This window comes from Rissa tridactyla, chromosome 3, assembly GCF_028500815.1.
Source record: "Rissa tridactyla isolate bRisTri1 chromosome 3, bRisTri1.patW.cur.20221130, whole genome shotgun sequence".
NCBI classification, from domain to species: Eukaryota; Metazoa; Chordata; class Aves; order Charadriiformes; family Laridae; genus Rissa; species Rissa tridactyla.
Genome location: NC_071468.1, coordinates 16,875,525 through 17,006,138, shown reverse-complemented (window position 1 = coordinate 17,006,138; position 130,614 = coordinate 16,875,525). Strand labels below are relative to the sequence as shown.

Genomic DNA, 130,614 nt, shown 5'->3' with positions numbered 1-130,614 from the left:
AGGTCATGAAGACCGTACAATGAAACTGCTATTATAGAAAATTGCTTGTATTCCCCACTGAGGTGTTTGGTGTGTCCTTGGGCAAAAGCTGTGTCTTTGGATTTGTCTTCTGTTGGAACACAATTTCAAATCAATATAATAAGTTTTGGAGTGTTGTGGGGTTTTTTTCCGTATAAATTATTTAATTATTCCCCAAAATTCTTTAGCTGATTCCATTTCGCACCTTGCAGCTCTTCAAGATCTCTATCCAGTGTTGTCATATGTGGAGATACATGTTAGCTTAGATTCATCCCATATGTCAGATATTGCTTGGAAATGAGATAGAAACCACAGGGCTGGAGTGTGACTTAAAATCATAGAATCACAGAATGGTTTGGGTTGGAAGGGACCTTAAAGACCATCTCGTTCCAACCCCCTGCCGTGGGCAGGGACACCTCCCACTAGACCAGGCTGCTCAAAGCCCCATCCAGCCTGGCCTTGAACACCTCCAGGGATGGGGCAGCCACAGCTTCTCCAGGCAATGTCTTCCAGTGTCTTACCACCCTCACAGTGAAGAATTTCTTCCTAATATCTAATCTAAATCTCCCCTCTTTCAGTTTAAAACCATTACCCCTCGTCCTATGGCTACACTCCCTGATAAAGAGTCCCTCCCCATCTCTCCTGTAGGCCCCCTTTAGGTACTGGAAGGCTGCTATAAGATCTCCCCAGAGCCTTCTCTTCCACATGATAATGGTGCTATATAAAAAGAAAGTATAGATGCTGAAAAACTTCCATGACTTAACTGATCTCCCAAGGTACTGGCGCTTAACCATCCTGTGAATCCACTTTGTCCTAGGTCAGATGTATATGTGCTTAGCTTTTGGAAATAATTTTGGTTTGTAGAATGTGCAAATGGAGAAGTCACAGAAGCTACTTATGTATAATCCAAAGACAAATATGGTACTCAAAACTCAAAAAATTTTGCCTTTAAAGTGTTCTTGATCGATTATCCAGTTCTTCCGGTTTTGATAATGGCTTCTCTGATTCTTTCTCTGAAAAATGAAATCACATTATGAAATTACATTAGTGTGCATTGAGAGAGTACCAGTTATCTAATCGGACATTTTATATATTGATTGAAACGTTGAGAGACAAGAAAGTCATGATTTATAACAGTACAGTGAAAAACTGAGAAACGAATGAGGTAAGGTCACAAAACGTGAATGGTAAATGGGAGCTGAGCATACTCGGGCTCCTGTGAAGCACAAGCCTGACACGGCGGCTCTGTGGTGGTAAGGAAGGATATGAGGAGCTCTTATTCCCCAAGCCAAGTTTAGTTTGCCTAGCTGTTTTATTTTTCTATGTAGTCTTACCAACCTGTATGGAACAAAAACTACTGATAGTAAGAATATATAGTAGTACCTAATCCAGAACTTCTTATTTATAGGTCTCAAAAATACTTCAGAAAGGTAAAGCGACAGAAGTGTCCCATGGTAATTACCTAGCAGGTTGGTGGGGTAGCCAGGACAGCCACCAGCACTCATGAACCCGGTCCAGAAGCCTGTCCTTTTGGCTGAACTGCCCCTCATCGTGAGAGCGAGGAAGGGTGATGTCAGGACTGTGGTGTTGTCCACAGTTTGATATAGCTGGGCAGTTACATTTAACTTGGGGCATGTTCAGCTTTGTCAGCCTGCCAGCCTTGGCCACGAGGGAAGAGCACAGAGTATCTTTTAGGGGAGGGGTTTTTAAAAACAAGATTTTTGTTTTAATTGCTATTTACACGTTCCACCCTTTGCCCTTTTTCAGCTGCAGGGAGATCTTGTTCTATTTTAAAAGCTAGGGCAGGAACTTGAGGCTAGAGACTGCAGCCAAATCAAACAGGAATCTCACCAACCTAATAGAGGGTTGGCTGATAATAAAGGCTATCTTCCCAAGCCTTTAAAGCTCTATTCTTCCACAGACACTCCCTTATCTGAAGCCTCTGGCTTCCCATGAGAGGGTACAAACATCTCCCAATGCAGCAGGGTATCCTTTGACATTAAGAGGGAAGTACCAACCCAAGATAAGTTGAAGAGGCTTTTATGTCTAATCTCAGTAAGCATTCAGAGGCTGTGAATGTCTTTTTATCCTGAGTTGTTGGGGTTTGTTTTGTTTTTTTGGCCGGGAACACATTTTGCTTGGAGTTTTATTACATCCCTCATGGCTTTTTTTTTTTTTTTAAGCTGAGCTGTCAGTGCAGTACTTGTTTGGTCAAGACTTGTGTGTTTACTTGGCATCTTCAGTATATAAAACTAGCGCTGTTTGCATGGCTTCCATGCAGCCAATTCTGCTAATATTTTAAGGCTCTGCCTAGTGCGGCTTGAGGGTAAATGTTTTCTGACTTTAACATTGTACCTTGCTTACAGGAACAAGTTTTGATGGCTTTTTTTCCTTGGCAGAGGTTTCAATTTTGTCAATTCACTGCTATTCCTTGTTAGAGGTTTTTTTTTTAAAGAGGTGGGAAAGTTTTAATTCTTTTTTTCCTAGGTGTTGGGATCCCGTCAGTGAACAGCTCATAGAAAACCCAGCTCACTTTCATACAAATGCATTTGTATATCCATGTGATTGCTGAAGGCAAGACCCCTACACTCCCCCTGTAATAATCATCTGCTCTTCCAGGAGTGCTGGGCTCCGATGCACTCCCTGGGACCTGTCCACTGATCCTTGTTTTGTGTCCCTTCCCAGCCCTTGCACCTTAACCACCAGCTTCCTGGCTAATGCAGAGCAAATGGGATCTCATTCAGAGCCTGGCATAAGCGATCCCTTTGTTGACCTTAAGGACTGATGCTGAAGGATGTGACGTGAGTTGTGGCAGTTCAGGGCTGTACACTTTGCTTCTGCTGCACTCCAATCTGTCTGGCTGGGAAGATACTGGAACTGACCTTTCCCTCCCAGCAGCAGTGCCAAAGGCACTCTCTTCAGCTCACCGGGAGACAATTAGAGAGAAAACAAAGACATTTCAGCATAAGCTTTACCCCTGTGGCTTAGCAGCAGTGGTGAGCATCGGTGGAGGCTTTACTCAAAGGCTGTCTTAAACCTTCTTCTATCCCGTGAATGAAGACTGGGAGTCCCTCACGTGTTCCCGGTAACCACCACAGGCCCTGCAAGCTGGGTGATCCCCCACATTCCAGCCACCCTTCAACTACCTTCATTTCTTTCAAAAGGAAAACATCCCTTGAGGCTCATGATGCGAGCTTGTTTTTAGATAAAGCGCCTGTATTCAACTACCATAATTAACCTTCCATTTTAAAACCTCCATTTTCAGATCAGCTCCCTACAGGCTAATTTTTCTGTTTGCAGGAATGTGTGAGTGATGCACAGATGCTCTGTCTGGATACTTTACCTATTCATTAAGTTTGATTAGATAGCATTTGCACTCTGCCATCTAAGAGTGCACTGCTTTCTGATATAATTAGTGTTCCTCCAATTAGGATAAATGGCTGTTTCATTACTTTTAAGTGGGTCATTAAAGTGCCATTGCTGTCTCATGCCTCTGGAGCTGACAAGGATACCTGCACACTCCTTTTGGCAAAGTCAAATCTAATTTCAGAAGGCTAATGGAGAAGGTGATGTACCGGGGCAGATGTTGCTTCTGACTCCTGCTGAGAGCAGTTCCTGGGTAGCTGATTTTCCTGTGTGCTTGATACTCTGATTTACTGATGAAACAGAAGTACCAATTTGCTAAGGAACCTTTTGAAGAAGTTCCTGGAGGCATCAAAACCCGGGAATTACTTAAAATACGTATCAATAAGCTTCTATTACCATATGAATTCCTGTTATGGAAGTGTGTGGTTGTCACAGGGAAACCACAGAGATTGTGCCTTATCAAGAGCAATCCTTTCATCTTTGTTTTCTCATCCCCACATTCATCCACAAGGATGTCTTCTCTCCAGGGGTCATGCTATTTGCTTGTAACCTGGGTGTAGCAGCCCTTTCTGTTTCTCGAAGAGGCCTTGCAATTCCTGAATCATGAGATACTGCAATGCTATAAACACCATTTTCTGAGAATTGGAGGGCAGATTTCTGGCCCACGTCAGAAAATTGTGACTCATATTTTGGGAAGGGACAGAGACATCTTTTTTGCAAGTGAGATTTGAGAGCAGTGAGTCACAATGGTGGTCTCTTTCTTTGACTTTTCCGTTTTAGATGTGGAATTCATAGACAGCTGCAAATTTTAAAGATGCTTAGGGCCACATCTGCAGGAGAATAATCTTGATCATTTTGGATGCTGTAAGTCAGATGCTGGTCCAGGGCTGAGATCATCTGATTCTCCTCATCAAGATCTAATACTGCTTTAAAAATTTCCCAAGAAGGGATAAGATTTTGGAAAACAAAGATTATACTTCTTGCTGTGGGATTAATCTACTCAAGATGCAGTAAAAATGCCTTTTTTTTTTTTTCAACTAAAAGATTTATGGAACTCCCTGGGTATCTTCCTATTGATGAAACTGGGTCAGATCTTAGATTGCTTAAAAAGTAAAAAGCTCATTTGTTTTTCTCTGCATTTTTTGTTTTTCTCTAGTTTTCTTTCATTTTCAAGCCCTTTTGTTTTCTTCTGCCTTGTGGTCCCTGGTTCTCTTTTCACCACAACATAATTGTGTAAGACATCTCCTCCCCAGTTCATCCAGTTTACAACCACCTAGATGTTTCTCAGGCTCTCATCTCATTTGACTCATCAAAGCCAAAACACCCATTAATCAGTCACCATCTCACTGATTAGGTTGATTTCTAGTGAGTGTATTAGTCCTAAGAAGAAATTGTTCAAAGGTGTTTTTCCCATCCTCCTCAAAGTCAGTGGATATAGGGCAGGCGGGCTGCAACCTTTATCCTTTTCAACCACTTCTCAGTGGGTAGATCGAAACATGCAGAGCAGTCACAAAAGGCAAGTGGGAGCTAGGCAGGAGGGATTAGATCTTGAGGAATTTAATTTAATTAACCTTCCTGCTAAAGCAATCACATCTCACTTCTCAGACTCTTACCTTCCTAGGTCATGTTTTCTCTATCAAACTGTGAAGTAACACACAGAATTATATAGCTTTCTTGGTATGTTTGATTAAAAAAAAAATAAATTCTGAAGTGACGTGAAAGTATAAATAAACGGAGCAGGAAAATATTTATTACTGCAAAAACAGTTATCATCTGACAAAAATCTGGGTCTCTGTGGGAGGCAAACCTGAGTCTCACACCTTGAGCCACTTGGGACGAAGTTTTGCATTGATCTTTGAAAACTGAGGCTTGGTACATCTCTAGCCTTTGCAGAAAGTCAGAATAAATCCAACAGCTCTGTCTAAAATCTCTGCTGGTTTTGCTGTGGATGGTGTTTTGGTGGTGTAGCAGCTTTTAGTGATGATTCTGGCTTCTGATACGTGTCCCAGGAGAGCAGAATGACATTTTGCAAAGACAAATTTCAGTGACATCAAGCACATCGTGGTAGCTCATCAGGCATTATTAATGCATGTATCCTGGAGCTCTAAAGGTGATGGTCTGGCCAAAGGTTCACAGGTTCAAGCAGGATGTGCTGCTTTGTCATTCCAAAGAAATACAGTCAACAGGATGCGGGGAGATCTCCAACCTGAGTGCAAGGGCTACCAAAGGGTCACTGAAAGAAAAGCTGCTGCTTCTACATGTGGAGTACAAGCTGTATCCCTCCAAAGCATCTCCTGCTAAACTTCTTCCTTCAAAGGGGTAAAGCTGAGGTCAAGAGAGCAGTTAAGCTAAAAACTCTGTATTCTGAGGTCATCTGAGAAGCAGCAGAATCTACAGCACGGCAGAAGGAAGGGTGAGGCTTTGCAGAAGAGCTGCTGTTGTGCTTCTGCAAGATTTAGGTCTGTTTGGTGGATTTCATCACCCATGGCTGTGTCTCATGTATGTGAAGTACGGGCTGTGTCTCATGTATGTGAAGTACGGGCTGTGTCTCCCATGGGAGAACAGACATATGAGAAATGCCACCTTTCTCTGAAAACTGAGAAGGCAGAACAGCCCAGCCATCGTGGTTACTCACAGCTACCTACTTGGTAAAACATTTTTCTGCAGATATCCCTGATAGGTCCCCAAGTTATAGTACCAGGCCTCTTTCCTAAGTGCTTGCAAATACTGAGTACTTGGAAACCTGAGGTGAGTCAGGGGATCCTTCGTAAACTGTGGACTCTGCAAGGACCCCGTGGAGAGTAACTGGGTGGCAGAAATTATTGTTTACTAATAACAGTGTCCCTGGTGCTGCTCCCTGAAGTCAGTCAGTGGTGTCTGAGCAGGTTGTCACAGATTGCCTGTTGAATGAGAAGGATAAAGCTGGTAGAGTGGCCGCTGCGACCTCCTCGTTCCGTTGTTTAAAATTTTGATTTAAGTAGCTTCTTAAGTCTGGCAACCACCACAGTGTCAGCAGGATGGACTATCCCTGGGCACCTCTGCTAAAAAGGAGCCTCTCTGGTGCCTTTAGCAGCTGCCAGCAAGTATGCTGGAGCTGCGTAGAAAACTGCAGCATCGTATTTATTCTTCTTCCTCAGGCTTCGTATGACTGGGCAGCCCTTTTATCTTCTGACAATTTTGGACCACAACACGTATGCTGACATAGTGGAGTTGTGCAGCGGAAGTGTCAGGCTTTGTAGCTATGTGCTTTACAGGGCTGTAACATGAATAAGATAGTGTAGTTCTGTCCCTTCAGCTAATACCAAATTATGTTGTAACCCATCCTCAGGCACGCTAACATGTTCTGTATGCGCTGGCCTTTCCCCCTCGCAGGGCACAGGACAGGTGGTGGAGCAGCAGATGGTCCCCCAGCTGCAGCCTGGCCGGCCTCTCTCTTCAGGGTCGGGCTGTTGGCCGACTGGGTCGATCTTCCCCAAATTACTTACTACAACTACTCTCACCATTTTTATAGGCCTTCCTCTTTATCTCTTAGCTTGCAGGTAGCTTATTCCTCTCCCACGAGGTGTACGGTATGCGTTCTGACAGCGCACGTGTCCTGGTGTGGAAATAGTCACCGTGCCAAATCCTCTAAATATTGTAAAATTCCAAGAACCAGTCCAAGTCTCCTAAAATAGCATGTCTGAGCAAACTTCCTGGGGCTTTTTAAATAGCCTTCTGATGTGTGTGCTTGGGGTATGAATGGAACTGCGGATTTCTGAAGTGTCAAGGGGGCGAATGTGTGTATACCCAAATGAGAATATTATGAATGAGTCTCTTCAGAGAAGAACACTGATGAAAAGGACACTGTTAGCAAAAACAACCACAGAAGTATGAGCAAATACTCGAAAGGAAGAACACCCAGGGGGAGTGGGTTCCCACTTTCTAGTGAACTACATTATTTTATTTTCAGAAGCCATGCTAAATAGGAAAGATTTTCCAGTTTTAGCAAAAAACTGCAATAACAACTGTCCTCAGTGAAAGTTCTTCTGGGTGTGAAGACAAGTGCCAGTGTACTTCCGTGGCCATAGGACAAACCTATGGATTCCTTTCTAAAGAGGGGAATAAGTGAAAAAAGTTAAGCCCTTATCTGTCTTCTGTGTTTACCTTGCTCCGTGGTGTTTAAATGTCTCTCGATTTTAATGTATTTGCAATTACAGGACCTTTAGGATAGAGGGCTTATGCTAGTCTTCCCATGAAAAAGATGAAGAAGTGAGGCATGAGGAGAGTGATTTGCACAAGAGTCTTTAAAGTTATCGGCCTCTTGGCCTCTTCTACCATTCTTTCTCTTTCATTTAGTCCCTGCATCTACAATATGAATAGATAGTGAGTTGGCAGGGACAGTGCCCTCTGTAGTAATGCAGCTCCTCTTCCTTCACTCTGGAATCCAATTTCTGCTAGCTTCAGATCTAATTTTCTTGCAGCCATTGTTGTTGGTAGTTCTTTTGCTTCTCTGGGTTCTTCAGCTCTTTCAGATCAGACTACAGATCTTTTGCAGCCTGTCTTCTTTCATGAAGTGATTTGTTTCCATCTTCAGCCCGAACCTAGGCTAGGAGAATTGCACAAAAATGGAAAACAGGGCAGAAAACTGACCTGTCTCAAGATTTAGGAACAAAATAGAAGAAATTCCTTCATTATTTAAACTAACCAAGTTCTGTCATTCCCAGCTTGAGTCTGTTCTCCATCAAGTTACATTCCAAATTACTCCTGATAAAGAATTGTAAAGACAGAACTGAGTGAAATACCACTAGCTTTGTATTAACCGACAGCCTACATTTTCCTCTTGCTGGATGTGTCCCTAAAGAGTATTGGGAGATTTTTGTAAAGGTGCTGTGTTTTCTGGATTTCAGTTTATTCCACACAAGCTTGTGTTTCCCTTTGTGCCATGAGGTCTGTCAGGGGCCGCACTGGCTGCTACCACTGAAGGCTGCGCTGGCATCTTCTTAAAAAGTCACGTCTCTGGCAGGAAAACTGCAGTCCAGACTTCAGAAACATGAGAAAGGGCTGTGATTAATCTGTGAGTTTTCTCAGAAATCTGAGTAGTGAGTATGGTTGACATACCCAGGTTAATGGTTTGTAGATCTTCCCTAACTTGTATTTAATTGCGCACACGTTCCTGCCATGGAGCGTACTTCTCAGCTCTTGTCAGTCCTCACTTGCAGCACAGGACGGTCCTTTCCTGGGTGGGTCGAAATCCATTTGCAACAAAAGATGGTTAAGGAATGTTCAACAATGTGGAACTAGGAAAGTTACAAACAGGAGTTACAAAGCAGTTAAAGTTTGAATATAAAGAAGCTGACACTGAGAATTGCAAGGTGCTTCCAACAGCAGCAGTTGGAATGCATTCACTTTGCAGCTCGAGGGCTGTTCTCCCTAGGAAAAGGGTGAGAAATTCAAGGCCTGCTTTTCAGGAGTGTTGAATGTTTGTCAGGAGGGCTGCGGGCGCTAACACTCTTATAACAGGATAAGTGACTCACCCTGGCATTTCTCACCATCCCAAAGGGAAGGCTGGGTGCACGGGCCTAGGGTTTTCCTTTCTGATGAGCAGTTGTGGGAGTAAATCCTAGAACATCAGAACTTCGGAAAAAGGAGGTTATAATTGGGATATGTTTGTTAATTTTTCATACTTCCTACCATTAATTGTCTCACCTTTTTTTTCCTTATTCACACTAAACTCTTAGGCTTCATTGTTTTGAAGCAACGTATCCAAACGGCTCATTCCAAAGCTTTTTCCTGACCATTGATGAAATTTTGGTATCTTAGAGTTCTCAAAAGAGAGTTCATGTGTTTAAAAATACTTTGTCTTCTCCCTGTTCTCCCTGCTCCGTTGCTGGCATTCCCATAGCTGTATCTTCACCTGGACTAGGCCATATGTCCTCCAGTGTTCTTCCTCTTGTTCTTAATTTGCAAGCCCTCGTCAGAAATACCAGCCCATGTGGCTACCTGAAAAGTGTTAGCAACTCCCAGTGAAATGCCCAGAGAATTCTTGCTCCTATCGTGATCATCCCAAAATCACTGGCATTCAAGTTGGCAACTGTCAATCTCCTCCCTATAAAAGTAGTTCTGCCTTACACAGGCAAACTGGTGGTACATTAAGAGGAGATCTTACACTGTTAATTAGTTCTACAGATAAATAGAAGACTTAAGTTTCCAAGGTAATAAAAATGCATGTCATAAAACTCCTACAAAACAGAGCAAACAGACCTAATAGCTTATCTTTTGTCAAACCTGAGTTCTCTTCCCAGTGCTGCCCATGACAAAAAGTACGTTACTTCATTCTCTCTGCCTCGATTCCTCCATCTTTAAAGAGAAGATAATAAAATGCACTTATCTTTGTGAAGCGCTTCTAGTTTCACTATTACAAGGTACCACATGTACCAAATATCTATGTTTTGATATTGCATCTAATCACAATGCTGAAATTACATTGCCAATTCAGTTTTTAGGAACAGCGTCAACAGACTGCATGGCTTGAAATACTTAGCTTTGAGTGGCAACGTGAAAAGGCTACACAGCCTGGTGTGTGTGATCCTGATACAAAAAAAGAAAAAGCCTTGCCACATCAAACTGTTGTTTTGTGTGAGGATTCTCTGTTTGCTCCACTCCTCTCCGTCACTGCTCTCCATGCAGGCTGGAGGCAGCCTCGTAATGCTGTCCTTTTTCTGTGGCAGCTTGCACACAGATGATCAACCCAGTGCAATGACTGCTCATAAACCCAGTTTTGCAAGAGGCTGGTGAACTGGTAAAGAGAAAGATACTCTAAACAGCAGTGTAACATTTGGGACACGCTAAAGAAAGAGTGAAGCCTTCTTTGATACTTACTGATGTTTACATACCATGTAATTATTATTATCATTGAAAATCCCGACTTCCTTTCTTTGAACATAATGTCTAAACAGGAAAAAGCTAACCTTCCTGTTTGGAGAATTGTTAGTTTCAGAAGAAATATATTTTTCTCTCTTACTTGCAGTTTTCAAAGATTTTATTTTTAATACAAATGGAAAAGACAAACAATAGGCTATCTAAAAGGAAGGAAAACCGCATGTCTGAAACAAACAGAGTTTGCTATGAATAGATAGTCTTTGCGCTATGAAATAACTCATGTCATACCTATATACTGACTTTCGCATATTGGGAAAGGAAATGTAGACTTATTTTTGGCACCCACTACACCTTATGTACACAATACAGAAAGCAAAGGTAAGGTTAGAAAGGGAAGAGAAGCCTCCCGTCAATCTGTACAAAGACCAAGAAAGAATCATGCAGGAGTTGTACTGGCCCAACAGTAATGCCTAGATGTGCTGCAAGGTTGATTAACAAGGCCGAATTCCAAATTTCTGGTACCTGCTTAGCATCCAATGTTCTCTGTGATTCAAGTCAGTGCTCACAGCGGCCTTCTAGGTAAACCTTGGCTTCTAAACTTTGCTTTTGCAGCTTTTGTTTAGTTGAAGGAAATACGGGTGGAGCAGCACCTGCAGTTCTGTTCCAGTGTATGGAATCTTTGATGGCTGCCAGGAGTAGCACAGTCACGCTTGAAGACCAAGATGCTCAGCTCGCCTTTGTGAGGGACAATACAGAAAACAGGTAACTAAAAATTATGTATTAAAATTTGCTTGTACCCAAGAGCAGAACGAGCTGTTTGACATCCCAAAGGTGTTTGATACTTTCTCAGAGACTGATAAGCAGCCTGATGGAATAACCACCAGAAGAGGCCTTGTAAGGACTACTGATGTAAATTTGTCTGTATGGGAAGTCTTCATATTGTCACTTCTCCTTCAGGTTATTTCATTACAATGAAGGCTGTAGTTTTGCTGATCCTATTTAGCAGCAACAACTAGAAAATCTTGCAAGAATGAAAGAAACATTTGTGATGTAAGACCACTGCCCAGAGCGGGCTAGGAAAGCCAGCCTGTCTTTTCTTCACCATCTTCCTAAAGCTCTTCCTTATTCAAGGCATGACTGATTTAGGTGTACTTCACAGTTAAGCAGAAGTCCTGAAATACTTGGATTATTTCTTAAATCTTCGGCTCTTTTATTTGTGGGCTGCATGAATATCCACCTTGTTGTGATCATGGAGAAAGTGTAAAAATGTGGCCTTACAGGGTCAAATACAAAATTTATAATTGCTTTATAATATTTTAGGGTTTTTACACCAGTCTTCTGATTTTGGAAGCCTTATTTTATGGAACTGCGTAGTTGCTGTTGGCAGTACTGTATAGTGCAAAGAAACCTTGCAAATATTTGCTAGTGCTAGTCCTATTTTAAGTTAAATCTGCTTACTGTACTAGGGCATTATATTTGGGCATGTTTTTAGAGTCAGACCCTAAAGATGTATCTTGTTCCTTTGTTTTTGCTTGCTTCAAGTTTCCACTTCTCATGGAACCCAAGTCCCCTTTTGATGGCAAGATGTTCAGACTGCCATGTGTACCCTTCCTAATTTTGCTGCTTTCCCACAGATTCATATGTGCTGCTTCTGTTCCGTCCGCAGAGTCTTCACCACTCACCGCTGCCACTCAGTTGCGTATTGCTCTTTGTCTGTAAGTAAGTATTTTGCCAGGTATGGGCCTTGCTTTGTGATTTAACTGGACTGCTGCTATTCACAGTTCCAGCAAGACGAGAACATGTTAAAGCCATTGTAAAATAATCAGCACCACATGAAATTGAGAAGGTGGGATCCAATAATCTGAAACCCAGATGGTCTCTGGCAGTGAGAAGCAGGAGAGCTGTCGTGCTGAAAAAGACCCAGAAGTCAGCAAAGGAGCTGAGTTAATGATGTGATACAAGAAAATGAAAGGCAGAGTGACTCTGAGCAACAAATGCAGGAGTGTCCCCCGCAAGAAACTGAACTCTCTCTGTAGTTTTACCTATGCTAGTGTTCTCCACACAGGCAGTACAGCTATTGGGGTGGGAGCAATGATGGATACTAACTGTAAATTAACAAGGTGATAGATCTACCAGCACGTTGAGCAGTCTCTCTGAGGAGGGGTTAGCAATTGGGATTAGGAAATATAATTGGACAACGCTTTGCTGAGACTAGTATGCATGTTAGATGGGAGGGGGAAAAGCAGCCTGATTTCACTGCATGTGAAATAACAGTCATGTAAAATATGAAATTATATGCGGGAATATCATTGTTGGCTTCTCTGTTACCCTCCATAGGGATATATTTGAAGAATCTGGGTTCTGGTCCTGAGTGCCTTGATTTCGAGTAGGAGCCCATGCAGTCTCTGACAGGCTGGCTAGCTGTTGCTGTTGAACAACGCTGCCTGCTTGGCCAGTTAATGTTTAGAATACATATTGCAATGGTGGGGGTGGGCTTTTACTGTTAAATATCTGAGCTGATACCATGTGGCATTGAGTCACTGTCCTCTGAATATTCCCTGTGCTGCTACTGCAAATAAATTCACTGGCTTCCGTCTTAATAGCTTGCTTTAGAGCCAGTGTCACACTTCACACCCTATTCTGGACACTCTCCAACAAGTTAATGTCTTTCACTGAGGAAGGTGAGTAAAACTGATGAGAGTATCCTTAACTAAAGAGCCATAAAATTCTAATAGAGCAGTAATGTTCCCAGTGAGCCTGAAGGGAATCTGATCAATAATTATGAGGTTGAGGCTCAATTTATGGCCTTAATTCATCAAGCATAGTCATTCTCCATTTTTGTACAGGATGCTTTTGTGGTTCCTGCTGAGCAGAGTATAAAGTTTGCACAAGCCCTTTCTTGACAATTCCCTGGGATTTGACATTTAAGAATAGGTGACTCTACAGAGGTGGTGAACAGGGTCCTATGATCTATTTGAAGCCATTTTTTCATTGTATAGGACAGACTGTACCAACTGCATTTGTTCTGAGAGTCTCAGGCTTGGAGTGGTTTCTTAGTGAGTAAAAAAGAAAGTTATTTTGCATCTCTTTAAAATTTGACACTGCAGTTATCCATATGCCTGCAAACCACTCCACAATCAGGAATGGTTCAGCAGCATGTTCTCCAAAAATCCTTTTACTGCCTTTTGTAGACCCCTCACGATAGAATTTGCAAGGGGCAGATGGGGGCTGGGCTACTTCTATGTTTCTAAGCTGCCTCTGTGGTAGAAAGAAGTTTTCCCAGCTGCTCCTGACACAGGTTTGATCTCTTTACGTTTCCAAAATGGTATATGAGGATGGAGGCAGACAATGAAATTTCATCCAAACACAAGTTTTATGTAGCCACCTCCCAGCAGTGACAAAAGCATGAAGTAGACAGAAGTATTTCAAACAAAATGGAAAAACATTGGTTAAAGCCATCTCAGTAATCTCTGTATCTTCTTGTCATTCCTGCATACATAGGTTAGCAGAAGTAAGTTTTAAGTATCTGAAGTGATAGGAGTGTCTTGTAAGTATACAATAAGGTCCTAACTGGAGAAAGCTCTCAATTAACACTTGACCAAAAATGTTTTGGGACATTCATTCAAATATAATTTAAGCATGTTTTTAAAATTCCCATTTTTAATGGGAAGGAAAAAGGGGGGGCAAGGAAAAAGGTTGGACGTTTTCAGAGAACTGTAAGAAATGCGGGGAGTTGAAATGCAGGCAGTGGCTTTTCTGACAGCCCAGGGGGGCTGTGGGAAGCCAGGGCTGCTGGTTCATTTTCCACACCTCCCTCTGCAGCAGCATTTTTTCCCTAATGGCAGCAGCTGCAGTGGAGTGGAGGCAGGAGGAATTTAGGAAGCCCTTGCTGTTATCTGAGCCAACAGCGACACCCAGGGCTTCATCAGCACAGTCAATCCCTTTTCTAATCCACTCCTCCCGGCCCCATGCCACCTGGAAAATTTTCCAAGGTTTAGCCCTTTTCTGTTCCTGAATGACTACACTGATTGAGAAGGAAGCAATATTTTACTGTAGTAATTTTATCAATAGAAATCCTGTACACTGAGAGTAAATTAGATCAGCCACAGGCATGTCTGTATTCAAACAACTACATTGATGTGAAGTGGATTGTACTTTTTCATTTCCATCAAAGTAGTTAAGGCAGTATTATTTGTTTGCAGCCAAGGTCAAGACAGACAGCTCATAAAACCTCCCATTCCTGCTTCCTCACTACAGCAAAAAACTCATTGAAATTACATTGGTAGGCTTTTGTTGAATAAATGTACAAACTGAAATGAACAGTACACTCCAGGAGTATGTCACCATAGAAATAATAGGTGCGGGTTCTATAACAGTGAACACTGAGTCAGACTTTTATTAAAATGACCCTGAATAACCCCCTGAAGACACACACCTGAACAAACAGTGGTAAAATGATTAGAGAGGTAAGAGAGTACCAGGCACTAATGATTCTAAAAAAATGTTGTAATAGAAGCAGAAAAACACCTTAGAATTGATCAGGACACAGGATGTACAGAGAACCACCCAAATTTCCGACAAGTTGTCTGTACTTTCCACTTCCAGAATGTCTGGCAGTCGCTGGGCTATTGGCCGTGTCACTGGTGTACAGCCCGCACGGCTGCTGAGGTAGTTTCTTGTTTGCTTTTCAAGCCCAGGCTCGCTTCAGATCTAAAGGGGTACCTGTTCCTCTCCGCAGGGCAGGAGGCAGCTCGACTGAAAAACCACCAGGCAGCAAATGAAGTAGACCAATGGCCGTAGTTTTATCACCAAGCCAAGAAGTTGTGGAGGGGAAGGGGACGAATAAAGTTCAAAGTTTGTACGTTCCAGTTGAGAAGCTGAGGCTAATCGAGTAGAAAACAAAGAAACGAAATCTGTGTTACACCAATTTAAAGCATAAAGGTGCAAAGCACTGATGCGACTTTGAAACAGAGCATGAAAAGTTACAGAGTTCAGAAAGCACAGGAGTAAGTAATCCATGAAGTCATGGTCAGGCTAGGCCATACGTGAGAGCATACTTGATCACTCCCATACAGTACCATGGGCTCTTTAAAAAAAAAAAAACAACCATGGACATCCTTCTCGAACTGAAACAGACCTGTAAGTAAGCAGTACTCCAAAAATCAGGACTAAAGTGTCTGAAGCTGAGCATCCAAAATGTGAAGCATCTGTGATTCATTTAATTCATCTGAAAGCGTGTGTCATCGTCCATAAAATAATTGCACTTTCATATATTTGCTGGTTGCTTTCAAGCTGTTTCCATGTTTATTAGGGTATATAGTGAAATAGTCATCTTTCTCCCTGCTTTTTCAAGGGAAGATGAAGCAAATTTCTCTTTATTCCTGCCCTGGCATGGCTGGAAAAGAGACATTTAGAAAGCCAGCAACCCACACGGTATCAATGCGAGAGTGTTGCTACAGTCTGCAGCTCTATACCACTGGCTTTCTTGTGCACTTTTTTTTCCTTCAGAATTTGGCAAGAAAGGTTATTTAAAAACCAGTCTACATCTTGATAATCTTCAGGCCACCGCAAATATCGACTTCTTTGTAAGAAGTTTCGAATTGGTTTGTGTTTCATCAGTTGATACTGAGAAAGCGACCCGACCACTACCATAATGAGGACATCTTTCAGATCAGAGAAGTACCTGCTCTGGGCAAAATTAAAGGCTTCCACACACCACCCATCTTTGAGAAACTGCCTGGTCACTATGCAAATTGTTTTCCTGCTGTTCCAAATGGCATCACGAATATTGTTGATATGTTCTTCCCCAGGCAAGAAATCTCTTTCCTCAAAGCACAAGGTAAATCTGTTTTTATCAAAATACTGTGAATCCAGGTGCTTTAGCAAAGAATTCTGGACCCATTCAAAGTCATTTTTACTGTAACACAAATATGCATCATATTTGTATTCACTTTTATCTGCTACTTGTGGACAGTTGTCTATAATTTTTTTTGTGATAGTTTTATACCAGACAAAACAAATCCCCCGACATCGAGTGAAAACGATGACTGTCATCAGAAACATTAGAAGAGTGACGGAGGTGAAGATGAATACTGAGAACCTGAGTGTCTGTTGGAGTTCATCTTCATCGCAACCATCGTATGTCAGAGACGACAGCGGTACCCCTGCAAATGCAGGTGGGTATACACAGTACCTGTCAGCTTCTGAGCCAGCTAGGGTTACATTGGTTTCATTTAGCCACACTAGCAGGCTCTTTAAAGTACAATCACAGACATACTTATTATGTGTTATATCCAGAATACTCAAAGTCATAAAGACTTCAGGCTCAGGGGAAAAAAGCTGGTTTCCAGACAAGTTTAGGTTTGTTAGGCTTTGTGGAAAAACCCCAGGAGAAAGATGAGACAATAGGTTGGAAGCTAGATTAAGTCTTTTTAGAGATGTTAGACCTCTAAAAATCTCCTGTGGAAGAGAACTAAGGTAGTTGTTATTCAGATGTAGAACCTGAAGCTTGGACAGTGCCCTGAACACATCCAAACATAAATCTCTCTCCCACACAAGCTGTAACATATTTTCACCTAGATCCATATAGATTAACTGATTGTTTTCTATAGCATTATCACTTTTCTCACAGTAAGAGAAGCGATTCTGTTTTAAGAAGATATACTGCACATCTGGAATTTGGAAAAGAATATACAGGTCACCCAGGTTTGCCAACCAATTTCTTTCTAATTCAAGGTATGTCGCTGCGATTTCTCTGCCGACTACAGACATTAGCTTATTGTCACCTAAAAAGGCAGAGGTCAGACGTGGAAAGGAAGGGAGTTTTTTAATGGCATTGTCTCGGAGATCAATTGTTTTCAGACTTACTAAGTTACTGAATGATTTTTCGCCAATCATCCCAATATGATTTTGCTGTAAATCAATATATATTACACTACGTAGACCCTCAAAAGTATAATCGTACAACTCGCCTAAAAGATTACTTGAGAGATTGAGAGTTTTTAGGTTTCCCAAGCCAAAAAATGCTTGCCTGTGGATTTGATTGATCTTGTTTTTGAAAAGGTTCAACAATTCCAGATTACCAAGGCTTTGAAAGACTAAAGAATTGAGAGAAAAAATGTAACCATTTGAAATATCAAGCAAATGAAGATCACTTCTTGTTAGTCCAGCAAACGTATTATTATCTGGATTTTTTAAGTTATTAAAGCCAAATCCTGAGCCCATTGTGTGAGAGCTAAATATTAAAGAACCGATCTGAGTTCCTTTAATGGCTGTACAGAAATATTGGACTTTCTGTGTGCTCCAGCCATTGTCACCAAGGTCTAGTGAGTTAAACGTAATATTTCTGAATGGATTTGGGCATTTGGCCCAGGCCATTTCATCTGTCTTGTACAAATAATTAGAACGGAGGCTAAAAAATAAAAAGTGTTTTCCTCGGAAGCTGGTAAGATTGCTTTCGCACAGGTTGGATATCTGGTTGAATTTCAGATTCACAGATTTCAGGACTGTTAGATTATAAAATAAGGGGTGAGGCTGAAGTTTTGTGATTTGGTTCCCTGAAAGATCCAATTCTTCTAATGAGCTCAAATCTTGGAAGTAACGTTCCTCCAGGATGGGATTTCCAAGGTAGTTATGAAACAGACGGAGTACAGTCAGACTTGTCAAGCCCACAAAAGCATCAAGATCCAGTTGAAGAATCCTATTGAATCCCAAGTCTAAGACACGGAGGTTTGGCAGGTTCCTGAAAGCTCCTTCTCCTATGGTAACAGGATAGACACATTGCATTCCGATTTCCAACAGCAGTAAGTGCTCCAGCAGTGGAAACGAAGTTGCCGTCACTCGTCTGATATAGTTGAAAGTTAGCAAAAGCTTCACTGTATCCTTTGGCACAAGTGGGATATCTGTGAGGTTGCAGTAATAATATATGGAGACTTGGGCTTCTGAATAACAGCTTCTGAATGCACATATGTCACTAGCTAGTGATATTCCAAAGATAAGTACTAGCTGTTGACGAATCATCATGAATCTATGTGAAAAAAGTGAGAATAGTAAGCATTAATTCTGTAGTTGGCTATCTATGCGGTAAGTTGTAAGGCACATTTTTAACAGCTGAAGAATAAAAGACTAATGTCACACTAAAAATGACTAGTGATTTGGGATCTATCCTTTCTCTGAAGTCCCAGAAGATGGGTCCCAAAGAGATGTGAGCACCTCCTACGACCTGAAAAGTAAGCCTCCTTTATCTACCTTAAGGGGAGCACCAAAACCCTTCCAGATAAGTGTGAAAGTCCTGGCTTAGCTATTTAATTTGCGTCACGGAACGGATAATGCTGGTGTATTAGCTTAATTCCTTCATCAGTTATCCAAACAGGTTTAAACAGTTTAGATTACCAAAGTGCAGTCATCCAGTCATCCCAACAGAGCAGGCCAACGCTGCCCTCTCCCTGAGCGCTCTCCTTGTGAAGGCAATCACGCTGTTTGGCATTCAGATTATTGTCACACAGAAGTGCCTAACAGCCATGAATTTTAAAAAGGGGGACCTCTTTTGGGGCTCCTTGAGCCTCAGATTAACCCTGCAATGTGAAATTGCTCTTGAAAGGGTTGTAAAATAGTTTTGAAAGCATAGGCAGGAACAAACAGTGAAGGAAAAGAAAAAACGGGGTAGTCTGAAACTGTGCTGCAAGATTTAACATTTTATGGAAAACTACATTTCCTGAACTGTAAATTCTGTTATACAAAAAGGTGCATAACATAATTTATGCATCTCACTGATGAATCCATTTATTAATTTATTCCCACTCTGGATTTTCCTTGCATTATGCCACCTGCCTGTTTGTCTCTTTTTATCTGCAACAAAAACCTTCAAAGGAAGGAAGGTCTTTTTTATTGAGTATGGTAAAGAAGAAAGCAAATTATTAGCTCTGAAGTGGCTGTTTGTGTACTGTAGTTTAAAAAAACCTTCTAACTAAGATTGCAACCATCTGCCTCTGCATTTATTGGAATGAAATGACAACCCCATGGAAGAGTATTTGTGACCTCCAGCACAATTTGCTTAAAATTCACTAAGTGGAAATCCTTATGGAACCAAATCCCTGATGGCCTTCTAATGGAAAAAAGTTGGGTTTGAGCCAGTAATTAAAGAGAGGTAAACCCTGCTAATTATTATTATGATTTGAGCACACTGCTTGTTTAAAGCACAAGTACAAAATTCTATGCAGAATACTGCACTTGAACTAAAATCATCTTATGCGTGTTGCCGTCATACAAAGTGATTTCTGGGAAATGAAAAAGCGTGTCAGTCGAAACCACCACGATATTCCCCTTGCAAAGGGCTAGCCATTTTTAGCAACTATCTGCTATATAGGAAGTACAAAAATATTATAGTACCATCAAATCTCTTAAATGACACAATCTCACTGTGCCTAATGTTTTTGGTGATGTTCTCAAAGTCCTTTGATTATACTAAAACCTTAACTTGTAACTACTGTGACTACTAGGGTGAGTGCAAATTTCCACCCTAGAGGCTCAAACACCAAGTGGGAAATGTACATACCTTGCAACTTAAAATGATAATCTTGTCATTTTTTAAGACAATTTCATGGTTTTGGGACAAGATCTGATTCTTGAAAGTAAAAGAGATTATGAATATAGGATAGAGTCCTGAATTCCGAAGTCCTGGCATTCAAATTTCATTCACAGTTTGTTTCACTCAGGAATTTAGGGTCTGCTGCAAGAAAAGCAAATTGCAGTGTGTATCAAAATTCTGTTAAGAGATTTTAACTGCATCTATGGTGAATAATTCCTAGTACTAGAAAATATTTGTGTTTTCTACCCTCTTTTTTTGACCTAGCATGCGCTGTTAAAAGGGGACGTTATAAAGAATAAACTGTATAATGTTTGTCTTTGTGACTAAAATGTAGTAGGTTATTAAAAACGACACAGCTAAACATACAGCAGGTCACTCAAGATCCTGTTGACTTTTTACGTTTCGCTTTGCTGGAACCATGAAAACACAACCCCAAGTTTCCCTTTTATTATTTGTTATTATTACAATGGCTCTTGTTGACATCATAATATAAGATGTTTAGCACAAAGAGTTTTAAATTACATTTATCTTTCAGACGTTTACATTTCCACTCCTGTTATTTGCCCAAATGTTATGGCTGGTTTTTAAAGTTTGGGCAAAATCACAGCATCACCAAAAGCAGTGACAAGTAGAAAGTACTTTGGAAATCGAATTTAATACATGTGTATCAACTTACCACAAGAGAAAGCTCAAAGTGTTTAGAGTGTAAAAATTAGAAAAAGTTGTTCGTTTTAAATTTAGAAATGTAGTTTTATTTTTATTATTAGAAAATAAGAAAATGGTGAAATATTTCTAGCCACCTTTGCTTTTACATTTATGTGCTTTTCCACGTTCTTGTAAGTTGAAGAAGTCTCTAACAATCTCTTAACATTTGTAAACTCCCTCAAGTTTTTCTGCGTAAGTCACTACCTTTTCCCTCAAATCTCAGCCCTCCATGAGCAGGAGGAGGATGCTGGCAGTAAGGAATGCCTCTGACTGCTCTCGTGAGGACAGCAAAGATTTTTAATTTAACAGAATCCCTCCATGTAGCATTTTATATAACCTTTCACCATTGTACATTAGCACCTAAATCCTTTTGGGAAGAATATTCTTCCCACAAAATGATGACCATCCCGTTCGGTTACGTGCCTGTGCATGGACATGGAGATGAAGTGCCATTCCTCTTTCCACACCCCTGTCAAAAATGCACTGGAGTCCACATAAATAAAGAACGGGTTACATACCTTATTTTTGTCCCTGCTGATGGCCGAGAGTATTTGCTTCCTTTTTAAAAGAGAACTGGTTTTGTGCAGCATTCAGTAGCGTGCTTACTCTCTTCCGCAGCCTCCCCTCCTTCTGCCACATAGCCCTAGGTCAAATATGAACCAGCACACACCAATGGAAGTGAAGAGACACATACCGTATGTGCTTATGAAAATGAGCGGCAGGCCTAAATGCGTCTTAGTTGTCAGCCATAGGTTTTGGGGAGCCAAGCAGCAGAGGTGCTGGCTACCTGAGTGGACTCTAGAGAACACCAGTCTGATATAATCATCAATAAGATTTAAAGAGTTTAAAAATCTTTTCAATAACCTATTGCAGTGACCATGACATCCTCCTAGATGACAACTCAGTCAGCCAGAGGAACTGTGTGCCCATCACAAGCACCAATTGCTCGAAATAACTCCACAAAGATGAAGTCCTGTGACGAAGAGTACGTGTCATTTAGGTGTCTGGGATGTGGTCAGTGGATAAAGAAGTAAAGACAGAGGTAAAGCTGGTAAATTTTTCATTATCTGCACCAAAAGAAAAGATCTAAATTTTCTGCTTATGCTAACTTTCACAAAAACATCCAGGCCATTTTCTGTAGGTCACTGAATCACAGATGAGTAGGGTGTATATATAATAAAGGTAGCAGTATTTTTTGATGAGTGTGTGAGAATCTCATCTCTAATTACCACAAGCCTGCTTTAGGATTAAGGGATAAACATTAATCCTACTGCCAGATTGGAAGGTTTTTTTCCCTTTAGCTCTGTAGCTAAGGGTCTTGCTGTTTGGACAGCAAGATGTGAGAGCTCACTTGGAGCCTGCACGAGTGCTGCTGTTACCGTGATGTCTTTCTGTGAAACACCACTAGTTGTCACAGGTAGCACAAACACTCTGCAGAGAAAGGGAAGAAAGAGGATTAAACAACTTCAGGGTGTATTTCTTGTCTGTAAAATCAATCCCCTCTATACCCAAAAACATTAGGTACCGAAGAGACAAAGACCATCTTAATTGTCCCTTATTATTATTTTTTTCTATAGTGAGATGGATTTGTGTATAAAATTACACTGATTTAACTTAAAATTTAATATGTACACTGCTTTCATCATCAGTGTACAATTTTTCTTGTGAATGTTTTGAAAAGATATTTAAGCCAACTTCTATATGTATATGTCCAGAGTCCAGCTAACTGAACAGAGGCTGTTTTATATTCATCTAACCTAAACTACACTGAGTTTGCAGCAGTGTTTATGAATAAGTTTCTCGACAGACTGGTGCCACGCTTCTGCTTTCTGTCAAATTCTAAGATTTCAAATAGTTATCCGGTTTCAAATCTAATCAGCAATAGATGTTTCTGTGTAGAAAATCATATAATTTCAAATGTTTTGCTTCTGATTGTTAGCTACTAATATAAGTACATTCTTGCCAACTTCTGTCCCTCTCTTATGTTCACCAGAGTATCTGTTTTGCCTGGTAGGGATGGACACGTTTACAGTTGTGATATAATGAATTGGGGGTCCTGCCCATACACAGCTTCTAAATTCTGCTTGAAGTAGTTGTGCTCTTAGTATGAAACTATTCTGGCGTACTGCGCCTCTACATGGCATCCAGTGTTACTGACGAAGGTTGCAGGATGCCTTTCCCAGAGCAGAAACAATAGTCAGTTGTTAAATCCTTTTGGGACAAGGGATTAACCAATTCCTAGAAGAGTTAGTTAACCTCAGAGCTTTCTGCCAGAAGCTGGCGAAGTGCAGCACTCACAAACAGTATCAATAAAGAAATCAGCTGCGGGTACAAAGCACGTGGGCATGAAAGAGACACTGGGAAAAGGGAAACAACGAACAGGAAGAGGTTGGAACCTTTGGGTAAATGAGGACATTTTTGCTTAGTTTTAGGTTAAGCCTGACTCAGTATAGATAATGTCAGCTAGGAGGACTCTAAGATTTCAAAGCACTCTTGATTCACCCCACAAGTTCTGGAACAAGAATCCCGACAAAGTCAAAGAAATCCTTTCTTTCTTGTCTCCTCCTTCCTCTTTCAAACCCAGTTTGCTTTTGAGAACAAATGTTAGGAAAATGTTCATGACCTGATAGTATTAAAGTTTAAATGCCTGATCTTTGTACATCTGTAACTGACCTTTGCCCATGGTGCATATCAGGTGCTTGTAACGGCTCCAAGAAAGGGGTTATGGCAGATACAACAGTCTATTACCACTTCGCCACGCTGACGGGACAAAGCTGAGCTGTAAAATACAATGAAACACACATACAGCTTGTTGGCAGTTAGGGTTGAAATGGTCTCTCACCCGTTTAGCAGCGTGGGATGGCTGAGCCAACCCAGAAGTGCTGCAGGAGCCTATGCGAGACTCTGCTCCTGACCCAAGACTTGAGATGTCAGTGAATGATCCCACTTTCCATCACCATCTTCTTTTCTTCATTCCCTTTTCACTGTACTTTGGCTTAGGCACGGACCAAGTGCACCAGCATATAAAGGGGGTTTAAATCCTACATTAGCAAGACCTACTGCATCTGTCCTCTTTCCACATTGCTATTTAGTCTGGAAGGTAAGGTAAGACTTAAGCTATCTGCCTGGGGAATCCTGGATGTTAGCTACCCTGTCCGAAAAGTAACTTCACATCAAAGTCCCACAACGAAGACTAGAAAACATGCACAAACCTATCGCAGCCCCCACACAATGATGTGCCCCATCCCTGATACATGGCTAATGCAGCTCCTACCTTATCTGGATTGTACTGACTCTTCTGTGGAAGCACTCGAACAGAATGAAGCAGACTTGCAAAAATACCCCAAACCAAACCAACCAACTCCAAAAAAGGAGAATAACAAGCAAACCCGACTGCAAATGATGGAAACTTGTCTCTGTTATTTATATTTCACAGGGCTGAGACTTCCTCTAAAGTATCTAGAACAGTTGAGCTGGTTACCTATGACTTTTCTGAGAATGGGTCAAACTTATTAAGGCTAGAGGCTGTAACTTTAGAAACCAGTACCTCAAAGTGGAAAGACATACTAAGAAAAAAACTGAGGCATTAGCTACAGTTCTCCAGTTCCGCAAAAAAAGGGGAATACTGATTCGATGCAACATTATGCCAGGGCATATAAGGACAAAGGGACGTAGAGGACAGTAACATTAGTTGCTAATTTTTTACTCAGCACGGGCTCTAAAGATGAAGTCTGGTTATGGATTTTAGCTAAACTAGCGCTTTGGATTAAACAAGCAAAATCAAGCAAGCAGTGTTCATTCCGAAATAATTCAAGGAATTTTTCTTCCAACCCCTGCTCAGTAAAAAAATCCTCACAGCTCTTGCATTCTTATTTGCACAGCCAAGCTCTTGCAGGAGAGATAAAAGGTACTGTTACCTAACATACTTAAGTGCTTATAACCTTGCGGTTAAAGCCATTTCCTTGAGTGAGAACCAGACTGAAGAAGGCTAAGTACTCAGGTCTTCCACTTCCTTTAACGGTCCAACTGGGTCATAATATCAGAGACCTTTCCTTGGCTATAGTTTGAAAGAAAATGTCCATGGCTAGTATGCCCAGCGCTAGACCCAAAGCTGCAGCTCTGCTGGAAGTGCTCCATGCAGGCTTCCCCAAGGAGGTCTGCTTGGCGCCGTGTTCTTCATGTTGATCTCCACAACATCTGCAATCACTGTGGAAGGCGCCTCACCCTGGGGTGCTCCTGTGCAATGGTTTACATGTACTGGGAGCAGCAGCAGAAATGGTGGTGCTGTGGGGGTTTGTGACTGAAGGAAGGGCCTTTGCGGTCAGATTTTGGGGACCTGGCTGCCTAAAATCTACTGAAGTTCACCTGAATAGACAAACGTGTCTCAATCTCATTCTTCAATTCTTGGGTCCCTTCCTGCCATCCAAATGAAAGAGTCTCCCTGTTCAGTTTTCCCTATATATTCACATGTCAGAATTCTGTAGGGAATTGAGAGTCATTCCTACTTCTTGGATAAAGTGCAGAACAAGTAAAATATCCTCATCTAATACCCTAATATCGTTAGTCTTTGCTTCACTCATGGCAATAATTATAGGCATCTTTCCCACGGGCTAGTGATACATGCTGTGAAGGACTATTTGTATTTGGCGCTTGGTAAAATTTCTCAGAAAAAAACCCCAAAGACCTTCAAAGAGCACTCTTTTTCTTTTAATCTAACAGAAAGCCTTCTGACAAGGAGTTTGTTTGTAATATTTATTGAGGCCATAAAAAAGATCTTGAAAGATATATCACAAACAGTAAGCCTTTGTTCCTAGACTGGCCAGATAAAGGCCAACTGCTATTGTGAAAATTTGTATTGCTGCTGTTATCTGATTAGATCAAATCTACTTACTGAAACAAAAATAAAGCTCCAAGCTTTTGCCCAGGGTCTAAGCCATCATAATATATGCATTTGTGCTCATAAAAAGCTGTGCAGTGTAAACACACTTTTCTTCGTGGGGCCCCTCCAGCCAATTACAATCTAAAAAAGAATTTCATTCATCAGATGATTAATGAATGTGCCCCTTCCCACCCCCTCACCCCCTCCCTTAAGTTGCTAGGATGTTTAACTCCAATACAGCATTTTCCAACTTAAAATCAGGAAGCATGTAATAAGGCAAGTGAGTACTGTGACAATTCCTATCATTGATGGGGAAAACCTAAGACAATAAGGCGTTTAATGACCTGACAGAGTAGAAGGACCATAAAAAATAGACACTGGTTTGAGTAATCAGAAGTTACCTATGGGATGTAACGATCCAGTTCCTGTTTATCATCTACATTTATTTGCTTGTATTTATTTGTTTGGTTTTCTGTCCCCTCATATTATATGATGAGATGCGGCCACACAAAGACAATGTGATTCCTCTATATTATAACAGTTCTTTAAAAGAAAGCAGTTTCCAGAAGGATAGGAAAATAAACTTGAAAGTACAGACTAAAACATGCTCTGGGCTATTTCTCTGGGGCACAGGAGTAAAACTAGAGAGGCACAGGGAGGGTGCTGTAGCCCCAGACTCGAGCCCCTGGCCCCAGCTCAGTTGTTTTTAGCTGCTAGCACTGTTTTTAGTGCCTCCCTCCTGAGCAAAGCCAGCCCGCCCACCTTTTTACCTGCCTGAGCAGCCACCTGGTCTGGTTCCAGTGAGGGGCCCCAGCGCTGGGCACTGGACCATCTGCCAGCCCTGGGCAGCCCAGGCTTCTCTGCCCCTGTGTCTGACAGGGGATAATAAAGGCAGAGCGAGCCTCAGGCTTGAGAAGAGGACCAACAAGGTTTCTTACGCTTTTCCAGGTCCTAAGGAAATGAACTTCTTGAGGCTTCAGTGAGGACAGTTGAAGATTCCTGGGTTTTTTCCCCAACTTGGTGCTACAGTTGTTTCCAGCAGAGACGCTCGTTCAAAGCTGCACAAACCACCCGCTGGCAGTCACAGTCACCACTCAGGTATTTTTGCCTCACACCCTGAATCCATGTTGACTTTCTTTTTCTTTGAAACCTGTCACGTGGTAACTGCCTGGTCTAGCCTAGAAGCCACTCCAGGGAAGCAGTGTTTCCCTCCTGTTAGTTTCCCCTCCCTCTTAGCTATCATTTTGGACTGTGTTTTTCACAAAGTGGATTTAGTCCAGGGACAAAAGGTCCTTTTTTGTGCTCGCAGGATAGTTAGAAGCAGCCAGGATTAAAACTCTCACCTGGAAAAGATTAAAGTGATAATAGGAAAAGGACTCTCAAGAATGACAGCCGAGGTAAGCAGGAATAAATGGAGAAGCATCATTCAGACTGTAACTCCTCAGGTCACAAGCAGAGCTCTGTACAGCCTTTCCTGCTAAGATAACCTTGTTATAAAGCTCATCAGCACTGTCATGCCTGTGAAATAGTGGTCAAGCATAAAACAGCGGTAATGGTTCGGTAGCTGAAGTCAGCAAAGACGACTAAATGGCTAGCCGGAACAGAAATGGCATGATTGCCACACCTGCACGCCTGGGACCAAATCTAAGCACATTATTTATTAAGGAACTATTAAAAGAGTATGGAGACAGATGCCTAAATACGTAGAGCCAAACAGAACAACTGATAACAAAGAGATGTTTGCTTTTGCAAGTATGTTTTTTGCACATGTGTTTTAAGAAAAGCAATCAAAAGATAACAAGCTGCAAATGCCCAGTGACAGGAGGACCATAAATGCAGTAGGAAAGAGAGACAGCCAGCCAACCTGCCCCGCATTTAAGTGAAGTTAGAAACCTGCTCCACTCTTTCCTGGAATGGAGGCATTGGAAGGATACCTTCTGAATTTCTTTGAAATAGGCTATAGACCAGAATACATTTGAGTTAGCTCTTGTCAGTGGAGGAGAAAAATGTGAAAATTATACTCACAAGTAGAGCTGACATAACTTTGTACTGTAGAACCTGTTGTGCAAAGGAGACCTAATAAGTGAAGAAAGTAGAAAAGTAGCTAGTAGCCTTTCTGAAACAGTTCCCGCATGAGGCTGTTGGCAAGTTAGCTATTTCATTGACTCACGGTATGGTAGTAGAGTCCTAGGGCTCACCTGCATATATATCCCAGGTCTTACCTACTGATTATCCATGTACAAGATTGTCCCAACCAAGAAGACTAGCTGTCACACAGGCTAACCTGCATGAAAGGCATTTAGAGCGGAAGCAGGAGAATGAATTATACACTCCTTGCAGTGCATGTAGAAAGGTACGCACCTGATTTCTGAATCCATAGATAAGACCTGCAGTCTGACACCTAGGGACTGCCAAAACTGAAATCCCCATGCAGGGTGTATTTTAAATTCTGTCCCTACCCAGCTCTTTCTGCAGAGAAAGCTAGCAATGTCTACATTTAGCACATTGTACATTTATCATGTAAAACAGCTACACTCAAATCTGTTTTCTGCACAATGCAATACCAAACCCTTTCATCTCACAAATACCCATGAACTGTGGAAACATTGGTTCTTTTGCAGTGGAGGCACTCCCCTCCTCTGCTGTTACAGTTCTTCCGAATGAATAACGTTCGAGATTCACTAAATCAAAGATGTTTCAGCTGAATGAGGGGTTGGGGGGCGCTCTGCATGGGGACCAAGGGAGGGGAGGGAAGAAGGTCTGGTCTGGGCAGTTTCCACATTCTGACTATGCACATGTTCAACCCAGAAACGATCCTTAGAGAGCAGCTTCGAGGCCCTTCTTGCCTCCTCCCTCTAGTTCCTGCCTCTTACTGTCTCAATCAACTTCTAGAAGTTCTTGCACAACAACACAGCTTCAGAGGAAGCTGAAGAGTGCCAAAACCAGCCTGTTGCTAATTAGGAGGAAGACACAGGTCTCATTTGCCTTCAGGCAGTTGAATGACTTCTCCCACGACCTGGGTGAACGCTCCTAAGGAGCTACAAGCCACTGAATTAAAGGTGTATGGTAACAATTCACCGCTTCATTTTTTTTTTAAGAAAAAGCAGTTTTTGGCTGGGTCCGAGCTAGAAGCATGCCTACACCAGAAGCCCTGTGCGATGCAGCCAGATGAGGTGCTGACTAACCATCCCTGTCGGACTGAGGCGTTGCTGGGTACCTGCAGAAACAACGTGCTTCGCGCTCGGATGCTGAAGCGAGGGGCGGGGAGCTCTGCTGGCACCCCACAAGCCGGACCCTTCCACGGTCAGGTGCAGGTGAGGTGGTGCCCCATGGAGCCCTACCTCGGGTGCCTTCCTTCCTTTCAGGAACTTTGTACGCTACGTATCTCTTTTTTTTTTTTTTTTTTTTTTTTTTCCCCTTAAAATGAGCGTCACAACTCCTGTCTGCCCTGCAGGGCAAAGGAATGCCGAATAACAACGCAGCTTTGAAAAACACCAAGCGCAACCCCGGTGCCAAAAAAGTTCTCCTAAGGGTGGATAACACATCTTCTTCCTTAGCGGCTGAAGGAGGGACGCCGGAGGGCGGAAAGAGAAGGAGAAGCCTCACACTTGCTGCCACTCCGCCCCCGACCCCCGCCCGCAGCCCAGCCCGCTGTCCCGCCGGCGCCCCTCGGGCACAGGCCGCAGCGGAGTTCCTCCCCGCGGCCCTGCACCGCCTCACGCCGCCCCGCCGCGCGCGCGCTCACCTCCGCCCCCCAGGGCGGAGCGGCCGTTAACGGCAACGCGGAGGGCGGCGGCCCCGGCCCAACGGTCGCGGGGGAGGTGTGCTCCCCCTTGAAGTGCTGTGTCCGACTTGGGAGTCCCCAGCGGAAGGACATGGACCTGTTGGAGCAGGTCCAGAGGAGGCCACGAAAATGATCAGAGGGCTGGATGTCCTCTGCTGTGAGGACAGGCTGAGAGTTGGGGTTGTTCGGCCTGGAGAAGAGAAGGCTCCGGGGACACCTTATAGCGGCCTTCCAGTATCTAAAGGGGGCCTACAGGAGAGATGGGGAGGGACCCTTGATCAGGGAGTGGAGCGATAGGATGAGGGGTAACGGTTTTAAACTGAAAAAGGGGAAATTTAGGTTCGATATTAGGAAGAAATTCTTTACTGTGAGGGTGGTGAGACACTGGCCCAGGTTGCCCAGAGAAGCTGTGGCTGCCCCATCCCTGGAGGTGTTCCAGGCCAGGCTGGATGGGGCTTTGAGCAGCCTGGTCTGGTGGGAGGTGTCCCTGCCCAGGGCAGGGGGGTGGGAACGAGATGATCTTTAAGGTCCCTTCCAACCCCAACCATTCTATGATTCTATGAAGGTCCCCAACAGGGTGGGAATCCGCCCCTCAGAGCAGCCCCTCGATGATGCGGAGGGTGTCAGGCAAGGGGAAGTCAGGCCAAGGGGAGCTGGCTTTTAGGGGCTTTGCTCAATGTAAGTGTTTTAATCTGTAGAAGATGATCATGCTAACTCGCCTCAGTCTCGGCAATGTAAAAATTCATGTTTGCTGGCAGATTGAGTTATTTCTTCTGCTCTTTTGCAGGTGGGAAGAGCCGGCTCATCTCTGTCTCTTACCTGCGGTATGGCTGACCCACTGATGTGCACTTAATCTCACCCAAGCTAACTGTAGGTGGCTGCTCATGTTCTTATCCTACTTCTAATCGTCATTATATTCCATTTTTTACATTGCCTTCTACTAAGTAGGATACTTAGGCTTGCTAAAGAAGTTAAGACTGAATGATAGATCTGTAGCTGAAGTGATTTATTTGCCTGTTAACTGTAATTCTTAAAGAGGAATCCTGGAATGGAAAAGAAGAGAGGCAGAAGAGAGGACAGGGTAATTTTTATTTTAAAAAATTATAGTGATGTAAATTTTCATTTTGCATTTAAATACGATTTCTGGAAATTGATGCTGTTTGAAAAAGTGGCCACTTCTGAGCTAACTGTTGAGCACGCTGCTGCCTGGCCATATCCGCAGTAGCAAGCAGGGGATTTAGTAACATTGCATGGGAGACATAGGTGCCTGAAGCACTGGATCTACAATATACATCATGTTAACCAAAGCATGACCTAATCTGGACAGTTGGAAATGCAGAACTGAGAGTCGTGTCTTCAGATTCACCTCTCAAATAAAATCAGGCTCCACTTGGGAGCCCACTTGGGGTTGCACAACCCTCAACCACTTTTTTTGGAATTAAATGCCTAAGGTAGCCCTTCCTTACAACTCCCAGCAAGTTGTAGACCCTTCTCCTATCCCTCCACTCAATGGTCAGATAGCTCCTTCCGGAGCCTTTCTCTTCCTAGTAGGATCTGAACTGTGCTTATGACTCTGATGTCCGCTGACATCCCACCAGACCTTGAGGATATCTTGATAGGAAAGTCACACTCTTTCCTGCTTAAGCTTCTGCTTTGTATGGAATCAGTTGAGCCAGAGATGTCCCCAAAGTGCCCATCTTCATGCTAATCTGGGTTATGTACCTTTAATCACTGAAATTTATGTCACTCCTGTATTAAGTGCTTATAAGTGATTGCATATATATGTGTTTTAATGGTATTAATGCATCTTTCTGGTTGCCTGTGAATAAAAACTTCAGAAGTGGCTGAAGCAGCAGGTAAGCAGCGACGCTATCCTTTCATGGCTGTAGTCATTGAGCATCTTTTTGTTTAATATGTACATTTGAGCATGGAAGCAAGGTATTCGCTGCTGCTTGTTGTACAGTCAACTGCTGCTAACAAGTGGTGACAAAGACAGAAGTGTTTTTTGCAAAAGCTTTTGCCAAGTTATGGTTGAAAATCCAACCTGGAACTTTTTTTAGTTTGGTGCATTGACTTTATCACTGAACAATGCTCACACACTATTATTATAATTGCAGACTTACTTCTGGATTAAATCTTTTTGATTCAGGTATTAAAAACCTCCAAGTTTAAAATGCATAAATCACAGGACTCTAAAAGATGCCAATATATTCAGCTATTGCGTTTATGTAACTCAGAGAGAAAAGAAATAGCTAAGTTGTCTGTTAATGCAGCCGTATTTTCTGTAGCACTGTGCTGACATCTTTCAGTGCCTTCCTGCACAGAGGAAGTAATGTAATTCCAAATGATGCAGATGAGCATGTTGTATTTTGATGACAAAAGGCACACCTACACAACCATCTCATGTTGTTCTGTCACTTGCAAGAAATGATGCAAACTAAAACAAAAAGTCTTTCTGCCAAGGTGTCTGTGTTAAGCAGAGATGTGTTTCTTGCTCCTCCGTTGTCCTCTGCATGCAGGTCACATACGCATAGCGATTTAGACACATAGCAGGCACCATAAAGGATTAGGAAAGAGGGAAAAAGGAAAGATGTCCTCTCTACTGTACACATGAAAACAACAAAAATTACAGAATTTTACTGTGTCCTAGATGTATGCAGCTGCTTGAAATTAAGCACCGAGAGACCGAATTTCAAACATATTACTAATTTCAAGAAAACACCACATACGAAGGTTCATTTATAAAAGGTCAGTAAATGCTTTAACAGATTTTGTAACAAATAGTCATTTGTCTCATATTTTGATAACGACTGCAACAGGTTAATAGGCTGTTTATTGCCATGGTTTATCACCAGCTATGATGTCTTCTACTGATGTGCTTGTAGTATTTCCAGTGTATCCCACTCTGTTTTAAACATGCTAATAATTAATAATGTGCAATCTTTGTAAGTCCCCTTAAAATGCAACTAGGATATAACCTTTATTGAAAAAAGACGCAAACAGGTGCTCTCTCTTGTATTTAATGGAGCGGATTTAATACTGAAAAAAATGTGCTTCCAGCCAAAGAACAGGCCCTTGTGTGTGTTGGTTGTGCAAACGACGTTTGACAGTTGTAATGAACTCATACTATGAAACTCTAATATCCACTGAAGGTTATCTATGGCGAATTACTAATGCCTTCTAAATTAAGGTCTATAATTGCACTCTAGTGATGAATGTATTAAATTACTGATTTCTTACATGTAAGACACTTAGCAAATGTGTATCTTATTGTACCTCTGGGCTCACCTATAATGTACAATAGGCAGGTGAAACACATGATCATTTCCCACAGGCTTCTTCTAAAGCAGGCTTCTACCCATGCAAGATCAACTCTGTAATAAGGTCATTATTTCTGGAGACATGCATTTTCATATCTTGCATAGGTAATAACATTTAGTTCCTTTACCTTATGAGTCTCAGTTAGAATTATCATATTAAATACCAAGAATTATTTGATTTTTTCCCACCTGGATTTCACAACAAACATAGGAAAATCTGTGATCTTCTTAATAAACCTCCAGCTTTAAAAAAAAAAAAGAAAAAAGCCAGTGTGGTTTGTGTTGAGTGTTTGGAGAAATATTAAAGCGTTTTAGAAAGCTTTTATCAAAGCAGTGAACTCAACAGTTTGTCCACAGAATGGACAGAATAATAAAAGGTAAATTTCTACTTGTACAAAGATAATTATTCTCCATTTATGTGTATAGAAAAATACAAAATGAGCCTCTGCAACTGAATTTTTTCCTGGTTTAGGTAGCATCGGATTTGATCTGAATGTGCTTCTGTGAGCTTCATTCTTGGTGACACTGAAGACTTCGGAGAGGCAAGTTTTTGCATTTATATTCCTTTATAGCCTTGGCTACCGCTGGGTTCAATTACAAATATGACTGTGTTAATTTAAGCAAAAAAGAGAAAAGCAAGATCAGTAAAGTCTAACTGAGCAAAGTTTGATCAATTGATGAAAGTGCTTTGTTAGTTCTCAGCATAAGAATAATTCAACATATTACATTTTAGCTTGAAAATGCGTATATTTTCATTTTAACACATATTGAAAGCAAAGTTTTGTCTGCTGAAATTAGCGTGGTCAGATCTTGGCAAACCAACTCAGAGCTGTGCTTACCCTGCTTTGGATTCTTAAAAATAAGATAAAAAAATATGCAAAAGGGTAGTGTCTGAGGAACTGACTCAGCCTGCTCTGCTTCTCTCCAAGGTCTGCAGTAGAAAAATGTACTCCCGCACTTAAAATACATATATATGTGAAATATAGCCTGGGATTGTCTGACCTCTGCAGCTGTACAGGGCAAATCCCTGTTTCAGGCCCTGCTGCCAGGCCAGCCGGACGCAGCAGCAGCTTTCCCCTGCGGACGCTCAGACTAGAAGGAGACTTTTGTTCAGGCGGTGCCCGCTGGCCAGGCAGCTGTTCCCCGTGTTCCGCAAAGAAAAGCTGAGCAGAGCTGAAAACTGGTTTTACACTAACCTAAATACCTTTCAAACGTTGGGACTGTAGTAAATGGGCTTGTGGCAGCTTTCATGTTATTGAATTGTCTGGCATTTGTATGGGAGTGTACATACACACGCACACGTGCAAGCTCAGGTCTCTGCCCACAGAACCCCCCACGCCCCCCCGGAATAACACAGCGCGCACAGTATCACGTAAGACAGGTGAGAGGGAGCCCTAAGAAGTAATACCCGCAGTGTTAACAAAAAGGGAAGATGAAGGTAAAAAATCCATCGGTAACACCAAAAGAAATGTCCCGTGAAATTGAAAATTGCGCATGCTGACAATATGCCAAGATTCTGCATTCAATTGGGATTTAAAAGTCAGCACCTCCACGACAGCTTCGTGACTCCTCTTGCTCTCGAGACACCTGCCTGTTAACAACAGCGTATTCAGCTGGAATGGCTGGATTGCTCCATTCTGACCGCTTCTCCAAATGCGAAAATGACAGATGAATTGCAACATGTCATGTCGTGCCATGCAGAAACACAAAGGCTGAAGAGAGCATAAAAACAGCACATTACTTCTTGCACTCCCAGGAACGTTATTCTTTTAAGGATCTCCAAAGTGGTTTATTAGCAAAGAACATAATATCCTAGAGAAGAAGTCCTTTACATTTGTTTCACATGAAAAGATACCTGCAGGCATCAGAGTAATAATCTGAAGTCTTGATACTAGATCACGTTTTTCCCAAGAATCAGGAGGAAGTAATCTTCTACCAAGATTCAAGAGGGAGGACTGCTGGGTGGCCAGGCGAGCTCCCAGGCTGGCTGGTAGCCCCTCTGGCACTACATCCAGGCGGGAGAGGCGCCGGAGCGGGACCTGCCAGCCATGGAGCTGTGCCGGAGGCCGTGCTTCCCGACGGTGCCCTGCCACTGCAGCCTCCTCTGGAGAGGTGACCTGCCACTTGGCCACTGTGGTTTCACCTGCCAGGATAGAAAAATATGGCAGTTGTGCTGCACCTCACTCAGTGCCCAGTTTAGCCACGCTCCAACCAGTACCGCTTGCCCTCCTGCTTTTACGCTGAGAGCAGCCAGCCAGGAGTAACTGGAGAAAGCGGGAGGTGGCTCAGCAGGTGTCACATCACTTCTGGCTTCATCCATGCCTGAGAGTCTAACCTTTCCAACATAAAATGGTTTTCACTTTTGTATGGCCTCTTCCTGTATTTTTCCTACCTGTTTTGACTTGACGGCAGCTTCTGCTCATTTTGTGCTATCAGCACAAGCCCTAAAACACTAGTGCTCTTATCTACACCTGTTCCTGCCATGGAAAGTGCTGCCTAAGGAAAAGAGAGATGCTGCAGAGGGTAAGCTGCTGTGACTCACTGCCTGTGAAGCAACCGTCACCTCACAAATCATGTTTGCCTGAAAATAGCGTGCTTGCTGTTTTCAGTAACCCCACAGGTCACTGATATTTTTCATTTACTTTTGACATTTGAGAGAATTTCATATCTAGTCACCTTTGTTACAGGTTTTCCTGGCTGGTGTGCCAGTATTTGCATTGATGGAGCTGTGTGGGTCAAGACCTAGTAATAGCATAAACTTGTGTCTTTTTTGCACTAGTGTATATGGTGCAAATCCAGAAACAGCCTTCAGCAGTGAACAGCTGGTATTTGTGAGAGCAGAATTAATTCTCTATGACTGTGCCACGGAGTAAAGCCACTGCTCAAGTAGAGCATTTCCCAGTTACCACAAATGTGTGCTTTTGGTTTTTTTTTTTGCATTTCCTACCTTCTTAGAATTGTATAGGAACAGTTGTGCTTGGTATCTGCACATGTGAGTCCATCTACATTTGGTATTTAAAATCTATCGTAATCTGCTTGGCATCAGTTTCCCTGTAAGCTTTCAGTATATACTTACTGCTGTCCACAGTCGTTCTTCATTTCTTTCTCTGTGGTCCCACTAATTACAGCCTTGGCTCATTTTCCTTTTAAGGTCCAAACTCTCTTCACTCTGTAAAAGAGAAAAATATTAATCAGATGTCAAAGGTCTTCCAACGATTGTACTTGTGTTGCAGCCTGTGATGATTACACAGGACTCTCTGCCCAGCAGCCTGGGGGGGTATGCCTTTCTCACTCAGTAAACAAATCTTTTCCACAGAGCTTAAATACGTAATTGCATGGCAGAGGCTGTTTGTTTCCGCAAAAGCACTTACGAACCCATCTTGCATTAAGCTTTGAGATTTCAGTGCAATCATGGGCTAATATTTTTCTAGTTTACATACTGTTTTTTTCCTTCCAGAGTCCTAATTCTAAACATGAGGTTTGGCTGCCCTGTTGTGAACGTCCTATTCTTCAAGTGCATAACTAATCTGAACAGAAATATGAATCCACAGGGACAACACAACAACCAGGCTACTCCTAAGCTTGATTTTTTTGTTTAAGGCTTTTTAATTTGTTTAGTTTTCAATGGCACTCCCTTTGGAGCCGATGTGAGCTGAAAACAACTCACTACCTAATACAGCTGGATTTGAAGAACATGCTGATAAAATGATCTGATAGTGTTGTATGCTGCTGATGCAAAAAAACTAAGAGGGCAAACCAAGGAAAAGAAATGATAAAGCACTGCTGCAGGGGGAGGCCCATTCTGCCATGGACTGTCACTATACCGGATTCAGCAGGGGCTGCAGTGCCCAGCGTCCCTGAGCGAGCAGGAGCAGCAATGTGGGTGGCAGAAGATGGCACAGGGGGCACAGCGCTGCTCTCTCCCCACTGCATGCAAAGGCATCAGCCTCCCGGTTCTCATGTCCCCCACAGATATGTCTACAGGGTGTGCGGATGTTGTCTGCTGCAAACCTGGATGCTCTCAGAGACCCACGTCCCACTGTCATTTCTTGCCACTTATTTGGGAGGAAAGTCCGCATTCTACTTAACTGTGTGCTTACTGTCTTGGACCACAGAAGTAAAGTGCATGGGATTCAGTCTTCTTTTGGGCTAGTTAAATTATCATTTAATTTCTTGAGAAAGGATACCCAATACCTTTCCTTCTGAAGAAAACCAAAATCTAAATTTATCTTGGGTGTTTGGGTTGTTGGTTTTTTTTTTAATAAATTATTTATAGTTTTTAAATAATGTAGTGGAAAAAAAAGGCATTTAGAAGATGATACAAAGTAGCAGGTTGTTATTCTTGCCAGTGCTGCAGACAAACCAAGGCAATGCCCCTTGTGCTGGAAACCGATAGGCAGACCTGTAGGGATGAAATCACATTTTAAAACTGAATTTGGAAGGCAGAAAAACCTCTCAAGAAAATCTGTCTGTGTTAATGGATGGCAGTAATTTCCTCCCTTGTTAGATATTCTAGAGCAGGCAGATACTTGATTTACATCTGCTGTCTCCTAGTGATATAAAATATGGTTTGGTGACACAGGCTCAATGAAGAAACTGAAGGTCAGGGAAAAATTAATCACTTTCTCGCTCATAATTTAGTATGAAGATAGTTAGGCATATTTAGGATACTTCAGCATCCAAAGATGAAAACAGCACTGTGCTGGATTTAAAAAGTGTCTAAGAGGGGAAAGGTCTTGCTTTCACTTGCTTGTCAGCGCCTAAAGCAGCCAAAGGCTATGGATGAGCTGTTGCATGGCCCTATGTTGTGAAGGCTTAAATGATTGCACAGTACCACAATGCATCCAGTCAGCCTCAATTCACTGGAAATAGTGTAAAATCAGAGAGCTGGGTGGAGTTTTCAGAGTTCAGTTTTGCTCTAAAGGAGTGTAATGCTAAACCCCACCTTCCCTTGGAGGGGAGCACATGGCCTTTCTTCTGCTTCTGGGAATTAGGAGATGGGGACTCACAACTGCATGGTCAGAAAGAGCTCGTTCCCGAAAGGGGCTCAGCGGTCCCAGTTCCCATCCATTTCACTGGAAGCCAAGAGCAGTGCATATATCCAGAGCCTCCCATCTGCAACAGCTTCTGGATTCAAAACTTCAGGGAACAGGAGACTGCCAGACCAGAGAAAACTGGCATTAAACTACCTTTAATGATGCCTCTTCTTGGCAATTCTTCCCCCGCTTTTTCCACAAAATAGAGAGAACATTATAATCTAAGTCTTGTCAGAGATATGTCTGTCTCCAGTGAGATGTATTTCTGACAGACCAGACCAGCACCGTAAGACTAACTGAAATGCCGGACTCTTTGCAGCTGCTACAATGCCCGTTTTAATGCCAGGCTTCAGTACTTCTGTAGCTGTATCTGTGCTGCACGCTGCTGCAATGTGAATGGATACATAAGCGAACTTGGTAAGTCACTGTGCCACTTCCCCTCCCAAGTGGTTGCCCAAAACCCAATGAAAAACCAGGCAGTGGGTGTACAAGCAGGCAGCTGGTTTTTCCACTTGGACTAACCCTCATTTTTGCTGCAGCGCTTCAGTAAAAGCCAATTATACCAAACTTCAGGAACGTATCAGTGATAGACTGCAGACACTTATAGTCTTCATCAATGAACAGGCTAAGCGAAACTAGATTGTTCTGCTAAACGTTTTAGTAAGTAATTAACCCTGAATTATCAACAACAGGCAGCTATGGTAATGGTTATGAAAGAAATAACAACCAGTTGCACAGTTATTAACACGAGAGCACTGAACGAGGCAGATGAACAGCATGTGCTGCCATGGAATTAATAGAAGGGACAACAGTGGTAAGTATGATCCCCCGCAGGGTGGTACAGTTCCAGGGGGCTGAGAGAGCTGCTGAAAGACACTTGTTTTGGCAAGAGCAGCATGTACTCAGCAGTAGATAGATGGAAGTCAGAAGCGGATGGTAATAAGAAGCGTTAAAAATAAATCTAGCCTAATTAGGTTAAAAAAAAAAAAAGAAAAAGATGTGAACCTGACAGCTTAGCAACTGGCAACTGTTTAGTTCGAGCAGTTATGCTGGAGGCAGGAAATTCATACTGGAGCATCAGGAAGCGGACAGATGAAGTGACCCGCTGTGCACCCTGTGCTCCCCAACTGGACCGTATCAGTGCCCGTTTTCTGAAGCTGTGAGATGACCAGTTTCAGAAAGGAGGGGCTCTTCAAAATGTCTTACCTTGAAACCCCCTAAAATATTAGCTAATTCTTAAAAATCTTGGCTACTGTGCTTATACAGGAGCACTCACGTGCACCTGGGCCAATGAAAGATCATGAGTGTACAGGCTTGGGACAGAGTCAGATAGATACATCATGCATGTAGTAATGTGGGCTCCCCTCAGCGTCCCTCTCCAGCCATTTTCATGGACCATTTGTCAGCGGAGTGAGGAGCTCCGTGTCCCTTCTTGTCCTCTCTGCTGAGACTGTAAATGAGGAAGGCAAATAAGAGCAACCTCTTATGAGGGAGAGGACATGTCCTGCTGGGTATTGCACTGCAATTAAGCAACTTGTTTCGCTTCTCAGCATGAGAAAGGCGGCAGGATGAAACTGAAACAACAGTTGTTAGTTACAAAAAAAAAAAAAAAAGGAAGGAGAAAGACAGTAGAAGGATAAACAGCAGGGAGACAGACGGCAAACACAGTAAAATGGAAAAAGTGGATCAAAACCAAGGCTCTTGCTGCAAGCAGAACCAGTCTGACCACTGAAATGCTGAGGTGATGGAAAACAGCCGCTGGACCCCCAAACCAGGAAGCTTGTCTTCCTTCCTGGGTCTTGACTTTCTTTTGAACCAGTTGTATTAAGAAAACAGCTCCCCCTGTTCTTACTGGAGAACATAAGGAACTTACCCATGTACCCCCAGACTTTAATTTAAGTAGCTTTTCTTCCTTCTCCAGTTTTTCATGTAATGTATTTTATCAGATGAATCCAGTTTTCCTGGGTATACAAAATGTCCACACGTAGCAGCTCCCCCTGCCCTGCAGGACAGTCTCTTTGCCTTGCTGAGGAAAGCTGCCTCAAGAATCCCAATTAGCCATAGCTGTCCAGTCTCTGTATGGGGTCTATGTGACTAATTAAAAGTCTGCTTTGACACCTGGACAGCAAATAATTTAATCTCAAGCTAACAACTTTTCTGTTACTATTAAATAACATATCTTACTGTCCTGGAAAGGTAGGGCTGGAAGCTATTGTATAATGGTAGTAGCAAGAGAAATCTATAATGTATGAAGGAAATTATATACATTATTCTGGGGAAGAAGGATTTGTCTGTCTATTCTGGCTGCACACCCTGGCCTGGGAGAGCGATAGGCAAAGCAGGGCCCACCTCCCCTCTGCCATAGTGCAATTCCTTTGCGAACTGTGTCGAAGGGACAATGGGAGATGCTCCTGGCTTTTAGGGCAGATGTTTACTTGCTTTCTTGTTCTTCTTGCCCTGGAGTCCTCCCTGACGGTCCATGGGAGACCAAAAACAGGAGCTTGAGATGTGTTTCTCTCATCTGTGCCACTCTTCCTCTGACAGCTGATGTGGTAAGCTCTGCTACCATCTGCAGCATGGCGCGGAGAGGAATAAACAGCTTTTGTGGCATAGGAAGCAAGTTTTGCATAAACATGACAATGGCCTCTGCACTCCAGTGCCTGAGCTGCGGTTTTCTCTTGAACTCAATAGGTGTCTTCAGATAATTGCCGAGAGAGGATTTACTTCAGCTAATGCGCAGGGAGTATTAGAAGGGCTGCATTCATTTAACTGCCTAAGATAGACACGAAGACCAGAAAATCCCAAATTTGGATTTGTCACAGAACAAAATTCTGAAATCAATGTCACTTTAATGCAACAGGGTTTAATTCACAGGATTTTACTGGAGTTCAGCCCATGCTACACGAAAAGCTTCTGTTGGTGGAATAGAGAATATTTCTGGCTGCAATTTTGATGACTGCTGACCAGTTTGCCCGGTACCATCAGTTTGGAATTATTCTATATGGGGAAAACTGTGTATCGGCCAGGTTTAGTTCTCACAAGCTGAGAATCACACAGAAACAGTGAGAAGGGGCCCCAAAGCTCACGTAGTGCATTCTACCCCAGTGCTTTCCTGGCACGTATTTATTTAAAACAGTCTTTAAAAATCTCTCATAACAGAGGTTTTTGACAGCTCACTCAGACCATCTCTTCTTGCTTGTAGCCAACCCTGTGGCTATAAGGTTTTTCCTAATATCTAACCTAATTCTCTCAAGCTGCAATTAAGCCTATTATTCTTGTCCTACTTATATGGATAATTCCCTTCTTTGCAAAATATACTTCTTCCAGAAAACCAAGTTTCTGTGTCCCCTTTGGTCTTCTGTTGTTCACACTGAACACTACACAGTCTCTAACGTGACCTCTGAGGACAGGGTCTACCAAACTTCTAGTAATTCTTAATTCTCTCTGCTTGACTTCCCTCCAGCTACTTCACATTTCCCTTGAAGAAGTAAAAATTTGCCTAACATTTGACACAGTGCTCTAGCTGAGGCCATACTAGTGCTGAGTGGAGCTGAAGGATTGCTTCATGCCGTTTGTGAGTTATAGTTCTGTGTAAACATCCTCGTATTGACATTCAACATTTTCAAAACAGCCAGGTCGTGTTGACTCATGCTCAGGTTGTGATTCACTCCCTGCAGAGCTGCTGTGAGACCCTGGATCCCCACCCTGGCCCCAGCACTCTGCAGGTCAAGCCCACATTCATAAATCAGCGTTGAAGGCTGACACATCGCTCATTTGTCCTCCTCCTCCTTAATTTTTAGAAATATTGGCAGGGTGAAGCCAGTTCTTTTTTGTCTTTCCTGGAGTTCTCAGTACGTGCCTGTTCCTCCCTCTGCCGAAGGCACATGGCTTGTCCATCTTCTGCTTCTCCCCTCACCAACAAGGGTTTTCCTGGGCTTGTTTTAATTCACATCCAGTTAGCTCAAGCAAAAACAGCTTATGATCTGCATAAGACATGCTCATCCTCCCATCTGGTTTCATTTGCACGGCAAACATACTGTCATGATCTTACCAGCTCTCTAGTCTCTCGGGGCCCTAAGAGCATCTTCCCAAGGTTCAGGGAGGTCTCAAGGATGACCTGAGGCCTTAGGCCAGTGAGCTGCGGAGTTCTCCAGGCTGGCAGGGTGTCTGGGGAGCTGGGCAGGCTGGGGGACACTGGGGAGCAGCCATCACCCAAGGCATCAGCTTGTGGGTTGTGGCACGGGTGTGGATCCGAGGGCAGGCAGACCTCTCAGGAGAATTCAGACCCCATGTGGAAAAAAAACAGCGGCAAAACCAGTCAGTTCTTTCCCTACAAATATTCAGGCATGCAAAACTCTGAACCCCGAACTCAACCACACAAATAATCCCCCCCGAAACACCCTTTGAGGAAGTCTTGTGTATCATAAGCAAAAAATGGTGAAAAACCTCTTTTACCTTTCCAAGTTATATTTAATACTGTGCTATCAAAGGACTATCAAGCAATATTAATACATCAGTGTTTTCTAGTGTATTTGCAGTTCTGCACTTTTTAAAATAAAAATGGTCTAATAAGCCATAAATTTACATTTGTTAAGTTACCCTGTCTGGTTTCCTTAACAAAATGACTGCAATACAACAGTGTAAATCTGTAAAACTGTAGCGCTCCAAATACTAATCAGAAACTTTCATAACAGAAATTAATATATGGAAGTTCAGAGATTTAATAAGAAATGACATTTCACAAGCTGTTAGAAGACAAGAAAAGACAGATTTCATAATAATTTATAGGGCATCTAAAGTAAATTCAATACATTATGAAACAAAAATCACTTAACTGACTGTAGGCTTGAGACGTGCTTCAATTCAAGGTCGGTATTACAGTACTCTTGTCTTGTTTGCTGGGGTGACAATCCTGAACTTCAGTTGGTAGTGCAAACACCTCTGGAAAGCATGGGACCTAAAAAGAAAGGGGTAGCGAAGAAAGTACTAATACCTGATAGATACGGCTCTGGGATAAACCTGAAGATACGATTGCAATTGAGACAATTTCAGCCAAAAAGAACGCAAATCTTATATAAGCAAGGATGAAGGATAATGTGGAATATGTCTTATCATTCAATATCAATCGCCATGTTCTCATCAACAATACCATAGAATAACTGAGATTATTGTAATAGTTGCCTCCCCATGACACAGTTTTTTGTCTCCATTTGCTTCTTGCTGCCATATACAGTTGCTGACAGGCCGCTAATAAACACTTTCTTGAATGGTCGCAGCACATGTATCATTCCACTAGCCTGACTCATGAGTGGGGCCACTAGATCCTACCATAATACAAATAAATAATCAAACAATCATGAAAAAATAACAGAGCAACTTGTAGCGATCCTCTATTTGGGGGATAGAGATATTATTGGTTTACTTTGTACATAAAATCAGAACTCAGTCACATTTTTTCCTTTGGTTTGGAAAGTCCACATGATGGCAATCTCTGTCGTTAACATACGGCAAGTTCTTCCTTCAAACACTGCCAGTTTAACATATGTTTCATTTGCGCAATACCAAAAATAAGACAAGAAAATCTGCGTGGCTTTCAGTAAGTATATGAAAGAGCCAAGGATTTTTCTGACAAAGAAGGAAAAGCCGGTAACACCCCAAAAGTGAACCCGTTCATACAGGCTTTTAGCACAACGCTTTGCTGTAGCATGCAGAGGAGAGAAAAGCCTCTACAGAAGATGTGTAGCATCTCCAGAAGCTGCGCCACTGCTGCACCCATTTCACGTGCTCTGCTTAGCCAAAACCACTCTCTGCATTTGTAGCTGGACAGTGAATATAAAGCTGAAAATGCTACAGAGCAGGTGTTCTGCTGCCATCTCAGCCTTCAGGCGGGAGCTGGTGAAAGAAGTGAGGAACGGGAAAAAAAAAAAAGGCCAACTACACACAGTCGGATAAGTCAAAAGAACTGAAACTGAACTTTATTATTTTTTTAAAAAGTATTCTACAATAATGGCTCAGAATACTACCACAATGTACAGGGACAAGGCAGTGCTCTGGGCTATGACTGTAGATTACTCTAGTATATATATTTGTAAGAGCTTAAGAAAGGTTGAAGCAGAGCAGTTCAACATTTCTTAAGCGCATATTTCATAATTTAACATTTTCTTCATCTCTCATATTATAGCAGGATTTATCAAATGCAATGTAGTCACAGAAGTCTTGCATAAATACAAATATCGATACTTTACCTTGAATATTGTATATGATATAAATTCTGCCTTACCTTTAAAAAAATCTCCAGATCATTATGTTACCTGGGAGTCTTTCCTTTTCTTTCTCTTTAAGAGTTTTTAAATATATATATATATATATTTATATATATTTGCTATCATACATCAAAGTATATATGAATCCCATCATTTCTTTTATATTTCCTGCAGACATAGTCTGAAACAAAATCACCAACAACTAAATCAAAAGCTTCCTGGTAATCGTAGGAAAGCCAAAGAGGATTTTTCCTCTTTTTTTTGCGTTTTCAGTACTAATATTTTTTTAAACTTGTAAGGATTCTTCATAAACTAGAGGTCCATAGATCATTTAAAGCAGTCTTTATAAGCAAATTTACATACTTTGACATGCTTTTGTGAGGCAGTTAGTATCAAAATCCAATAGCATTTCTTACAGAACCACACGACTTTCTGCGATGCAGATATACATTTCATTTCTAAAAAGCCACAGTTCTTTTTCTACATCTGCTCTCATCAAATCCCCAGGATTCATTCATAAAACTGCTGCTGTTCCAAATGCTGAGGCTGTTATCCCTGCTGTGGATTAAGATGTACACCCAATCTGGTGACATCTCTGCGTGGAAGATTGATAAGTAGGAAAATAGCCTCCCCAAATCCACAGATAGTCTTTTCTATCTCTAAATCCTCATGATTCGTGTCACCCAACAGTGCAATGCGACGAAGACATGTCTCTGTGCAGGCTAAGGGTCTTCTTCCATCAAAGGAATCTCTAGGGGAAAAAAAGAAATAGCATTGATTGCTGATTGTAACGTCCCTTTATACTTTTGCAGACTATTAGTATTAGCAATTCTACAAAAATAGAAATAGAGATTGCAAAAATCTGAACAAGACATACTGTATCACCAATTCTAGACTCACTTACGCTCTAACACCTATATGAAAATTAACCTACTAAAACTACCCAGATTTTCTGAAACAAGTTCGGTCCACAAAAACCTAAAATGCACACATCCTTTCTACTACATCAATCCCAGAATCAGCATTCAGAGTAGGGAGGGACTTTTACTGACATTATCATTTGTCCCTCCTCCTCCTAGCTGTCCTCTTTTCGTCATGATACCATTAAAAGTTAGCCCCAGCCCTGTGAAGCTGGAGGACTTCTTCCACCCAGAGCTTCACCCACACTGTTTTTAGGACACTGGGCTTCAGCTCTGCTACTGATCAATCACACAGGGATTGCTTTGCCTAGTGACTCTCCGTGAATGTGGAGAGCAGGATCAGAGCCACTCCTTTTAAATGTCTCCAAGGAAAGCTAGCTAGTTTCCTTGACACGCTGAGCAGCACACCATACAGCTCGTTAGAACTCAATTAAATTATATCAATGCATGCCCATGTTCGATTTAAATGCAGACAATAATATATGGCAATGTCCCTTCTCGTACATGGTCCTGTGGGTACTTTCCCCTTATGCTGTGACTCCCATGTCCACAGCTTAACGCGTACGTGCTTTAGACTGAACAGTTTGCTCCACGCACAGACATGATGAGCTCGTTAACAAAGGCTGCTAATTTTGGCTTAGTATGAAAACATGATTTCCTTTCCATTTTAAGGAGAAAATGCTGTTCTTTGCTGTGAAAGCCATGGCATGTGAGGAGTTGTGAGTGTAGGAGTTGAGGAGCAGAACGGGCCAACACAGGCAAGATGATGGTTGACTTCGCTGCCATACACAGGTGCCTGCTGACATCCCTGTCGATGAGACTGCTGTTATGGGGTCTGGACAGGAACCTTCTGGCCTGGGATTCAAATCCCTGGCACCACAGCTAGCAAGGATACGAAGCTCTAAGAGCATGGCGTAGTATGGTTTTAAAAATGTCCAAATTAAGATGTGGACAAAAACATGGAGAAAGCAAGAGCAGGTCAGGTGGGTTTACTCCTGCTTTGACAGTACGAACAAACGATGGCTCCTGTTTTATAGACTTACCAATTGGACCTATGCAAGACTCACCATCTGCAATATCGATCCGCGGACTTGTGGATGCAGCTTCCCCAGCAGTACTACAGGATACATCAGTTCGATCTGAACCGGGAAGCGCTGCCGCTTGGCACGCCGGGGACGGGTACGAACTTTGGAGCAGTTCAGAGGAGCCCGACCTACTGTCACAGGTCTCAAACTCGCTAGGCAGCGTGTCTGTAATCCTGGGGCCAGGGTAAGCAGGAGGATTTTGATCTTCTGTCTCCAAAATATGCCCCTGGTCTGTGGTAGCTGAGTATCCAGGTGCCAGAGCATTCAAGCTGCTGCTCACAGCTTCATCGTAGGAAGGCAGCATTACGGGAACGCCATCCACCACCACAAAGTCGGGGTCACCCATGGAGCCCTCCTGGTTGCCTCTACGTCAAACACAGATGAGTTATCACAGAGAGCAGGAGTACCTCAGAGCAACCGCTGAACTTAAGTACACACAGCCCTTTCTAGTCATGCAAAACAAAGCTACAGGGTCATTAACATTCACAGAAATGTTTGCTGCACTGGTTTGCAAAACTCTGTTCTGGTTGACAGTCTGGAATCTGTTACAGTGGAAAATATGAAACCAGAAATGTGAAGAACAATTTTGAGAAGGGAAGGAAAACAGGTGCTTGGAAGAGATAAGGTGCACCATATGCTGTGCTGTGCACAGTAGATGTCATGGATATAAGATCACAGATGACGTTCACCAGTCAAGTGTCTGAACCCCTGGAAAGATGTGTGCTAGGGCAAAAAAGAATTTACAGCCCACGTAAACAAACATTGAGTTGACTACTGGTGGATGACAGGGCTTTGGTGGCCGGATTTGTGGCCTCCTTCAGGTCTCACTTTCAAAGGATGAAGCCTTCCTTAACCAGGACTAAACTGGCTTCTTTTTTAAGCAAAGCATTTCTATTAATCAGGAAGGTCTGTTGAACCCTAAAGTATCTTTTTAGTAGCGATTAAATCATGGTAGAGTCCTAGCAGAAGGGAATTGGTCCCAAGTACTTTTAGGACATGAAAATGTCTGAAAAGGAGAGGACAGAAAGCCATTTCAATAAGCTAGACAAATACAAGCTATAAAGCTATCCATAGAGCAAGCCATTACCCTAAAGATCTTCCTAGTTATATACGTATGTGTTTACTACTCCCCATACACTTTATATGTGCACATATATATGTATATAAATTTACACATTACTTATATAATCTGTATACTTTTATGTACACATTTATTTAGCATTAAGATCACCACGTCCTTTCTGCTGCATATATTTACCGACAAACAGCTTTTTCAGCACGTGGTAGAATAAAGACACGAGAAAAAGCAAGCATAGGCGAGGAGTCACACAGTGAAGGTCCAGAGCAAACTGAGCAGACTGAAAACTAGAAACAAGTGTAAACCCAGATACAGTGAGAGTTTTGCCTAAAAGTCTGCATGCCTGCCTTTGTTTTTCCAGTTGTAAGATAATAATACCCACCTACCTGTCTCACGAGGAGAGCTGTGAGAATCAATGACAAATGCTCATAGCTGCACGGTATTTTATGTAAATAAAGGAAGATGTAGGAGATGTTTATGAATTGTGTTGAAAATAATACTCACGAAGGGAAAGCAAACTTTTAATATAAATTTGTCCATAGAGAAAAAGAAAATCTTTCTTAAAACTTACATTACTAAGTCTACAGTAGTTAAAAAATTAATTCCCCCAGCACCTGAAAATGAGTATTTAAAAATATTGTCAGCTATTTTTACAGGCAGAAGCGGCAATTCTCAGTGGTAGAGCTGTAATTACTCCCAAAGTGAGTCTGGCAAACTTTGCCTTTTATCTTGGTTGCAGAAAGGAGTACTGCGGGTTTCTGGGGGTGCCCTTCCACACCAGTGGCTCAGAGACTTCGTCTCAGAGGAGAAAAGAAGGTATCGGCAAGGCTCATGAGCCGCTCCGTCTCCTCAGTAGGGAATGCTGAATGTAAAAACTGAATCAAGGTCCTCAATCTTAAAAAAAAAAAAAAAGAGCGAGTACAAACCTCGGAAGGAAATGTGTCTTAAATTTGGTCTGGAACATCCTGGCTAAAATAACCAGTAGCAGTACTAATAAAACGCTGGTAGCAGTAAATGCCACTATTTTCCATGTAGTCAGGAGGGTCTCCTGTGTATTTGGCCAGGTTTGTTCTGTAAAAAAAAAAGGCAATACAAGGGTTGTGCTTGATTATTACCGTTGCTATTTTGTATTAAGACTTCACCAATATTCAGAAGTGCCAGTTAGGAAAAGAGATCTTTTACATGTACGTTGTATAATACACATGAATCCAATGTGGATTCATATATACCAAATATATATAATATACCAATATATATAATATACCAATATACCATATATAATATATGTATAATATACATATAATATATATTATATAAAATATACCAATATACCTCTCTCTCTCTCTCTATTTTTTTATATATATATATATATATATAAAAATATACCAAAAGCAACCTTAACAGTAAGCTGCCACAGGGGCTGGACCTTGCTTTTTCCCCTTAGCTTTTATTTATACATGCAATCATCAATTTAGCTTATATACATTTAAAAACATCCAGAAGACATTCCAAAATATATCTGAAGAGCTGATTATTTAAATGGTTTAGGATCGTTCTGGATCTCAGAAATAAAAATGTACTGTATTTAACAGCATCTTAAAATCAACATTCACCAATTAACCATGAAACAGATGAAGTTCACCAGGCATTACGAACCTACAGATTTGCTCTAAAAAGGAGGGCCTATAAGGGGACAGGAGTAACAACACTGCTGGTCCCTCACCTGTTTTGACGCAGTATACTTGGTAGGAGGGGAACCACTCTCCGTACTGGCAGGTGATGTACTTGTAGTCGTTGGTGAGGGTGTAACCAGGATCACAGTAAAACTCCACCACCGTCCCGTGGTTGTAACGCTCGCAAGGCCGCGGGTGGCAGATGTAGTCTCCGTGACTCACCATTGGAGGTAGTGGACAAACTTGGGCAAATACACAAAGAGAAAAAGAGAAAGACGTTAACGCCAACAGCCCACTGCTGGGCAGCTTCAGTGTGTCAAAACGCATGGCGCACGCTTCAGGCTCCCTTTCAGGATCCCTGCAGTTTGGGGTTTTATCCCAGTGGCACCAGACTGCTGCTGCCAGGAGACCAGGTGTCCATCTGCACCCATGGATGGATGCACACACCTCCTGCTGGGCAACGCATGCCGGGGGGGTCACTTTTGGCTCTCACTGACACCAGCAAGCTCTGCTGTCACCTGCTTGTTTAAAGGCCTGAGAGATGGGATCTGGGAAGCTTCCCATCCTCTGGGGGAAAGGGATGGCGAGCGGAAGACAAAAAGGGACACCTACGCCTGTAAGATGGCTCTATGGGGATGGAGAGGGACAGTCAAAATAAGGACAATCCCTCCCCTTATGAAACATCTCAAATTCAGCTGTAACATCCTATTTTTTGGTTCGTCAACATAATTAAATTGTTGTATGTGCTAATTAAATTCCTAAATAAAATTCCTAAATAAATTCCTAAATAAATGAGGAATTTGCGCTAATTAAATTCCTAAATATTCACTTTTAAAAATAAGTTTGCCACCAACTGAGCAGCAAGAGATGCACAGCAATACTGCTTAACACTTACGCTCTGTACCACTGTAATAGTCTTAAGCTGGGCTCAGACTCTGCTGGTGTTATTTGTGTTTGGTTATCTCTGAGCAGCCGTACTGATCTCAGTGGGATTGCTGGCGGAGCGAGAGCTTATAAATGTAAGAGAGGCTGAGCCTGTGTTAATTAAGTACAGTGGTTTACATAAGGTTAGGTAAATAAGACAGAATTGCAATATAAACATGTGCAATTTTTATTGTAGACCCTGAAACGAAATGAAATATCCTCTCACATGGCTGGGCAGACGAACTCAATGGAGAGCTGAGGGAGCATTCTCCAGGAAACAGCAGCAGGGAAAGCAGCTCGCAAGCAGTATTTTTACAAGAGAGGAAACTTTTCCACTGAGTAAGTGTTAGTTGATTACTATTTTCTTAAGTGCTCCTAACACAGAGGGAAAAAAAACCTACCAAGTGTAATGATGTCTCAAATGGCTACATACTGACCCAAAAAGGGCTTAAATTACTGGATGGCTTGTTTTATTTCCCTTCAGAGGCAGTAACTAACTGGCCCAGTGCCCCACCTACAGGCTGTTGCCTTCACTTCATGCCTCCCTCATGCAGGCAAGACCTACTGCATTGATTTAAATAATGAAAATGCCATCTCTCGGAAGAAGAATCTTTCCAGAAATTACAATTCAGCCGCTTCTCTCTGTGAATCTTGCTACATGAATAATGCATTTCATAAAAAAATACACAAGATATTAAATGAATCTTCAAGAGAGGCTGATTACAATGTGCAGCAATGTCTGTTCCCCATCCCCTAGAGACATGGTTTTGTTTGCATTTTCACTGGCAAGGCTTAATAATAACTTGAAATCAGAGCAAGTAATTCACATAAAAATTCACATCCTCAATACTCCACATACTTTCCAAAGTCTCTGGGCCCACAAGAAAGAGGAATGCTTTACTGGCAAGTCAACTCAAGACTGAAAACAATTTTCTTAAGACTAGGGCAAAGGTATCAGACTGAAATAGTAGGAAAGCACCTTTTGTCCAGATCAGGGATCATCCTTCTATTAAGAAGAAAATGGTAAGTGAAAGCAACAATTCTGGCCCGCCATAAGGAGACCTGGTATATTTTTATTATCTACGCTTAGAGCATCAGAACGAAGGAAAACAGCAATTTAAACTTCTTTGCAGCTGAGTTTTGCCAAGCTACGACAGGCTGCAAGAGATGTGTAGATGCCCGATACCTTTCTAGCAATGAGCCAAGTAGAGCACATCTTGTCACAGAGAGCAGCCGCTCAGAGAAACACATTTCTCCTCTCCAGCAACGTACCTGCTGCCTCATCCCTAACCTCTTAATGTCGCCAAGGGCCAAAGCAGCCTGCTGAATAAAAAAAGCCTCCGCGCTGGTGTCCCAGCAATGTGGATCAGCTGAGGAATGACACATTTCCAGGCAGATTAAAAACAATACACTGTGGGTGCAACCCAGATACGGAGCTGTCAGTCTGTTTACAAATGGAAATGAATTTTATAAAACCTGAAAAAAGGAGCATCACTCTTCACGCAGGGTATGTCCTCAGTGCTAAGAATGGGTGCCATCCCTTCCTCTGAAACCCTCCTTATTTCAAGGGGAATGCTCATGTATTGATGCTGTCTGGAAACTTCTGCAAACGTTTCTTTAATGTGCTGCAGAGTATTAGTCATGAATTAGAGTCAAGTTTTAAGCAGTCATACCTGCCAACAACTCTTGCATTAAACACACAAACAGCAGATGCAATACAGTTTGTTTGAACACAAGGGCATTTAGCTCAAATGAAACAGCACTTCGTTCTTACATCAGCTGGGCTGTCAGAGTCAGGGGTTTTCACTGGCTTGGGGCATCCCTCACCGCCTCTTGTGAACTTTATGTTCATCCAGTTTCAGGGTCCCTCAACATTTGCATGGGCAAACTGGCCCCCAGGTTACAATCAGTAACGCTCAGGTTCTGAGCCTCTTTTTCCAAATCAAATCAAGTTGAATTACATACATCACAAACAACCAAAAATGAATTATTATTGAGCTCTGGGCAGTTAGTCATACGCCCAGTCCCTTTCTCAACCTGCTCCGTTCCCATGATTATCCTGGCCCAAGATCCTTTAAAGTCAGTGGCAGGATAGCCATGAAGTGGCCTTAGTTTTGATCACAGAAAAGCCCGATTATGAAAGTCTGGAGCACCGCTGAACACTCTTGGCTCCTAAAGACAGAAGATTTTGATGGGGTCAGAAGATCTGACAGGGTCAGATCCCTTATTGCTGGTATTTACTTAGCACTGTGCTGGATACCAGTGCAAGATACTGGTTACACAGACTAAAGGAATGTGCCAGATCAAATATGGGTGAAAACTCAGGTGGCAAACCTAAGCCCACTGAAGTTTTCCAGGGAAGTTAAAATTCTATCATTCCCAATGATCAATTCTAATTGTATTTGGAAATTACAGGCCATGGACTTCAGGAAAATAAATCAAACTCCCAGAATAAAAATAACCACAAACTGATTAAAATAAAATTGTGTCTAACAAGTACATTTTCACTGTCAAAGCTGACAGCAGTAGGAACAATAAATAAGCATAGAGACAAGTGAGTTGTACTTCAGGAACTTCTCACAGCTTAAAAAAAGCCCTAGGTGACACCAAATCTTTACTACCAACAGCTTTCAGCATCTTAACTTTAGAAAGCTTTTGAGACTTTAATGTGCTAATTACAACATCCAGCATGGATAAGCTAGTCGTATCTTCTGATGACCAACAATAAAAGACCACATGTGTATGTCCTCCACTTTGGAGCTCGTCAGAGGGACGGATATAATTTAGGCAGCATCTGCTGGTGGTTCTGCACTATGCGATCGCGGATATCTGGATCAGCCTCTATAGAGCAAATGGCCACAGACTGTAAGGGGACTTAGAAGAACTTTACAGCTCAGCATTCTCAGCTGAAAAGCTGAATCGTTCATCAAAAAGAAAGAACAAGCGTGTTTATATGGCAAACAAATCCCTTCCGGGATGCTCAAGACGCCTGTTACTCAAAGAAGTCGAAGGGCGGAATTCCTGATTTTATATGATGGACTTCCCCGCCTGCTCTTCGGAGCAGCTGGAGCCGAGGGCTCTCCTCTGAGATAAGCTGTGGGTTTTCTCCTCTGACTATTTTAATGAAAGATTAGTGCTCTCAGAAAGAGCTTAAAACCTGGGGAGTCGAGCTTTGTGTTACAAACACTGTCAAATACTGGCTTGGAGCAGAGGACCTGTTTCAGGCTAATAGAAGAGCTTTTTATAACAAAAGACAACAGAATATGTCCCACCTGCAGGTGTGCCTGCAGACAACCCCTCCTCCCCCCTTTTGTGAGGTGTCCTGAGGTGCCAAGACCCCAAGCTCGGCTTTATGGGGTCCCTGCAAGAGACAGCACAGCGAAAGGCAACAGAGGGGCTGCCCCCCCAGCATGTCCCCTCCATCGCAGCCTCCACAGCGTGACAGCCCCAGGGTCCCCGTGAGGGTGACACAGGCTGCGGGCACTTACTGCCCAGACACTGGAGGAATAAATGGGATTCAGCCAGTAATTTTTTCCTACTCATTACGGTCAAGAAGTTTTTTGAACTCTGCCCAGAGGATGCTGCAGTAATTCTGCACTGTTGACACTGGAACTGTAGGAGGGAGGGAAGATTTTTTGGCATTAGCATATTCTCAAATAACATTGATGGCACAGAATAAAGATGTCATGTCACTTTTTAAAAGCCACTGGCAGAGAGATAACAGTGGAGTTACAGATATTTACAATGCTCAAAACCTTCTTTTTAGTCAATTAGTTCAACGGCTAGTCAGTTCAGTCTTTGGTCAAAGTAGGCAGGAGGGAAATTATTCAGGTTTTGCCCAGCTTTTGTATGTCAGTCAAAAAATAAAAGCAAAAATGTCTTGAAATACAGCGCACTTACTTATAAAAAAGGGGTAGGAATAAGCAAGGAGCTTATTTTCCACCTTTGATTTTTTGCATAGTATGTTTTTTTTCTCTAGCTACCAGTCTGCCTTTCATGTAGGACGTTAGTTGCTCAGTTAGCTGGGCTGTCAGAAAAATCCAGTGTAAGGCCAGACATTTTCTGTTTGACACAGGGATGGACACGGTTAGCAACATTTGCACCTAAATAAAAATAATGCTTCTTCCAAACACAGTGCGAATGCCTGCTCATTATGCAAAGAGTGAGAAAAGATTAAAATGATACTTCACAATGAGAATGACACAGATGAAAACCTGGCACTTCCAATGTGCAGGGCAAATGCTGGTGTATCTCGCTAGATAGTAATCAGAGAGGTGGAGACGCTGTCTGGTTTGTGCATAAACTGGAAGGGAACAAGAGCTTCTCCTGACCCTCACTTGTCGGTCTTGTACATATCAGGACACTGATTAATACCAGAAATCTTGACACCTGTCATCTGGCTGCTGCATTCCAACCGATGTTTAATTGGAGCCGTGATTTACTCCACGAGACCGCAGCAGTACACGTCCCCGCAGGTCTGACTCTTCTATCTAGGGTGGCCTCTTCCCCCCATGAGGCGTTACTGGCTAGCGTCTGGGGCCCCAGTAAGGATCCTTTTCCTTTGTACAAACACATGCTTGGGTACATAGGATCTGAAAATTCATTTTTTTACAGGAACATAGGAGATGAAGATTATGTTTCTTCCTTTTCCTGCTTCTTTATGAACACTGTGCTGATAAAATCTTGTTCCTAGGTGACTTCAGTGTCCTCACCCTTCAGACTAAAACAAGTACTTAACCAAGAAGCCTTTCTCTCATATACCTCAATCAATTCCTGTCCAGTTCACCTGACAGATCTGACTGTTTCCACAGGTATTACCAGCACATGAATCACACTTGCACTGCACAGTACAGAACCCTAATTTCAAGCTCCTCATCCTCTTACATCCACATAACACCACGTTATAAGATAGTATGGAGGGGATGTAATGCCTATATCCTATCTTCAGTTGATGGAACACCAGTATTAGCACCTTTCACAAAGAAAAATGTTCTTAATAGTTATGAGTATGTAAAAAACAAACAAAAAGAAAAGAAATGTGGTGTTCAAAAAAACCTAGCTGTTAGTTGTGGATTTTTAAACTCCAAAGACACTATACTGTTTAGAGAATGTATTGATTTATTTCTTAGACAAAAAGATCTCAAGACAAAAACTGGCAGACAAAAATGGGCATTTCTAGTGTGATATCAAATAGGGAAATCCTTGGGGAAAGAGGGAGCAGATGAAGTGAAGACATGCTTTAAGGAACTTTTCTGATTACTCATTTCCAAAGCAAAACGACAGCACCAATAGTAATACCAAAATAGAAAGTTTAGTGGAAACAACTAAGTGAGCACTAATATATAAAGTAACTCCTATTAAGCCTGACAGTAGACATGACTTAAAGTAACGAAGATACAAGATGTTTATTTTGAACTCTGAAGTTGCTAGCAAATTTACTTCTTGAAAGCCTATGGCAAGAATTATTAAAAATATTGTATTCTTAGACAATAATTTCCAAATTCTTTTCAGTCTTAACCTTTCTCAATCACTTAACCTTCCCAATGCCGCTTACATGTTTTCTTCTGAGAAGACACAGTAACAGTTAAGAAACTTCTTCTCGCCCATTCAGCAAGTCAGTGTTCAAGCAGCTGGGAACCCACCCCAGGTCTCATGGCTCCACGCTGGACAATCACCCCTGGGATATTCTGTACCAGCTACAACAGCGAAGTAAGCCTTTCAGTGTGCACACAGTGAGAAGCACTTTTCACCTCCTACGAAGTGTGAAAACAAATTGAATAATTAAGTTTTTAATGAAAAGCCGCTTCTCTGGTCTGGCTTTGACAAACACCATCTTGGCGAAAATCGCTATCACTGACACCAGCTGTATGAGCCCAAATGAAACAGTATAAAAGTAGTTTCAAGCCTATTTTAATAATAGTTTAACATTAGCTGATTCCTAAATGGAAACAGAAGGTGATTACAATCATTTATCATACACAGATCTTCCTCGTTACTAGAGTTACAAATTATGGAGCCCATTTTGCAGTTCCAGTCAGCCAAGCTCCTACAGGAGCATCATGCCAAATTCACACTCATCCTCAACAGTCCTGCTGTTCCCAGCACAGCAACCTGTGAATCATTGATCTTAACGCCAAAGTCTTTCGCTTCAAATGCATTCCCCGAGAGATACGGGATGAAACACACCCCAAGTGACCTTTCTCCTATAAATTATAAGTTAAAAAGTGCAATTTTCATTAAAACTACAAAAAAGTGATAATGAGTTTGCAGCAATAGACAGCTAGGAGTTCTTTTAGCAAGGAGCCCACAGTTATCTTTAAGGAAATATTTATACTCCTTATTCACATGAGAGCGCTTGGAGTATTGTGGTCTCCTTTATAGCAGATCCTTTTAGCTTTCTTCATCACTTGCTTCTAGTTTTGTTTCTTCCTTCTCTCATGAGTGGTTCATTTTATGATCAGTAATGGTCTTTTTAGGACTTTGAGAAGCAGATGCTGGGGACTGCATAGACACCTAACAGGAAGGAATCAGAGAGCTTCAAAGTAAGTCAAGGCTTGAGTGTTTGACAGGTGTCACAGGATAACTTGGAAAAGGTCAAAGTGCTTGGAAGTACAATGGAAGTGGAGGAAGGAAAGAGAGCTGTTGGGAAGCTGGCGACGAAAACCAGACAGATCAAAGCACCTGACAGGGATGTCCGAAGAAGCCAGCACTCACTGTGAGCTGGACATATCAGTGTTTTTATGTTACTTTAATCCCTCTTTCTTTAATAGCTTTTTCCGCTTTGTTTATAAGCAAGAATCCCTTGAGCCTGTGTAGCATCACCTACACCTGTCATCAGGGACTGACAGAGAAGGAACGCTGGAATAGACAAGCTGTTTTCCAGGGCTTAGCTGAAAGATGAGGAAATCAGGATATACCACCTGGGAGAAGGAAAAGTACAAGGTCCCATTCCCAATGGAGTGCTACTAGGGAAAAAAAAAGGGAGGGGAGGAAAAGCAGCAGGTGATCTTAGCACTGTAATACCACAAACCAGCTTACGAGACTAGGAACATGTGGAAGAGTATCGGTTTCTGTTATTTATGTTTTGTTATCAGGTGCCTGTGTACACTGATTGGTGAAACTGCCACCCTTTAAATATTGGTTTTTATCACTGGAAGTGAACAAACCTATGCAGCGAGTAGACTTCCTAACGCATAGAGCCTATAGCTACAGTTCCCTCCATTTGTGGAAGACATTCTGTGGTTGCACTGTGTAGCCAAATTTAATGAATGTGTCCATAAAGCAAAGAGATATTTGATTTCAAGGTAGACAATGTAGTGTGCTTTTCCTTTCCGAGGAGCCCTGCCAGATACAGTTAAAGATTAATATTATAAAACAGCCCTTGGGGAGAAGTTTTGTCCGTTCCCCCCCCACCTAACCCTCAGCATATTTAAAGCACCGTGGATAAAACCCTACATGCATCTGGCAGCTAACGTGGAACTTCAGGGCAGAAATTATGGCTCCATAAAAAAGTTGAGACGTCTGGCTGATTCTGGAAATGCTAAGGAGTTTCTGAAGGGTGATAGAGCAGGTGTAAAACAATGATTTACTGTGACAGTCCTGTGCAGCAAGCAGAAACAGAAGACATAAAAGAAACAGATTACAAGTTGTTCTTCTGCTGCTTTCTTGAAAAACTATGAACAGTGGAGAACGCATCTATTTCAATCACAGCCAAGATCAAAGATTTCTGCAATGCAAAGAAGGAGCAGTCACTTAGAAATATAATGGTATTTATCTTCTTCAAACAATGTCTTCAGCTTGGAGACTGTTCTCTAAAGCTCCCATCCTTCATAATGAGAGCTGTACAAAGCCCACGTTTGTGTATCATTCTGTCTCAAAATGTGGTCTGGTTTTCTTCCTGTTTCACTTTGCAATACACCTGCTGGAGTTGAGAAACTGGACGATTATTAAGCAGTATGTCCACAGGAGAACGTGGTTTGTCTGCCTAGTATTTCATGTCACCATGCTCTTTCTGAATTCCATTCCCTTCCATGCTTCTTCAGCTGTGGGTAAAGGTGTACAGATGAATTTTGGTATTCTCCAACAGCACAAAAATCCAGATATTCCAAGTCACTATGAGCAGCTCCTTAAAACATTCAACTTCCACACTCAGACAGGGTGGCCAGACCCGTGTTATTTCTGCACTCCTGGGTGATGAAAGAATTAACTGTCTACAGTGCAGAAACACACGTAATTATTGAACGACTTTTTTTAAAGAAAACTATCCTTTTAAACTTCTTTGTCACACTTGCTTTCTGCGACTCAGTCCCCCCCCAGGGTGAAAGACTATCAGCCTATTTCATCCTTTGGCCACCAGATGGAAAGGTGTTGCCCAAGTAAAAGTGCTTACAAATATTGTTGGCTGCTGCTATTTACTGCTGGCTGTCGTTCCCGAGTTGCAAGAAGAATTGCTGTAGGCAGTGAATATATTCTGAAACACCACTCTAGTCAGAGCTATTAAAAACAAGGCTATCAATGCGCCTTATGTTAACATTAACTCAGTTAACTTGGACAACCTCTTTGTCAGTTGAGCAATATTTAATTTATTCTCCCCTCCTGCCTGCAAGCTGAGTAGGTGTCAACCTAGAACAGAATCCTGGTATCTACCTCTCTTGATTTATTAATACCACCGTGTTTCACAACTTGCTTGTATTGCTGCCCTCTGCTCCCTCGTTTTTATCTGTTGGAGATCTGCATCAACATTCTCTTCCCTGAGGATACGCATCAGTCTGTCATGTTGGAATTTATCTAAAGCCTTCTCAATGTCAACAAAGAAACACAGAGAGAAATCCATTCATACTGACGTACAGCATCTCTGGCTTAGGATTGCTTACTTTATTCTGACTCCTGAACACAAACTGGTTACAGGCTAACTCGTATCTTTTTTCTCAGGGTATTGCTGTATGTTCCATCAAGAATTTAAAATATTTTAAGGGCATAGTTTATCAAACGTATAGCTTGGTGTCAATCACCGTTTATGGCATTAGCAATTGTTAAATAAGAATGAAGATTTTTGAAGCTTTCCTTCAAAGTATCCTGTGTGTAACTGGTTAGAAAGTTTAAGCTGCTTCGTTTTGAAATATCAAGCAGCTACGGCATTTCACCTGCAATATCAGCCTCCTCCCGAGCTCTTTCACGCTCTTTACTTTCTAGGTTCTATGTCAGAATTATCAGACCCTCTTCTATGACTGTCTGTCCTCACGTTTATGAACATAATCATTTTAAAGCTCAGTCCTGTATTCTTGCCTGTCTTTCCAGAATATTTTTTATTTGTAGCATACTTTGCTATTTTTAATTCTCACATGAATAACCCCTTTTTATTTTTCAGAAATTTCCTGGTGCTCTAGGTAGGCGGGGTTTTTTGTTCCCTTGCACTTCTTCTGGTTTGTGGTGCAATTTTCTTAATTCCGTCCTTCTCCTACCTTTCTCTCATCGTTTCTATAACTTTTAGGATCCCTTCCATAATCAGTTGTTAGCTTAGTGTAATATCTTTTCACCTCCCCCCACAACGAGGTGGCTTTATATACCAGAGCTCTGAAATACCTTCAGTTTTCCTCAGTTTTTCCTGTCTTCTGCTCCTTGACTCTCCCCTTTAAAGTCCATTCCTCATGTTTGTTTCATTTTAATTTTGCATCTACCTACAAAAATTTGAAATATTTTCTATTTAGCATTCTTTCAAGCTTAACCTCAGCTAGAGAATCTGTTGATCCTAGCATGCAGAAGGAAGTTCTAATATTGCAATAGATCTGATTTCCTGCAGGACCAGCTTTTGTGTTCAGCTGGGATGATGCTGAAACCAGACATTCCAGACAACAGGATCATGTCTGCTGTTGCAAATTCAATCGACCTGTTTTTCCTTTTACTCTTAAATACCAAGCCAGGAATTCCCAATTACACTATCCATACAACTGCTTTATGTTCTAGCATTAGCACTGAGATCAAATTCTCCCAGCCTTTCCTCTCTTTGCCTGCTTTTCCCCCTGTTCTTTATAAGCACCATGCCTTAAGTCTTCTTGGAAGTCTTCCAAAGGGCATAAAAGATAAAATACAGAGTCCAGATGGCAAGGTGTGTAATCATATGCCGATCGCGTTCCCAAAGCACTAATGGCTTTTTGGTTTTTTTTTTTTAAATTTCTCCGAATCCTGTATAATGTCTTTATTCACCTTAAAGTATCATAGCATAAACACTTCCTAGTTCTATATGTTTCATTTCACAGAGTTCCATACCAGTATGTTTTCAAGTGTTTGTTCTCCTCCGGTGTTTTTGGAAGCCATCTGATTTTACAATTAATGTTTATACTCCACGTGGGAATCTTCAGTGTAAGAGTTTTTCCACCCATCTTTTGCATATCTGATTTTATGAAGGCAATCACTGACTTAAATTAATTTCTACAGATGGATGATTAATCCCAAATTGGTAATTTAAAAATCATATAAATAAATAACTTTTTCCTTAGATTTTCATATATCTGTGGAAGTGGCTAGCGAGTTTCAGTACAAAAGAAAGGTTACAAAACTTCTGCGTAATTATGGAATTCCACTAGAAAAAAGTATATTAAGAAAGTTACAGATGTAAATCGAGGACTTAAAGGAAAAGTAAATTCTCTGTTAAGATGATTCATCTTATCCTCTTAATGACCGTAAAATTTTCTAGCACTGGTAAAACAACACCATTTCCTCTACCATCATTCTCAGATATAGCTGAACCATTTCAACTGAAGCTTCCCAAATGATTCTGCTTCAGGCAGACACTTCAAAATCAATCCAAATGTTTTAAATTTGGCAAAGGTACAAGCATTTAAGAAGATAATCTCCTACCAGTAAATACTTGGCAATGCGAGCTAGAGGCATCCTTATGTGCCTGAGCTATAACAGCTTCCCTGATCTGATGCAAACAGCTGTTTCTGGGAAGCCGCTGCAGAACTCTGCAGTGTTGGCCACACTTCAGTACCAGGTAACCCCGTTTTTAGGCACTACTGTGACTAAAGCAACAGTGATTTTAATTATCAGAAAAATCTTCTTCCCTATCAGGAAAAAATTAGTCTCCTGCCAGAGTCTGTGGAAGCTCTGCACTTGGCAATACTGAGAGCAAGACCAGACTTGAGCATTACAAATCATGCTGTAGGATGGGAGCCGAGTGGTCCCTGGTGTAACTATTGATTTAAATGTAGATGCACACCCTTCATTCAGAATTTATTTGGCCTAATAAAGAGGGAAGAATTCACGAGATTGACACATAGCATTTGTGTGATTACGCACGTATTTAAGAAATTCCTTCTGTGAAGACCTCAAGAAGAACATGTATCAAAATGAGAAAGCTGTAAGCAGCATTGGTTACAGCAGAGTAAAAGCTCTAAAATGGTTTACTATAGCTTCCTAACAACCATTTCCTTTTTAATCATTACCGTATTAAAATCCTGAGCAGGACATGTTATTAGAGTAAATTTTGAATTGATCCTGGAAATAAATAAATAGAATTAATTTGTTATTTGCAGATTTCCTCTGTGAAAAATACTGCTTGGCGACATTATACCTCACACGTAAAAGGCATGCTGAAAAATGAGCTTGACATTGGTATGCAAGGTGCAGAATAAAAAAATATGCAGGGAGGGAGTTTTGTCCGCTAATTGAGAGCAGTGGATTGTAACGAGATTCCTGGAGACTGGCACTCCTCGCATAAATCACTTGAACGAACACTTTGAAACGGGAGCATCTCAAGTTGATTTACCCTATCTGGATTTAATTTTGCAGTTCGCTGCGTACCAAGTGAAGCAGCCCTACAACAGAGTTCACAAGGGGGGGGACTGTCAGGGGGTGACCTTTTAGTGACGTCGCTCTCTCTTCTGCCCCAACAGAAGCAGGGACAGCCCCAAAGCTGAGGAGAACCTGCTCTTGTAAGCGTTATGCTCCAGACTTCGGTCTCCTGTGGTTCACTCAACACATGCACAGATGGGACACCAACATGAAATCACCACGGAAAGTTTTAACATTTAGAGAAAGTGATAAGAAAGAGATTAAAAGGGAGGCTGGATCTAAATCAAAACTCAGGAGGCTCCCAGATGGCTTTGACCCAGTGTCGGGCACACACTGATCCCCCCGTCACAGATCGTCACAGTTGACGGGGGATGATAACTTCTGACATGTTATTTAAGATATAGAACGGTCAGGGCAGGAGTTCTTATCTCATGTTTTAAATTACCAAGAAAAAAGAGCCTCTCCATGGCTTTATAATACAAGCAATAAACAACGAGGACATGAGTCTTCTCCAGAATTTTGACAGCAGCTGGAACACTAACCTGTGTTAAGTGAGGACAAGACACAACTTTTTCTGCCTCATACACTTGAGTTTCTGTATTTTACTCCTTTTACCTTCCTAACTGGAGAATTGTCATTTTTATCAAAACAGTTATACTGTTGGATTAAGCCTAACAGGGCCCTTCTGATTTTTTAATATCTTTTCCATGTTATAAGTAACAACAAACCAACCTTCCAGAAATGGCTTACATAGAACTGATTTGGGATTAATCCTTTTACAGTGTGCTAAATAAAAAAAAAATCATCTTGTTATGTCTTTCCAAAATTGCAAAGGCTTTTTTGAATTTTGGAACTTGAATCATCAGTTAAAAATAAGGATCATTTTATTATTTTTGTGCAGTATATCGCTTTGTTGATGCTGCTGGCAAATTTTTACACTTCCAGAATGCTTAGCATTTAGCCCAGTGACATAGCATCAGATATGCATTCGTATAATTGCTTTTAGCTAAATGGTATATATAGATAAGCTTCCTTACAGGCTTGAAATAGAGCAAAAATGTAGTCCTTTTAGGGGAATGAAACGTAGGGGATGTACTCAGATTCTGATGACTTCTAGGCTGTTTCATTCAAGATGCAGTATGAAGATGGAGGAAGGCAATTGACAAGGTTTTGACAGTGCATGGAACAATCCATTCGGTATCTTTCTTTCAAATGTATAGAATGCAAATATAAATGCACTCCAACATCCTCCATTCCAGCACTGCAGCTATAGTCACACATTATTCCTTTTGGCTTGACAAGATTTCCCTCAGTTCCACACTGAGTGACCATAGTTTTTATGTTCCTAATCAATAAATTAGCTCAGTCACTTTAGTTGCAAATGTTTCTTTAAGATTAACTCCTATGAGAGACAACAAATATTCAAGCATGCAGCGTCATGTAGCACTGAGTAATGTTTGCAGCTGGCACAGCCCAAGCTTAGAGTTTCTATGGAGTATTTTTTAGTTCATCATGGAAATCTATCCGTATCTATAGAAACTCTGACCATCTGCACATGAATGTGAATTCCATAATTTCCTCAGCATTTTTATTAGAAAAGCTGCAAAGAATTTACATTTTAAGGGCAAAGCAATCATTGTTAAGAGCTTCCTCTCTTGTACTTCGGACGCATTAGTTAACAGTGGAGTGAACTACAACAGGCTGCACGCAACAAAACCCAGATACGCTCTTACATATGGCGTAATGGTGGTTATAGCCCTGCGTTAAAATCATATAGAACATGCCGATTTTGCAAAATTGAAAGAAAAACAAACAATAAGACATTTACCTTCCACATCAAGGCACCTAGGTGGGCTATCTGACCAGATAAGGTTATACATGCACTCAAGGAACTCTGCCCCTTCTAGTTTATATCCAGGGAAGCATTGATAATACACCACTGTTCCTACGGGGAAGGAGGACTCGAACTCAGATATGTTAATGTAACTATGAGGAAGAACCAATGGCCTCAGGCAACCTGCAAATTAAGAAGAGGGAGGTATCTTTTATTATCAGGTGCTTATCTCAGTCATCTTAACACATCTTGGTTATAATTCCTAAATTGAAGAGTGTGATATTTCTCATCTTCTCTGCTATGAATGGCATGCCTGTGTAAGCTCCCTCAGATACATATGTCTCATTATCCTGTTTCAAACCCTTTCATTGTTTAGCCCACACGCTTTGCTAGCGTGGGATTCACTCTCAGCAAATCCAGGAAAGGTTTACTGAAAATGACAGTATTTTGTTTCACAAACATTCACTGGTTTAGCAGATGGCAGTTTCTTTTTGAGGTAGAATCTTTAATAAATAAAGATTGTCATTTATATAAACCATGAGTTTTATTCCTCCTCTTAAAACTGACAGGCCTGTAAACCATCTTTAGTATTAAAACTGCTCCTGTGACAAAGTGCACACAACTGTAAAAGATTTGAAGACAGAATTAATGATTTTGAAACTCCAGTCTGAGAAAATTTAAAGGGACATGACTTCCTCTGAGCAGTCCCACGATAAACACTGAGCGAGGGCTCAGCCTGGGTTATCAAAAAGTTAAGGTACCTGTTATCACCAGAAATTGTAAATGTAGTCAGCGACTACATTCTACTTCTGGAATTACTTCTGAGGGATTTGTACCATGGGTAGTACTGAGCTGTGACAGTTAAATGGTCACCAGCCATATTTGGTGCAAGAAAGAGCAGTGAATTTAATAGATGACATGACTTTATAACATGTCATTCACAGCCAGGCGGAGTCTGTTTTGAGCTGGTATTTCGATAAGAGTTGGTACTAGAGAAAGAAAAGCAATTCCTCATGGCCTTAGAAATGACCCTCCGGGTAATACTTAATACTGTTGATTTTTTAATTTGCAATAATGTGTAAGAAAGGCGATTAGTAATCAGGGAATGAAAAATAATACTGTAAAGTCATGAGACTAATAGGAGCTGCATTATGGCAATCCAGAAATAGGTCTCTTGCCCCTGCTAGGAATTTGTGAAGGATGTTCATACGACTCTCATAATTTTAAGCCTGAGGGGGAAACTAAAAGCAGTCTGAGAACTTCTTCTAAGATGCTGCTATCTGAAATAAAAAGTCTTGGCAGCACTACAAGTGGTTATTTCCTTGCAGTGGTCATTTGAGGGAGAGGGACAAAACCAAAAGAAAACAACGGAAAAAGCTTGAAAGCTTTTTACAGCACACTGTACCACCAGAGCAGTGGTTTTGATAACTGTTTTACTAGCTGGTTATCTCCCTGCTCAAATAAAGCTTCAAGCATCCTCCTATCTACTAGGTATTGCTCGCAAGCCTGATCAAGTGTGCTCCCCACGTAACACAGTGGTTCCTGCAAGCTGAGCAGCCCACTGAGCAGGACGATTTAAGCAGCTTCCAGCGGGACAGAAAGAAGGAGTGCAGGCTGCCCGAGCACGACCAAGCTTCCCCTTCTCTGAACTGTCTCGGGGAAAAAACTGTCCCGCCAGCTCATAATTTTAATGCTCATTGGGTTCCTTGTAATGCAGGACAGAGATTTACTTGAATTTGTATGACAGCCAAGCGTTTGTGAAAATCCCTAGGTCTCCAAACACCTCAAGCTGCTTGAAAACTTAATTTTGACATTTTTTTGCTAAGTAATTCACATCATTCCAGATCAGTAATTATCATTATTATCTTGTGGCAAAAATAGTTTGAGGTTGGATACTTATACGCTCTATGATCCTTTCCCACTGCTCTGCCAGAAGAAAAGGCATCTTAGTGTCATGAGACTCCCCTGCCTGTTGTAATCAAAGGGCCATAGAAATGTAATTGACAGCCTACCTAGTGCAAGTAGACAAGTGCTTTTGATATTATTAGTGCTTGACATAGTAAAAAGAAAATTCTGGAGACAACTTCGGAACAGGTTCATAGGATTTGGTAAAATACGGCAGGTACTCAAGTCTGAATTGCCCATTCTCTACTTGTCCGGCAGTTACCGCACTTGGCTCTTGTGCAATTGTTTTTTCACTTTTATTAGCACCGCGTTTATTCTGAAAAGCACTTAATATTGAATATTGAGTAGCAGCAATTAATTATGTCTCATAGTATAAATGTGGCAATAGAAGAAAGTAACAAGCCAAGGGGTACTTGGGGTACTTTTGCTGACCCAGTTAATACTGGCTCTCACAAAATTTCCACCTGGATCTTTGGCAAATACAGTACCTGCACATTAATCTTTAGAGTATTCATCTCACCTAACTGCAAGACTTTTAATCTACCTTAATTAGATGTGAGCTGCACCCTCTCAAAAATGGGCTGTATACTTCATACTGCCATACACGATGCCATTGCTGGTAAGAAACCCCAAAACTAGTGCCCACGTTTTTATGCGTTTGTGAAAACTCCCCTTTTCTGTTTGCCCTATTCAGATACAATGTGTGCATCTAAAACACGGAGCTGGCCCTGTCACGTGCCTAATTTTTGACATGTCTGTGCCATAGTCTAAGACGAGACCTCGGGGGACAGTTTGGTGTGCCCCAAACCAAGGGTCCCTCACTGTGGAGACCTGCACAAACTAGGCTCCTGTAACTTCGGACCCTGGCGCCCATCGATCTCATCACTTTACAGCAGAAACACCAAGCTCTGATTTCCTTGTCTCACCCTGCCACCGTCACTCCGTGAAGTGGCCCAGCTGCCCTGCCTGCCTGCCCCGACTCTGCAAATTGATGTGACGGTGTAATAAGTGCCTACAGAGAACTGTCAGCTTTAGGAGACGACAGACGGGTTGGAGGAAAGTTAATACTAACCCAATCTTCTCCTTAGCACAAGACGGTTAAAATCTTTCCATGCTGTTCAGCTGGTCAAGTTTGCAACCAAAACGTGAATTGGTTAAAACCAAGTCAATGGTACTAACACATGCCTGTCGGAAATGTAAAGTTAATAGCAGCCCAGCGTTATTTAACTCCCATTCACTAAAGCTGAATTACCCCCAGCCATTTCTCGCAGTCTAAGCGAAGCTGGGATCTCATGCTGCTAATACTACTAGTGCTGCTGCTAACGGCTTTTCTGGCCAAAACCATTCCTGTGTGCACCCTGAATTTTCAGGCAGTGCCTTTGGGCTTAATGGACTGTGAACATGATCAACAACTCCGCTCAAAACTCCGACAGAAGAACAGGTTCCAGCTGCTTCTCTCCTTTACCCTTGCCTGCTGTACAAGGCAAAGAAAGGTAAATTGCATTTAGAGGCTTAAGTTTTTCCAGAAATTTATTGGTGCAATAATGTCAGTTGCCCGTCAGATCTTTTGCGGAACTTCTGGCTGATTTAATCCTGATTTATTTATTTATTTATTTATTTATTTTAATGCAATGTATCTGTGTCAGATTTTAGACTAGCAAACAAAAGGCAATATTTAAAGTAGTATTTTAAGTACGGGTAGTTCAGAAAGCGACATGGTCTTTCCTGCAGTGAGCCATGGGGAGGAGAAACCAAAATAAAACCTTAGCAGCAGCACTATTCAAATACTGTACAGTGGAGCTTATCAGATGACTGACATCCTCACAGCTGTCGAAAAAAATATTGGCAAACTATCACAAGGTGCATGATCTATAAAACAGGATGTGCCGGTGTACTAAACCTTGACAAATGGGCAGATTATCCCATGTTCCATCGTCTTGACATACTGAAACCATGTTGTCTAAGTCAGGATAACGGATCTGGAATCCTTCATGACAGCTGATTATTAACTTATCGCCAGTCCTGTATGTCTTGTTATGAATCTCTGCATCTTCAACATGTGGAACAAGGCAATCTGTGACTTCATGAAAAAAAAAAATAGTAACTTAATTAAAAAAACATGGCTGGCTATTCAATAATCAAGCTCTTAAGCAAAAGTCATCAGTTAATGTAAGTGCTCCGCTTAAACCGTTTGGAAAATACATGCATTTCAGTAAATATGTCCTTTCCCTAGTTAACCATCAGTTACAAAGTACTGTAGTAGAAGCTGACATGCTACAATAATGGATCATTCCCCCAGACGTTTTTAAACAAACAAAATTAAGAGAGTTTAGGAAGAATGTTTTTAATTTTGTCCTTCCGTTCATCATGTGTGCAAATTACACCGCACAGTCTGACCATCCTGAAGTCCCACACGAAGGCAGACTCTTTGACAGCACTAAGGACAGGACGAAAGAAAAGATAAAATACAGATATGGCATGAGGAACACAGAAAAACTGCAGTCTTAGCAGAGACAGATACAAATCAGGTACATTTACAAGGGTTTACCCAGCTCCATTCCACGGAGTTCATTATGAGAATGTCTTCACTTGAATCTCATTGATTCTATCCTAAAGCAGGTAATTTTATGTGCCTGAGTTCATATGCCTTTATAGGGCATAGGCCCTTTAGAGGGCATGATTTTTAAGGCCCTGAGCAGCAGGTCAAGTGCTTGTAGAAGACTCTCAACAAGGGCAATGACTGCACTATTAGAATTTATTCGTTTATAAATGCCCCAGCCTGGGATGATGATGTGCACCCCAACAGAAGGTTATAAAACGGCCTGTGATGAGGCTGCAGACATCAGCGTCGGAGACTGGACAATTTTCTCTCTGGCAAGTTAATCAGAGAAGACAGCAGAGGGTGCCCCATAGGAAATGCCTGACGCTAAGCCGTGAATGCTGTCACCGAGAGGCTGCCCCGGGCACCCCCGAGGACGGGATGAGATGGATGGGGATCCTGCTCCGCGGCCACGCAGGAGGAGGTCGGAGATGGATGCCAGAAGATAACGTCAACGAACAGCTCACTCTCTTGGCATAACAGCTTTCTGTCGCTATACAAATGAGAGGTGTGTATACATACACTGCAGTAAAAGATGAGATTTCACTGTCAAAGCGGAGGAAATTGATTCTGTAACAACGAACTATTGCAGTGACTTCATCCCCATTATTCCAAGTAACAGCTATAGATCGGATCACTTTAATCTGCTAGATGCTGGCAGAGAGCAGTGATAAGTTGCTCACTGTACCATCCTTCGCCTGCGACATCCTGGCTGACTTTGATAACAGGCCTGTTACAAGCCCCGGCTAAACACAAGACCAATGGACCACAGTGTAACAGCTCTTTTTCCTGACGCCTTGTGAGCAAATGCTTTCCCGCTGGCTGAATTTGTATTGTTTAGCACTTAGCCAGGCATAAATTGCAGTAGCCACGTCTCCACAAACAACTGGATTAGCTGGCACAAATTCTGCTTGGAAAAGCTGAGAATAAGTGACTGGATTTAAAAATGTCCTGTCCTAGAAAATAAACTGCTTTACTCTAAGTACTCTTCAGCAAATCCATGCAAGCTGCTAAACCATTTAAGGGAATACGCGGTCTTTAACCAGCATTGAACAGCAATGGCTATGACCTACACTCCTTTCTGGAAGTTTTACATGATCTGCTTATCTCCTTTGTGAATTTTAAACCAGGTCAGCCAAAAGAACACCCTAGTTAGGACACACATTCCTTATCTTGAGGAGGCACGAAGAGGTGGGGTGCAGCCAGCAGGCCCAGCAGCCTGCAAGGTGCAAGGGCTCGTCTTGACATAACTTTCATGAAGATGCAGCTTTGTACATTAGGAGTTCTTCGCTTTAGCAAACCAAGTGTGTCCCCCATCAAAACAAGACTGGTCTGAAGAGTAAAATTTGTTAATCCCTATAGTCATAGTGAGTTAGTTTATGTGCAAACCATGCATCATTTCTCAGAACTGTTTCTTCCAGCCCATGGGGAAGGAGGACCACCCCCCCTCCTCCCAAGACCACCTGGACCGTAAAGGCAACTCAGAAGGAAGGCATGACTTGGACACTATGGAGACAGCCACACCATCCATGGGTACCAGCTGGCTTAGCACAGCTTGTGCCTATGCAGGTGAACCCCTACCCTCCAAAAATTGTCCCTGGTCCATGCTAATCCAGCAGGTGCTCGTAGGAATTGTTTGGGGAGTACTACTTGACGTTGGCCAAAAGCATGTCAGGGACCTTTCTAACACCGTAACAGTATGTGCAATTGAGTAACAGTGCCCTGGCCCGTGCTCTGGCACCGTTTTGTTTACTAGTCTGTATGTAACTCAAATGCAGAGGTCCAGTGCTCCCATGGATCTCACTGTGGAGCGGGCTCTGAATTAGCCTTGACTACATCTAGCCACAACACTGACAGGCTCGAACGGAGAGGAACAGGGAGGAAGGATGAAAGGAACATCATGAAGAATGGATTGAATGCAGGTACAGCTCACTTGTACCCTGTCCTCTAAAAAGCAAACATATATCGTCTCTTGTTTTTCACTAGTGTTAAATCCTTGTCTTTGCTTGTATTAAAGCAATGCACAGAGACTTCGCCTAAGATCGATGGGGCCAGGCTCTTTTCAGTGGTGTCCAGTGACAGGACAAGAGGTAATGGGCACAAACTTGAACTTAGGAAGTTCCATCTCAACATGAGGAGGAACTTCTTTACTTTGAGGGTGGCAGAGCCCTGGAACAGGCTGCCCAGAGAGGTGGTGGAGTCTCCATCTCTGGAGACATTCAAAACCTGCCTGGACGCATTCCTGTGCAACCTGCTCTGGGTGACCCTGCTCTGGCAGGGTTGGACTAGGTGATCTCCAGAGGTCCCTTCCAACCCCTGCCATTCTGTGATCTGTGACCATTGTGCTAAGCGCAGGTTACAAACATCATACAGTGCTTGTAACCAGGCTTAAGAATCAGAAAACACTGGACAAGACAGATAAGAGATGAAAGAAATAAAAATATTTCAGTCATCTCATAGGTCCAGGGACAAAGGCAAAGAGAAACGAGTGCTAAATGTCATACAGGAAAACTATGGCCGAAGTACGTACTAGTATACTACTTTCACTGCAGGTTTATCATCCCTGTCAGCGGGAGAATGAGGCACTGAGGACATCTCCAAGGCCTCCGCCTGCAGAAGCACTGGGAGAGAAATGCACAGCTCTTCGCTTGGTTGCCATCTCCTTATAGACTGTAAATTTAGATTCCATCTCATAGGAAAGAGGTAGCATTTGTTCCAAGTAGGGCAACAGTCTCAGCAGCCACATTATCACAGTGGGAGAAGATTAGATTAAAGTGTGAAAAACATGACATATTGCTCTTAAACAGTAAATACAAAATTCCAACCTTAGAGCTTTGGTATTTATGTGCATAACCGTATTAAAATTGATGGAAGTTACAGTCACAACATGCTGTAGATCAACATGAGAACATAACTCTAAGCACACAGATTTTTGACAGGGCATTTATTGGGCACCTATTCATGTAACTTCATTCTCGTACTGACACTTAAAATCTCCTGCCTCCTAACGAGAAATGACAGACAAATAAAATCGAATTGGTTGGATGAAGAGCTCCAGGCAAATGTATTAGCTTTAAAATCAATTACATTCTGAACAGGGTGCTTTACTTCCTTTGGTAAATAGCATTTGTTCCTGATTAGAGACTGTTCTAGTAAACACGTAAGGACAATTAAACGTATATAACATATAGACATAAAATTATATGTAACCATCCTTAGCTGAATCCGAACTCATGAGATTAATTTAAAGTTAACTCCGAAGTATTGAGTGCTTTTACTGTTCAAGCTCAGCTGGCAATATCTGACATTTACATACACTGGGACGAGCGGTGCGTATAGCGTACCACAGCACACACGGCAGTCAGCCCCTGACTTAAACGGGCAAACGCAATATAAAGTTTATTTCGCCTTGTGATAGCTAACGATGAACAGTAAAACATTAACTTCTTACTTCTCCAGTAGTTGCTACACACTTCAAATTTCTTTTCCTATATCGTTACAGAATTTCTGCAATGAGGACTTTTATGCATGTCATCGGACAGCTGAGAATTACAAACGCTGCTATAATTCTTCCTTAACTGTTCTCCAGATGTGCCACGTTCCGACACTGCCCACCTCCCTGTCGTGCCCCTCCCTCATGATTCTGCTCCCAGTACATGAAGGGATTGCTCTAAAAAGCACTAAAGCAAATGCTAAGGTCTCACGGATTGCCACGGAACCTTTGCTTAGTATTTCTTCTGAATCAGTGGTTGTATTGCGCATTGGAATAGAATTAATTCTGTCATCTAATTCTTTTTTCCTATTGCTAAACCCTAGGATAGTTTTAATAATACCTGGGATATTATTATACCGTAAATCAGGAAAGTACTTAAGCACTTGCTTCACTAAATACTAAATCAGGGTCGTACTCTTCAGTCTAAATAATAAAAAGCATTTTTGCGTATGCCTAATTTTGAGCACAGAACTTTAACAAGACTAATCACATAATTACAGTTATGCTCAAGCTTAAGTGCTTTGCTTGATCAGAGCATTGGCTAGCAATCCTTTTTAAGTGTTCTGTGCTGTAAAGTAATGATTATCTCTTAAGCAACTGTTGTCACATCATCCATCGCATTCTCATCTTCCAATTTCTTTCTTTTTTTGAAAACACCTGGCTCGAGTGTTGATGACAGTGACACCAGTGCCAGTTTTGCTGTTGACGGCACTGTGATCAGAAACTTCCTCCACAGATTTTCACTGGACTGTGGGGGTGGGGGGGCGAGGGGCTGAGAAGAGGTTTGAATATTCAATAAAACACGTTAAAGCTTATTTTAACAAATGCTGTGGATGACACAGGTACTATTTCAAAGATGCACATCAAAATTCCTAGAAGCTACCTGTAGCCGTTAAGAAAAGGGATTTTCCAAGCATTATAGCATTTTTTTGGTAGTTCAAATACCCAGTGTAAACATATGCTGCTGTCACGCTACACATATTTTTTTCTTAAATAACCATGAGATGAGAGAGATGAGGGCATTTATGAAAGCTGGCTGTAAAAGGAGAGGGCATGATTTTCATATAAACATTATTTTTAAAGGCATCAGGTTACTTCTCGGAAGCTGGCCCATGCCACCATTATGACCGGGTGTTATTGTCCCCCATTGCCTTTACGTTCTACACACCAGCTGCCGTCTCAGTGCGTACCCCGAGACAGCTCACCACTGTGCCCCTCACAGCTCTGTAGCCTCACACACAGCCAGGAGTCCCAATTTTGCCAAGACCTCTCCCGCCATCAGGGCAGCTACCTGAAAGACCACGGACTACTTACCGGCTGACTCTGGCTACTCCCTCCACCTCCGCTCTCACGTACCACTTTCACAGAGGACACTGGTCAGGGTTGTTCCCTTCATGTGTACCTCCTGAGCGTGGTCCTCCCAGGCCCTGCTTGCTCCTGTGGTGGCACGTCCCTTCCTCCACCCCTGTCCTGGTCCAGGATTCTCATACCCACCCACCCCGCAGCATAAACAAGTACTTGCAGTTTTTATACACACTGAGTGATGCATGAGCCTACGTAGGAAGCGTGTTTATGAGCCACATAAGTCTTCAACTACTTTTGAATGAAGTCCATGTATTTAGCTGCTATTAAATGATGGAAGGCATCCTGAAATCGAACTTATCATGTGGCATCTTGAAGAGAATGACGCAATGGCTAATGACTTCAGTGGAGAAGTCGTGACGCTACAATGCATGCACCAGATTCAACTAATGCTTTTCATGCCTGTTGATTTCAATACCTCTGTTAACCAGAAATGAATCGACAAAAAGAACAAGTTATATCAATAGACTTGGTGAAATAAATCGTTTGTGCTGCTTCGATGTATTTTGGTGAAAATTTACACTTATGATATTCAAATTAACCCTGCCTCTATCTAACTCCTAGAAGAACAAAGTAATTTAACGTCCTAATTATTTAAAGCCAAATGCAATTTCAAAAACGCAATACAAGAAATTTGCTTATGCCATAATAGCCTGAACTATCTCAAAGTAAACTTCTGCTCTGACTTTAAACTTCTGCAGTCCATGCATATTTGATTTTCCTACTTGAATCGTGCACACATCATAAAATATGATTGTTTAAAACTCCTGAAGAGCAGGAACAGTAGGAAATTCATTACATTTTCCTAGTAAAATATTGCAAAAAGGAGTATTAAGTGGGCAGTTTTAATAAATAGCTACAGTTTACTTATACTGGAGGTTGTTTTTTCTCTCTGCATCAATTTGTAACTAGTTAAGAGGGGAAATGTATTATCTTTTTTTCTTCAGATTTCTTTATGTCCTTTTCAACACATGTGCGTGGGCGCACACACAACCTCTCACAGTACAAATTTAACTGACAGATGGGGATTATGGGATGGGATGGATGGGAAACTAAAGTATGTAACAAAAAAGACACAGTGAAACAGACTCCAGTCCTTTGTGTTTTACGCTGAGACACACAGACATGGTACACGGACAAGTGAGAAGAACTGACACTGGTGAACTGCTTTAAGAAAACTGACTTACCTTCTTGTAGGCACACAGGTTTATCACTTGGTTTCCAGCTCAGGGAGCCATTAAAGTGTCTCACACAAAGTTTTTTTGAAGTACCATTAAGCCTGTATCCTTCTTGGCAATGAAACCGGACTACCACACTTTCAAAGAAAACACCTGCACTGGGTGTCTTGTATCCATGTTCAGGAGCTCCAGGATCAGCACAAGCATTTAGGTCATCAAACCCTATGTCAGACAAAGATACAATCAAACTGTGTTCATTTACTCCTCATGCAGCCGTAATCATGCTTTTCCATTTGACATCTGATCTTCATGGGGGCCTCATCTCTTCCATTAACGACCACTAGCAGCCCTACTTGGGTATGGGGCACTCCAGGCTTGGGAGAGGACCAACCTCCAGCTACACCAGAAATACCTGGGTGACAGAAATACTCCCGTCTTGTCGTGCAGCTACTGAGGAAGGGAAGTCAACCACACTCCTCGGTAGCCGACCTGCATAAAAATAAAGCACTTGACCCAACCTACCAGCGGGGACTGCACAGTAATGTATCTGTAATTACTCTTGGCGACTGTGGGCTTTTGGAGGTCTGGTACAGTCACTGGAAAGAACAATAATGTGTCAGAAGCAGAGAGGAAGAGGAAATAAAGAAAAGGGCATGAAACGTAACTGCCATCCAAAGACATGGGAACTAAAACAGACGATGAGCTGCTGGGTACAGGGAGATTTTGAGCTGGGAGGGAGCTCTACCACTGGGAAAAGGGATGCCTTGATGTTGGATGTATGTGATCCCCCTACCACATTGGCTTGGTGTCCCTACCAAATTCTTAGAACACCGTTACGGGAGAGCCGTATTACTGCACTGACACCCGAAGGGAGTTTGCAAAGCCCTTTACTTCCACAAAATTAACTGTAAAATAACAAACAAAAACCCAACAGTTGCAATCATAAAATGTGACTGTTTTTCACTTTATCAAACTCATTTCAATGTCATTTGCGTAAACTGAAGCTTTTTTTACTGCAAAGCAACAAAGCTTTACTGCAGCACTGAACAAGTACCGCATACTCAAAGAGCAAATAGCTTTGCAACAGGAACAGCAAGGGGACAATTAATGCCAGTGGGAGGGATGCCTGGAAAATTTGAAAATCATCGCACTGTAGCTTTAATGTTTTGATTTTAAAAGCATAGTATCGGAGAGCCTCAGCTACTTCCTGCAGGATAAGGATGAAGTACCTCTGTGGTACAGTCAGAGACAAGGGAGATACTACAGTAGAAGACTTTTCAAAACAAATCACTGTTTCCTGAGGCCAAATCATTCCCTACACCAAAGGCCTTGGTGGGACACTGTGGCAGCCCAACGGAGAGCACTCAATGCTTTTGAACATTGAATTTCTCCCTCCAGTCCCCTGGCTGAAGGCTGCTACTGGAGAACACAAGAAGCACATGGCAGGCCACTGCGTTGTATGTGCCATCACCTGCTCCTGCTAGCAGAGGCAGGGCACGCTGCCGGCTCACCGGAGAGGACTGCGCCTTCCTGACTCCATACACGGCTGATTTTAGGTGCGTCTGGGTCACTGCACTGAACTCCCCAACCAGGCTACAATTTCCAGCAGGTGCCCTGATGGGCAGAACCCAGCCCACATACCCAACTGCCACGCGTGTTGGAGGGGACCATCACCTACACCCAGCCTCTGCCCCTCTGCAGCGCTCCGATACCTGGGGTTCTTCACTGAAAGAGGCTTCACTAGCGTCCCCTCTCTTTGCTGAAGCAGCACAAGAGCAGCAGAGCATCTGCTCTTAACGTGGTTTTACTCCTCCATCCACTGAAGTTTATCAGGAGAACTGAAGGGCCAGAGCAGTAGCCAAGTCAAACAAATCTCTGAACTTCACGCCCGCTCATCTGCCGCGTGGCTCAAGACCTCCAGTGCCAATTGCCCAAGACTCTCTATTATTTGCTAACATGACGAACAAGGAGAAATACAGTCATTACGTTCATGGAATTACACACTGTAGGCAATACTTAATAATAGAGAAGGGCTGTCCATTTTTACCAGAAGTTAAAAAGAAGCTTCTTATGCTTCAGGCACCAAACCCACATCCTTCAATAAAGTCAGTGATGATCTTAATTATCTTCCATTAAACCAAGGGATAACATGACATTTAGCTCAATTTTGTTACTTCGGTGATCGCTGAATTTGCAGTCAGGCACGGAATATTATAACCCACCTTGAAATATGTGTCTTTTCTTACTAGCTGCATCAGGGAAAAGTACACACCTGCCTACTACTATGCCTCTGCAACAATAAAAAAAAAAGAAAGGTGCTGAGGTCACATACAATTTGCCAGGTTAAAAAAAATAAGCCAAGCTCAGTTCTCAGTTTTCATTAAGTCAAATACGCAAAGTTAGAGATTTTGGGATTGTCAGGACAAAACCCAATACAGAAGGCAAGAACGTTTTTTTTCCCCTAGTGCAGCCTAATTCTGTGACCCTACTGTCACTTTTCTGGTGACCTCTCACAAGCAAAGATTTTCATTCCTCCCAGGGATCGTTTTCCAGTAGGTTCATCTCTTAGGTGCTTTTTCTCGAGTGCAATTTCCGAGCAGACAAATCTATCCCCAAGGGGAGTTCCCAAGAAGGAACTGGAACACAAATGGAAAAATTGAATTATGTACCCTCTAGTTTCTACAGAGCCAGGAGCCAGCTGTTATTCAGCTGCTGAATAAGAGACGACACACGGAATCAGCACAGGATCACTGCTTCCATGCAGCATTTCCATTGCTTGTTCCTTCAGGAAGGTTCCTTCAGCAAGGAAGAAGGACAAAGCCTGAGGGAACAGCTAGTTAGGTGGATTACACATGCCATATGGTAACTTCTCATGGTAAGACCATAAAGGCAAAGCAAACAAAACCCCAGCCCCATCTTGTCTCCAAAGATATCAACAATAGACTTGGCCCAAATCTTGGTCCTACTAAAATCAGTGGAAGTCACTTGTGTGGTAAACTTCTTTTTGAAGATGTGTATGATGCGGGCACAGAGCAGTGAAGCCAGCGCCATGCCACCTCTTCCTGCTCTTTGGCTGAGGAGGAGTCAAGGTCATGTGCGAGGGAGCTACGGCGAGACCTGCCTCTGTGCCCAAGTATCTCAACAGCTTATTCAGCTGACAGCTAAGTCCATCACTGAAAGTTTTCAATTTAAGAACAACGGTTCTGGTATGATATTCAAGAACAACAATGCTGAAACATCCCTGAGAACTGCCATCTTCCAGTGGTCCTTAATGAGATCAGAATTGGACCCTTTACATAATAATCCTTTCCATATAGTCTCGTTTAGTTAAACTCCACCCTATCCTGTCAAAAATGAGGAAATACATGTCTCAAATAAAACACAGCTTGGTACATTAAGTCTTTTCTTCTCACAGTCTTTAGTTTCTTTCCTTTTTCAAAGCTCTGCATTTAAAAGCAGCCACTCAAAGTTGTGATATAGTATTTTTATAATGGCAGGAGTAATCTCACATTACAGATGGGATGTCTTTTGCTTTGGTCCCTTTAGAACCTGATGAAACCAGCCAAAACAGTTTTCAGCCAGAGCCACCAGATAAGTTTTTGGAAAGAACCATAAAAGTTACATAAATGGGAAAGCCAATCTTTTGGTTATAATAGAAAGGTGTTATCCTGCAGGAAAGAGTATATCAAATAAGACAAAAAATAACTTAGAACTACAATGGATTCGGTTTCTTTATAAACCCTTCAATGAGTCTTTGGGGAAAAGAATGAAATTTTACTTTGACTGCTGGACTTTTTCTCATGGTTACAAAGAGGAAAAGGGGGGGGAATCACCAGGACCTACTAGTAAAAACTGTACAATGCATTTGCCAAATAAAGCAGTAAATTTTCAAGTTACCTATATAGTAAAAATTTAGTAAGGTCAGCAGCCATCATCATAATCAACACTAGCAACAACTTTATGGGATGCTATTGTATGGCTTTAAATCCCTAAAGTAAAGACTACACAATTACTGCTGAATCCACCTTGAAGACTTTCCTTTTCATGGCACCTTTAAGTGATATTCTGTAAAATATAAAGAGCAATAATACCTTCTGGTGAGGCTCATGAGTACCTAAGGTCATCATCACCAGCAATACATGCCGTTGATACAGAATGTATTTCGGTTGTGGTATTTACCGTATTTCTACTGTTGGACCAACAGGAGGTCATCAGAAAATAGCAACGCTCTAAACCTGGATAAAACAGAAGCAGTTTATAAGGCTTCTTATTTTACCTGAATTACTTGGTATTGTCAGTCAGATAAAAATGATGTCAAATTAATCAGTAGACTGAAAAATAAGCAATGCTCTCCTTGGGGTCTAAAACGAACCATTGTAATTCATTTGAACAGACTGTATTTCTAGAATTCTCCGTTATACATTCTCAGACATATGATTCATCTTGTCCCGAATGAAAAGCTTGAAATACAGGAAGCCAGGGGAAAATCACATATTTGTGATAACAAGACATCATGATAGCCACAACTGAACTTCAGACAGGCCTCAAAAAAAGGCAGGAGGAAGAATCCCTCAGCTCTTCCCATCATTCTCTATTTCTCCACTCCTTTTTCTCAGTTTCCTCTTTTGTTTTCCTTGTTACCCTCTTCCCTCCCCTCCATATCTTACAGCTCCATGTAAATTCATGGTGCTGGTGAGGTGATTTCTAATCTAGATTCGATGGACCTCTCTGCCTCTAAAACTGCTATATAGCATTTCCCTGACAAACTGCTGATACATGTCAGCTCAGCAACGGCTGCCCTCATTCTTGAACAGAGACAGCACTCTAATTTCAGTGTTACACGCACAGAGTGAAGGAAAAGTGGCATATAATGTGTAATACTATTAAAGATACAGAGTATTTCCGGTATTTGCCTTCAGTACGATGGAGAACGGACGTCTTGTAGAGCAACACCTGTATCTGGGGTCACTAAATCAGCAAGCCCACCCTACCTCAGTCGGGGGTGGAGGGAGGCAGAGGCTTTGCAGCCTGTGGCAGGACCAGAGTGCCTGCACGCACACTTCATCAGGAGACTGTAAACACTGCAGGAGCAGGTTATTTTAGGCCAGGTCTCGGTAAAAAGCCGAATTAGGACTAAAGCAGAAGGGCCACAAGTGCAAACACGCCGAGGGCTTGCTTGTCTCGTACAAAGGAAAAGTCATTTTCATCCCTTTAAGAGTTTCTGCCCTGTTTCTGTGAAAGCCGCCCAGGCACAGCATCGTGTGCCTTTGGCTGTTTATGCTTCCTTGTTGTTGATGATGTTAATTGAACCATCCGCATACCCCTGCAACAAGAAAAGGAAGGATGTGCTTCGATTAGCATCTAGCCTTGGAAGTGAAATGAAATTATAAGCCTGTGATTTCATTAGTGAAATGCCTGCTAAAATCTAAACTCTCCTTAATCCCTAAAGGGTCGCTAATGCCTAATCTGCCCTGAGACTTCGGCAGCTTTGTAAAACCCTGCCCTGTTTAAGATGTGAATCACAACCTCCCTTGCTATCCTTGCAGAACAATCTCCCAACTCCCGGCGCTGTTGGATATCCCTCCTCACTCGGCTGAGCCTTATGCAGGGATCCTAACAACCCACTGGAAGAAAGGGAGATGTCCAAATTACTTTGTAGGAGCAACAGAACAGCAAATAAGACCTCCAGGGGGTGGGTACTTTGCTTAAACCACAAGCTGATCTATAAAATCAAGAACACCATTAAGCTTAATTCTCCTTCATATAACCCAAGAGTGTCATAGCAGAAAAATAAGGAAATCAGTGTGCAATGTAGTTCGGGAGCAGCAAAAGCGCCCATCTGCAATAAAAAATGAGCATGCAAGCCCTGCATGAAGGGCAACAGGCTCCAAGAGAGGCAACTGCTCATTCAAAAAGCTGAACGCTTGCCTCATTTGCAATTCCCATTTCTTTTTTAATCTTTCCATTTCACGCCCTCCTCTCCCCCAACCCCGGCCTTCCACTTGTGTTCTTCATCCCCCTTCACTCCAGCCCTCCCCAGGCCAACTCACCACCTGCCCTTGCGCCTTCCTATTGAGACCTCCGTGGTCCCAAATCTTGCCCACCACTGTGCTCGCCACCTGCCTTTCTCCTCATCCCAGCGTGCGCTTGGAAAGGAGCAGTCACTCAGAGACGCTCCCGAGAGCAGTGGTCAGCTCAACCTTAAAATCCCCACTCAGGCATGACAAGTCCCCGGGCACTTCTGTGCTAAATCAAACTGACATCTCCCTGGAAAGCCTAAGGATCGCTGCTCCCCCCCGAGAGGGCACAGCAGGGGGAACGTGAGGAGGCGTAAGCAGGACCCTGGTGGGGCAAAAGGGTCCCTCCAGGAGCCCCGCTGGAGCTGCTTCTGCCTGGGAACCTCACCAGGGAGAAAGGGGGAAAAGCCGCAGCGTCAGCAGGGCAGGTTCTAGGGCCCTGCACAGATGACTGCGGGTGTAATAACAGCACCTTTATTTCAGGGGTCCTGCCTCCAATTAGTTACTCCAATTGCTGTTTGGCACTCGGGGATGACAGCACACCCCAGCCGGTGCCCGGCCAGCATCATACAGCAGGGAACAAGCTCAATTTTCTACCCATGGAGCTGATCACCGTTTTTAATTTTGAATGTGAACCTTGATTACCACAACATTAGCCTAACGCTTGAGGAAAACCCACTTAAAATTGCTGGAAAAGTGAGATGCTTTAAGAATACAATCAGCGGAGCACTTCAGTAAACCCACAGCAAACTGAAAAGATGCATTTGTTTCTTCTCGAGTGTCAGTTTCTTCTAATTAACATCTTAAACAGCATAGGCCTGTCCCTTTAATCGTAACTTCTCGCAATTAATATAGCTATGTCATCTTTGTAAATAAGCCATTTCATTTACAATGCAAGAAGCGCTTGTTGCTTCCAGCCTTTTGTAATCCAGCAAGTCTGACTGCGTGATTTATGAACCCTTATGAAATGTCGTATATTACTGCGTGATCCTCTGAACCTCCCATCACTGAGAGGAAAAACAAAACACAGAAAGTAAATCTGCCGGTGGTTCTGCTGACAGAGCCTCAGTTCTTCCACGTTTTTATTACAGAAAGTTACCATGCCTATCCTGGGGTACGATTCAGGGTGAATAGAAGCCAACTTACCGCCCAAGAAATCCCACAACCTCTTCCCAGTTCCTCGACATTTAAACTGGATATTTAGTTTTCGATCAAAGCCATTGAAAATGATAACATTTGTATGCTGAGGGTTAAACCGAGGCCAGATCAAATCAAGCATTAGGTAGAAATGAGCAAAATCCTGAAGCCAGACTTTGTTCAGCTTTCTGCCAATATAAGGTGAATATTTTCTTCATTTCCATTTATTCAGCTAGTTCAGTTTAATGACTGGTTTTATTCAAGCTGCAAGTTCTGCCAGGAGTTAAAAAAATACAAAACTATGTTTTTCTTTTTTATTCTGTGAAAAAAGAAGTAGGTGAGAATGAATTACTTCTTCAATGCCCTTGTTACAGATAATATTTCACGTTTCTAAGTGAATTTAAAATATAAAATTTGCTTAATAAATGTACATTAAGGTCTATATATACTTCAATAAATGGGCACATACCTTACACATCCTCCTATTCCTTATGCTGATAAGGCACTGTAATAAAGATTGTGTTTGCCAACACGTGCTTATTGACTGGTGGCCCATAAGAATCATCATAAGGAATTAAATATGTACAAATCCAAAATATAAAACATTAATATATCGTTTATGTCAAGTTTTCCTTTTTACTGATTTAAATGAATAAGTGAGCTCATTACTTTCATTTAAATCAACCAACCCCGCTTGTGTTTTCATCCTCATGTGTAACATTTAATATATTACACGTCTAAGGATTTCATTAGCGTTGCAATATCGTTGATGTGGGAATCCAGCCTTAGGTCACCAAACAGGATTAATAACAACACAGAAAGCTACCAATAAAAAAGTGCCAAATAAAATACAACTATATTCCCACAATTTCAAGAATGTTATGGGCCTGCTGTGTTTTTAAAAAGCAGTATCTAAGTATTGTTGTTTATCTGTCCCATATTTTTAGCACTCTGGAAAAAATTAATTACCATTACCACGGGTTAGTTTAAACATTTTTAGTCTAGACAGGCATCCCTTAGGAAATATAGCAAAAAAAAAAACCATAAAAAATGATTCATGAGCTAGTTACTATAGTAATATTTCTCCTAGGCCAATAGCATATAATATTATTCATCACAGCAAATCCAAAGTAATGAAATGTCACGCTGTTCAGCAGAGATCCTTGTTTCTATAAGATGCAGGAATCAAATACTCAGAGGCACGAGTTGGGGGGTTGGTATTTACGCTCTAATCAACCACAGACTTCCCTAGATAATGCTATATTTTTATTGCACACAACAGTATGGTAACCCAACAATTTTTGCTTTTCAGCTGTGCTATAGAAATTGATTTTATACTTTCACAAGAACAGGCAGAATTGGATATAGGATTAATGTGTGAATATTGTAATATTAAACTTTTAAATAAAGTGCACACTAGAGAAGACTGAGAGATGAGAGATTAAAAAAGCTGGCACATACTTAAAGCAGGAGAGCAGACAGACACCATTTCCAGCTTTTGCACTTGATTCCTCACCACAAATCCTCTGATGCTTCTGGATGCTCTGACAGCTCTGGTGCCCTACAGTGATTTTTCTCTATATGCACCTACCCGTGAAACCTTTCCTCTTAGATGGGGACCTCATTGCAGCCATCCATTTTTTATTCGCCCTTTCCTCTGCGTACGTTTTGCTTGCTGGTACGTACTTGGTTAGCCTGGCAAAGCTGGGACATTATTTACCTACAGGCCTGGGAGAGGTAAAGGAAGACGAGGTGGTCTTGCTGGTTCACCAAGTGTTTTCCACCGGAGGACTGCGATTGCGCCTTTCACGTTTGCTTCAGATCACAACGCAAAGCACTTCCACTCAAGCCAAGCTTTTAGAAAGCAAGCAGAAAATATCCACTGGAAAAAAAATACCCTGATGGATTTTGGTCCTAGGCTGGACTGAAGGAGAACTTCTGATTTCCTTCTACATCGAAAAGTGACTTTATGTTCCTATGTTCTGCTGCTACTGATAGCATTAAGCACAGGTTTTAGTCTGTTGTTTCCCTTCATGAGAACGCATTCACTGAAGAAAAAAATGAAACAAAGCTGGCTTCTTATTCTCCAAGAATGAGACAAACCCACAAAATCGTATAGAAAGGAAGCAGAAATCCAGTTGGGCACTGATAATGAAGCATTGTCATCACACCAAAACGATTTTTAATTAAGTTACTCGTTTAAAATTCTCTGTCCTGTGAGTTATTCTGTCCATACTGAAAATACTGGAAAAATCAGTAGTAGGTTAAGACGATGCAGAAGCATATTTTTTTCCTTTCTTATTGATTCATAATTGTGTTCCATTTAATTCCTCAAATCAGGGTAAAAACTCCCTTAAAATTTGTTCTGTTCAAACAGCTGGTCAGGAGTGGGACTGTAACAGCAGACAATCCAGCGGTGGGGCTGTCCCTACTAAAAATCCTCCTGTGTTCATTTTCCCGGTGCAGTCCTATCCGAGGACCTCCCAATGGCCAGGAAGTGATGCCGGACTGCCGCAGCATCGGAACAAGCCAACTCAAGGAGCAAAGTCAAAGAACAGCTAGTAAGCAAGACAGAAATATTTACAATTAAAATGTCCTGCCACTACAGAGCCTTCATATTTATCCCCCTAAAAAAAAAAAAATATTCCCAAAAAATGGCAATGACAAATTTCACTGGCACGCACTCAATTTTTGTGGCATCATCAAAAAATCATCAGTGTGTAAAGTCCCCTCTGGCCCAGTGCTTCCCTTTTCAATGCAATCTTGTTTTCTCTCTAGCCAGTTTCCTATCAATTCGGTAATTCTTCTATTAATCCAAATCTTCACATATACTTTCCCCAGTGGCAGTTTATGAAAGTCAAGACGGACGATATCTGCTGCATTTCCCTTCCCAGGGAAACCAGCTGCCGTCTCAGGAGATTAACAGATTAGTCTGACACAATCTTTCTTTAATACATCTATGCTTTATTTTGTATCATACCTCCAAGACTTTTAATGTCTCTACCTTAAAAAAAAAAATCTAAAATCTTGTGAATTATTAAAGTGAGAGAACCAAGTCCCTGATTGCCCAGATCATGGGGCTTTCTTTAATCTGTGGGTATTAGAGATAGTGTCTTAGGGCACTACTGGAAGTCACTCCCTTTCAGTTATGGATATGGCAGTGAACTTATGCAGAAGAGGAAGAAGCTGAGGGCAGAAGAGAGACCGAAGAAACCAGAGCGGGAACAGCAGGAGCACCTGGCAAAGGTACAGAGATGGCATGTAGTGACATATAAAAATATGTTAGCCTGGAAGCTGACTGACAGCTGTTTGGATGGTGATACCACTAGAAGATAAGAAAGAAGGAAATGGAGACACAAGAAGAAGCCAACAGGGTTCCCAGCACGCTAAAACTGGGAGCTGGAGAGGGACAAGAGGGAAGAGAGGGTGGAACCCTCAGTCCCAGGCAGCAGGGCTAAGGGGGCGGGCAGAGCCTGAAAAAAGAACAAGGCATCAATGCCAGGAAGACGGATGGCAGGACAGTTTTGGAGGCTGGCAATACACTAGGAGAGCCTCCCCAAGGGTTAGTGGCCTATCCTTTTGGACCGGAAGAACCTGTTTGGGTTTTTTTTTCTGCTGACACCTCTCAAAACCACAGCCTCCATAAGGTACTCTGCATTGACAACACTGAAGTTGAGACTGTCAGATGAAATCTAATACACTTTGTATAACATATACACATCACTATCAGTCAGTTGAAAGATTGAGAGTTATGGCATTCGTGTGCACAGATAATAGGTGATGCTGAGCTACCTGATGCTCAAAATATTTTCATAAAAGCCAATCTGAAAATCACATATACTAGTTAAATGTAAAGACTATGGGCTTTTGTTCTTCAGAAAGTATTCACATCCCTACCTATCATGAAAATAGATTCTCATCATTTTGAAGGACTAGAGGAAGAGGAAGAATAAGCTGCTACTAAATCTTTTATGGCACTGTAAGTCGATTAGCTGCAAGCTAGGAAAGGTCTAGAACTAGCAAAGCGATAGTTCTTCGTTCTTATTCAAGGGACAAGAGTTTTAACCACAGAAACAAGCAATTTATTTAAAATGTATTTTTCTTAATAGATACTAATTTGAGGATTTCTGCAGCTTCTCTTTCCCCAGAGTGTTAAATGGTCCTTTTCAGAGCAACAGCTGCAGCAAACCTAGTTAATATAAAAAGCAGGCAGTACACAGATCCATACATATGCTTTGCGAGAAATAGGGAGCATATCCAGATTTATATGTGTGCCACTCCCCTTGGATGTCATCATTGTGTTTGTTCTTTTAATAACTTTAGGCTCCAGTGATCAGAATAAAAATTCTATGCTGAAGCTAATGCTTCATCCTTAGTTCACCTCACCACCCTGAATTATATAGTAAGCAGACTTAAATAAATGCAGGAGTCTGGCTCCCTCCCTACACCATAGACTCCAGCCACACACATAATGGGTTGCCTCATTTAATTCAGGGTCTCTCTTTTCAAATCTTACTTTGTTTTTACAAAATATTTGGCTCAGCCATTTCTTTTTATAACTGCACAGATTTTCGAGCATCCCTTCAGTGAATTGCAGTCTCCACTGATACAAGGAACACATCAAGCTTCCTGCAAGAAGCAAGAGCAGTTGGGTTATTTAGACAATTATGTTCTTCCTAATTATTATATCTACGCTTTACATCTACAGTCTCTTTGTATAAATGTAGCCCAAAATACCCAGTTAGTTAAGCAGCTTATTAAGTAGGCATGGCCTTTCAGTAGCTATTGTGACTACAGCATGCCAGTACTAATCTTATGATTATAAATTATTTTTACTCCTATAACCAGACTACAGATTACCCTATAATGAAGACAGGCGTATATATTTCCAGTTTACATGAGGGGCACTGAGATAAACAGAAGTAGGTCATAAACAGCACAGGCTAATGACATAGTGGAGAGTAGAAAGCCAAACTCCAGTCAGCCGGTACCTTGTCCAATATGCCTTACTACATCAAGATTAAAAGAGAGCTGAACATGTCTAAATATACTGCCATTTTCAGTTTCCGACCCCCGTAGAAAGATTTTTTTTTTTTTCATAATCTGACACCATCTTGAACCTCATTCGAGACTAGCAACGAACTGCTTTAGAAAGGTCAAGACAATTCTTGCAGTCCTCGCTGGATTAGGCAAGACTAAGAGCCTTGTTTTGTTATGCATGAAATTCGTGGGTATTTTTTGCTTCCAATAACTCAACAACAGTCTCACAATAAAACTCTGAACTTGGCTGCTGATAATGCTGGTGGAAGAAGAACACTGATATGGTCCCTGCACCACTTTCCTGACCATTACACTATCTCGCCCCTTTGCTCTTCATCATTACCAGTTTTACCATCCTCCTGAGAACAGTAACGACCCTTTCCTTCCATGTCACCTCTATCCTCATACAGCTTTCTTCCGTGGCTGTGTTGGGGGCCACTTCCCAAAAAAAAATTTCTCTTAAATATCTTTGCCTTTCTTCCTTCCCATTCTACTTGATGGCAGTCACCCTCCATGACTTGGCATCTGGTGTTTGGTGCCCAAACCGCCTTGCTACAACTGCCTCGAATCCCCCGTCTCCCGGATAATTCCCAGTAACGTCTCTGCTCTCGTGTCAATCTCTGCCAGGACCCTGAGGGCATTGATAGGCCTTAATGGTACTGAGTGGCCTCACCTGGAACCTCCACTCACACCCTCTGCCCATGGCTCAGGAGCTCCAGGTAGCTCAGCCCTGAGCTCCCAGACCTGGCCTGGGTTATGCTGTAGGGGTGCCTGTCTCTGGCCCCATCTTTTGGGTGGACCTTGGACCTGTGTTGTAGCCCTATCTTCTGCTGCTCTGACTGGTTGGGCCCTGGACCTGGTTCCTCCCCTGGCTGCATGTGGGGCTGTCGATGGACCCCGTTACCAGCACCCAGCTCTGCTGAGATCCTGTGGGACTGTGCCCTGGTCGGTGAGGGCAGAGCCCCGGCTCCCTTCACTGCTTTCCTTTCCTTTCTTTTTGAAGTTCAAGCCCCTCATCCTGTTCTTCCTCACCGTATGTCCCTATTCTCGGTTCTTTCTGTACCCTACCTTTCTCCTATATTCTCCCCGGGATATACTTTTGGCTGCTTTGTTTCTTCTCAGGCTTGAATTTATCTTTTTATGACACCTGCTTATCCCCCTCATTTTTCTCCATTCATGTCCAGCTGTCTTTTAAACCCCTTCTCAAAACCCCACTTACTTCATTTATCCTTTGCCAGGCCCAGCTGCTTTCCGCTTTGAGGGCTGTTCCCCATAAGGCTTTTGAGTTTAGGCAATAAAATCCAAAGACAAGAAAGCATCTTGCCACCTTGGTGGTCTTTTACATAGTCTGCCCCAACCATGGCCTGAAAATATTAATCTTTTAATTAATTTTTTGCATTCCTGGAAAAAACCCACAGGTACTTTCTGGAATTAATTCTGCGACTAAATTTCTGTGAATATGTCACCATACCTAAAGACAGAGAGCCTGCCATTGATCTGATCTGTCTTATTGTTAAGAAATACTTGTTCCCAGCATGAAAAGAAGTATCTCCGCTCCTGATTTCTGACTCAAGCCATTTCATGCCCACATGCTGCTCACCAAAGACGCATCAGTCCTCACACATCAGGCAGGAGTGACCTCCACAGGTAGTTAGGAGTTCCCACACTGAGATAGCACTACGTGGTGTGAAGCGGATGGCTTGACCTAAAGATCTTTCCCGCTCATAAAGCGTGCCTGTCCTCCATGCATTTAGACCTACTGCTCTCATAAAATACAGTGTATTGTGCCCTATCAGCACCATGCTGAAACTAGGCAGAGTTATAGGAATTATAACTTTATATTGTTTTGTTAGAAGTTAAGAATCAATGAAAGGCTAAAGGACACATATACAATAGTGTAAAGGGATAAATTAATGCCAACCTCATGTTTAGTAGCTGTCTTAACATGGCACAGGCAACCTCCCCCTTAGCCCAGGTATTACTCAGCCATTAAGAAAAGGACCAATGCCACTTATTATCCCCTATCTAAGCAGTCTCCTGGAGGACCAACGTGACTGTTTTTGCTGTGCTAGGATTAGACTTGACTCAGTAAACACAACTCTGCGTACTCTCGTGTACAGAAAGGAGCTGTGATGAAGGACGGAGCCTCCACACCACAGGCACACATACAGAAGCATACCCTGGGCTTCAGCTTCAGTCGAAACAGAGGGTTGAAGGATTTCTCCAGGGACTTCACCCTCCTTCCTGCCGAGCTAATTCATTTATACTGCAAGTTTAAACTTAACTTCTTAAACTCAGTTGAAAAAGGACCTTCTCAGAAAAAATGCCAACTAGGCAATGTTATCGATTGCACCTGATTCTCTGAAGGAAATACAAAAGCTAAGTTCCTCTCGCGTGTCCAGGACTTCATAAAACAATCCATTCTATAGCTTACTTGACGCCTTACTGGGCATAATGCCTTATAACTCAGCTATTTTAATGAAAATAACTATATACACGTATGTCCTTGTACATCTTAAAACTCAGCACATTTCCTATGTCATGGATACAATTATGCATACGGTACACCACATACATAAGCCTAATTGGAAATGGAGGGAAGATTGAGGTAAAATGACTCTATCCCATGGAAAAATTGAGGAAACTGCTACTTCTCAAAGCCTCTGTATGTGTTTCTGGCTTGAAACACCACAGCTTTCTCTTAGGTGGCAAGGGATGCTCTCTCAACTTCATCAGCTCTTCTACATGGTATGGAGGAAGTACAAGAACAGATACTCCAAACTGCAATGAATTCAGCATTTTTTTAAAATTAATTTAATCAGTAATCAGGTAAACTTAATCTGATGCCAAAACCTACATCTTGTTACACTTACTTTTGAAACACAGCATACCCAAATGAGGGAGGAAATTGTTTTAGTGTGGTTTATAACACAGAGTTATATCCTTTTCGGTAATGACATTGTATGATACACTTTCTCTTTTGGGAGTAAGCTTCTGAAGTATTTTAATCTGCCTCATCTACCGTTACAGACTTCAGCGAAACTGTGAAATCCTCACAAGAAGCAGGACTGTATATAAATCCAGTAATAAAACGCACAACCATCTGCCCCTGTTGGTTGCATTTACATTGTAGATACTAGGCTGCTTCCAACTTCCACCAACCAGTGGGAATTTGCCAAATATATAACCCAGTGGGCCATTTAAAGGGGATTTTGCTGTAAATTATGACTGCTAGGTTTCTGGGCAGCTTTTGGCGACAGAGAGTGGAAGGGGAGAGGCAGAGCTTGAAGAGCAGGGAGCGCAGCTCTGGGCCCAAAGCCTTACCAGCGCTTGTCTTCATGACCTACAGAAAACAGGTGAACTGGGCAGCACCGGCTCTCTCTGTACCAATGGGAGCAGCACTACCTAAAACCAGTCCTTGCTTTGGCAACCGGGCGAGACGTCAGTCCTGTCTCTTAGGCTGGCAGAAGCCATGTTTAAGCTGGTGCCTGCACGACCAAAGCTGTCGTGGAGGACCAAGGTAGCGTTTGGCAGCTGAGCTGTGGCACCAGACCCTGCGCGCTCTTCGCCCGTGAGATGAAACCCACTAGCTTCGGCTTCTTGCATCCAGACTATCTGCCAGATGGATTCCTATCAAACAGCAGAACTGAACTGCTGAATTGTTTTACATATGCCTCGGAAAGCCTGGGAAAAAATAAAACACAAAAGTAGCTAATGGGAACCGAGTGATGTGGGGTTTTTTGAGTGCAACAGACTCCATCTTTATTTCAAAAAACCTCTGTACATTACAATTCTATTGAGAAAAGAAAAAAAGTCAAAGTAGTTTCCCATGCTAAGTGAGATAACAGGTCTAATTTTTTAGATAATCAAAAAGAGAGGCTGTGTGTTCACTCAGTAGATCTCATGTCCTGTTCCTATCTGAGCATACTGCTCAATAGCACTGGCGTACGAATGTGTTAAATGAAAGCTCGTATTGTGCTGCAATTCCTTCAGCTATCCCTGCAAGAAATTACCTTTTCCCTCTTCAGTATGAATCTACATTGCTGTTCCCGTACAGCAGCCGCGCTGTTATTATCATTGTTTCTTTTGGTTTGGGCTTTCAATCGTACGGGGTAACTCCTTTTTTCATCTTTTTTAAAAAAAGTCAAATTAAGTTAACGTAGCCACCAGAGGGAGCCTCTGATATCTTTCTAGAGAAGAAAAGGTTATTGAAAATGACAGAGAAATTAATGAAAATAATTATAGTTGAGAAAACGAGTTCCAAGAAGCAGCAGCTTTTGTCTCAAGACCAAATTCTATTTCAGTGTAACAGTTTGTAAAAAGACGTAATCTATGGCGTAACTGCCTCCTTTCAACATGGAAGCATGCAGAGGAAGGGCAAGAATCAGACTGGGATGAGAACAATTTCGATTAACAGTTGCCTCATCTAAAAGTGCAGCAACTCTTCAGTCTTGGTGAGCAGCTAGAAGCAATTCAGATTACTCAAGAAAGCCAGCCTTTTGCAACCGGATAGTAATATATAAATAAACTAAGGTAGTAGAATAGTATCAAATTTTCACCATCTAGGCATAAAGTTTTTAATGGATTTTGTAAAAGAAAACATATAACTTGTTTCCTGTGTATGAAGCCTGGATGTACACAGGTTTTATGTGCATCACGGCTGCCTTGCCGAGCGGATGGATGAAAGCAGAGTTCTTCGGAAAAGACAGCAGAGCTTTCTCAGACCTCTCAACATCTTGCACAATCCCCCTTCATGTTCCCTAGACAGTTGACCTTCAAAATGCCATTAAAAATATGAAATATTAAAAATATGCTCCTACAGAGTAGCATCTGTGTTTTATATCCTATTCCTTCTGTGGCTCTTCAGAAGAAATCTACCTTAAAGCATATATTGCTTAGAGGATGAAAAAGGATGTAGTATGTTTGTATCTGGCATCTCCAACAGTACATTTATTGAAATATTCATCACTTGTTCTAGTCCCTGAACTACTTCTGAATTGCTTATACCGTTTTTGAGAAGATGCTTGCCATATAAAGACTCTGCATGTTATTATTCTTAACTAGCATCCTTCTAACCAAGAAATTTTGCCAGAGGGGCTTTACTTCACAATGACAAGAACTTACGTTTTAGTTCTTTCCCTTTCTCTTCCTACTAATGGAGGAAAACGTTGCCAAGCAAATACCAGACCGATTGCTAGATGATGTATGGTAATTACCACGCTCTCTCAAGATGCTTCTCTTGTATGCTAGGGGACTTCAGTTCTGGGTTTTTCTTTGCTGTAAATGAGGTAAATACCCTACTGGAACCCATACTGGTAACACTGATCATTTGCAGCTATCTTTCTTTCACATATCCGAAATAACTCTACACAGGCAGCCTGGGTTAAAATAAGTGATACTCTTGAGAAAGATCACAAATGTCTATAATGGTCTCAGATATGAGAGGACTGGAAGAATGGCCATACGAGCAAGCCTAACTTCAGCATTTTGTAGCCTGGGGTTTTTTTTGCAGTCCAATGTCCTTTCAACCTCTTCTAGTATGTCTGTAACTGAATACGACTTTAAGAAGGCAAACTGATGCTTTCCTTCATGTGGTGCCATTCTGACCAACGCTCAATCCCAGTTACTCCTTCCCTTTGGTCACAAAGGGGAGGCTACACCTCTCTCCTGCAACCTCAAGCTCCAAATGCGTGGAGCAGGGTCATAGGCTGCGTAGGAATATTGGGATACTGTCACAAGCACCTAAACGCCTTTTGAGCATTTGCAAATTCTGATAATTGATTAATTCAAAAAGCAACACGCTGGGCACAATTAGGTATTTTAAAAATATCATTCTAGCATTTCCTGAAATCCAAAGCTACGAAGGCAGCGATAAAACAAGCATGGAAAATTTCAGCTAAACGGTTAGGAAGTTATAGGGCACCGAAAGGAAGGATTCCTACCGAAGCAGCTTTAGCTACTCCACCGTCCCCACCACAGCCCGGCCTCTGCTGACTACGCAGCCGCTCATCACACCTAATGTAATCACCCTTATATAACCAGCGCCAGCACAAGGCACTCCATATAAATTTTGATGTCATGGTGATTCTTAAAAACATTTCTATTAACATTCTGTCTCCAGCTTTCCCAGCTGGCTGCCTGCAGACCATTTCCCAAGATGTTCCAGCTCCTCCCTGCAGAGCTTTCTCATGTATCTTAATAATAATTCATAACATTTCTATTGCACCTTTTTCTTTGACTCCCACTGACATATTCAGCTGTGACTTCCAGAGCAGCAGTAATACTGTTGTAGCTGTGATTGCCTTCAGGACACACCAAGGCAACGTTTGTAGGGAAAAGAAATACGTTTTGCTAGACTAATTAAGATAATTATAAAAAATGGACCGTCTCACAGTCACACAAGGCCTTCCTCACAAAGTCTGCTGCATTGTCTCTGCTACAATTATGAACTAGAAAATACCCATTTAATGGCATGGTGGCCAGAAAACTTAATTGATTGGGAACATTACCTAACAAGGTTGCAGGAGTTAAAAGTTGGCAAAGTTTTTATATTTAGAACCAGGAGCAAAATCTAATCAAACCAGAAAAATATTTTCAAAAGCACCTTTCCTCTCCCTCTCGTCATTAGTCTCTTCACCGACCTCTTTCACCTTTTGATATATATATATGGATCAGTGAGTAATTATTTAAGCTTTATGCAGAAAATGAAGAGACCAAGAAATAGATGTCAGAACAAAGAAAAGAATGTAGATCAATCTAATGCAAAAGCAATAAAGGAAAAAATGAGATAAAATCACTTTGCGGATCTGCTCCTAGCATTTCCCACACACGCTGTTTCAGGAACAAGTACAGCTAGCAGTCACGTGCCGACGTAAATTAGCCTACATCTAGTAGCTCACACACAAGGCCAAAATACAGCGAGCAAACATCAGTGAATATAGTCTAAAAGGCACAAAAAGGATTTTCCTTGTGGCATGGATGTGAAGTGCTTGAAAGTAAAATCACAGCACGCTTAGTAGAGGGGGATTGCAAGTTTCCTCCATGGCCCCAGCAGCACTTGTCCAGCCCCAACTAGTTGACTTCTACAGCTAAGCACAGTTCAACTTCCGAGATCTCATCCCAAGCTGGCATCTCTGCTGAGACTGCAAAAGGTCACGAGGACACCACGTGTGATGCAGACACCTGAGCGACTGAAAAATCCATTTTAGATTTGTGAGGTCATTTAATAGCTGTATAGGTGGCAGCGATCTTTTGTCACTGTTGAACTAAGGTCACTGAATCAAGAGCTTAAAATATAACTGTTTCTTTATCCCTCTGTCCAGATTCAAGGTTTCAAGGCCATCATGGCTTTTAGGTAAGCAACTATGAGACGCTGCCAACAGTGCAGTCATTTTATTGCTACACAACGAAAATGTTGTCTCTACATGTTCAGAATCAGATATGGGAAGAAATGTCTCAAAACACATATGTGTCTTTGAAAGCAGTCAGTTCGCATCTTACTTCTTAAAACCATTCAATGGATTTCCAAGTTGTATGTACTTCCCACACTTGAGAGACCTTTGATCCTACCTGTGCGATGGAGGAGAAGAACACCTAGGACTGATTGTTAAACAACACCTAACTGTAATAGCCAGCACATTCCAATAAAAGCCAGTTCATATGACCTTCTGTATCGTTGTTTTAACCAAGCCAGGAACACTCCTGCTAAGCCATCTGTTCCTATAATGAAAGCAGCAACACAAGGACATTGAAGAATGTGAGCTGTGCGTCAGCAGTTTGGTCCTACTTGCGCCAAGGCAGCATACGGTCATGTCGTGTGTTCACAAAGACACCAATGCAAGAAACTCTTCCTAATTTCAGCTGAGGATAGTAGCCAGACTAGGTTAAAAACAACGATGTCAGTCAAAATAGCAATAACAGTCATGACAATAGCAATAACAGACCACAGCAGCACTGCCATACGTAATGTCTCTATAGCTTTTTTATTTTCTAATGGTCATTCCCTTTACTTACATTGCACTATAGACCTTTAAGACTGTATTGAAAGGGCTGCTAAATTGTCTCACCTTGATCAAGTGGTTCATTCTGGACTAAAGTTAGAAGAAATATGAAATAAAGGGGAAGAACAGTAGACTACATGCTGCCAGAACTAAGTATTTCTTAGGTCGTATTTTCAGGCTGGAATCATTCAGGCTCTTGAACATGAGCAAAAATGTCCACATGTTTGTACTATACACACAAATCTTGTTGGATACACTTAAAAAATTCAAAAAGCAGGTCTCGGATCTTCAGCTGCTTGTTTATGTTAGGAGCACACCTCAGCCTTGCACCCAAGAACAAGTGGATAAAGCATCAAGAAAAAATGTAGCAATGTTGCACTCTTGCTTAATGCACTGCAGAGGGAAGAGGGGATATGCATGTTCAGTGATTGCTTTTTTGACTTTTTTGCACAGAAAGCTCCAGTATTGGACATGTTTAGAAAGTAAGGAGATGCGCAAGGGCAAACTGAGGTTAAAAATGTGAAAGCCAAAGTGCGTGGTTGACATTACTTCTGCAGTTCTCTCTCAAGGCAAACTTCTCCTGAAAATCAGTCAGATTAATTCTTTTGTTGGAAAATGAATGCAGGATTGATTACCAATGACCTCAATGCATCTCAAAGGACTGTATCTAGTACAAGGACACACTAGAAGCTACAAGTGATCAGATCCCCCTTCCAGGAGAGTTAGAAGACAGAGATATAGAAAGGGTTAGTCTTCAAGAGGCACTCAAAACAAAGAATAGCTTGAGTCTTAACTTTTGAGTATGTTTCTAAAGAAAAATGTGCTTTATTTCAGATATTTTGCAACTTAAATCTTTAATACCTCATCAATTCCAGACCCATTATACGAGGCAGAACTTTCCAGAGTAAGAAATAGAACGGAAAGAAACCAGATGTGTGAATGATTGTTTATAAAACCGAAATGCTGTACAAAATATATACGGGGCATTAAGGAAACTGAGGCAGGAGATCAGCTCCACTAATTTCTTCAGCCTACACAGACACATGCCCAAAGGATGAAACTATCATCTTCTACATGTTATATCTATTCTGTACCATTAAAATTTCAAAACAGTCAGATCTTTTGCCTAAGGAGTCTTCCCAGCTGGCAGTGCTAACACATCACTGAAAAAAATCATATATCCATTTCAAAACTGAACAGAAATACAACTTGGTAACAACGACTTCAGCTATTTATTCCTCCAGATTCCAAATACGAAGCCACAGCTTTCCACCCTTGAAATAAACTCACCCTGCAGGGGGGGTGTGAGTGGGGTTCTCACCCCTGTGCCCCAGTGAGCCGACGCGCACAGAGACACCTCATCTGCTGCTGTCTCATCACAAGTCCAACATGCAGCGGAATCGCAGTGGCTCGGCCCATTTGAGGTAGACTACGGACAGGCATTGTGTTTATTTCACGCAGCGGCTTTTCGATGTGGTCGTACAAGCCGTAGAAGAAGGCAAAGCCAACACTACGGCTACTGATTCCAAGGGTACCTGTAGGCATAAGCAGCGCCTGAAGAAGCCACATGGTGAGGCCACAGGGACAGGATCTGTGAGCAAGAGTGGTGACCACTTCAGAATAAGAGGAATGCTTTCCTGCATGTACAGGAGACGCACTCACAAAGGCTTTGAATAAGGGAGAGGTGTTCATCCTGAACCAGCAGCCTTAGCAACTGTCACCTGCTCTGGTGGAGTGGATAGAAGACCCATGGTTAAATAAATATAACTGGTTTGATTTAAGAAATCACTGCCTCCATCAAATGCTTGAATATATATTTACATGAGGAACTGAAGAATGAGTAGGGAGAATACAATATTCCACTCCATTCCACAAGTACATTGCACGAAAACCCCAAAAACCCAAGCCTGGAGCAACGTTAAGATTCTTTCACTGCCTACTAAAAACCTGCAATTTTGCTGTTAAACTTGACATTTGGAGCAAGATTCATTAACGGTCTAACAAGAGGTGAATGCACCCGTACGGCGCGTTTGTTTTCGGTAGCAAGGGGGACATGACCTCACCCAGAGGTTGTGGTAGAGGTTCTCAGTTCAGGGTCAGCAGCCAGAGGACAAAGCCAAGAGTCAGAAGCTGGACTCAAAAACAAGAGGACAACATTAACAGCCACTCATGTTAAAAGAGCAAGACAATATAGGCACTGCCCTTGTTTAGCAGGCTCACAAGTCTGCGAGCAGTTTTGCAGGCAGAGTAAGCAGAACTGAACAGCGTGGCAGAAGAGAAGGAGTCCTCTCTTGGGCTTGGCTAAGCGGATCAGAGCTCTGATGTGTAGTTCCAGTTCTTAAAATTTATCCATTTAGAAACCTTTTTGCCTTAGTTCATTCAACTCAGCGCGTACAGTATTATCTATTGACAAATAACCTCTACAACGTATAGGCATAGGAGAACATTTACTAATAAACTGTCAGACTTAATATTTTCCTGGTTGCAGCTGACTCATTATGCAACTTGAACTTTATATTTAAATACAGTGCGTGCGCACAATATGTCTCTTGGTATTTGCTTTGTTTTTTTAAATATGTTGGTAAGTGAAAAATGTTCTGCTGCAGAAACCAAAGATGTTGAACACAGTAAGCTACTGTCAGTTTTAAAATACATACTAACTTTGCTAACTGCTGCATTGCATAAACAGATATTTAGAGTCTGTTTAAAAGTAGATTATTTATATAACAGTTCATAATAAACCCCGTGGCAACAGTACCATTTTCATGCAAATTTGTACTGAATGTCTTTTTAATATATACTCCTCTTGTCTAAAATTCTTCTACAACGGTAAAGCAGTTCAGAAAACAAAGCACTATTTAGCCATGTAGTTTACATAAATTCTGATCAGCATCAATTTTGTAAATATAATTCCCAATTCACCTGTGTTATAAATCCAGAGCTGTCAGAATATTCTGTAATTAATATTTCCTGCCTTTGCAGAACACTGGGCAGATGGTCACGCTTTAAAGAGATTTCAGTACAGTGGCCAGAAGCTACTCCCCCCACTAATGGTGCCATACAATTAAGGTGCCTTAGGTCAGGATCCAGTTTCGAAAGATGGTACAAAAACACAACTTTCATGGACTTTTACTAGAAATTTGGGGTAGACCACCTCTGAAAATTAAGTCCTTTGGTTAACCTGGTGGTCTCCAGTGCTTCTTTTTATATTAGTAACATCTCGGGATGCCACCTCATGTGTCAGGGCTCAGCCCCAAGCAAAGATTCTACATTAGGTGGAAAAATAAATGCTTAGAGGACAAACTTTGGAACCTAAAAAAAACCCACAACCCATCTGTTCTCCAAATAAATGGCAGTCACAATATAGACTTCAGAGAGACCAAGGATCTCCCCACCTCCATCTTCTAAGTTACAGGATCAGGTAGGGCAGAAAAATTTTGCTGTGGAGGTGTTAGCTTTCTACAACTGAAGTCTATTGATAAGAAATATCAATTTCTAAATTAGCATTAAGATTAGGAAAATTGAAAAGTGAGCTAAATTTTATATTCTAAAATGCTTTCAATGTTTGTAAAGTACCTCTAGAAGTATGATTCTACAAGGAAAATTTGGAAACGCAATTTGGAAACGCAATTCTTCTACTTAATTGTGGCATTTTACTTCTGATGCAACCCAAAGCATAACTCCTGTGGTCTTCACCGAACCAGGTAACATTCACAAAATACAAAAGAGAGGGCGCAGCAGCAGGCCTGGGTGACAACTGGCTGCTAAACGTAAAACTTGCAGGGACAGGAGAACAATTCACTCTCTTTGCACATTCAGTACTGGCTCTTCCTTCAAAACTGACAGCAATTATTAGGAATTAGTGTCAAGTGACCTGGGGCCATGAGACAGATAGGTATCCCGTAAGAGTACAGTAGGAGAAGGGCTTCAGGTGAAAGGAGATTCAGATTTGGAGGTAACAAGCGATGACCTATTGAAGGAAGAAGGATTGATGATCAAGTACAACTCCCTGTGGTACGCAGCCCTCTTGAACATACAACCATTCAATATTCATTTTCAATTTTTTCACAAGTCAACTTTTCAAACCCCTGCTCCTATTTCTGGCTGCATAACTTTGCATTCTGCACTACACATGTATAAAGGACAGGATTATTGTGTACAAGTATATTTTTTCCTCCAGCGATGCATAAAGGAGTGGGCGTTCACATATGTGTAAGGCGTATGTGTGAGCATTCATCCATATTAACGTTTCTGGTTTGTCAGTGGCTAGATCTGTGTGCAAGTAATCAAAAGACAGGTTGAGGCACAACAAGGAAATCTGTCCCATCTGCAAAATTGAATCAATCATGTCCTGTCAACAGAGATTTAGCTCACAAAGAGCTGGAGTCTTACAACATGTTATTGCCTTAAAGGCCATGCTGCTAAAGAAAATTACATAAATTAAGCCATTTCTCACCACAGTATTACATCCCTTATTTAAATGTCTAACAGAGGAACAAACAAACAAAAAAAGCAGCTGTCAAAATACGTCAGCATCCAGGTCTGTAAATCAATGACCACTGCTAAAACCAAGGCATCTGGAAGCCTTTCTACAACCAGCCTTACACGTCAGGGATACTATCTGTTTGGTTTTTTTTCCTGCCAGCTCAGGTTTTTTGCATCCAAGCAACGTATTGCAGTTGACACAATTTCTTTTCTCTGAAGAGCAGCGAGAACAGAAGTCTTCGGAGTTCTGTTTCTCTGCCTGCTCAGGGGACCTGAGAAAGCAGGGAGAACAGATGGGCAAAGTAGCACATGCAAAAGTATCTCTGAACCCAGGAAGTCACTCGACAGAAGACCTAGAAGGGCCATTTCAGCTGTCACATTCCCTAAGGTATCAGATAACATTTTTGGTGCTGGTTTTTTTTTGTGGTTGTGTTTTGTTTGGTTGGTTTTTGGTTTTGTTTTTTTTTTTTTTTTTTATCACAGGCATTTTAATATATTAAGCCTAAAATGAGAATATCTGTGAGACTTTTGGCATTGACAGCATTCTCTTAGTCCAAAAAACCAAAAGGCTCTGTTCAGCGGGTCACAATTTATGACCTTCCAGAAAAAGGGCTTGGACTACGGTGTGACTCCAGAGCTGCCCAATTCCACTAATAGAAACCACTACAATTAGCACGGAGAGGGTACAACCGAGCTCTGTTCCCACCGTGGCACTTTATTTCCTGAGTCTGGGTAGCTCCTCGCAAGAAAAAGGATATACATCCTAGCAGCATTTAACACCCACAGACCCTGACAGATTTAGCAAGAGGTACAGTGATTCAGTACACAGAGGATGGATTAAAAATAGTGACGTTGGGGCTAAATTGCCTCCACCGTGTCTCTAAACACCGACAACCTCAAAGCAGCTGGTTACGATACTTGAAAACTACCTGCGCAGTTGCAATTACGTGTTCACAAGCAAAGGTCATGAAGCATCCGCTGGACATGAACGCAACAAGGCCAGGAAAAAGGCAACCCAGGAAAAAAAAGCCCGATTGTGCAGGTAGTTACTGAACAAAACCAGTATTTCATGTGACATGCATTACAGCTTTAAAAAGGAGTGAGTCAAAAAAGCAAGGAAGGAGAGGCCTGGCATAAGCTGAGTGGCATCACTGTGCCCCAGGATATCACGTCATGGATACAGAAGAGCTCAAATACACAGAGAGACTGATTCTCCTTCCGCTGTCTGCAATCTGTAGCTTTGTTCTGGGATAAAACAAACAGCCATAATCAATTCTGAAGGAATGCTGAAGTGCGTCTCACACACTTGAGCAACTGATCAAGAAAAAATTCATCCCTGTGCAAAGCTTACCCTTCTAAGTCTGCCAAGGTCAGTGTCACGTTAGGTTATCAGCTGCTGGAAGTGCTGGCTAAGTTAAAACTGCCTAGAGCAAGCTTTAAACTTACATACCCGACTTCTTTGACAAAATGTCTGTGTCTTACTGAATCTGAGTTTGCAGTCCCCCGATAATGCAAGGCACATTCTTCCCCCGTATTCCTTATTCTCTGCCCTTACTTCCCTTTCTGGCTCAGATAAATCTTCCGTATGTAGCAGAACGAGGCTCGATTACAGAGAACATACTAGTATCGCTCAGGTGACATTCACCACCGTGCGTCCTTCTTAAGAAATAATTCAAATTAGATTTAATTACTGGTAAGTTTTTTTTCAGGAGGAAGTTTCTGGATGTGCAGGTTCCCACCGTGATTAAAAAAAAAAAAATAGCATTTTCTTCAACTTAACGTACAAGCAGTAATCTTCATATGAAATATGCTGCGTCACCGCGATAAGCTACGCTCTAAAGCCTACATAAACCCCATGTAATCTGAAAGCAGGGTTTTGCTTTGGTCATACTCGCAGCAAGTACCCCAAGAGCAGTAGCACCTGCCTGCTCTGCCCAGCACCTTCACAGCAGAGCTCTGGACCTTTGTTTCACTCAAAGTTTATTGACTTCAAGTTTATGGACTTCAAGTTTACGGACTTCAAGTTTACTTCAGGGCCTAAGCCAACCCTAAAGCAGCTCTTAACCTCCAGACCCACTTAACTGCTTTTTTAATATGTTAGTATGGGGGGTTTTCTTCCAAATCTGACAGTACCGCCACTCACCTTTATTTACAAACTCAGAATTAGAAACTGGAAGGGCTTGGGTGCCACAGGGGATGTTAATGGCCAGTCCATCTCCCAGGCCGCCCTGGCAGGGGTGCAGAGGCCACGCAGCCTGCCGGGCTTTGCAGCACTCTACAAGACTAGGAGCAAAAGCCTCCAGAAATCAGTGGAATTTCCCAGACTGAATCTGGATCAGTTATCCCACAGGAAAACGTGGTTCTGCCTTTATTGCAGCAGTACTAGCAAACATTTCACCTCTGAAAGTTATTCTTTAAACATAAAATAATTAGCATGCTGAAGGGAAACGGAGAAAATATTTACGCTTTCACTACCACAAACCCCATCCAAAGACTTCTGTGTTGCTGTTTCGCTTATATCAGTCACCTTTTCTACTTCACCTGTTTCTAGCAACAGTTGAATTTGCAAAGTCTCCGTCCTCAGGAGTACTAAGCAAGGACCTGCACCATACAGGAAGGGCAGACAGCCATTCTCTCAAGGAGCAAGCCTATTATGAAAAGAAACTAGAGAGATGCCTAACATCTTGCAGAAGTCTGATTAAAAACAGAAACATGAAGGTTAAACCTCTCAGCAATACCAGATTGTTCAACAAAAGACGCAGCTGCTATGGAAAGATGAACCTTTGCTCCACTGTCTCGCCTTCAGAGCTAAAAATGATAGTGAGTCATGTCAGTAGCAGTGTTGCTATTTAGCTTTACAAATTCAGGTCATTAGGCTTATATCTACAGAATCATTCCCTTCCCACCACAGGTCATGAAATGATAGTAAGGATGTGAGCACTCAGGAACCGGGCACCAACCAGCCCTTGGTTTCAAAACTCAGTAGGACAGTTCAGGAATAAACAAAACTAATACAGTCAATCAAAAAGAGAGACAAGACTGATATTACCATTACAACTAGGAAGAAAAGGGAAGCTATACATAAATCTCTGAATGGTACATCCCTCGATCCCTTTTTTCCCCTTTTAGTACATCCCTGTCTCTTTTTTTCTGTCCTTTTTTGGTATTTCAGATCAGGGCAAATGCTTATAAAGTGTTTGTGAAGAATTTTTTTAAAAGCTAGCTGATCTAGGCAGATAGACCAGATGATCTGTAGAAGGCTGCACAGGAGCCAAATTACAAAAGAAACATATTAAACATTTTTAAAGTGCCTTATAGCTTCCCAGAGAACCTCCCAGAAAAGGCGCCAGTCCACCTGCTTGGTTTATCTTCAGGTAAGTGCTTTTGAAAATGGGTCAGAGGAGGAGTTAGGTATGGACTGACAAGGCTGTAAGGGAGCAAGAATGAGTGGTCTTCAGATGCTGCAAGGAGAGGCTGTATATCCAGCCAGAAGGACCATCTTGCCTCCTAGAAATAGATTTTCTCCATCCCTGCATGTGAACTGAAGTGAGGCATCGTTTTAGAACTGTTTTATAAGGCCAAATCTCTTGATCTCATACAACCAACCACTCACACCTACCTCTGTCATTCCCAAGGTCACATGTAAGAGACAAAAGAGAGGATCAAAATTTGGTCTTAGAGGAAATCTGGCGGTGCCACAGATGATCAGAGCCCCCATGGCCTGAACAACTGCCTCAGGGCGAGAAAGGAAATTCACAGGAGAAATGGAAAGCTGATGAATAGGAAAATCCCTACATCATCCTAGTTCCAAAGACGTTCAGATCAGGGAAAAACCAGCAAATGGTATTTCCAAGCTAACAAATAGCAGTATCGTGTTAACATTCACGGTAAGCTGCCAGTCTCATTGGCTCCTGACACTGCTGCAGCTCCCCACACTGCTTTGGTTTTGCACTTCAGAGGAGATTTTATGATAACAGCATCACTTGACTGCAAAGACAGAAAAAAAATCAGCATATAGAAAATAATTTTTTCTAACAATATATCCATAGATACACTATCAAAGGACTTTTTCCTCTCCATCAAAACAACCGAAGAGCTAAACTGAGATTAAGTATGCCAGAAAGTGACCATAAACAGCAAATGCTGAGGCGACTAGACAGTTGCAACTGGGAGCTGCTACACTATTTCCTTGGAAAAAATAATTATTAGACTTCAGATCAGATTTATAACTATTTTCTCTGAACATCTGCATTTTTATATCACAGCTTTAAACAGGCCAGAATGGCAAATGTAATGAATCATTTACCTGCGATACTAATGCACTGCGGCAAAATCTTTTTAGCTGACACAACCCTGAGCTACTTTAAATGAGTGCCCCCTTAACATTTTTTTTCTATTCAAGTAATGCTGGCATTCAAAAAGTTTGTTTTAAATACGGGTTTTTTTTTCAGTCTGCTTTATGAAGTTAGATCCCCATAAACTTGGCCTGGCTGACATACTAACTTTCTGAACTGCATAGACCTATTTGCTCTAAGTACGAGGTTTCTCTGCCAGCCTGTTGTAAGAACCCAGAAAACTCTACCACATGCAGAACCCAGAGCTGAAAAATGCACCCGCTAGTAGCATCCAGAAAACACACCTCCCACCACATCAAGGCTACTGCAAAAAGGCATCTTTCATCCCGGTTTTGAGAAAATCCCTCTCCCCACAGTGAATGCAATTTATCTGATGGATTTCTCTTTGAAATGAGGAATGAAGTTCTTCTCTGTAATGTTACTATATATGAAATAAAAATGAAATAGACTCTAAATATACCCAACACTATTCTGCTCGCCATCCCTCACACGAATCCAATATCACTCTTGCACCCAAACAGAAGGATTAGAGGCAACGCTCATCCATTTTGCAGTGTAAAACGCATCCTTGTAAATGTTAAGAACAAGCATAAGAGCCTTGAAATGACTGTCAATGAGAGTAGTATATTTTTCAGAATTTCATTGCTGGAGGGTTTTTTTTCAGTTCCTTACTCTTATCCAGCATATATGCACACATCCATCCATCCATCTCCATGTAAGATTAATAAGGGCACATGTAAACGCATTAGAGCATGGGGGCATACAAAGACAACTCTGTACCCCTCCTTTAACCCTCCTTCATATCCATATGCCCCTGCTAGCCCGTGCGCCCTTTCCTGCAATCTCTTCCAATGCAGCTGTTACAGTCAGCGTGCAGTCACGTGTCCCATCACAACCCAATTTCAAAGCGATCGTAGGTATAACGGAGTTGGGTTTCATCTACGCACGTTTTACAATAACTTGCATATTTTGTTTGGTGAATATTTTCACTGGGATACTCCCTTTGGACTAAAGTATCCCAGCCTCTGCAAACCAGCCTAGTCTTGACAAAATCAGTCCTCGGCTGTACCTTTCTTGTGCTGGTCTCCAAGACAGATGCACTGGGTAAGGACAACAGTGACAGACGAGGCACAGGTTACCAGCAGTGAACGGCGCTGCTAGATTTCATAGAATGTGTTGGGTTGGAAGGGACCTTTAAAGGTCATCTAGTCCAACCCCCCTGCAGTAAGCAGGGACATCTTCAACTAGATCAGGTTGCTCAGAGCCTCGTCAAGCCTGGCCTTGAATGTCTCCAGGGATGGGGCATCTACCACCTCTCTGGGTAACCTGTTCCAGTGCCTCACCACCCTCATTGTAAAGAACTTCTTCCTAATGTCTAATCTAAACCTACCCTGCTCTAGTTTATAACCATTGCCCCTTGTCCTATCACTCCATGCCCTTGCAAACAGCCCCTCCCCAGCTTTCCTGTAGGCCCCCTTCAGGTACTGGAAGGGGCTATAAGGTATCCCCGGAGCCTTCTCTTCTCCAGGCTGAACAATTTGAAAGATGGATTCTTCCGTCTGGGCAACCATTTCTGAGTGTCATTCTTCAAAAAGAGAAGGGGCTAAAGTCTGAAACAACCACCCCGCTCTTTGGGACATGAATCATATAGCAGGGAGAAAAGGGGAGAGTTTTAAAATGTGGGTGCTGCACTGGGAGAGGTATCTGAATGCTGTCAAGAAGACAGGCTACAGCAGTATAATTTGCATAGGGGCACACAAGACATAAAAGAGGGGTGTAATCACAGCAAGTTGTGTAAATTAAGGATTTTGTTGCTTCTGATAAATCTACACCATTGATGCTTCCAGAAGAAGTTGCCTAGGTTGGAAGGGACCTTTCAGATCATCTAGTCCAACCATCAACATAACTCTGAAAAAACCATCACTAAACTATATGTCTAAGCACTACGTCTACCCATCTTTTAAAAACCTCCAGGGGTGGTGACTCAACCACTTCCCTGTAGTAGGGCTTACTTGCTTTGTTTCTCGCCTGCTGCTGTGACTGAAGGGCTTGCTGAGGAGCTCAAAGCAGGGTGGGACATCAGATGACTCCACCTCCGGGTGAGCTACAGCCAGGTGGGGTGAGAGGGCTGTGCTGCCACAACCATCTCGTACACCCCAGCTCACCCACCTAACCCCAGGTGGCATTAACCTGAAGTTACATTTGATAAGAAGAGAGGCTGTATCCTCCATACTTCCTCCCTGGTCTCACAGAAGAACCTCAGGTCTCAGAGAAGAGAGCAAAAAAAGGAGTGAAAAAATGAGAGCATGTGCTTGTACAAGCCAGCAATGGGAAGAACTGCCCAGGATGGTTATCACTGAAGCTAAGGAGAGACAGAGCAGGAGTTAAGTGTTGCAGTGAAGCAGCGTGGTGCTCCCCCAGAACGGTTGTGACTGTACTTTTTAGGGGTCACGGTCCCCCTTCAGAGGAGAGAAGGACGTTCTGCATTTTACAAGGCCAAGACAAATGTCTGCGTGTTCTCGTTTTTACTATTGCTCATCATAATGCCATTTTATCTTAATTCTTTCAAGATTACTGCAAAGCTGGTAATTGCAATCAAGCTATTTTATAAGTCCAATTTACAGGAGACCAAATTATTTATTATTTATTTCCAGTTTTAAGTGGATCATTTGTGTTTTCTCTGAGTAATACCATGTATACAAAATAACCCTAAAAACATCAGCTAAGTGGAGAGATACAGAAAAATGACTGCCTCATGAGTACCCATGGATTCAGAATACAAATCATTATTACACAAACACAGGAATAGCATGGTAGGCTTACACAGAGTATTAGAAATAGACAAAAGACATACTCTGTGCCATGAAGTTCCTAATGCTAGAAGATTTACTCAAGCAAGTAGTCCTGTTGACTTCAATCCCCACACCATCACAGTCTTCCTCTTACTAATTCAGCTCTTAGCGTTGCTCTAAATCTTTCAAACTTAACGTTTTAGCTAAAAAAGCAACTCACACACACACATTCTCTAATATCCCCCACTCCAGATTCCTGAATGACACAGTCTTTCTGGATACCCACCATCAGCACCCGTTTTACTGGGAATGGGAACTCAGACACTGGAGCTAACAGCTGTAAGTAGCCGCTTCTAAAAATTCCAGTTAAAATTGTTTATTTGCAAACACACACGGAACTCCTAAGCTATCGACTGCCTTTTGTGTGGATCTAATCTATTACCACGGAGCTATTCACTATATACAACTTCACTCAGTCTACAGAAGTAAAATAGAAATTCACTTGGGTGCAATTTAGTGTGGGAATAACCATACTGTTTACATCACGATCAAGTACAAAGAGTTGGTCTAATATCCCCAAGGAGATCAGACTGTGTAAATAAGCATCTTTTATAGGACGGCTCGGAGATTTATTCCTGATTCTTTCCAGTTGTGACTTTGGAAAATCCTTGCAAGCCCTTCCAGATTAGCAAGGCAAACCTGACCTTTTTGATAGCTGCTGGTAAGATATCTGATCTCGTGTTAAACACAAACTTAGCTGTGACCTTAACTAAAGCAGAAAAATTTAAGTTCCACCAGGAGGAATCATGTCATCTCCTTCTGTGTTGGCAGCAACATATCAACGTAGGGCAGTTACAGCTAAACCTTAGCTCACAGACTGTTAATTAAGACAGGGTCACAGAATGGTTTGGGTTGGAGGGGACCTTAAAGATCATCCAGTTCCAACCCCCCTGCCCTGGGCAGGGACACCTCACACTAGCCCAGGTTGCTCAATATATATATTGAGCAATATGTGTATATATATAAAAACATATAAAAATATATTTCTATATTAAAAAGATATGTAAATATATAAAAAATATTAAAAAAAAATAATCTCACTTTTCAGAGAGACTTTGCCGGGTTGGAGCAGTCAGAATTCTACCTGCCCCGACCCAAGGAATTGGCAGCAGCAGTCAGGATGGCCAGAGACACAGCACTGGTGGATCTGCACCAACAGGCAGCACCACAAAGGAAGTAACACTCGGGAATCCCACACTAGAGATGTGAATCCTTACAGAGTCCTATGTTACAGCGAGGAAGATTCAAATGAAACATCAGAAAAACCGTTTTGATGGTTGAGTGATGCACTGAAATAGATTCTCAGGGAAACTGTAGAGTTTCCAACATAAAGTCTTGAATTGTAACTTCCCTGAGGTACGTATACAGGTCCTGTTCTGGGCAGGAGGATGAGCTACAGGTGCTTCAGAGGTCTTTTCCAGTCCTATTTCCATGACTCTGCTCTCAAGACTTTTGTCCCACCTCCAGCAAGATGGAAATTAATCTTTTGTTCCCTAGCTTTTTTAGCGTACGCATTCACTGGTGCTAATGACAAGAAGGAAGAACAGGATGCCACGTTTACAGGCTTCCACTTCTGAGCATCCTCGCCTCCCTCCCAGCGCATACGGGAGCTTTTCTCTTGAATCTGTATGGTGCTCTCCAGTCTCCTGACAGATCAACAACCACGCTTGCTGCTGCCTTTCTGCAGTACCGAAAAAGAAGATCTGAAGGCTTTGCATTTTCAAAGACAACCTCTTCTTTTTAGCGTATTCTCCAGGTCTCCGGAATGGGACCTCAGCGATACAACGATTCCCCTGATTCATGTGCGTGCTGTATCCTGCTTCTTCTTTAGCAGTGTACAAGAGAATTTATTTTTAGGACACTATCTCATGATACCCTTGATAACCCAACTTCTACACAATCTAAGCCTTAGTAACCCAGCCTATTTTCTTCTTCAATCTGCTGTAAGCTCCACCTCCTCTTTTCAGTTTCCAAGCAAAATTCCACCCCCCTGGATTTTGTAAATTTTCACTAAGCGCAGAATTTGGCTTTACACAGAAACTCTGCTGCACCCTCAGCCCTGCTTTGCTTCCCAGTGCTGCATTTTGCACGGCTTCACCACCTGCGGCAAGCAAACAAAACAGCAAGGGACCGGGCACCCTACCTGTTCCATCCTTCTATATCCTCTACATTACAGCTTAAGTTTTCATGAGGAAGCAGTTGTAAGATGAACTAATTTTTTTACAGGAGCGCATTCCGCATCCACCGATTTCTAAACTGCAACAGGCGGCATAAGGCGATGGCACTCATGCCACACTCTGCATGGAGCTACCTGGTCACGCAATGCTCTTCTCCTCTCTAACTGCTCAAGTATGTTAAAATTATTTAAAAATCACGTGGAATTCTTGTCTAATGTTGCCCTTTCATGTAAACTATCATCCCCAACTACATGACTGAGCACAGCAGAAACATCATTCCTCTTAATATGTGCTTTGCACTTAGAGAAACTGCATGATACTGTTTTTCAGGGCTCAACCCTAACTTATAACATTTTCTTATTATTTTTTTTACTATTTGGAAGAAGATCTTTTCAGTGTCTGGAAAAATGCCATGTGCTCTCTCAGACATAACGGAGTCGGGCGAATAAACCACACTGGAAAAACTTCCTCTGCGATTTGCTTAAGTAGCAATTGACGTGAATAGGAAATCTGCTGCTCATTTCAGTTAGAAGAGAGTCCCAGCCAAAAAATCCTATTATAAAGGCCGTATCATACAAATGTGGATTAGGAATTTCCCTAAATTCTATTTACAGAAGGAAGTGCTGGACAAAGATCCAGAGAATCTCTTCCCTGTCTATGACAAGACCTGTTTCTTACATGAAACATGTCTTTAAGTCATTTAATCTTTCTATAGTCATTTCCCCATCTATGAAGGGACATAAATAAAACTTATTTTCCTTTATAAAGTGCTTTGAACGCTATAAATGAGAAGGGCTATATTAAAAAAAAAAAGTCACATTTTTATCACTATTGTTACTATTAACCCAACACAAGCAAGAACGTTTGTCAAATTATTTTTTTTTCTTTTAATGTTTAGCAAAAGTAAGTAGTGACACTGGCAGAAAAGGCCCATGTACTACTTTCTAAAGTTGGTCATACTGACAAAACCAAGGCTTGTTTAATACAGAAATGGTCCTGATAAATTCTGGAACTTCCCTACAGAGCAAAAGCTTTGTATAATCCCTTAATAACAAGCAGAAGAGTAACCCAGGATGGACACTACCCAATTTAAAAGCTGCTATGATTCAGGGGTCACCCACCACGAGCGTGAAAACACATCCAACACATTTTCCCCGCAGGAGCTCGGTGAGCACAGATGGCACCAATAACCTCTTCCACTGTTTTCAGTACGTAGAGAAAGAAACGCTCCAATTTGGATAAATCCCATCAGCAGCCCAGCTGTTCAGGAAAAGCCATGGGTAGCTGCCTCTGAAAAACGGGCGGCCAAACTCGGCGTCGACAGAAGTGATGGGGTGAGGCAGTGGTAAGTGTGGATGTTAAAAATGGCTCCTATAAACCGTTCCGCCGTGAAATCTAGTAGATGTACAGCCTATAATTGGTTTCATGATGCTCTGCTTGTGCCACGTCAAAGAAAGCAGCTGAGAAGAAGATGTAAAACCAAGTGAGGAGATGTTGGTTTCACAGCTGAATTGCTGAATTTGTTAAGATACGCGTACCTTCGGTCCCCTTAATATGTTAGCAAAGCTAATTTTTACACTTACTGAATCAAATTGTACACACTACACCATTTTATCCCTCAAGCTCATTTTCAGACTAAGTTATGTTCACTATGAAATGCAGCCCAATTTTTCATTCACATTTGCACTGGCATACAGCAAATATGAATTCGGGCCACACTTTGTTGTCCTTTTCATGCCTAAAACCTCACTGAAACGCACAGCATGAGTGCAAGGTTTTCTACTGCGTGTTTCATTGTAAAAAATATGAATTGCAATCAGAGGTAGACAATATTTGGGAAAAAAATGAAGCACGTGATCAACACCATAGAAAAAAATCTGTCAGAAGCTGTGAAAGTCAAAAAAGATAACATCTTCCTAATTCTCATGAGAATATTTCATTATTAATCCACACGACAACAAAAATCGTGAATGTTAAAGGACCTTCTTCTTTGGTAAACTTTAGTTTATACATTGTCCAAATCTCTATTTCTCACTCTCATAACATTTTCTTTGGGAGGTTCTCAAACTACTGCATTACATAGCCGTGAAACACGTCGCTTATCTACTGTACAGATGAGCAAATCAAGCAAAGCGTAATTAATTCACTCTTCTAAAGTTGTAATCACCCCTATTACAGAGATTGAAAGATACTCTACTGTAATTCTGGGAATAAGGGAGCAAAACAGAAGCAAAGTTAACCTCAGCCTCCGATTCCCATGGTAAGTCAGGGATAAACATCCTTCTCGCAGGGTGCTAAGAAATCGATTTAAGATTCCTCTATCAAATATGCCCATCTCTCGCAAGGCTGTAGGCAGAAGGATGTGCCACTAAGACGAAGGATGAGCTGCCATCCTACGATGTCGCTGGCCTTGCTACAGAGTGGTACAAAACGGTACTTAACTGCTAACTTAAGACTGCAGAGAGGGGAAGGGAGGTTGGACGAGGCAGATCTGTGACTGAGAGTTAAGATCGTGCCACAGTGGGAAAAATCTGTTCCTTCCAAAATACTGACCTTCTCCAATAAGCTGGAGGTTAAAAACAATCCTGCAAAATAACTGATGATTTCATCAAACGTACAGAGAACTCGAGGCTGAAATGTCTATTTTGCTTGACAAGTGAAGCAGACGCACTGAGAGGGAGTGAGTAAAATACATTAACTACAGACTTAGTGAGAGGTATCAGAAAACATTCTGATTTTTCAGAAAACCTTCTTAATAATCTCAAAAATGTAGGCAAGGCAGTTGGAGGGAATCTTTGGCTGGCTTCTCTTGCCAAAAACAACTGCAGCTTGACAAAAAGTAAGCCCTAGGGTGAGCCTGCATCATCAGCACACACAAAAACTTTTATTGCCCCAAGGCAACAAGAAACCTGAGGGATGTGGTTTTGGTAGCCACTACATCCAAAGGCAGCGGTTAGATACTATAACCAAGGCATAACCAAGATTCAATCAAATGCAATAAAATCACAGCGCAGCAAAAATTCAGCTTTGGTCTAGAAAAAAAACCCCACCACTATTCTGCACAGTATCACTAACATCCAATATAATGTTTGAAGACTTCACAACATGCCAGATTTCTTTACCGTCATGCATGATGACGTACTTTCCAGCTTAAAAGCACCCACCCAAGAGAAGGGACATTGCCTGCAGGACACCAGGGGAACACAGCAAATTGATTGCAACGCCAAAAAAAGCAGTAACACGGGAGGGGAACGACTGGCCAGGTAGCAGCCCTGCAGGAACAAGCCTGGGAGCTACAGGGGATCAGAAGCTGAATATAAACCAGCAGCATTGTATAATGACAGCAAAGGTACCCGGGATGTCTGAACAGGAGCGGAGCCTCTGAGGCATGGGCAGCTATCCCTCAGCTCTGCTCAGCACTAGCGAGGCTGGTGGGCAGCGTATTCCACAGGGACATGGCTCCACGGGAGCAAGCTCATGGTCTGAATGACCAGCAATCTAGAAAGTATAATGGAGACTTAGGCAAAGTTAGGAGAAACTGGAGTCATCCAGTCTTTGGAGGAACCGGAGTCCACATTTCTGCAGCAGAAGATGGAAGAGATGGAACGGAACATGAAAGACAGCCAGAAAGCTGAGGAGCAGCAGCTCTGCTGAACATCTGCCGTGAACAAGATGGGAAATAGCAGGCTTGAACAGCAGCAAGGATGCTTCAGGTTAGACCTTAGGAGAAACTTTCTAGTGTAAAGGCTGATGAAGCCCTGGCAGAGGTTGCTAAAAGGAGAGGTGGAGACTTTTTAAGATTAAACAGACATCTTGCAAGAAGAACATGCGTACACCTGATCCCGCTTGAGGCCAGAAGGTAAGGTGAGGTGACAGCTCCCGGCCTCGTCCAAGCCTACAGAGATGCATTTTGCAGCCCTGAGCCTCTCCATGCGGCCATGCAGAAGACACTGCAGAAGAACAAAAGAACCCAACTGACCCAGGACAATAAAGCAGGTGACAAAATTCTAACGCTCCATAACAAACCTCAAAACCAGAAGCTTACTGAACTTTTTTTCTCCCTCTCCTTTCAGATTTCCCCCCACCCACAATTTTAAAATAATTCCAATGAATTTGACATATATGTAAAAATATATTCTTACAGCTATTATCTCTATGCTACAGGTTTAGCAGTGAACTCCGTACAACACCTTAAAACTCCAAAATAACTTGTCATCAGCTCCATCCACTTGCGCATTTCATTTTACCTCTTACCTGCCTTCCCACCCGGCTCCTACTTTCTTATTTTCCTTTTTCTTACACTACAGAATTATAGCAAAAAGCAAGATAAACAAAGATGATTAGATGAAAGCTGCACGCTGAAGTATGAGAGATTTGCTTTATCCTTGGTATCAGCAGAGGTATCATCAGGGAGGAATGAGGTATATTGATAGCTGAAAGGTTTGTTCACTTGAGTTCACTTCTACAGCAAATTTTCTGCTAGATCCACTTTTGAGAAAGTCAGAATGTAATAAACAAGAGTTATTCTCTGTAGGGTTATTGACAAGAAAAAAAAAAAAGAGTTATAAGTAGTATTGATTTGGGGTGAAATGGTAGAACGTGACAATCAATAGAGCTTAGTCAGATATAAAATAGAAGGAGTCACACAAGTCATGACAGGATTATTACCGGAGCCAAATCCTGGTATCAGCTAAGGAGAGGAGGAAGCTATAAATGGGATCCAAAACGTAAGCCGTGGATTGCTTTATAGAAAAAATAGCCCTAAACTATTCATTTTCATTTTTCAATACGCGAGATAGTTTTTATTTCAGCATATTGTCACTGCTGTTTTTCAAAAGCTTTTGAAACAAATTCTTTCCACCTCCATAGTATTTTCATTAAATGTCATCAAAGCTCTTTTCAAATCTCTGAGAGAAGTATGATTATCCTTATTTAACAGATAATGAGAAGATAGCAAGAGATTGGGGCTACATTTTCCAAAGGAGTCAGTAATGCTGGGTGCCTTCTGTCTGGATACGCAAATCCATGAAACAAGAGTCCGACAAACGCGAAATTTTCAGAAGTCCCGGGAAAATACAACTTTGGTCGATACCAATAGCCGCTTATAAGTTCTTGAGCTCTGGGTCACAGGCTGGGGAGCCAAAAGCTGAGCCTTCACAGCAAGCTGTGCAAGCACATAAGCTCGCTCACAGACGTAACAGAGCCTAAAATAGGAGGGATCCTAATTTACAGTCCTCTGTTCTAATTACAAAACTCATTATTTTTTTCCACCGTAATGACTCAGGGTGAAAAAAACCCCAACCAACTACCACATATTCTACCACATGAAAGATCTGTACATTTACCAGTATTTATAGAGTACCTAACTTCCGAGCACAACCACACTGGGAAATAATAGCAGTAATAACTTAGAAACAGCAATGAATATTTTTCACTGGTTATTTTACCCATGCACAACCATTCCACCCTTTCCCTAGTCTCTGGACCCAAAAAAAAAAAATTCTTGAAAGATCCTAAAACGCCTTACAGGTGGAATTTGTTACACTACCAAGGTGAAAGGCAGGGGTGTTAGCAACGATCAAAATCACACAAGAATTTATTGCAGGCTGTGATGAAAACCACTACGTTCAAGGGAGATCTAAACCGTATTTTGAAGAACCTCTCGCACTAATCAGCTAAATAAATGCCGACAGTCAAGCTGCGGGATATATACGGCCTCAGGGAAGAGGGGACCTTGGAACAGTCTCGTTTTTATGAATGGAGCCATAAGGAGGAGGTTAGAGAAGGACAGAAGCTCGCACAGCTCCAACTGGGAGGAAGGCACAGGATGGGCAGAATGGCATCACCAGGCTGAAACGCGAGCTGGCCAGGAAACCAAGGGTAACGCAGTTGCAGGAAAAAAAAAAAAAAAAAAAGCCATTGATTTCTAAAGAGGGATTCGTAGAAACTGCAACAGTTTAAAGGCTTGTTTAGCTGGAATCACATTTGCAGCCACAGGATTTCTATTGGAAAATGGCTTTATAGGTTCACGATAGAAAATTAGGACTGAATCACATCAGGAGGAGGATGGACAGAACGACCTCTTGAGGTCCTCTTCAGCTCTATTTCTGCAAGTCTATGTTCGGCGACAGAAACCACATCTGGATCGGAGTTGCTTGGGCTTAGGCATTCAAGTTAGAAAATTTTGGCATAAGTCTTTGGCATGAGAAGAAGCCCAAGCAATTTTTATATTGGACTCTGTCTGCCATTAGTGATGCGATTCAATCATAAAATGGCTTATTCTCCCAACACAAATATATAATACTGTGCTGGAGCAGAAATGTGAAGCTGCTCTTGATATCACTGCTAAGTTCATTTTACAGCAAAGCAGTTTAAGACTTTTCCAGCAATCCAAGTCTAATTATGGAATCAATTTAAAGCAATTTTGTAATTAAATGTACCTGCTGAAAATATCTCACAGGCTCAATAATTTAAAACGATAGTGTAAAAATGTAATTAAAATGAAAAAGGCCAAATACGGCTGGGTCGCTCCCCCACGACGAGAGGGCTGAAGGACATTGTGTTTTCAGCCCCCCAAATCGCCTGCTTCCTCCCCAGATTTCTGCTCTACCCACGGGGGATGGGGATGGAGCACCGAGAGTCACCCGAGACATGTCTGAGTGAACGGGGAGAGGGGAAGGGGGGGAGGGGGCTTTTTTTTTTTTAATTAAAAAAAAAATCACTCGGCAGCTTCCAAATCCTGCTGTACTTACATGGAGCCGCTGCTCCCTGGCAGGCGCCGGGGTGAGGCTCCCTCCTCCCGGGGGTCCCCACGCGTGGTGCCGGGGGTCCCCGCGGCGGGCAGAGGTGGGCGGGGAGGGGGGGGGGGGGCAGCACGGAGCGGCGCTTCGCTCCCCTCGGAGGGCACCGGGGAGGGGAAGTTTCCCCGCTCCCCCCTCCCCGGGGCTGCGGGGCGGCAGGGGAAAGGGGGCTCGGTCCGGGCACCGGACGGAGGAGGAGGAGGAGGAGGAGGAGGAGGAGGGGGCCGGGGCCGCTCACTCACCGCCCGCTGCCGGCCCCGGGCCGAGGCTCAGCGCCAGCTGCAGCCAGAACGCGGCGGCCAGCGCCCGCCGCCGCGCCGCCGGGAGGGCACCGCCGCCGCTCGCCTGCTTCCCATGACACATCTTCTGCCCGCCAAAGGCATCCGGTTCGCCGCCGCCTGCAACGAGAAGAAGCCGCTCCGCCTCGCCGCTGTGCCCGGGGCTCCGCGAGTCGCCCCCCGCCGCCTCCGCAACCCCCTCCGCCCCCTCCGCCGATACCTGCGGGCCCCCCCCCCCCCACGCCCCCAGCCAGCGCCGCCGGGCACCTCCGCGGCTGCTGCTGCTGCCGCCGTCGCCGCCGCCTCCGCCGCTGCGGCTCGGCAGCCCGCCGGTGCCGGGCGGGCAGACACACACACGCACACACCGGCACACGCAGGCACGGCTTGGCCCTACCTGGGGGAGGGGGGCGGCGGGGAGCCGCAGCGCGCACCTGGCCGGCCGGCCCGCCCGCGGCCGCGGAGGGGAGCGGAGCGGAGCAGCAGCGCCGCCACCTCCGCCGCCGCCGCCGCGGGGAGCCCTGCGCTGCGGGACCGCCGGCGCCCAGCGGCAGCGCGGGCAGCCCCGCCGCGGCGCACACGCATGGCAGCGGCGGGCAGGGCTGCGGCGGGTGTCCCGCCGTTGCGGGGGTGGGGATGCCGGCGGGGAAGTCGGGCAGGTGGCGGTGGAGTTGTGTGTGTGTGTGTGTGTGTGGAGGGCCCTCTCACCGCCCCGCTCCGGGGGCACCCAAAGGCTTCGAAGGGCAGAGAAACGCGAAGTTAAGGCTGGCGCTGCTGGTTTCTCGTCGTTTTCGCTTCAAAAAGGGAGTTCGTGATGGTGGGCAGCTCTGAGGGAGCGTCTTTAAGGCGCCCTGTGCTTCATCAGGTGGGCATAACGTTAGGTACGAGATGCGGTTTATCGACGGCAGCACCGCATCGCTCGCGGTTTGTGGGATTTCAGAGCGCTCTCGCCCATCAGCTGCCCTGGGGGAAAGGCAGTACGCCCGGGCCTGCCAGCTGAAGCAATTTGCCTGTTGGGAAGCAGCACCCAGCTGGATTTAGTCAATCTGTGAAATTCACTGCCGCAAATCACTGAATCAGATGCCGTCTCCTGGCTTCAACAGCTGCGGCATAGCTCCGTGTTTCCCGGTGCCATTCACAGTGCATCGAGTTAGGGGTATCGCCCCTTTACCTTCCGCTGGGCATTATGGGCCTTCCCTCACTCAGAGGTAGAGGAGGGTGTCCTCTAGCTGAGGAGGACGCCGAGATGGTGTCTGAGAAGCAGACTAAGGTGTGCAGTGCACTCCCGGGACACAGCAAGGGGAAGAAAACAGGGGACAAGAGAAGACACACTGGTGACAAATGCATACCTGGGCTCAGTGCAAACCCATATCCAAAGATACATGGGCTCCCACTAACAGCGTGTGGAAGTAGCACATCTTGATGCTTCGAAGTTAATAGTCAATATTAGTATAGGTACACGTACAGCTGCAGTTGCTTTCAAGTGTCTCAGCTACCTGATGCTGTATCTTCTGAGTTAAAACTTAAGGCTATTCAAGAGGAATTTTGCTCAAATCAGTGCATCGTGAATCAGTGCTTCCTGTATCAGTTCAAAGAGCAGTGTAAGAAGTGTAGTTCTTTATCTTTTTGCTCTCCCCTGGAGAAAATGGGCGTCTCATAGTGAAATACAGGTCTTCCATTAAGAAAGGAAAAGTATGTGGCCAATTTTCGGCTAAGAGGGTGTTTTATCTCTGAGATACCTTTGCCGCTCCTTTTAAACAGGAAAATTTGGAAACTATAGAGCCTTTTCACCCAAGCATCATTTCCTGACCGTGTGAGTTTTCACCTCCCTGGCCAGCCCAAAGAGGGAGTTCAGGTTAGTAATAGCTCTCTTAAGCCGAGCAAATACAACACAGGCACAATTACGTGATAGAGATGGTTCTTCTGAGGCAATAAGCTGTTGGTTACTACAAGTGGCAGGACAGAGCAATAATGCAGCAATTCCTATTATCTGTAATAGGAGGATCTTTATTTTTATGTTACTGGTTTGATAGCTTTAATTTTTGAAATCAAAATAGCAAAAGATACCGTCCCTAGAGAGCTGGCGCTATTCCTGCTTTGCAGCGATTAAAATGCAAAGTGCTGGATGCCTTCAACATGGATGGGGGCATTACACCTGGACTTATACTGGCCTTCTGAAGAGGAAGAGACAAATGAAATAATGCCTGTTGCTGTTGATAGGTACTACTTAACCCTCATTACTGCAGTTTGCTCCTTTCCCCACGCGTGTGCGGCTGTGCTCCTGGCGCCATTCAGCCTGAGGAAGGACAACCAAGCGCTCTGGGTGTCCGTCAGCCACCCCAGGAGAGTGGTAGGACCACTGCTCCAAACAGCACCAGGAAATTACTGTTTGCTTGTGCAGTAGCTCTTCTTCAAAATCTTAATGAATTGTAAGAATTCACCTCTTGCTGAGCAGCACATGGATCACGAAATCACAGAATCACAGAATTTCAGAGTTGGAAGGGACGTCTAGAGATCATCTAGTCCAACTCCCCTGCTAGAGCAGGATTGCCTAAAGCACATCCCTCAGGGCTGCATCCAGGTGGGTCTTGAAAATCTCCAGAGAAGGGGACTCCACAACCTCCCTGGGCAGCCTGTTCCAGTGCTCTGTCACCCTCACCGTAAAGAAGTTTTTTCTCATATTTGATCGGAACTTCCTATGTTCCAGCTTGTGCCCGTTACCCCTCATCCTGTGACTGAGAACCGCTGAAAAGATTCTGGCTCCATCCTCCTTAAACCCACCCTTAGATACTTGTAAACATGAACAAGGTCTCCCCTCAACCTTCTCTTCTCCAGGCTAAAGAGTTCCAGCTCTCTCAGCCTTTCCTCATAAGGGAGATGCTCCAATCCCTCAATCATCTTTGTTGCCCTTTGCTGGACTCTATCCAGTACTTCCCTGTCTCTCTTGAACTGGGGAGCCCAGAACTGGACACAGTATTCCAGTTGTGGCTTGCAAGGTGGTGATGGTGGCTGAAGTGAGTGAAGGAGTTTGGCGAGCATCCCTCTCGGCTGAGAGCAGGGAAGGGCTCCTGCCATGCAGGGAAAGCCCAAACTGAGTCCAGAACAGCGAGAGGTGGAGGAGGATGGAGCCTGAGGCAAGCCTGACTGCAGAGAGACAGAGGGGAAGGAGCTGCTCCGCTTCAGCTTGGACTTTGTTTCTGGAAGGGGTAGATTGCCTGAAGGGGTACAACAGCTCAGTGGCCAGAACTGACATCTGTAATCAATTTTAGCACATCCTTCTGAGCTGAAGTGGGGCCAGAGCAGTGATCAATGGCGCTGGACCTGAAGCTCTGAGCTGCTGTCACACAGCACGGATTGTAAAATACGGGAGGGTTTGTCCTCTGACGATCTCCCCCAGTGTTTCACAGTCACAGATTTTGTGATTTTGTGCCTTCCCACACTTGGTCACCCATCTGCTATTTATTTTAAGGAAGTTTACAGCCGTGCTTCAAACCTGCAGGGACTAACCCTGAGTCGCCTCCGGTGGGGATAACCCCTCACCAGCGCTGGCACAGACGGGCTGGGAACAAGTCAGAGAGATGACATGATGGGGTTTTTTTTTCTCCACACGTCCTCACAGAGCTCCCTCCATCTTCCCGCACCGCCTCTGTGGCTAAAATTGCCTCTCGTTAGCAGCCATCCCCCAGAAGGAAGACAAAAAGAGCCAGCGCTCCTCTGTGCCCACCGAAAGCGGGTTCCTGTTGTTCTGACCCGTGAACGTGGAGGTGGTGCCAGTAGCGGTGGGAGATCTCCACTTCCTCACGGTGGGTCGTGGGTGCTGCCATGTGGTGAGAGGCGTTTCTGGCCCGCTTTGCCCTCGTCAGAGGGAGAGGGCTTCAGCTCCCCTCCAGCTGGCACGCACGGCAGGCTCCTGGCTGCTTCTAGCAAGGGTAGGGTGGGCATCCCAGCTAGATTTTGGCTGTTTGTGGGCTTACAGCTTATCTTCTCCCGGAGCTTCGTAATCTTCTTCATGAGTAAAACATTGTGTGTGTATTTGAAGTTACAGGATTTTATTTTTATCTTGCCATACACACTCATCGATTTAACTCTTTTATTTTTATCTTCCCATGCACTCTCATTTGTTTGATTCTCTTATTCTGAGATCCACGCTGGATAAAAGGCTAGATTAAAAGTTGCGGCTAAATGCACCCAACCCAAAAAGCGGTCCCTCACTCCAGGCTGAGTGACAAGAGCAGTCACATTGACTCAGCTCAGGACTAGAGGACAGGAAGACCGTGCCCACCCTACACAGCATTTGACCCTGAGTCCTTAGTACAATATAATTTCCCTGTGTGTATGTGATGGTGTCGTAAGTGCTGTTCAAAGCATCCAAGATGAGAGGAGAACCCGTGCCATCACTAGTCCATGTGGTGCTCCTGAAGTGGGAACCTGGCGGTCGGTGTTACAGAGTAAGTGCTGCGGTACGGGAAAGTGCCCAAGGATGCTCGAGGATGCAAAGCCGGGACAAAAGGGGGACAGGGGGAGCCGCATTTGGTGTAGTCTGGTTCACACAGCTTATTGAGAATGCCTCTGGACTAAATTATTTCCAGAACGGTGGACAGGTGTTGTTTCAAAGGGAACAAATTCATTCCCTCCAAAAAAAGAGCTAGAAAATTAATTAGCATGAGTGCAGTGTGGGCAGTCTGGGACCAAGACCTGTGTGTGAAAGTGGGGTAGATACACACAGATTGCTGCTCAGTGTCTAAGGTAGGAGTCAGGAGGCTTTTCAGTCCAAATTTGCAATACGGCCCTCCTCCCATAACTGAAACAGCTAATTCTTAGCCTGGGATATCCCAAAATTCATTTAGTTCTTCCTTTTTTACCCAAAGATTTTGGACACCTGCTATTGCAGTTATTCCAGCAGTGTCCCGTGCTCAGCAGCTCCAGAGCCTGAGCCTGTCCAGCCCCAGGAGACACACACGGGGCTGCGTGTGACCTGCACCGTCAGGGCACTCGATGCCAGCCAGCTCGGGCTTTCCACCAAGCAAACTGTGCGCAAACTAGGGCAGAGTAACGTGGTTCTGCCCACCCTTGCTGGACAATATAACAGTTAGAGCTCTCATCCGGGAACTGGGAAACCAAATTCCTTGGTCTGAAGCAGCTCAAACCTCTATCACTTTGCTTTTTCAGGGTACAGACACTGTAGCCCCTGAAGCCCCACCTACATAAGTACGTTAAACAGTTCTAGGACACCAAATCTCCTTTCTCTGTATACTTAAAATGTTATCACAGTTAGCTTGGGCTACCTAATACTCCAGCAAGCCTGCTTCGGGAGATGCTACGGGCCAGAGACTATTCCCCATTTGTGGTTTGTGTACAGCTTCTCAGCTTCAGAAAGTAAAGAACTTTAATGATATGGACAACAACCACCCTGTGCCTGTCGGCCTCACTGCATGAGAGTGGTCATCGGCACCTGAAATTTGCTAGCAGAAGTGTAACCCAAAATGTTGGGCACTGTGTCTTTGTGTGATTAAGGTTTCTTTTAATTTTGTTTTACCTATTAAGATATTCCTTTTCCGTATTTTACCTGCTCAAAAACAAGGTCAGAAGGAAGTGTCCTAGTGATGTGGCTGTTGAGTAGGTAAGTTCGTTCCTTTAGTTAGATTCCGGCAAGGGTGAAACGGGTGTAGTGGTGACTGTAGCCGAGGGTTATGAGAGAATTTATTTGTGGCAGCGTGAGACGCTAAAAAAGCCATCAGGGCAGGTTAGTTGCAGTTGAATGAGTATAGGGGTGGTCAGTCCATGGGGAAAATAACAGCTTAACACAGAAATCTGCAATTCATTGTTTTAAAATATAAAATGGCAATGACTGGCACTGAAATTTGGCTGGCAGAACATTCCAGGCTGTAAGTACATATTGTTGCAATACATCCTCCAGACCTCCTGGCCACAGACCAGCTTTCTTTTTCATCGGCCACAAGGAAGAACTATCGCGTCCCAGCCCACAGATATCGTGTTGTTAAAGACAATTCTGCATGTACAAATAAGAAAAATAATTCAAGCATCATGCAGTGAAATGCAGGGGTGTGCTAAGGGGAGTTCTGCACGCCTTGTAAGGCACGAAACTATTAAGGGCTAAGATTTAATAATGACCTTGTCGTGTCCTTATGACAGATAATAGCCTAAGATAAGTAATATTTCTTGTATTCTTAACAGGTTCCAGTTCTCAAACATTTTTAAACAACTGTGTGACTGCTGATTTTACCCCTCTATAAAAGAGGTAAGCCATTCAGGCAATTTCTTCCTACCTAGAGTATGCTGTGTTTCAATTTTAACTTAGAAATATTAATGAGCCTAGATTTCACAAAAATAAGGTGTGCATGGGTGACCCGGGGAGGCATACATTATTAAGCCATTTAAGAACACACAGATGCTTTTCAAAGAAGTTTTTTTATCTTCTTAGGTGTTGATGTTGGTGTCTTACTGTTAATATTCAGGAGTGAATGAGGTCCTGAGCATTTTCCAATCTATTTCCAAGTCTGCTTTGGTCCCTACCAGAGCGGAGACCCTCCTCCTTGTCTTGACATTGGGTTTGCTTGAGTCTGCAAGAGGCTACCCCCCCACCCCTCTCTGGGTGGATTTCTATTGGAAATGTTGATTTCATCGCTTCAGTTCATCCCTGTCTAAAAAGGCCAGCTTTCTCACCTACGTCTGCCTGAAGAAGGTGATTGCCATCCATTCAGTAATTGCAGGGATTGCAGGAAAGCAATTATTCTAAACTGAATACTTTAAGGTGATTGCTTAGAAGAGAGGCTTGCCTCATAAGTGTGCTTTCAAGAACAGGTATGCAATTAGGAGGATAATTATTTTGATAAATTCTGAACCACTAACAATTATGATGGCTCAAGAAAAGCAGCCCTAAAATAGTTGAGTTCTGATTCTGCAGATGCTAAGTGCTGGCTGCTTTCAACTCCTACCGAATTCAAAGGAGAGTTGAAGGCATTCCCAAAGTCAGGATTTAAGAAGAGGCTTTGCCTTCCCTAAACATAATCACTCTTGCTTGAAGGGGGGGCACCCTGACAAAAATGACGGGAATATGAAAGGAGGATTCTTTTTCCTTCACTGAGCCATTAGCACTGACAGACATAAAACCACAACTGGGACCAATACACAAACATTAATAACCAGCCATCAGTGTAGTTTTACCAATTAGTGCTAATTACATTTCATTAGAAAAAAACTGGCAGCATGGGGAGGGTGGAGTTTGAACTACTTTTTTGTTTCTTACTGACCTACATAAGTAATGAAAAGTTTTAATTAACATAAAACTATACTTTATTTTTATGTCCATCAACACAGTTTAGAGCAGATTACAGGAAAAAAAAAAGATACCTGGCCAATTGGAGAACTAGACTACATAGAACTTACTGGGAGGTCTGTTCTTCAGCTCAACACACGGAGATTTTTGTACTTTTCTGGTTACAGCCAAACGGTACTTGCCCCTAGTCCTGTGTCCACATTTGGCCCTTGCTTTCCATTAGACAGTCATTTCCAGCAGAAGAATGTGAAGTGAAAAAGTTCCATGACCTGAAACAATTTAAATCCGTTATGAATGCTTTTCTTTTCATCCCCCTGGACAAGAAGAGGCTAGCAAATACGAAGTGCAATATGCAGGGCTTGATTTGCAACACCATTCTGAGCATGAATAGTATTTATCAACCTTAAGTATAAACTCATGATTAATTTTTCAATGCCCACAGCACACTTGACACAGTTAATTTTCTTCATATTACGGTACCTGAAGTTCTGCATAAGAGGACCCAGTGTCTTTCACCTCCAGCTCACAAATTCATTGCTCACTGAAGGTTGGTTTGTGTAAATTAAGCTGCCCGGCCCCATCCATTTTCCCACTGCAAAGGTTCCCCAGTCGCACTTTCTGGCCCTTTTCACCAGTTTGGCAGAGGCAGCCGAGAGCAGAATGAGGTGGCGCACATTGGACTTCCACCACACCTTTGGGGTGGGCGGCACAGCCCATTACACCAGGAACCACACAGGGACAGCAAGACACAAATTCCCTCCTTCCGCTGCCTGAGCTTACACCTACAAGTAAGTCCCTTGGACTCAGCTCCCCCAAAGGGCACTTAAATTCAAAATTCCAATCTCCAGGCCCCTGCCCAGCTGGTAAGTTAATTCAAAGGCACTTCACCGTTTCTTGGAAAAATTTCCCAGGGTTTTGGGGGGTGTTTCTGGGAGTGGGCTCAGCCTCAGCAGCAGGGATCTTGTGCTTGCCTCAGAAGCAGTGTACCTCCGTGTGCTGGATCGACAGGAGCGTGTCAGCTAGCAAGATGCTTCCCATAAGAAGGGTCTCTTTCAAACCAGCAGGGATGTGCCTTCCTTTGTCCAAACCAAGCAGCTGAGCTTTCCACCCAGGTGCAGCAGAAATCTGCTTCCACAGCTCAGGGGGATTCAGGCCCCTGGGTCTCATGTCTCTGCAGGGTTTGTGTAGACACAGTGTGTTTGCCTCGAAGCGTTTAATTAACCATGTAGACAAGGAAAAAAAACGCGCGCTACCTTTTTCCTCGCATAAAGAACAGCTTTATATATTCCTTCAGGACACAAGGAAAGAAGAAGGAGGAATCGGAGTGGAGTCCCCATGAGAGAGGAGAATGAAAGAGCTGAAGCAGGTGTGCTCACATACATTCTTTGAAAGGCTATGGCACGAATAGAGCTGCTGTTTGAGAACCCTTCCAGTGCAAATACCCACACCTTTACAATCCTGAAAGCAGAATAATAGAAAAGGCAAAAATGTCACAATTTTATAGCACTTAATAATGGCTTTCTAGGTTGTTGAGATTTTTTATTTTGGGCCCTAACCAAACGCCATGCAAAACCTTAACTTCATAACACATAGTCAAATATGAATTCGGTAAGAACGGATTTCCATGCATCTCCTGCGCATTTCTATGTTTCTTGATAGAGATCAAGAGTTTGTGTTAACTTCATTTCGTAGCAAAGCCACGCAAAAGCTACAAAAGGATAGTTGCGTCATTGTTATTGTAGAATTTTTGTAACTTTCTTTGGCATCTGTTCTGATGCATGTATTAAAACCCACAGTATCAAGTTGCAACACTTTTAGCAAAATCCACAATGTGAAGCAGCAGCCATAACGTGTGACTTGGTGCAGCCAGAAGAAGGGGACCAGAAAGAAAACCCTTCTACGTAGCGCTTGCCATTAGCGGACTTTGAAGAAGCAGAGATTTGGATCTGAGCTGTTCTCACCTCTAATTTCCGTGTTTATTTTCTACTTTTTTCGCATAGCCACAAAAATAACTCCATTCGGCCATAGCCGCATTACCACTCAGTTGTGCCAATTGTATCAGCTGTTTATTTGGCGCTCGGTACAGGCAACAGTTCAGGTTCGTTCAGGTTTCTCCCTGCGTGTGATCCTTTTTTTTTCCTTTTTGGTGCTGCATTTTTGTAGTTGAATATCTGCCAGCTCTTATCAGGTGAGATGATAACAAATCTAAAGCTGCCTCGAAAGGCCGTGCTCACCATTACTGCACACTGTTGCCACCCTGAAATTCACAGCAACAACAGGATTAGCTTGAACTGAAGAGAAGACTAAACTAGATGAGGTTGGATTAGCTGTTCTCCTTCAGCAAAAAAAAACCCCAACCCAAATCCCTAAACAAAACAAAAGAAAAAAACCAAACAAACAATAAGAACATCAGCAGCTCTTAAAAGGAGGGTGCAAGAAGGTCAGGATAAGTCCACACCAGCCCTGCTGGTACGTGTCAGGGTGTGTGACTTTGGTGGCAGCCCCTGCCCTCAGTAGTCCGTGGAGAGGAAGCTGTGGGTCAAGAGCCACTGGGCAAATGAAGGCAGGAGAGGGCGGAGTGAGAAAAAAGGGCACGGTTGGAATTGGGGTGAGTTACCCCATGACGATCTGTTTGGGAAGAGAAGACATGAGGGAGAGAGAGAGAAAGCCCTCTATAGCCTGGAGAAGGAGAGGGCAGCAGTCTGCCAATGACACTTAGCACGTGGCAGCAGCGTGGGTAGGAAAAGCCTCTGAAATGATGCCGCCTTCCTCTTTTCTTCATGTTCCTGCCTTCTCCGCACAAGGTCTACTGTACCCTCCAGAGACAGCAGCTCCCCAGGGCAAGGGCTGAAACCCTACGTAGCTACACAGAGGAAGGAGTTCTGTCTTTTTTCCGAGTAAGATGACTTTCAGATATTTGGATCCTCCTGGGAATCGTCTAATTCTTCACGCTTGCTAATGAAAAACGAATCTGTCCAGGTCTAGTCTTCATCAACAGGTTAATTGTCATAATATTAATTATTCCTTTTTATTAAGTTTAGTGCCATTTAAAAGCTTTGCCCTTCTTTGTAATTAGGTGTTAAGGTTATATTATTTATATGAGGTGATTGCTTTCTTTAAAGTGTAGAACACAAACTGAAACATAAATTTCTCCGGTATACCAATGTCAACGCATTTTCGTGCTTAAAGCATCAGATATTAGATACGTGGATGGGCCCATGAATGGTGGTGATGATGGCAAGAGCTTCAGATGACAGGCTTTCAAAATCTAATCCTAATCAGATCTTCATCTGATTAGACCTTCTATGTGTCCCTGACCATTACATTTCTCTCATTTGCCCCAGTATATTCTGTATGCTGAAGCGTATTTGTGTTTGGTTAAACCTAAGTTTCCAGAAGGGCATACAGTTGTCTTGTGGCAGTTTGTTCAAAGGGTTAGTTACTTTCCGTGTGAAAGTAAGATCCCCAACTATCCAACTTGAATTTGTCAACTTCAGCTCCCAAACAATGGTTTCTCAGACCCCTTTTCATTTGGACTTAAGAGTCCCTTTATAACTGTACTTTTCCCCATGAAAATACTTCAACACCACGTTCAAACCACTTGGAGAGATTTTTAAGGTAAGCTCAGCAGACTGAGCATTTTACATTTCTCACTCCAAGAGCGTTAAACAGGAGCTTATTTGAGCAGCTCCAGGGCACACAGGGAGGCTGAGCAGGGGCAGGACCCCCAGATGACAGGGACATGCCAGGCTGCCTGGTCCCAGCTGCCTGAGCTGGTGGTCCATGTGGCCTGGACTTGCTCAAGCCACCACTGTGCTCCCCACTGCTGCAGCAGTAAGGGAAAAGCACTGTTGGGCGGAGATGGCCTCGTCCGAGTTTGCTCCTGCCCTGTGACCAGCGAGGAGCTGGGGGGCTTTTGAATCCCCACCTTTGCTAGCCACTGCCACCAGCTTGGTTCTGCGAAACTCCTGTGCAAGGGAGGGAGAAGCCTGTGCTGGGGTGGGAAAGGCTTTTCTCAGTCCTGGGAGACAGGGCAGGGAGAAATGGACAGTCCTCTCTTGAAAGGTGATTCCTTCTCTCCTTTGGAGCGAAAAACTTCAGGCTGCTTTCGCTGTTGAGAAGCTCATAGTAGCCCACAACCCTTCTTAAAGGGATTACTCCATGCTGGGTGATGACAGCCACCAACCCCAGTGCTGGCCTTGTAGGGAGCTACCACCATTCTGCACAGTGGTAGCTCCCTACGAAGCTCCTAATGAAAAGCCCAAACTGCCTTGTGCCCAGCCAGAAAGGAACTGAAAGAATTCGCTGTCATGTCTTTTTGTCCCTTCTCCATTCCCCACACTTCGCAAACTCTCATCTATAATTGATCGTTCTATGTTACCCCCTTTTATTGATTGTACATCACTGCTTATTCCGAATTGATGCTTTCATTTTTTCACAGAGCCTGGGTGGCCTTTCAGGCTACTCTGTCATCTTTCTTGGCACTGGAATCACAGGGTTTTGGTTATTTAATGAGCTCTTCTTGAAGGAGCTCACAGTTCTCCATCACATTTGATCCTTCTGATTTTTTTTTCTAAATATCAGTCTCACAATTTTTCCTTCATATTTGGGAAACTAGTGCTTCTGAAACAGTAAAAATGTGTAAAAGTCTGGGGGGTTTGCCCGTTTTTAATATTAGCAAGTGGTGAATACCATTCCCGGGTTGACCACTTAGCTTTACCTGTCACAGAAGGGGCCAGAATAGATTAGGTGTAGGCAGGGTGGCCTGGGTTAGGAGGTAACTTTTAGAAAAAATGCCTTCAAAATAGTCTCAGAGGTTATTGCCATTCTTTCCATACACAAAGCTTGTGAAGACAAGAGGAATTGTATATGTGAAGTTTTGTTACAACAGATTTGAACCCAGAAGTTCCTGTTCGGTCCATCATAGTCAAGTCAGAAATTATTTTCCTAATATTTGAGACTGTTTGGGTAGCAGGTTGTATTTCAGCTGATGATTTATTTATGAAGCTGAGGAAAAGGATTATTTATGACTGCAAAAGTGGGATAAATTGTAAAATTTTACCTATACCCGAAATTGAATCACAAAACTTCAGCCTATATTTTATTCACGAGCTTCCTTTCTAATATACTATTTAGCAAACATAACATTATCTCATTATATGTGGTCTTTGCCCCAAAGAGTTTGCAGTCTCATTCAGGCACCAAAGATTTTTTTTAGCAGAGGAAAGCATAATGGAGTAATTAGTTTTGAAATAAACAGACATCATTTCAGATTAGAGAGGATGCACTTTAATTAAGGCATCATCCAGAAACCGTCATCTGTTAGGCACGCATTCTGCACCAGCGGTGGCAGGAGATGTTATGCGAAGGACTTCACTGAAAGCAGACGCCAGTCCTCTTCAGACTATGACAGTGAAATAATCTTACCTGTGCCCAGGTCGTAGGTCCGTCAACAAAACACAAAAGACAGTGATTTCCAAAGCCGTACGTTATGTTTAATCCTCCGTACATTACGCTGAGCGCGCTTCCCTGCGGTTTGATTTTGCTGGGAAGGGAAACCATTAAGGTGCACGGTCTTCAGGCAGTTGCAGCACTGGGAATTATTCCACCACAGTTCAGCGCAATTTATCACGTCTCGTAATGCCTGAATAGAGGCAGCCCATGAATGCAAATGGGAAGAATAATTTCATTAAATTATTTTTATAACTGCATAATTTTTGTGATTAAAACCTTTACTTGTAGCAATTCGGGAGCGAGCAGAATATTATACTAATGCACTGCACTTATTAAATTTTTAAGGTTGACTAGTAAATTTGTGGGGGATGCAAGCCGCAGTTAAAAAGCTTTGAGGAGAAAAATGGCCAAACCAGCATTTTGATTAGTACAAATGTATTTATGGGAATTGTCTCCCCAAATTCAGTTTGGTAGGAACAGATGGGCTTTTTTTCCGTACCTGATTCTATGGCTATTTTGCTGTGCTTCAGATGTTTCTGAGGCACAGGTGTTTCTAGGCAACATTTACTGAATTCCCTGAGGAAAAATATCAGCATAGGAAAAGCAAAACTCAGAGCTGCCTGACCCAGGAGCTGTACCGAGTGAGCCTGCTGTCTAGTCCTTTGGTCATTCAAGGCCAAAGAAATATGCTTATTTATTTCTTTGGGCTTCGGGTCAAGCTTTTAGGTGACGATCTGCAAAAACAGTGAGAAACCCAAACTGGGCGAAGCCCCAGAGATATGTAAGGGAGCATAGAAAAAAAGTTGCTCATCAAATACTGTTAATCATTCAGTCATCTCCGTAAGCATGCACAGGACAGGGAAAACAAATGCAACAAAGCACATGCATTACATGAAAATCCTGATTTTAGATATATTTTATCCTGCCAAAAAAAAAGGCATATCCCACAAAAAATACATGTAAGGGAGCAGGGCTCTGTACAGATTTGATCACAGTGTCTGGTTCCAGGTTAGCTTGAAGGGAAAAGAGAGAAGTCATCTCACCTTTCATAATTCATTAGAAATGTAAGTTAGACACTACAATTGATTCAGAAAAGTACATGACACTTTTCTCATTGCCTCTTCTCTATTTCTCTGCCAGAAAGCTCTTATATCTCAGCTTCTTACAAGATTGTTAAATTACTAGTCAGAAGAACAAACCTTTCAAAAGATTTAGAGGTTTTACCTTCTGGATTATATACCATGGTGATTTAATGCTAACATGCTGCGGTGCTGACTAGGGCAATTTCATTCATGAGAGTTTATGGGCTACTCAGAATATATCCCGAATGATAATTATCTGACAAGTTGTTCTGTGAGCAGGGGGACTGATGTTGCGTCCGTGTCGCTCAAGCCCCCACCCCATCCCAGCTGTCCCGTGGAACTAGATGATCTTTAAGGTCCCTTCCAACCCAAACCATTCGATGATTCGATGATGATCTCTCTCCCCCTCTCATCAGCGCTGCCAAAGTCAGAGCTGCCAAAGTCCCAGCCATTGCCATGGTGCCACACAAAATCTGCAACGGGTTCTACATCTAAAACCAGCATGCATAAAAGAAGAAACAACTGATTAATTAATTAATAAATTAATAATGCCTGGAAGAGAGAGGATGGGTTGTTTTTTTCCTGATGCCTTCAGAAGCATCTCTCTGCTATCCAAGTAAAGGCATGTTTGCCACAACAGCTTTAGGCATCTGCTGGAAACCAAGATCACAGGTCCTTCGTAATTCATGGGGATTTGCCTTTGACTTCAGTAGTTAAAGGGTCGTTATTGAAATCTTTAGGCTTTCTACTTGCTCCCGTTTGTACTTGCGCGGATCATGTTGCTGATTATACTTCCTACGCCTGATCCCAGGTAAGTACACATACCAGCTGTAATGAAACAGAAAAGTTGGAAAATAAACATAAAAGTCCTGGCTGAGAATATACAATTTGCAGTTTCAGCTTATCTGTGCTTTGCTGCGACTATGAGGTAACAAATTGTAAATAAAAAGACACGACAAGAGAAAAAGGGCGAAATTCTGTTTTCTCACCCTGGAATCACTCGCTGGAGCTGTGCAGCTGAAGTGAGTGGATTTACACTCAAGTAGATTAGAGCAGATTTAGTTCCTAGACTGTCACCCATATCTGCCTCTTATCATTGTCATGGTTGCGCTATACTGTTTAAAACTGCCGAGGAATGATACCTCCATTTAACACTGCCCACAGATCTGTAGTTTCAACTGTACAACAGCCAGGTTTTAGCTGCTGCTGAATTTGGCCTCTACTTTGGTTCTTTAAGAAAAAAGATGTTCATAGCCCTTGCGTTTTCCTAAGCAGCATCCATAGTGCTGCTCGCTCACATTAGCACTGATTTCACTTCAACTCTGATCAAGCAATGTCTTGAATGGCTTTAAAGAAGGAGAAATACAAAGTTGTTTCTGATCTTCCTAAGAGCAGAGCAAATCAGGAACCTCCCCATAAGTGATTAGAGTTACTCCAATGGAAAACTACCGCTAAGCCAACTCCTAAGTTGGGAAACAGCAGCTAATTACACGCTGCTGATGGGGAAGAGGATGATATCACACACCTGCCTGTTGCTTCTAGCAATCGTAGAAAACAGGGCTGGAAAGAACCCCTGCGACATTTCTGGATCATTTGTGTGTGCCTCTGATTTCCCAGAAACTTAAGCCATTCCCTGTGGAAGTGGAAAACAGATTGTTCCCACCATCTTTGCAGCTGCTCTCTAGGTAGTAACTGAAGACTGTTACAATGTCTTTCTTCAGTCTTCTCCAGAGTAACATACCCAGTTCCTCCGGTATTTTCTTGTGTGTCAGTTTTTTCTAGATCTTTGATCATTGTCTTCGCCGCCTTCCAAGCTCTCCGCAGTCGGGTTAGATGTGTTTTGAGCTATGGTTTGAGAAGCTGAATACAGAAACTTGCAAGCAAAATGCTGGTGTACCCTCCTAGGTGTGGCTGCTCTGTAGGGGGCATGGTCCTAGGCATGTGTCTGAAAGATCTAAGCGGCTTTTTTTTCCCAGCCTCTGCA

At 42.7% G+C, this 130,614-nt stretch overlaps 2 protein-coding genes across 2 annotated transcripts; both read right to left on the bottom strand.

Moving 5' to 3' along the window:
* Positions 1-15,297: 15,297 nt before the first annotated feature.
* On the bottom strand, positions 15,298-21,082 carry TLR5 (toll like receptor 5). Its single transcript, XM_054195481.1, has 2 exons — positions 21,052-21,082; positions 15,298-18,268 (listed from the first exon to the last, which is right to left on the bottom strand). The coding sequence occupies exon 2, from the start codon at positions 18,262-18,264 to the stop codon at positions 15,679-15,681; it is 2,586 nt and encodes an 861-aa protein (XP_054051456.1). The 5' UTR covers positions 18,265-18,268; positions 21,052-21,082; the 3' UTR covers positions 15,298-15,678.
* Positions 21,083-44,405: 23,323 nt separating this feature from the next.
* SUSD4 (sushi domain containing 4) lies at positions 44,406-115,135 on the bottom strand. Its single transcript, XM_054196108.1, has 9 exons — positions 115,068-115,135; positions 114,765-114,920; positions 73,669-73,881; positions 66,928-67,107; positions 63,117-63,305; positions 48,622-48,813; positions 47,825-47,969; positions 45,803-46,185; positions 44,406-44,566 (listed from the first exon to the last, which is right to left on the bottom strand). The coding sequence occupies exons 2-9, from the start codon at positions 114,883-114,885 to the stop codon at positions 44,538-44,540; spliced, it is 1,452 nt and encodes a 483-aa protein (XP_054052083.1). The 5' UTR covers positions 114,886-114,920; positions 115,068-115,135; the 3' UTR covers positions 44,406-44,537.
* Between the last annotated feature and the right edge of the window lie 15,479 nt (positions 115,136-130,614).

Bases quoted from the DNA above. Each gene is read 5' to 3' on its own strand.
- TLR5 (XM_054195481.1), bottom strand. From the start codon at position 18,264: ATGATGATTCGTCAACAGCTAGTACTTATCTTTGGAATATCACTAGCT.
- SUSD4 (XM_054196108.1), bottom strand. From the start codon at position 114,885: ATGTGTCATGGGAAGCAGGCGAGCGGCGGCGGTGCCCTCCCGGCGGCG. The intron at 48,814-63,116 runs GTAAATGTCTTA...TATTTGCCCAAG, and splicing joins TAGGTGCCTTGATGTGGAAG to TTTGTCCACTACCTCCAATG. The intron at 46,186-47,824 runs GTTTGTACTCGC...TGTTTGACGTAG, and splicing joins AAGACACATTTCCTTCCGAG to AGGCAACCAGGAGGGCTCCA.